Source organism: Gymnoscopelus microlampas (assembly GCF_963454915.1).
Source record: "Gymnoscopelus microlampas genome assembly, chromosome: 16".
In the NCBI taxonomy this organism is placed as follows: Eukaryota; Metazoa; Chordata; class Actinopteri; order Myctophiformes; family Myctophidae; genus Gymnoscopelus; species Gymnoscopelus microlampas.
Window position 1 is genome coordinate 33,488,436 of NC_139953.1, and position 144,179 is coordinate 33,632,614.

General features: G+C 43.8%; 4 protein-coding genes across 7 annotated transcripts in view; all 4 read right to left on the reverse strand.

Moving 5' to 3' along the window:
- Positions 1-2,293: 2,293 nt before the first annotated feature.
- On the reverse strand, positions 2,294-98,443 carry rev3l (REV3 like, DNA directed polymerase zeta catalytic subunit). The gene is made up of 32 exons (XM_084083076.1): positions 97,390-98,443; positions 58,173-58,362; positions 57,422-57,496; positions 56,171-56,331; positions 51,707-51,854; positions 51,040-51,134; positions 47,250-47,354; positions 46,641-46,725; positions 35,149-35,294; positions 34,344-34,472; positions 33,765-33,999; positions 32,642-32,784; positions 26,082-30,039; positions 24,094-25,031; positions 23,250-23,335; positions 22,148-22,273; positions 21,308-21,500; positions 19,402-19,513; positions 18,646-18,761; positions 17,173-17,291; positions 16,780-16,898; positions 16,232-16,373; positions 15,124-15,368; positions 14,191-14,299; positions 13,420-13,626; positions 12,858-12,967; positions 12,003-12,117; positions 11,352-11,489; positions 10,419-10,609; positions 8,721-8,967; positions 6,646-6,861; positions 2,294-3,644 (listed from the first exon to the last, which is right to left on the reverse strand). Exons 1-32 carry the CDS (start codon positions 97,526-97,528, stop codon positions 3,504-3,506), a joined length of 9,279 nt encoding a protein of 3,092 aa, XP_083939202.1. The 5' UTR covers positions 97,529-98,443; the 3' UTR covers positions 2,294-3,503.
- Positions 98,444-101,841: 3,398 nt separating this feature from the next.
- Positions 101,842-112,971, reverse strand: traf3ip2a (TRAF3 interacting protein 2a). 2 transcript variants are annotated; one of them, XM_084081964.1, is made up of 10 exons: positions 112,912-112,971; positions 112,346-112,397; positions 111,865-112,245; positions 111,349-111,493; positions 110,468-110,655; positions 109,634-109,722; positions 109,050-109,118; positions 108,331-108,435; positions 104,961-105,035; positions 101,842-103,986 (listed from the first exon to the last, which is right to left on the reverse strand). In XM_084081964.1, the coding sequence occupies exons 2-10, from the start codon at positions 112,359-112,361 to the stop codon at positions 103,840-103,842; spliced, it is 1,215 nt and encodes a 404-aa protein (XP_083938090.1). In that variant the 5' UTR covers positions 112,362-112,397; positions 112,912-112,971; the 3' UTR covers positions 101,842-103,839. The 2 variants fall into 2 exon arrangements, with proteins under 2 accessions (XP_083938090.1, XP_083938091.1); XM_084081965.1 differs by lacking the exon at positions 112,912-112,971 and adding an exon at positions 112,686-112,892.
- Positions 112,972-113,641: 670 nt separating this feature from the next.
- Positions 113,642-115,961, reverse strand: LOC311062955 (putative G-protein coupled receptor 139; the record flags this gene model as incomplete). Its single annotated transcript, XM_084082175.1, has 2 exons — positions 113,642-114,726; positions 115,880-115,961. The coding sequence occupies 2 exons, from the start codon at positions 115,959-115,961 to the stop codon at positions 113,642-113,644; spliced, it is 1,167 nt and encodes a 388-aa protein (XP_083938301.1).
- A 6,867-nt stretch (positions 115,962-122,828) lies between these two features.
- The window catches only part of fynb (FYN proto-oncogene, Src family tyrosine kinase b), a 117,437-nt gene continuing 96,086 nt past the window's right edge, over positions 122,829-144,179 (reverse strand). The window contains exons 6-14 of one of the 3 annotated variants that reach the window (XM_084083342.1): positions 143,488-143,591; positions 142,992-143,141; positions 133,926-134,090; positions 133,023-133,178; positions 129,402-129,581; positions 127,968-128,044; positions 127,383-127,536; positions 126,547-126,678; positions 122,829-123,281 (exon numbers count right to left, since the gene is read on the reverse strand). In XM_084083342.1, coding sequence (XP_083939468.1) covers positions 123,073-123,281; positions 126,547-126,678; positions 127,383-127,536; positions 127,968-128,044; positions 129,402-129,581; positions 133,023-133,178; positions 133,926-134,090; positions 142,992-143,141; positions 143,488-143,591 — 1,327 coding nt within the window. In that variant the 3' untranslated portion in view covers positions 122,829-123,072. The remainder of the gene's footprint in view (positions 123,282-126,546; positions 126,679-127,382; positions 127,537-127,967; positions 128,045-129,401; positions 129,582-133,022; positions 133,179-133,925; positions 134,091-142,991; positions 143,142-143,487; positions 143,592-144,179) is intronic. The other 2 variants (XM_084083341.1, XM_084083340.1) reach the window with 2 other exon arrangements.

Sequence of the window (144,179 nt, forward strand, 5' to 3'; positions counted from 1 at the left end):
ATCACTAAGGATATCAGTCAATTTATCCGTTGCCTCAAGTTACCGGGGACACTTGACTCGAGTGGGAATCGAACCCACTCAAGTCAAGTCAAGTCATGTTATTGGACAGACCCTCTACCAGTTGAGCTAAGCTGTTGGCTGAGAGTTACAGGTTTCCTGGTGGTTTTAACTTGTTTTTCTAGAAGTTAGTCTGCAAAGGAAAGCATCATAGGAAAGACATCAATGGGATTTGAACTCATGGCCTCTGGATCATGAATACTGCGTCTCAACCCATTGAGCTAACAGATGGCTGACAAGTAAAGCCTTCCTGGTATTTTTCAGTTGATCTTCTGGAAGCCAGTCTGCAAAGGAAAGAATCATAGGAAAGACATCAGTGGGATTTGAACTCATGGCCTCTGGATCATGAATACTGCATCTCAACCCATTGAGCTAACAGATGGCTGACAAGTACAGCCTTCCTGGTAGAGTATAATAATGCATAGTCTTAGATATTTTAGGAATGTTTTACAAAGCATGTTAAACATGAACAAACACATTAACAGACAGTTGTAAATGATGAACTGTCTTCACTTTACTATAGGGCACATAATAACATGTATTAAGGATTTATAGATACTTTAGGAATGTTTAACAAAGCATATGTTAAACATGAACAAGCTACCAATAGCTTGTATATATTATGTAACATCAGTTACAAATGATTTAATAATCATTTACAGATGTATTATACATGTCTTATTCATGAATAGTCATAAAATACCTTTATAGATGATTTGTAACCGTAGTTATAAAGGTTTTAGTAATCATTTACGAATGTCAATAAACAGGTTGTTAATGATTGGTTAATAGTCTACAAACTGCTTATAAACGTTTATAGATGCTTTAGAATGGGTCATTACAAATGATTTAATAATCTTTTACAGATGTATATAAATGGCTTATTCATGAATAGTTCACTACTTACTAATACTTTATAAATGATTTGTAACTGTAGTTATAAAGGTTTTAGTAATCATTTACGAATGTCAACAAACAGGTTGTTAATGATTTGTTAATAGTCTACAAACTACTTATAAACGTTTATAAATGCTTTATAACGGGTCATTATTGTAAAGTGCTACCCCTGATTCATCTATTGAGCCACGCTGGCATAGAAGATGCAATTGGGAATGTAATAGTTAACTCACCTTTCACAATTTAGATGGAAAGTGAAAAATGATCTTTTGGAGTTTTGAACCCAGAACCTTTGGATTACAAACCCCTGATTCATCTATTGAGCCACGCTGATATAGGAGATGCGCATGGGAATGTATTTTTTAACTCACCTTTCACAATTTAGATGAAAAGTGAAAAATGCTCTTTGGGAGCTTTGAACCCAGAATCTTTGGATTATAAACCCCTGATTCATCTATTGAGCCATGCTGACATAGGAGATGCAATTGGGAATATAATAGTTAACTCACCTTTCACAATTTAGATGGAGTGAAAAAGTTCTTTAGGAGTTTTGAACCTTTAAACAACGGTTTATAAATCACTGATTTATCTCACATGCTAGCTGGCATGGAAGATGCAATAGATAATGTATTACTTCTATACTTGATAGTCAAGTGACTTTTTGCCTTTTGTAGTCAAAAATGCATTTATATTAAAAAAAGAATAATAATAATACCAGCTAATGTCCCTGGCCCGGTTGACGCCCTTATTTTTTAACTCTATGGTTGACAATCTTTTAGCCTGCTTTACTTTATGTTCTTTATGGTAGTTAATGGAACCTCACTCTCTAGCATACCTGCCAACCTCAGACCGTCCGATAACAGGAGCTTTTTTTCCCAGGGGGGAGGGGGGGCTCTTGACCCCGCTGGGGGTAATTTCCAGATTTAGGGACTTTGACACTTTTATCAGGCTTTACTTACATAGGATCAATTAAAAAGTTAAAAGTCGCAATAAAAGAGCCATATTTAATAACATTTTGCTGGGGACCCCCTGGAACGCCCCCAGGGACCCCTGGGGTCATTAAATCATTTCTACTTTGGTACTTGGTACTTTTCTTTGAAAAAAAAAACAAGACTCGCGCAACAAAAATCGGCAAGACACACCATCTCCGGTTTACTTTCGTATCTGCATGAAGGCGCCTTTTTAGGAGACCGGCATTTCATTTTGATTTCAAGCTTGTTTTGGCAAATCTGGATGGCACCAGTATGAATTATGTAAAAATAGCTGTGGCTTGCAGTAATATAAAAGAAAACTTCTTATTGCGAGTTATCTTTTGAAAATGTAATCGAGAACATTTTAATACAGTGACTTTTTATTATATCAATCTCAAACCTCCACCCACAGCACCTTCCATTAAAAACAAACAAAAAACCCACTTTCAATTTTTTTTTTTACATTTATACAAATACACAGAACCTGCGTACCATCATAAGTGAAATACAGAACTTTTGTGTTTTGATGTTGGATACTGTTTGCCATGGAGAAAGCATTAGAAATGTACCTTTATCATGATTAACCCCTTTAGATGAATCATCTTGTTTTCAAAGGGTTTCTTAAAATGTATACAAAACCAAACGCACAGGGGGAATAATAGACTCTTTGTGACATAAATTATCAACATACAGTATTGCAACAGTCCCAGATGTAAAAAAGACAACTGAAATGAATCCTCCAGTTCCCACCTTTCACTTCAGATGAGTTCTCAGAGTATAAAGTGTTATTTCTGTCAAACTGGACATCGATACAATCAAAGTTTAAAACCAACAAAACTCAACTGAAAATGTATGCATAAATAGGACTGATTTTTACCACATTCATGGCTGGAACTTTACCTTTCTTTTTTCTTCTTTTTTAAACTGACTAATGCACAGTGATTCCAGACAGGCTCTGTACACAAACTATTTACATGGGATTGCAGTTGTTTTATAAAAAGGAAGAAAAAAAAGTTAATCAGTGGTTCAATGTAGTCCGTCTTGACTTGACAGTTGTACAAGGAGGGATACTTAAGAAATTGTGTCCAGATTATTTTTGACTTATTCATGATCAGTCTGGGTATTTACAGTACAAACTCCTACAGCGCATACAAAAAGGAGACAAGAGTCCTTGTTGATAGCACTGCACTTAATGCTCTGATGCAGTGTCGGGAAGGCCAGTGTCCAAATACAATGTCCATAGACATCAGCTTCACTCCAAACATAAACCCTCAAGAGGGAGCAGGCGGGAAGAAAAAAAAATACCTCCGGCTCCGCATGGGAGGCCAAAACCAGACAGTCTGCTGCACACACCGCCGAAAAATACTTGTATAACAAATAACGTTTACAACACTAAAATGAAAAACCCAACAGGGTTTAATCAAAGCACCGTTGTAATGAATGAACAAACCCAAAGGATCACGCAAACACTGAGGTGGAGGAGACAGCATTTAGCACCAAAAAAAAAAAGTAGCATCAAGCCTGGTTGGCTTGCATTGGGCCGAGGGCTCTTGGAGCTAGGATGGGTGTGAGAGGTGTTCAGAACTGCTCCAGGAGTTGACGGAGGTAGGGGGCCTTGGACAGCTGCCGGTTGACCCGGGACAGCTTGTAGAGCACGGGACAGTCCAGTGAGACGCAGGGCACCTGGCGCTCTGCACTGCCACTACAGTTCCGACATATCTGGAAATACAAACACCGTTCAGTTTCATGTGAATTCTATTGCACAATCATACAATCAAGGTTGGGCAATGTGATTCAGTGTGATTACAACCCCAAATCCTAGCATGAGAAACATTTAAGCCCTATTTTATACTTTGTTGTACGATGTCACATGGCGAAAATAAATTGCTTTTACAAGCCTTTGTATCTGCCATTTTCGCCATTTCTGACAAATTGTGAAAGGTCTTGAAAACCTTTGCCTATGATGACATGCCCAAAATAGCGCCGCCAGGTTGAAAGTGGTTAAACAAGAGCTACAGAGGGCAAAACGTCTTGCCTCGAAACGAGAAGGCAGTAGTAATTGAACAAAACATCTCCTTTTTAAAGCAGGTTGGACAGACAGTGCCCATTTCCATTGTATTTTGTACTCTACAGGGACATGTAGGAAAGTTGAGATGGAGCAGAGTGGGTCAGGGAAACACACTGGAGATGGTTCTGGTAGGAGTTTAACCCATTAAGACTCGAGGCCAATTCTACAAATGTCTTCTAAATCCTAACAGTTTTGTGAAAAAAGCGTATGTTGCTATATCAGTGGTGCTCAAACCTTTTCATGTCAAGGACCCCCAAAATGATATGTATTTGGCTGCAGACCCTGCCCATCTCAAAATATGTAGTTCCAGGGACCCCCATAAGTACAGATTTGAGTTAAAAATGTTTGCTTTAAAAATAAAAATAAAATATATATATTCAAAGATGTGCACACATTTTCAAGATTTTTCAAAAATAGCAGATCAACAACCTCATAGCCCGGCACGAAGTGACACGCTCTGAGCTTGTATGTCTGCTATTTGTTTTAATCATGAGTGACAGATGCTTTCCGGGATTGAATGGGTTAATACTAGGCAAGTGTGGTCCTGGAGGCAGGGCACCTCAGGTCTAACATTACCCTTTATATCTCATCATCATACTGTGGAACGGCTCATTTCCCATCTACTGAGTTTACTGAAGAGAATGAAAAAGCTCAAAGATAGCAGGAGATGCTGAATGACTCCAAGGTCAAGATGAGGACAGACAGGCAAACAGCAGCTATAATGTTGGGCAACTTTTCATAAATGTAAAATTCACATTGAAAATAAATCAATAGAGAAAATAGATGATCTATAAGCTCACAACATGGTGCATATTACGCTGTGAGCTTGTGCCTATATAGGGCTCAAAGGAGTAGTTCAGCCAAAAAATGACTTATTTTCTATCAATTACACACCCCATAAAACCTTGAATTCATGGAGACTTTTTTGTTTTTGTCGCATTCCTAAGCCAATAATTTGATGACCGGCGGACTCAGAGTCTCGTACTGAATCAAATTATTGGCTCAGGAATGCAACAAAAACGACATAATGAATGAATTCAAGGCTTCATGGGGTGTGTAATTGATGGAAAATAAGTCATTTCTTTGGTGAACTACTCCTTTAAGAAGATACAACTCCAATTTCATAGATCGGCAATGGAGAGTGAGAGCAGGCCTAGGCATTAAAAATCTTTAGTGTTTTTAATGTTTTTATTAGATAGTAGAATGAGGGGAAACAGGAAGGACAGGAAATATGGGGTAAGGAAAGGGAAGGACGCGTCCTGAGTGGGACACGAGCCCAGAACATCGTGATCAAATAGTCAACTGCCCCGACATCCTAGCCTGGTAAACCCTCCCTCCGGAAATCTCGTTTCCATTTGATTTCAGGAAGGAGTCTGGCCTGAAGGCTTGTCTGGGCGTTTCTAGCCCGTTCACCAAATGGACGAGCCTATCAGCGTCGTCGCTCATCGTTCTGTGATTGACAGCGACAGTTGGCCAATCAGGTGGCGAGTTCGAGTGAGCCCGAATGGGACAGAGTGCAGCCGACAAAAATGGAACGATCCGCCATTGTTTTCTGTAGGCAGTTACACTTTTTACTTTCGGTTTTAAAACGCTCTCAAACTTCTTTTTTGAGGCACGGAATTTACTTTTAAGATATCGTTTGGATAGAATTTAGTTGTTTAACTTCATATATGTGGTCAATTAATCATGACAGAGCCTATTTAAAAATACAAATTTAGAGAACCGGCAGGGGCGGGCAGTGACACATATGTATCCGAATAAGGCAACCTATTTTGGGCATGGCCGTCTCAAAAGTCCCGTTGCGTCACATTAGTCTGGAGGTGGTAAAAATGAACTGCTGATTGGCTGAAGGGGAACAACGATCATGGGCTGAAGGGGTTGTCAGTCAACGGTATTACTCCCGCCCAACTCCAGCCCACAGCCAATATTGCAGAATGGGCGATCATGCCAGACTCACTCCTGAAATCAAATGGAAATGAGATTTCCGGAGGGAGGGTTTACCAGGCTACCGACATCCCACAATGTGATTCCGTGTCCACATTCCAGGTTTCCAACACAGGAAAACAACCTGTCAAAGGCTAACTAACCCAGGTGCGCCGACGGCCTAGTGGTTCAGGCGCATACATACATAAACTCTAATGCGGCCCACAGCAAGTCGCGGGTTCGATTCCCGAGCCCAGCGGCCTTTGCTGCGTGTTTCTCCACGTTTCCTGTCACTGTTAATTATACCATCCAATAAAGACAGAAACGCCCCAAAAATATGGTTAAATAACCCAGTGACTCATCCCACCCTTTGTGTTAAAGGAAAACCGACCCAATTTTCAACCTAAAACCCATTGTTCTAATGTGAGGAGATCAATAATATAGTGTGCATATAGTCTTTGCATTGCTTCGCAAAATGTTATCTTCGTCAAAACGATGATGATAGACGGTGTCATTTCGTGCCATCGGCTATGCATTCCGATTCCGTACACTCTACACTGAAAGTATAGTGTACGATATCACCTCCTGTAGAGTATAGTGTCCGGTATCCCCCCCCCCCCTATATTATTGATCGCCTCACATCAGAACAATGGGCTCTAGATTGAAAATGGGTGAATTTCTTCCTTTAAAGTGTGACCCTGTCATTCTCCTCAGTCCACGACCTCTAACCTTTAGCAGCTGGTCTTGCTGGCTCTCCCACTGGCGCATGTCCTGGTGCAGGGTGATGGCCACGCGCTGCGGCTCTGCGCGGCACTGGGCGCACACCCCCAGCTGGGTGAGCTGGTCGCACACAGGGCAGTGCAGCGTGGTGAAGTACTGGGAAATGGTTCCCTTCCTTCCGCCTTCGTCGCCTCCCGACGCGGTCGAGCAGGAAGCCTTCTGGGTCTGGAGAGAAAACAGGAAGCAATTTGGGACCATTAGACGTCTTCTTTTTCCCCCAGTGGTTAATGTTTTGCTCATGGATGAAATGCATTATGGAAAACTGTGGAGGTAAATCTTAACAGCACTGAGTAAATCGATGATCAACTAACCAACTTGAGCATGATTTACACTTTGTCGTAAAACAGTGTCACGCACCGGGAATAGCAGATCTACAAGGTCACAACGTTGTGAGTTTGTAGAACCACTATTTTAGGTGCGCAACACCCAGCATAAATTGGGCTTAAATCTTTAGTCCACGACTTCAGAGCAGTATGGGAAGTGAAGTTCATTTTAAGCAGATAGCTAGTAATAATCTGGAAGACCTTTCCCATTTGCGTTTGGTAATTTAAGACCTGGGAAGACATCATTCTGAGTGCCAGGACAGGATTTATGGAGCCACTGCCCACGGGGCAAAGTGTAAGTTCCAAGATTAAATGATTCCAAGCCTACAGTACAGTTCCTTATGTCTTGCAGTTTCTCACTCTTCCCACCAGATGGCGTGTGCGCACTGTTGAAAGAGCCTGCGATCAACCTTTACACAAAGACCACCCACATCACCACTGCAGTTTCAGGAGTCTCCTCCGATTCCCAGCATGAAGCTGGGAATATTTTCTTTCTCTTTTGTTCTCTCGTTACTAAACGGCCATGACAAAGAAAATATGCAATTGTCCTCGTCTTGGTGACTGTCAGGTTACTTTAGACTGTTGGCCAACATCGCTTATCTTGCTCACTTTGACAGCGAGCAGATCTATTGTCCTTAAATGACCATTCAATCCCCAACATCTCTCTCTTACCTTCTCCTTTTTGTTTTTTATAACAAGGCCGACTGCTATTTAATTCGTACTAAAAGTAAATATTTATCATATACACTTATCATGTTGATCGGGGTCCCCCAGGGGTTTATGCATGACCCTGTCCTTTTTCCCTCTACACCAAGGTTATGAGTTGTACAGGTAGATGGGCTATTTTGTTATTTTCACAAAATGTTTTTATTTTATAATCATCAATACATTTAGATATAATTGAATTGCCCCCAAAACATATTCTCACTGTTGGCTGGATATCCAAAACCAAAAACCTGTATTCCAATGGATCCATTGTAGCGATTATTCACAAGCGCTTGTTAATACTTTAAATATTAGCTCTTGTTCATGTTTTTCATTAGTTAAATATTTATAAAAGATTACAAACTAAGATTAAAGATTACGGTTAACTATAACAGTGGTTCTCAACTAGCCTGGTTCCAGACGAATCTGCCTTTGCAAAATTGCATTGCACTTTAGCCCGTGTCGTGTGATATTGTCTGGCCACGCGAGGCTAGTTCTCAACCTTTTCTGGATCAGGGCCCACTTGAAAATCTCAAAAGCGTTTGCGGCCCACCCATCTGACCACTTAACATGGCAGCCGTGTTAAGTGGTCAGATGGGTGGGCGGTGTGCATTTTCAGAGCATGTTTATGTTAATGATCATTCGGCTTGGAATGGAACCAACAATGGAACTAACATGGTATACTTAATATAGTATCAAAATCAGTTGAACCACTTTAACACCATTTTCAAATTCAGCTATTCGAAGCTAGCAGATCTACAAGCTGACAATGCGTCGCATCGCGACGCATTGTCAGCTTTTAGATCGGCTATTTTCGAATAATTGTGAAAAAACACCCTGGAAATAGAACAGCCGGGCGGGATGTCAGTGTGCACTGACGCGTGCCTAGCGCTGCCAGTGTGGGGTAGGTTCATTGACAATAATGGGGGCGGCCTGTTTTGTTTCATGCACAGCAATCTCAGCCTGTGTGTAGGTACAGTAGTGGCCTCCTCTCACCCGGGGCAGCTCCTGATACCAGCTGAACACGTCGACGCCAATGAGCTGGAACATGCGAGCCAGCGGAGGCAGGATCTGCTTGCTGACGTAGTAGGTGGCGTTGAGGCGGAGACTGGGGTCCTGGAGCACCTCCAGGGGGCGCCGCACCAGCTGGATGAGCGGCACGCCCGGCACGCCGTACACGATGACGTAGGGCACTCGCTCGCCCACCCGCGGCTCCAGCCGCCGGTCGTGCGACATTGTGCGCCTGTGGACGAAAAAACGGAGGGAGACGCACGAAAAGAGGCTCGTCACCTATGACTGCAAAATCTATGCAAACATAATGGATGTGTTGGTTTAGAAAAAAAAATACGAATAAATAATACTTTCTACAATTACACAAATCACAATGATCAAGGAGCCCAAAATCTACCACAAATAAGGAGGAGGAGTGGCAATTCAGACATTATAATGCAGTTCTATCGTCACAGCAGTGCAAAAACATTATTGTTTTATTCCACATTAGGGCTGGGCAATTAACCGAAAATATATCAAAACCAATATTTACAACCAATAACCAACTTATAACCGCATAATCCAGAAACAAGGTTTTTTAAACACCATATATATATATATATATATTTCGTATATATCAACAAATCAAAGCTCTCAAGTTGTGAGCTTGTAGACCGGCTATTTTCACTATTCATTTATTTTGATAATCGCTCATTCATTGTAATCGAGGCAAAAGTTTGAATTAATCGTGATATTGTTTTGAAGTCATATCGCAGAGCCCTACTCCATATGATACTGTAATTACGGTGGAAGCCTGGTTCTTATTAAAGAAACACATATGTTAATATAGCCAACAAATGAAAAATCTACCATACTGTATCATGTAATTAACAGCAGCAACACCAGGACTTGGGACCGAGTACCATGTACAGTAGTTGTGTGTTTTGCGGAGGGGAGGAAATGGCAGTGATGAGCGGCGGCATGCCTGATGAAGGAGTATATTTCCATCTTAACCAGGTCTCTCAAATCAGATTTTTCCACCCATTAAGGGGCTGGGTTGCTAGGCAACAGAGTCAGGTTCAGCAGATGCAGGCCAGTGCTGGTGCATGCAGTTGCAGACAATGGGCATTGTGGAGAGACGGAGTAATTGGATTCACATTGTGTACTGTATATGTGTACAGTAATTCTATACTGTAGCTGAGAACCAATGTCTTTCTCCCTGGTTGTCTCTCTTTTGGACTCTGTCTCCAACATGTGCCTGCGGACACATACACCGTCACTGTCTGGTAGAAATCTTATATTTCCATATTTTCTTTCATAAATCAATGCCTTGTTTTATACCGTGTCATGACAGTGTCGTGCAAAAATAACAGCCGAAATATACAAAAAAATAACATAGCAAGCTCACAGTCACAGCGCTTTGAAAAATGTAAAATATTATATCCTATAATGACAAAATAGAGACGCCAGGTTGAAAGCGGTTAAGTCTGTCTGTGGGTTTTATACATATTTAACCAATCAAAAGTATTAAAAAGAGCTTTGACTAAATAATAACTACACTGGACACTGGTTTCCAGCGCCGGTTCTAGGCTGATCAGCGCTCTAGGCGAGATTCCTCTGATGCGCCCCCGGCGGCGGTCCCTCGCTGGTTTCAGACAGCGACACTAAATGCAGTGGTTTTATTAGTGGCGGTAGTAATAGTACCTGGTGAGCTCCAGCGCGGGGATACAGGCTCCAGGCTTGTAGGAGCCACTGCCCCGGTACTCCTTGGCGAAGGTCAGGTCCTGCATGCTGGCTCTGCCTTCTAGCACCTTCACACACTGACGCTGGACGTACTGCTTCACCTGGCTGATGTCCCGGGTCTCAAACAGAAGCTTGATGGAACGCTCCAGAACCTGGAAACAGGGAGGACACAAGAGAAGATGCAAGAGAAGTGAGAGGGATAGATTAGGAATAACCCATTAAAACCGGGAAAGCATCGGTGTCATTTTAGATTTTAGCGTTGGCCGTTCAAAAATACCAGATGTACAAGCTCACAGTGCGCCACTTCGTGACTTGTACATCTGGTATTTTTGAACATTTTAGAAAAATCTTGAAAGTGTTTTAGAAGGCATTTGTAGAATCGGCCTCTGGTCTTAATGGGATAAGTGGAAGGATGCGAGCCCGAGCAACATTTGGCTGGTACTGTATATCGGCCAAATGTATATATCTAATATATTATTAGACTTTTTTTTTGGGTGACATCGGTATCTGCAATTATGCGGCCGATGAGTCCAGATTTTTAAATCAGGACACATAAGAGCTTGTGGATCGGCTTATTTATTTGTTTGCGTTTAAGTTAGACGTTCTCAAATAAAAACTTAAATCACATCTACGTTTTTCCAATTGATTGCAAATCTTGATTTTTTTTTGGCACAATATCAGTCCAAACATTGGTAATCAGCGGTCTAGGGCTCGCCAAAATTGGGATCGTTATTGAACCCAAACATTTGGCATCAGTCGGGCTCTTAGATGGACAGGGTATACAAAGGGTGAATGAATGAGTGAGTGTATTCATTAATGGATGAGTGGAGGGATGGATGGATGGATGGATGGATGGATGACAGGGGACAGGGGGTTGACATGCTTGCTGGTTACCTTGGAAACAGCAGGGCAGCCGTCGCGGCGGACTGTTTCGATCCCCTTGGCGTCGAACGCCGGCTCCTTCTGATCCAGACTCTCGTACATGTAGCCCACGTAGCGCTTCTTTGTCTGCAACACGCACGGCAGGTACACCTGGATGTGCACACACACACACACACACACACACACACACACACACACACACACACAGAGAGGGGATATACATACATAAACAGAAGTACGTATACATATACATAATGTAAATAACACATAAGAGTAAATGGGTATTGCTATGGGAATCTGTACAATCCCCCCCACACAAAGTATAATATATATGTAAATAATAATGCAGGCAAATAAATTGTCTGCAGTAATGTACTATGTGTATCCATGACTACACACATATGCTGTGGGTAGTTAGACTAATAGGTTGGTAATTAATGCACATCTGTATGAGCAGAGTGTAGAGAAGATTTATACTGTACAGTATGTGCACTGACATGAAGAATACACAGAGAGGCACGCATGCACAGAGTGTCCATGATCTCATACTGTGTGTGTGTGTGTGTGTGTGTGTGTGTGTGTGTGTGTCTGCTGAAAGAATGGATGCAATCCATCCGCAGACAGTCTTTGTGCGGCCTAGAGCTGTGATGACTGAACACCAACCTTCTCAAACTTCAGCTTGACTGGTTTAGGGTTGGTGGCGGTCACCGCTTCGGCTATCTCATTGCCGATCTTGAAGGCCTGCTCTTTGGTGGCTCCCTTCAGCAATACAAACAAGCTGCAGGCGACACGAATGCAACACACACACACACACACACACACACACACACACACACACACACACACACACAAATTAGAACAAAGCAAACAGATGGAAGCAAGTGAAGCTGTTTGACTTAACGCCGTTGTGAATCTGAATTGATCATTGCATGCTTACATTTGTGTGTTTCCACAATTCCCCTGTCGTGTCCAAAAATGTATCATTTCTACATGATATTCCTGTGCTGTACAATAGGAGAGTCCATTTCATATGGAATCTGGCACAAACTCATCTAAAGCCAGAGAAAACACCTTTGATGTCTTCAGGTATCGGTCTGCAGCAGCTCCATAGACAAAGAAAGGAGATGGATTTTGTGGACCAATTGATTTGTTGATTGATTGTTTTTATTTTTCTCTTGAACGCTCTCCCTGTCCACTTCAGCACATTTATCCATTAATTTTCATGGTGTTAATGTTAACCACTGAAACCCTAAGTACTTTGTTGCCCCAGGGGATTGATATTTGGCCCCCCACTTCTTTCCCTCTACACCAAATCTCTTTCAGCGAAAATAGCCGATGTACGAGCTTACAATGCGTCGAGGAGCGGTGTGAGCTTGCAGATCGGCTATTTTAACTGAATTTTCGCCAAACGTCTGTCTATTATGAAGTAGTTCAAGTTGAGATGGTCAAATTCATTCTGTGAGTGAGAAATTACTTTCCAAAGATGGAATCCAAAAAGAAAGCCTCAGTGCCACTGACCTGTCTGTGTCTCCATACACAACACGGGCTCCCCACTTCTTAGTGTCGTTGACCATCTTGATGGCTCTCTCCAGAGTCTCCCTGGCCTTGTGGACGATGCTGTCTCCAACCTGAACAAACCATCACACCGACATTGCAATGCTCATGCTAATGACACACATGTCTAACCACTGTGCAACTCCACCTTCTATCTTTTTTCCTCTTGTAAAACAAAAGGCTTATTTATGCTTTGTCAACAGTGCCCGTTTAGAGCGGGAATGGGATGATAGAGGAAAACTGACTACTTCACACTAAACGTAGTCAGCAAGGACAGCAAGCATGTGAAGGTGATCAGATGAACGGATCTCAAGATATAGGATAGACGGACATACATCATCAAACATACATGGAATTTGAAGATAGATGTATACTTTTACACTTTTGACATGTTCAACAAAAATGACGTATTAAAAAAACATAGCATAATTTCCGTCGAGTGACACTTGCCTGAATGGGTCGTGTGACAAAGTATAAACAATGCGTCTGAACAGAGGAGATAACGGGCACCTTCACAGTAACTCACCTCCACGCTGGGCATGCGTCCCGAGTAGTTGGCGGCCGCGTAACCGAAGGTGACGTTGGCGATGAGCTTGAGGCCGAGCTGCCTGGCGTGCAGCAGTCTCATCAGGGCCTTGTCCTCCTTGTGGGTCTTCATGGACTGCTTCACCATGATCCGCGTGTTCAGGATCTCCTCCAGCATGCTGGGCAGGACTCCCTTACGCACCGCGGACTGTGAGGTGTAGGGATCACGGGACGATATGAAGATTACATGTCACGATTATTGTGGCACAAATAATTGCGATTAACGATATTATCGCGACAATCAAAATATGCTTAAAACTTAAAATGGCGCTTTTGTTAACCACCCAGCATCCCTATTCTGGGGGGAATGGGCGCCAAAAATAGCCGATCTACAAGCTCGCAACGCGCTGTGAGCTTGAAGATCTGCTATTTTTGGCGAATCGATTTGTGTAGCGTGAAATAAGAGCTTACCAAATGTGCTCTTTACAGGTCCCTTTGATCAGGTATAGAGGTTTTAAGTGGTACTGAATTTGCAGCTCAACAAAAGCTAATTCCTAGTGTATGACGGAGGGTAATTTTCACAATAAATTAAAATCTCCACGATACGGTTATTGTGAGTGTTTTTTTTTATCACGATAAACGACAATAGCGATTATCGTTCCATCCCTCGTGAAGAGGACACGAGTTCAAATAAGCAAGCACTGAAACTTATGATAACTCATAACAATAATAATACAGATGGAGCATGTGTCGTCACGTGGATGCATCGTACCTTGACGAAGGCGACGCCATTGGGGGAGACGGTGATGTCATTGCGGAGCTGGTAGAGGATGTCGGGGGGGACCCTCAGCGACGTGCAGCCGAACTTGAACTCGTCAGGCCTAGAAATGCATGTTCACACAGTTAAGACTGAGACTGTCTTTTTTATTACATCTTGATCTAAGTGCTAATATGTCTCAACCAGTTAACACCTCACCTACCTGTCTTCACATAGTAAATGAATAGAGGAAATAGAGGAACGTGCATTTATTTCAAGAGGGGTGTAACTGTAAGTGATATGTTTTTGTAAAAAGAAAATCCCGAACTGAAAATGTATTTTCTGTTTATTGAACCAACACACTATAGCAGGGGTCTTCAACAAACAGGGGGTCCGGGACCCCTAGGGAGTCCTCAAAGTTACTACAGGGGGTCCGCCAAATCTTTGTGTGATATGATTGTTTTTTTACCTTAACCACTTGAACCCTAGCATCCCTTTTCTGAGGAGAACTTTAGCCAAAAAAATAGCAGATCTACAAGCCCACAACGCCTCGCGCTGCGAGGCGTTGTGGGCTTGTAGATCGGCTATTTTTTGGCAAAGAGGTGTTTGGTGTAGAGGGCGAAAAAGAGCAGACCAAGTAAACAAAAAAAGTTACATCTGAAACACAATTTTTATACAATATAGAGGGGGTCTCTCTCTCAGCTAGGGGGTCCTTGGCCTGAAAACGTTGAAGACCCCTGCTCTATAGCAATGATTGCTATCAGAATATAGAGCTGTTGAGCACACTTACAAAACAAAACTCTTATGCACACTGTCTCTCTGTATGTGTTTACCGTTACCTTGCTTATTTTAAGTCTGCTAAATCATTGTAAGTCGCTCTGCATAAGAGCGTCTGCTAAATGCCTAAATTGTAAATTCGGTGAGGGTGCCCACAGTGTGTGGCCTTACGTTCCCAGGCTGTCGACGTGGCCCAGGCAGGTGGAGAAGCAGTAGTTGTAGGCGATGACGATGGAGGGGTACAACGACTGGAAGTCCAGCACCACCACAGAGTTGCTGTAGAAGCGCGACTCTGGCTCCATGATGAGCGGCACGCACTGCGGCGCCCTCTGCTGGGCGCGCTGCTGGGCGCTGGGCGACACCGGGATGTAGTTCATGGGCTTGGCCAAGCGCAGCATCATGGACTCTACACGATACTGTAAGGAGAGGAGGAAACATCACGTCTCAGGATGGAAACATCAGGACGTGTACAATGTGCTTGTGAACTTGACAATTGTTTTCTGGATTTAAATAATGTAGGTTTCCATACGTTTATCTGCAATTTGTGGATATCACTTACGCAGGCTATTTCCTCTATCGAGGATTGATTGTGCCTAACCTAATGCAACTTATGTCTAACCTCATGACTATACTGTACCAACTGGATTATGCTATGTGTATACAGTATATGTTGATTTTTCTTTCTTGGCATGTTTCTTGTTACAGTTTGATTTATTTTTCTCCTTGCTCTCCCAGTCCCCCCACCCTCTTCTTTTCTTGTTCTCTTCCTGAAAACTACAAAAACAATGGAACTTGCACATAAACAAATTTCACTCACTTCTTTACACCGGTAAACCTGTGATGTGACAATGAAGTTAATTCTGGCTCTGATAAAGTAGGAATGTGTCAACGGTCAAGTCAAAGGACCCTACATTGCTTTCATAAAGTGCACAGTCTAGATTTACTGAAACAACGGTTAGGGGATGAATCAAAAGAAAGCAGAATAATGAAAGCGCAAAACAAAAACACTTACAGAGACCTTCAACCACATGAACCTTACGTCCCTATTCTGGTCATGTTATAGTAGGTGATCATTCTGTGAAAATAACTGATCTACAATCTACAAGCTCACAATTTGTCACATTACATTGTGAGCTTGTGGATTAGCTACTTTCACCGAAGAGGTGCCAGGTCAACTCTCTTTCTATTCACGTCCAAGTCCAGCTGAAACTGCAATTCATGTAATGACAGACCCATCTCTCTCTCTTTAATAAGGTGTTGAAAGCGGTGATAGTTGTACCTGTGATCCTCGCGTCAGTACGTGGTAGAACTGGATGCCAAACACCCGGGCCAGCTCGCTGGTCCGCCCAACAATGTCCTGCTGCTGCAGCAACTGCATTGTGCCACACAACCGGCTCACATAGTGGTCAACCATCTTCCACCTGGTGCACGCACACACACAGACACACACACACACACACACACACACACGCGCACACACACACGCACACACACACACACAGGCTACATTAGCCAAGACCTAATTGGAGGTGTCCATAGTTATTCTATACTGCAACACGTATTGTAAATAAATATACAATACACACACATACGCTGAATATTATTTTATATAACCAATTAAGCCCTATAATGGCATGCCCAAAATAGGTTGAAAGGTTACAAGTGGTTAAAATTGGAACACATCGGCTGCATACTTTCTGATACAAAAAAATCGAATAATGACATATATATAAAATCAGCCAGACCGGTATATCCGTCAGGCTCTAGAAAATACCTCTAAAAAAGACAACAACATCTGTGTCTAATGTTCAAATAGACGGCACAGACCTGTAGAGGTCAGTCTTGTGGTCGAACCAGTCCGACAGGGTACGGGGGCTGTACAGTGGGAAGCGCTGGTGGAGCACATGGAAGGCCACATTCTCAAAAGTGTAGCTGGTCAGCGTCACCTACAGGGGGGGAGAGAGAGTTCACAATGACTTGGCTGAAAACACCGGTTCTCTAACCTTTTCATATCAAGGACGCCCAAGTTTGGTTATGTATTAGGCCACAGACTCCCCGTACCTCTGAGAGAGTGCAAATGGAACCAAATGGACCCGTTAGGGTCCATTTGGTTCCATTTGCACTCTCTCTGAGAACAACTGCCCTACAGGTCTAAAGCCTGAGAGTGAATGTGCAGAGGGAAGGGAAGGAGAGAGAGAGGAAGAAGTCAGGGCCTCTCACCTCCGTCTTCATCACCCTCCACAGGTTGAGGATGACTCGTCCGATGAGGTGGATCTCGGTCATGGTGTCGGAGCCGTACTCGTCTCTGTCTGCGGTGAAGCGGTTCTCTTTGGAGTCGCCTGAGGACAGCCAGACCAGACCATTACGGCCAAGACTATGCTAGAGGCATCGTCACTGCATTCAGGTCACATCACACACACACGCAGGCACATCTTCCTGCTCGCATGCACACGCACATTCATTTCTCCCATGTGAGCAGACCCCCGATAATGCACATAGTCGTTGTTAGGCAGAAACCTTGTATCTCCATCGTGGAGAATAGGAGGGGGGCAGAGGACTTTTGCTCCCCACCCCCCCTTTCAAGGATTACAGTTATTTGTATTATTATTACACTGAAGTATGTCTGTGTCCAGTCAATAATCAATAATGATAAGCTTGCCCACCCAACAAGTATCCATAAGACACAAAGTATACAAAATAGTGTTGTCCCTTGAAACACAGCCGATGTGGAAGAAGGGATATTTGAGGTTTTGATAGAAAACAACATATGGACACAAGCACACACTTGTTCCATGTCTCTCTCACACACACAGACAGACAGACAGACAGACAGACAGACAGACAGACACTGTGATATGACAGCCTTCGTAATACAGTTCGCACTACCAGATTCAATAAGCCAACAGTAATTACTTTTGCTCAGTTCTGCTGATGAGACATGTGAAGCCCTGTGCTCAACAACCACTCGCATCTATTTGTGGATTTGCCCAGACGTGTCAAGGCCTCCTTTTAGCAAGCAAGGAACTTAATATTCCTCCATCAGCCAGGCTTAAATGGGCAGCGGGAGCTCTGTTATTGCAGACTGCGCAAAGTAAAAGCAAGCCGTTTGATTTGATTTGATCTAATCCTCATACTTATAAGACAGCCAGAGAGGGAAAAGAACCAAAGAGAAAGCGATACTTATTAGATGGCCAGGGAAGGAGAGAGAGAGAGAGAGAGAGAGAGAGAGAGAACTAAAGAGAGATACTTATTAGTCAAGAGAGGAGAGAGAGAAAAATGAAAAGAGAGAGAAACAGATTGATCTTGAAGAAAGTTCATACAGTAAGTCTGAATGCAAGACGCAGGGTTCCTACATATTTATCATTTCAAATTTACATATTTTTTTCTGGTATGGAGCTGATGTTTTTATTCTTTATGTGTATTGATAGAGGTTGGACAAGACGGCTGTTTCCTAAATTATCACTCGATAATCAAATGTGACAGAGGGTCTGCCACCACATAAAAAGGGACGATACAATATCATGCTCAGACGCTTCAAAAAACAACTCCCAACATTTTATTTCACAAACCTTTCCAGACCTTTATATTAGGATCACTGAAAACTAAATCACTTGCTAAAACCTTGATGTTGCATTCATTTTTTAGCAGTGCCGGTGAACACCCCAGGCTGGGTGGCCGTAGCGCTCGTCCTACCTGGAATCCGTGACAGCTGCTGGCACAGGTCCACTTTCAGGGCTGAGGCCCGCTGTAGCAGGTATCCCCACGAGCGCATCTGGACCTCGTAGCCAACCAGGATGTCTGGGTCGAACCTGACAGGACAAGGACACGCCGCCACCACCACCAATCAAATAAAGAGGCTATAAAATTATGGATCCGTCTTCACGCTGTCAAAACCTGAGTGCTAATTTAACTCAAAGGGTGCACAAATGGACCCTAAATTAACATTTTAACCCATTAAAACCGGGAAAGCATCTGTGTCATTTTAGATTTTTAGCTATATAGCAGATTGGTTGGCTACTCAAAAATAGCAAATGTACAAGCTCATACAAGCTATGAGCTTGTACATCTGCTATTTTTTTTTGGCTATTTCTGAGCTTGTAGATCAGCTATTATTGAAAAAATCTGGAAAGATTTTGACAAATCTTATATATTTATTTTTAAAGCGAATATTTTTTACTCAAATCTTTGCTTCTGGGGGTCCCTGGAACATAAATATGTTGACATGGAAATGTAGAGAACCACTGATGTAGCAACATGAGTTTTTCAGAAAACCGATTTAGAAGACATTTGTAGAATCGGGCTCAGGTCTTAATGGGTTAAAGTGAATGTATGGCACCAGAGCCCCCCTCAATCCACCAGGAAGTAACAAAAGCTACTCCCAGTCCAGCCCTGGTTTTATGTCAATAAAGACACTAAAGAGTGGAGATGATCCCTGAACGCCACACTCACCTCCTAAAGACAGTGACTACTTCCTGAAACAGCTTCTGCTCATCTTCCACGTAGGTCACCTGCAGCCCTGAGACGCCCGACCTCACCAGCAGGGGCGCTGTTGCACGGTGACCTGGTATGAGGTAGAACAGAGTGGAGTGGATTAGAAGCTTCCATTTTAGCCTTCAATGTGGTATAATTAAACACACCATGAACAATAAAACACAGGGCGATGCTTGTTTGAGCAAGTTATAGATATTAGACATTTTTAAGACAATATTAATGCCGGTTACAAGAAAATATAAGACCAATTTCACCAGTGAAATAAACAAGTCTATTTGACCGTGTGGATTCCAAATCAGGGATTGAGTGCCTTAAGAAAACACATTTTGAGACTCTAACAGTATGTTAAAGACTTTATCTTTATAAGGGCTGGAAATTTTAAAACACAATTGAAGACGCGTTAAACCTCTCCACTTCTTCTAAACATAAAAGGAAAGGCAGTGGACAATCAACTCCATTGCTCTGGCAAAAAAAGTCTCAAGAGCGGCTCTACTGACACAAAAAATCAAGATAAAAATGTTCAGCACAACAGCTTGTTTACTGTGCAAAAGATAACGCTTCAACAACAAGTTCGCCGGACAACCAGCACTGAAAAGGATGTGAGGAAGATTTTTGTAGTCAAAACTGTGGAGCTGCTAGTGTCCTTCTATCACTGTTCTATAAAGAGTGTACAGACACTATATTACAGCATAGTATGCTCTGTATAGGGCATACTGTATAGGGCATACTGTATTACAGGATAGTATGCAAACTGTTCAGCAGCAGATGGGAGTGCTCTCTAGAGAATCATAAACGCAGCCCAGAAAATAATTGGACTCTCCCCGGCCTCACTGGAAGACACTTCAGATCACGCTTCCTCTGCAGAGCCAGAAGTTATTCTGAAAGATGCAACTGACCCCTGGCATCATCTCCCTTCTCTGCTGCCAACTGGAAGGCGGCTCTACAAGGCCTTAAAGAGACACACTTCCAGCCTCTAAAACAGCATTTACCCCAGAGCCATCACCGAACTGAACTCCACAAAACATAAGTCCATCATCATCGCCACGCCACAGGAATAACAACTGGAATAGTATTTCTAATATACAATGACGGCATGTACAGTAACATCTGTAAAATCTGTATATAACATGCAATAGTGCTTTTTAAGGTGTAAAAGTATTTAGTTCATTTGGTATAACATGAAATAGTGTTTTATAAAGATGCAGTAGCATTTGGTACATAATGTGTAAGGGAAAGGGTGCTTTTTCTGCAGAAAATGAAAAAGGAAAACGAGAGAGAGATAGAAATGGGGATCGCATTTTGTTTACATATCAGCTCAGACTAGTAGTTCTGCATTTGTAGATATTTTAGCCTTGTATTTTCCCTAATATCATATATTGCCATGGCCATTTTGAATAAGAGAAGAGGCTGGTGGTAGTCAGGTGTGGGTGCCTCCAGAGCTGACAATGGGAAAGCAAATACATTGGTGACAGAGAGACTATCAGCTCGGAGGAGCAGCTCTGTATCCGTCTTTGGCTGTGATTGCTAATAAAAAGCGGCCCACGTCCTGAGTGCATTTCTCCAACATTAAACAATTCTCAACTTTTGAAAGCACACTTCTTCTATATTGGTTATTTATTATTGTTGTTTATCTTTGAGGGGTGTGTGTGTGTGTGTGTGTGTGTGTGTGTGTGTGTGTACGTTTACGTGTGCATGTGCATGTGCGTGCGTTGGATGGAACCGATTTAGGAGCTGCACAGCAACTTCCGGATTGATTATGTGCAATAACAATGGCAATTGAATTGAATTAAGAGGTTTTCAGGACTTGCAGGTAGCCTAAAAACTAAACAAATCTCTCTAACATCACACTTATTGGAGGCCTCACCTTGGTCACCGTTTTGGTCCTCCTTGTTCACCACGATGACACCAGTCAGCTGGGTTTTGTCTGAGTTTGGCAGGGGAGCATCGGAGTTGAGGCAGTAGAATAAGGCACATATGGGGTCAAACTCTGGGTCGGGCTCCAGGTCCCGGCGGGTCCTCGCATGGAGCTCCATGCCCATCAGTGTTAGGTACTGTACCTGGAGCGGAAAAGGACACAAACATGTGTGAGAAATTGAGCCCGACATGAATTTAAGACATATGGGTTCACAGTAATTGTGGTGCATGTAGAGCTACAAAATAAATAGATGGTATAAAAGGTCCATGGAGATGGGTCCAAAAACAAATGAAAACATTGCTGTGATACAAGGCAGTGATCACAGTTCCCTTACATTTATTAGTATAACTATAAATCTGAGGGTTCTAAGGGTTTGAAAAGAGGCCAAAAGGTTGCTAAGAACCAGCTACATTTCCTTCTTTTGTCAAATTCGAAATATTACAACTTTAAACTTGGAGTTCCTATTTTGGGCATGTCATTATAGGTGAATACTTTCAGGAATTTTCAAAAAAGTCCAAAAGTGTCATTATCCAGACATTTCCGAATGTTCAAAAATAGGGAAAATATTTACACGCTAATAACACATCACGCTGCAAAGCTTTGTGAGCTTGTAGAGCTGCTATTTTCGCTAAGTGTATAGGGCTTAAAGGCCTATAGGGCTGAAAAGTAACCTGTTGAATAATGTGGAAGTGAGTGAAGGTGTGTGTTTGTGTGTGTGTGTGTGTGTGTGTGTGTGTGTGTGTGTGTGTGTGTGTGTGTGTGTGTGTGTATTAATATGGTGTGTCTGACCTCATGCAGAGCTTTGGCATCCTGAAGGTTCTGCATACTGGCTTTGAAGCCGTACGAGTTGCTGATGCTGGGGCCCTCGATTCCAGAGGTGTCTTTCTTTGGCACATTCAGAGCGCTAAACTGGTTCTGTGGAATGTAAACGAGGAAACGTCGGAATGAGCAACACGTCCGAGTCAGATCGAACAAGCAATGCAAAATTCACTGGAAAGGTGTGTGTGTGTGTGTGTGTGTGTGTGTGTGTGTGTGTGTGTGTGTGTGTGTGTGTGTGTGTGTGTGCATTGAAAACATGTATTGAACCAGATGATGTAGTGACTAACCGCATGAACACTAGCGTCCCTATTCTGGGCAAACGTTCTGCAAAATTAGCCGATCTACAAGCTCACATCAACGCGTTGCATTGCGAGCTTGTAAATCAGCTATTTTTGGCAAAGAGACTGGAAAAAAGGAGAGGGCAAAGTATACATCCATGGGGGTCCTCTGTCAACTAAGTATTTAGGGTTTAAGTGGTTAACCAAAGTATAACAAGATGAGAAGAAGCCTAATAGTATCTATCATATCTGTTCACTTCCTTTTCGGCCATCTCATTACTGACATCCTGACATATATACTCCTCAATATATATAATTACTCATATATATATACTCCTCAATATATATACTCATATATATACTCCTCAATACTGACATCCTGAAGAGGATATGAATATTGATAGATATTATATAGACATTTATTAAGCAATAACGTAAATTCAGTCTAACAGACTGAAATGAGGTTGTTGCTGAATTCATAGGAAGAGTGACCTTCCAATTAATATTGTATTCCATTGCCTTGTTAAACCCTAGTGAGTACTATAGTGCAAAGGGTGGTTTATTGTAAAAATAAAGTGTTACAGAATAACAGAATAGAAACGATACGTGTACATATACAGTGTATTAATTTAAACACCATACACTTAGTTGACCGGTGTCCCCCAGGGCTCTGAACTAGGTCGGCTCCTTTTTTGGCCCAACACCAAATGTCTTCGCCCCAGAATAGGGATGCTATAGGGTTCATGTGGTTAAGTTTGAATATACAGTATTAGGGTAAGTCTTTCTTATGTGACCTTCATCTGTGTAGTGAGAAGGACTCTCCTCAGGGGCTCTGCTTGGCTCCTTCTCCTCTGCTGGCGTCTCTGGGACACACACTCCTCTGAAAGACACAGGAGGAGGACGGGACAACGTTAATACATGCAACTGTACGAGGAAGGTTTCCTCACATTAACCCATTAAGACCTGGATCTGTGTCATTTTTAGATTTTAGCTAAAAAGCATTATTTTTACACTTTGGGCTATTTTTGAAAAATCGTGAAAATGAGTGCAAATCTTCTGAATATATATATTTTTAAAGCGAACATTTTTAACTCCAATCTTTTCTTCTGGGGGTCCCTGGAACAAAACATTTTGATGGGGGTCTGCAGCCAAATACATATAATTTTGTGCGTCCTTGACATGAAAAAGATTGAGCACCACTGATATAGAAACATAAGTTTTTTCAGAATACTGATTTAGGAGACATGTAGAATAGGCTTCAGGTCTCAATGGGTTAAATGTGACGTGACAAATTAGAAACGTTAGTAAATTATACGGCCATTTCTAATGTCAGCCATAGCATTGGGATTTTCCATTGTTATGGTTTAAGTTTTATTTTATTTATTCAAAAATTCAAAAAAGAATGTGTTGCTATATACTGTACATAACAACAAGAACCCCAAAAGGGGTTCCTGGCTTGAAAGGTATAGTTACGAAATGGGGTTCAAATGTGGGTATGGAAAATTCAAGTCTAGTCTAGTTCTGATTTATATGAATAAAATAAAACACATTTTCCTTTTCAAAATGAAATCCATGCCACATAAAAGAGTACCTTTCAAACACCCCCCCCCCCCCTCCAGAATAATCCACGTTCCCTACCTTCAGCCACGGGGGTGCTGCTGCACACAGGTGGCTCTACGTCTCCCCTGCACCCCCGCCGTCTCCTGAGGAAAGGGGTACTGTGAAGGAGATGGGGACTGCTCCTCCCCACCTCCTCGTCGTCCCCGGTGGGAAAAGGCGAGGGGCTGAGGAGTGGCTTTGCTTCCGTCGCCTCTGGGGAGGCGCAGAGCCTTGGGGACAGGGGCTCCGGAGACCTCACGCTTCTCTCAGCCACCTCCTCCTCCTCCTCGTTCTCCTCGTCTTGCACCTCCGGCCTGCTGGGCCCCAACGGGGTGCGCTGGGAGGACTGTTGCCATGGAGGCAACTCTGGGGAATCCGGAGAGTCGGTTTTACCCTCTTCTACATCTTCCTCACCGACATCCGACACGGGACTCACCCCTGCAGGGCTGTCCTGAGAGGCTGTGGTGTCGAGGGGAGATATACGTAGGGACAGGTTGTGTTTCCTAAGCCTGTGAGTCCTTTTGCTGGAAAGCGCATCGTCCCTGACTACTGGGCTACCAGTCGGCTGCTCGTTCCTGTCCGCGGCGTCGTTCGCGACCTTCCCCGCGTTCAGCGCGCCTTCCCGCTCTCTCCTCCCCCGCTGCTGTAGATGCTCGTACTGCTTCTTGGCCTCCAACCACAGCTGCACGCGCTCGCGGCTCGGCGGGTCTCTGCAGGGCACCAGGGCGATCTTCTGGTCACCTGCCGCCGAGCCGAGCTGCTCACCCTGAACCGCTCTGCTGAACGCCGAGGTGGAGGAGGACGGCTGGGCTCCCTGAGGTTGGTGGGGATCGGAGAAGGCGGCGGCGGCGGGCCGGGTCATGGCGGAGAAGACCGTCTTCCAGAAATCGAGGCCCTCGAGGGACAGGTCTCCGTTGAACTCGGGCAGCTCCTTGGCCAGCCGGGTCTCCACGATCAGCTTACGGCTACCGACCTCCCTGGACCAGAGATGGGGCAAAGACAGGAGTACATAATGATGCATTTGTGTTCAACAGCGCACTGTAATTCTTCACAGCCATGCAAGAGCAGAATGGACAGCATGAATGCAGTGATTATTCCATCAAATACATTAACCCATTAAGACCTTCTTAAAAATGTTTCCTAACAGTCTTTTGAAAAAGATCTGAAAAAAAATGGTTTCAAGATTTTTATGAGCTTGTATATCTGCTATTTTTGAATAGCCAAAGAAATCTAAAGTGACACAGATGCGTTCCAGGTCTTAATGGGTTAAAATACATTTACTCATGAACACCATAGACATTTGTGCAATGAATTAACCATACTGACTTTGACCACAAGATGTATAAGGTGGAATATTATTCAATACAAAAAACGAGTCCATATTTATTGATATATTATACTACGTAAAATATATTTTGTTGCTTTAAGATAGTCTTGTAGTATCCATAAAACGTGAAGTGAAGAGGGCTACAGTGTCTAAATGAAGAAGTGATTGAAGATGCTGTTTGGCAATACTGGGAAAGACACTGGGAGAGAGTCCAAAGCACCCTCCAAACTAGGCCAAAGCTGTCTTTATAGAATAAAGAATAAAAAGCCTTAGAAATGGTTCATTGTAGATCAACGTGTTGGCCCTAAGCAGCCTTCATCAGTGAGATGACAGTGTTATATACTTGAGTCAAGGCGTTTGTACTCAATAAACCATGACTTGTGCTCAACTATCTGTAACTTTGGACTTGACTGAGGTTTTTCACAAAAAAATACACTTAGTTGGGCTTATGTTAAGCAGCTCAGGGGCCTTGTGGTTAGAGTGTCTGCCCTCAGAGCCGCCTCACGCTACAGAAACAGGAGAAAGGTCCTGCCCTACGGGCCACACGGCTCTGGAACCGTAGGTTCCCAAGGCTACTCACTTAATGACTTGACTTGGACTTGTAGCTACAGTACGTGACTTGGCTGAAACACTGCTTCAAATATAACTAAGCAGCATGTTAAAAATAAGAGTCAAATTATGTAACTGAATGTGATCTTACATGGGTTTAACAGGGGCGTCTGAGGGGTCACTGCAATAGGGCTCCTTGAAAGTGGCCTCAGACATCTCCAGGTCCAGCAGGGTGCTAAGGATCTCATCCCGGGTCGGAGGGGACATGAGAGGCTTAAGGATGTGGGTGCCTCCAACTCCCCCCCGCAACAGCTGACTGGCCCTGACTTGGGACAGAGAGCTGATGGAGCGTGGGGAGCTATTGGTGGACGTGACTGCGTCAATACCCTCCAACAGGTCCCCGCTGGGCGAGCCCTCGTTGTCCACGAAGGACTTGGAACTCAACGGCAACGGCAGGACGGGGTCAAAGGCTGAAAAGAGCAGCTCTTTTCTTTCACAGTGGAAATCCTGAAACGGGCTGAGGTTGTGGCCCTTGCCCAAAGAGGACCCCCACTCCCTGCCTCTGATGGCTCTCTCACAGTCAAACAGAGCGAGGTGATTGGACGCAGACTCCCCGTTCTCCGTTCGGTCAAAGAGCTCAGGACTCAGGGCTCCGGCTCTATGCCACTCCTCCCCCGAGCTGGACAGCTTATCGGGTTTCTTCTCGATACCCAGAGCGGGCACCGCGTCCTGGGTGACGTCACTCAGGAACTTGATCGGCAGATTCTTATCGGTTAGGACGAACTGACTGCCTGCGTAGGGGCTGGAGAACTCTGTCTGATCGATGGCGTTGATGTCGAAGTTGTAATTGTGAGGGAGCTCCGGGGACAGGCTGTCCTCTATGAAGCAGCAGCTGCTGTCCAGGCCTGGGTCCGACAGGAAGATGGGGCTGTCGTCGGAGGCGATGGCCTCCTGCATCGACGGTACCTCGGGCTGGGTGCTGCCGCCTTTGGCCTTCCTGCCCCTCTGCTTCTTCTCCTTGGGCGTGGTCAATTTGGGGGCGCGGGGCTTCTTAGGCGTAGTAGAAGGGGTTCTCTTAGATCTCGCAGCCTTGCTTGTGGGGTCTACCGTGGCGGCCTCTGTGCCGACCGGCTGGAGAGGAAGCGCCTGTCCCTGCCGCCTCTTCTGAAGAAGCTTCTTCAGAACGGCCAAGCCAGAGGGCGTCTCCGATAGAGTGGGTATCATCCCGTTTCTAGGGCCTGAGTATGTGGGGGATGATCCTGCTGCCTCCAGCGAAGGTCTATGTGGAGATTTCACTTGAGCGTCTGGGAGATCCTCAGGCGTGGCCTCCATTTTAACGACCGTGGTTTGGCATGCTTGGCTCTGCTGCACTGGACCTGGAAGTGAAATATTTTGGTTGACCTCCATGATTGAGGTCTCACAGTCCTCGGCTTTCGGCACTATGGACTGGGACGGTGTCGGGTCAGAGCCTGACAGGAAAGCAGACTGGGAGGTGCTTGGGGCGCGACTACCTGTGCTGTCTGGCCGCTGAAAGGGGGGGACAGCTTGCGATGAGTTCTCTGAGGGAGGCAGCTCATCTTCTGGGAAAAGCAGCTGGGAGCTGTCACAGTCTTTATTCGCTGATGGACTTTCAGGCCCCACAGCCTTCTTTTTCCGTGACCTTCTGGGTCTTGTTGCAGTGCTGCTGATGGTGCCTTGTGACATTTCCATCTCAGTCTTTCTCCTCCTCGTAGCAGCAGTAACACTGTTCTGTCTAATTTTCCCCTTTTTGGCTTCTTCTGCTTCCTCTTCAGAAAGCTTACCGGCAGACTTACTCGCCCTCCTTTTAGGGTTTGCAGCTCTCTTAGGTTTATCAGTTTGGCCGAGACGCAACGCTCCCCCTCGGGCCGACGACGTAGTGGGGATTTCCTGATGGATAGAACTGAGGCATGGGTCACTGAAAGGGTTAATCAGCTGGTTCGGAGATCGGGTCTCCATGAGTGGGTCGCTGGGGGACCAACAGCGAGGCGGAGTAGAGTCTACGGGGCTCGGAGATCTCTCCGAGAGGTAACCCAGTTCGACCATTACGTCCGTGTACTCAGAGTCATGGTCTTCGGCTTGCTCACAGTAACACGGTCCAGGGGGCGGCAGGGAAGGCAAATGCAAGCCCCTCTGACAGCCTCCTCTAGTCCTTTTTTTGACAAGCTGTTCCCCCTCTCTGACCGGAGGTTTAGCGGCGGTGCCAGTTGTTTTCTTGCTTGTGGTATTGTTGACCTTTGCCTTTTTTTTGGCCGGTTTCTTAGCCTTTGGCTCACTGACAGGGTACTTGACTGCAGCAGATTCAGGCACCTTGGGCCAAAATTCCCTCAGAGGTGCCAGTTTGTCATACCGCTCTAACTTCTTGGGCGTCAGCACCACCCACTGCTCCTCTGCGTTCACTTTGGCCATCTTCACCAGCATGTTCTTCTGACCTCTGAACCGGTTGATGATGATGTACTTGATGATGATGGGAGGTTCCTTCTTGCGACGCTTCTGGCACTTGAATTCCTGCGCACCCGAGGGGGAGTCATCCTTAAGCCGCTCTTTGGCGGCGGGGGAGTTTTTAAAGCGGAAAGCACCCGAGTGCTCTCCATCATCGCTGTCGTAAGTCATTTTGCGTTTGGCCCTCAGGGTGTATTTGCTGGCGGGCAGCCCTGTGGGCTTAGTGCTGGCAAAGAGTGCAGGAAGCTCAGGAATTGAGCCAGGACTGTCCTCTACTGCAGCTTCAGCCGATACAGTAATATTGGGAACGCCGGTGAGCGAGGGGACGGGAGGTTCTAGAAATGGTTTTGTACATTCCGTTGCTGCCGTCTCCACGCTAATCGCCTTCTCTTCTGTGATTGGCTCTACTTCCGTGACTGGCGGGTCTTTGGCTGGCTTATCCTCTGGGGTTGGCATGTTGTCTGGAGTTGGCATGTTGTCTGGAGTTGGCACGTTGTCTGTGATTGGCGTGTCGTCTGTGACTGGCGTGTTGACTGTGACTGGCATGTCGTCTGTGACTGGCGTGTCGTCTGTGACTGGCGTGTCGGTACCTGTACTCATTGGACAGGCAGGTAAGACTGAGGTGCAGCCGGTGCTGATTTGGCTGTCAGAGACAGGACTGTCAGCTGTATTTAGCTTGCTCCTCTGCGTCGCCGCCCCGGCCCTCCTCTTGTTCAGCTTGAGCCGCGACCTACGCGGCTGCACCTGCTCCAGTTTGCTGCAGGGGTCGGTCGGCTTGTTCCCCGCAGCCTTTTTCCTGTTAAGGCAGTTGGAGAGGATGACGCTGGGGAAGAATTTGTAGTGTGCCTCCTGCTGTGCCACGATGGTCCTCTCCGTCTTGTTCTCCTGGTAGTCTTCGTACCGGATCTTGAGCTCGCCGACGTCTCCCTCCTCGCTGTCCTGATTGATCTCCTCCTCCTGGGGGTCGAGAAACCCATCCTCGTCCTCCTCCCCTTCTTCCTCGTCCAGGGGAGACGGGGCGGAGGGGATGTTCCTGAGTATGGGGCTCTTGCAATCCCTCTGGCTGAGCTCCAGCTCCGTCTTGGTGGAGTGGTTCCTCAGCTCCGAGTAGCACAAGGAGAAGGTCCGGTGGTTTTGGAGGATGGACAGGCAGTTCTGCTCCACATTCTTCATGCTGCCGTACTTCTTCCGGTTCTGGGTGATCTTCCTGTTGCCGAACGGCAGTATCAGATCGGCCTCGTCCAGCTCCATCGGCGTCTTCTTCTTCTCGTAGGCGTACGGCCGCACGTCCTCCTTTCCCGGCGACACCTCGGAGTGGTTGGTCGCCTTGCAGGGGATAGGATGCTTGACCGGAGGAATGTAAGGGATCTCCTTGTTCACCTTGAAGCCGGTGGAACACTCACTGCCACTGCCGCTCCCCTGCTGGCTGCTTTTGGAGAGGAAGTGCTTGTCGCTCGCCGCTTCCTCCGAGCCGAGCGAGTGAGCCTGCCTGTGCTCGGAGTGCTTGCACTCCAGCAGGGTCTTGGCAGAGGAAGGGGGGCCCAGGTGGATCGTCTCCTCGGGGAGTCGGTTGTTCCTCTTCGCCAGGATCTTGTCTGTGACTGTGAGGGAGGAGTGTGTCCTGGAGCCACTGTCTGTCAGTGATGAATCTAGGGATGAGAAAAATACAAAGAGAAGAATTAGGTGAACATTCGGGAAAAAAAGCAGATCTACAAGGTCATAATGTTGTGAGGTGTTATTTGACATAAAACAACATATATAGGGTTTAAGTGGGTAAGAGGACCACTTATTTGCACTGTCCTTCTGCTAAAGCAGGGGTCTTCAACGTTTTCATGCCAAGGACCCCCTAGCTGAGAGAGAGATGAAGCAGGGACCCCCTCTATATTGTATAAAATTGTGTTTCAGATGAACGTTTGCTGCTCTTTTTTCCCTCTACACCTATAACTCTATGCCAAAAATAGCCGTTTTTTTGGCTAAAGTTCTCTTCAGAGAAGGGATGCTTGGGTTCAAGTGGTTAAAAAAAATCATATCACATATCACATATCAAATCACACATCAAAATCAGATTTGGCAGACCCCCTGTAGTAACTCTGAGGACCCCCTAGGGGTCCCGAAACCCCTGTTGAAGACCCCTATGCTAAAGTGAGATCCACAACATTCTGGATGCATCAAAGATCTCTAAAATGGCTTCTACCGGAAATGAAAAGACTTGCGGCGATGAAAATCAAGTCAAGAGAAAAGGGAAATTACAGTCTGTAGGCTGCCCTAGCGCGTCTGATATCTGGTCTAGAGGGGCGGGTTCAACATCTCCGGAGAAAAATTCCGCGAGATCCCATTGGTTCACCGATCTGTTCGTCAGCCCCCGCCCCACCCCATGCCCCTCCTCCTGCCCCAATGTGCAGCATTGAGAGCCCTGACATCACAGCATTTGGAGCGACGCCCACTGCACTCTGGTTGGTTGGGGAAATGAAACACTTCCTATGCCAGAAACGTCAACAGGCTGGTCCAGGCTCTTATTTTTGAGCAAAAAACGCGAAGGAGAATAAAAGCCTGGAGATCGAGACTACTGCAGGTGTAACAGATTGTCTGCATTTTGATACTTAGATGTGATGTGAATTTGTGACATTTGAATTTGTGACATTTGACATTTAACCCATTAAGACCTGGAACTGTGTCATTTTTAGATTTGAGCTAAAAAGCATTATTTTACACTTTGGGCTATTCAAAAATAGCAGATATACAAGCTCATAGCGCGGCACCGAGTGCCGCGCTATGAGCTTGTAGATCTGCTATTTTTGAAAAATCGTGAAAATGTGTGCAAATCTTCTGAATATATATAATTTTAAAGCGAACATTTTTAACTCAAATCTTTGCTTCTGGGGGGTTCCTGGAACAAGATATTTTGATGGGGGTCCGCGGCCAAGTACACATAATTTTGGGGGTCCTTGACATGAAAAAGATTGAGCACCACTGATATAGAAACATACGTTTTTCAGAAAACTGTTGAGATTTAGGAGACATGTAGAATCGGCTTCAGGTCTCAATGGGTTAAGCACTATCTGTTCATATAAATGTGATGGGGTCAGATTTGTACAGTGTGTTTTCTATTTGATTTGAGTGTTTTTATTGTGTGATTATTTTGGTGTGCAACACTCTGCTACTGCCCCAAAGAACAGTTACCACGGCAACGGGCAGGTTCCCAGGACAATCAGGACAATTCACGCCAGCTGCGCGACCAGCGCAGGTGTACGGAGTTAAGCACCTCACCTCTCCACACAGACGCAGACACCGGTAGCACGCGGACGCCACCACGCAACTCAGGGACACAGTAGTAACAGCAGCAGACAAACACACGCAACAAGACGACACAGAGACGAGTAGAGTCGGCGAAACGGACAACAGACGGACCGACGGCGCAGAGAAAGACGAGCCGGTACCAGCCCAGCAGCAGCCGTGACGACGGGGGTGTTCGGCGATCGGCGGTGCCAGTCCAACAGTCCGGCGACCAGAGAGGAGGAGGGGGAGCTGAATACACTCAGCAGAGGGGCCAAGTTACGACTTGCCCCTCTCCAAAGCTAAGTGCCCCTCTGTGCCTCATTTTTAACCTGTGATAGTGTGTCTGCTGCGTGCTTTTAACTCCCTGCTTTTAGTCCTTTTAGTTATTATTTTATTGGTTGATCCGTCCTTTGAAGCCCGAGAGAAAGCCATTCATTTAATTCTTCTGTAAAGTCCTCACTGTTTTTTAGACCACTGCATGCTTTTACGTTTATTTTAGACTTAATTTTATTAAGTTCTTATTGTTTTTTAGTGTGCAGTGTGTTCAGAAGTGAGAGTGAACATTTAGTAAGAGGACTCAGTACTGATGTGAACTTTTTGTCTGGCCCTTAAAGGAGAATTCCGGAGTGGACGACGTGACTAATATTTGAGAGACTGAAGGACTGAGGACTTGTGGGGGGCTGCATTCTGGAGGATCTGTGACAAGAGGGTTCTGTTATAAGTGTTTGTAATTTGTATGCATCATTGTTTTCTAATTAGAATATTTGATAACTAGCAATAAATGTGTTTATTGCACCCTTGATGTTTTTATTTCACCGCTCAACCCCTGGTTTTTAAGAACCTGTGTGAAACTGGAAAAAGTGTAGAGTTCCTGGGCTCTAAAGTCCTCCAGGTGGCGTAGTCGGCTACAAATACACATTTTAACAAGTATACATTTTAAACCTCGCCACATAAACACAGTCTGGCGCAGCTCACCACTGTTGTCATCCGCGGCCCCATCGACCTGGGGAATGGACAGGTTGGCAAACAGAGAGTTGGTACCGCTCCAGTCCATCTCGTCATCAGAGGAGTCCTGCTGCTCGTCGCTGTAGCTGTCCTCCAGCTCCTTGACCGATGGCCTGCATGGGCATAGATAACAGGAACACTAATTAAATTAGACTAATTGCTAGTTTATCTTCAAGCTCGTCCCTTCTTGTCACCTTCTTTCAATAGATGCTAGTTTTTCTACGCAGATATATGTTGGTTACTTGTTCACATTTCTGTCATTTAAATTAGTTTTTTCTCGATTACAGATGTTACAAAATATTTGATTGTTTAGACAGATGTTAGGTTTGATGTTTACAGTACTTGGTATCCTAGTTTCTGAGGCACTACATTGTTCTCTTTGCACTCTACTTACAGTGACCTGATCTCTGTCATTTGTCAGTATTTACTACAGTATGACTATTTACTCTTACTCTGATCTCGCACGGATAAGAGCGTCTGCTAAATTGTAAAAACGAATTATGCATGTGGAAGCATAAACAATGTGCGGCCAATATTCTTCACCAGTGGTTTTCAACCCTTTTCATATCAAGGTCCATTATTTATTATGCATTTTGAGCCACGGAGATTTAGCCTCTCATACCCAAAACGTAGAATATTTTGTTGACGTTGGATACGATTTTGTCCACAATTCCATGCTGTATTGATGTTGGTACCAATAGGAGAGATAACAGGCAAACTTTGATCAAAGTAACAATTGTTTCATTAAGTAATGTAGATGTTTAACAATTATTTAACTCTTGAGAGCATAAAATGAAACCAAATGGACCCTTTACGGGTCCATTTGGTTTAATTTTACGCTCTCAAGAGTTAAAGATCTATAAGGGTCCATTTGGTTACCAACTCTCCATCATTTAGCTGGGGACCACCTGGAACCCCCTCAAGGACCACTGGTGGTCCCCGGACTACTGGTTGAGAACCACTGTTCTACACGATTCAGATCAAATAACTCAGTAGTTTACTAAGCAAAAAGAACGATAACTACCGACTGCTCTGACAAAAGGTTTAATGAGAAGTCAGGCCGGTTAAACAACAACCAGAACAAACTGCACACCTCCGCTTGGTGGACTGCCCTGGGAGGTCGCCGTCCCATCTCTGTGACATCATCACGCTGAGCTCGGCCTCCTCCTTGTCCAGCTCTGGCTCCGCCTCCTCCTCGTCGCTGTTGTACAGACAGATGCTGGATCCAGGGAGTGAATGCGGCTGGGAGTTATGCCTCATGGGAGCCCCCTGGAAACCGTCGTCCTCCAGGCCTGCCAGAAGGTCGGCCATGGCATGGTCTTGGCTGTCTGCACACCAGAAGAAAGAGAAATGATAATGATTGATTTAGTGAATCCACAGATTGAGCTTAACTTGGTTTTAATGGTAATAATGGTTCAATGTTGGATCAAGAGGTTAGTGCTTAACATGGCTACCGCCTGTGATGGTTATCTGGCCTCAAATGGGAGCTCAATCTGACAGCCTTCAAGGTAATCATTATTTGCTCTCAGAACTGGTGCATTGATGTAAAAAAAAAAAACAAAAAAAGTTTTGATATCAAACGTTGAGGAATTAAGTGTCCGCACTCATGGAATATCTTTTTTCTTTTCTGAATTGAGCCCTGTATGTTTCTCAACAAGTGTTGTAGCTTGACCTAATAGAGGCGAGTCGTTGGATCTCTGGGAGAGAGGCAGGAATGTCTGAGTGCTCTCCAGTAGACTCAGAATGGCCTCCTCGTCAACTATGGCCTCCTCCTGAACTTTGCCACTGCTTCTCACCGGGCCTATACGAGGACAGAGGATGGGAGGGAGAGGGAGATAAGAAGGAGGGAGAAAAGGGAGAGACGCCGTTATCATTGAGGTACACGCCAGTGTTGATTTTGCGCTCTGAAAACAGCAGATCTACAAGCTCACTGTGGCCTTGTAGATCGGTTATTTTCAGCATGCAACCAAGTGTAAAATCATCCATTACGACGCCATCAAGGCACCGCCAACATACATTTTAGTCGTCTAAATCAACTGTACATTTAGTCGACTAAAATCGTATGATATTTAGTCAACTAAAGCTAGACTAAAACTAAAACATTTCAAATGACTAAAATATGACTGATATGACTAAATGACATTTTATTAAAAAGACTATGAGCTGTCGGGTGATAAGAAGCGGCTTGCTAGTTCTCATGCATTGAAGGAGGCATGAGCTCGGCTCTAGGCTCTCCATAGGCTGGCAGAGGGAGTGTAGCGCCCAGGATTACATAGGCAATCGGCACTGGGTGAAATGGGTTACAAAAATCGTGCGATAAAAAATGTAATAAAAAAAAAAAAAAAAGACTATGAGCTGTCAAAATCAACACTGGTACACGCACAGTAAACTTTGTGCGAGTGTTTAACTTGCGAGTGTGCGAATTGTCCCGTTAAGGGTCCATGCATTGGCCCAATAAACAGGATGCGTTGTCCTACCTGTGTGGGAGTCTCTGTGCACCTCCACCATGTTTGCAGGTGTACACTGGAGTCCTTCTGGTGTGAGGAGGTCTGGATGGACAGACAGGTCTCCAGAGAAAGAGTCCTGTTCCTCCCCCTCGCCCACAGCAGACTCCGCCTGAGTCCTGTACAGAAACATACAAATTCAGAATAGATTATCCTTTTTATCATAATAGTTTTTTAAATAAATGATATGTTCTCTTTTTTATAATTCCCCTTGAACAATGACCTACAGTACACTACACAGTCCTTGATGCTGCCAACCCCCATAATTGGCCTGGGGAGGGTGCAGACAATCACGTCTCCGCCGATACACATGGATGGAGTCTCCAGCTGCTTCTTTTCAACTGAACACTAGGCAATTTACAATTTAGGCATTTAGCAGACGCGCTTATCCTGAGCGACTTGCAATAAGCAAGGTAATCACATACATAGAATGCAGAGAGACAGTGTAGTGCCTCATCATGGCCTAGGATCACAGATCTTAGGCTCCATTTTCCCTCTACACCAAATATCTTTGCCGAAAATAGACAATCTACAAGCTCACAGCCCAGGTGACGTGTTGTGTGCTGGTAGATCAGCTATTCTCACCGTGTGTGTGTGTGTGTGTGTTGCACACACTGTGCAAAAGCACGAAGTGCAAAAGCAGCTCATCAAGTTATTAGCAATTAGAGCCACAGTACCCACATTAATAACCATCAAGGATAAATACACAAAGGTCAATGTCTTATCTGTAATGCAGCCCTCTTAAACACAGACTCAGTAAGATGGTAACTAACGACTGGTGTCACCTGAGTCACCGGGAGGAGGGATTTCTGGGACATCAGCCTCAGGCAGTCTTATTTTATTATCATTCCTTAAATGTCGTCTTAATCATGGGAAATGGCCTGGTTAGTGTGTGTGTGTGTGTGTGTGTGTGTGTGTGTGTGTGTGTGTGTGTGTGTGTGTGTGTGTGTGTGTGTGTGTGTGTGTGTGTGTGTGTGTGTGTGTGTATATATGAGCAAGAGAGGGCCACAGTTCTTTGAACACTATGTCTAACAAGTGTGTTTGCAATATGTGAGTGTGAGCATTCCATACACACACACACACACACACACACACACACACACACACACACACACACACACACACACACACACACACACACACACACACACACACACACACACACACACAGCAAGTGCGCATGTGTATATGAGCCTATGTAGCCGACAATCGATTGTGTGTGCACATTATCAGGAAGGCAAGGGTGTTTTCCATAGCCTTGTGTACCTCTAATAAGAGTGTGTGTGTGTGTGTGTGTGTGTGTGTGTGTGTGTGTGTGTGTGTGTGTGTGTGTGTGAGAGAGAGAGAGAGAGAGAGAGCGAGCGAGCGAGAGACTGTGTGTAGCATGCAATTAAGAGATCTGAACGGAAAGAGGGCGGCCAGCCAATGGGACTTGGGCCCCCGCCAGATGCCTCTCAGCTACAGGCTGCCTATCACGGTCCCTTACCCAGGATGCCCTGCTGCTGCATTGCTTAGCAACTCACCAGTTAGCGACTCTTTGAATTATTGAAATGTACACCAATCATCTGCGGTGCACAGGTGGAACAATGTACTGTAGATCATATAGTGTATGTCCGGCTGGGGTCATACCAAAGACTATAATAATGGGAGCCAACGCCTCCCTGTCATCATGTCCAGGGGTTTACTTGTACTGTACATCAAGCGGCCTCATGCTCCTGCCCAGTGGGCAGCGTTGCCAGATTCTGTGAGAGAAACAAGCAACCAGGTCTAGGAAAACCAGCCCAAAAGAAGCGACGATGGGCCACATGAGCACTTTAACATATACAGCAGCTATTTGAAAATAGCAGATCTACAAGCTCACAACGCGTCGCATCGCGACGCGTTGTGAGCTTGTAGATCGGCTATTTTCAAATAAAATATTGCGGGGAAATTATAATAAGCAGATCTGGCAACCCTGCCCAATGGGCCTCATGGCTTGGCAAGGCTTACTTACTACTATATTTATATATACTAGACCATACCCGGTGAAAGGCGCAGGTGAAAGTAGTTGCAAAGTTGGGGTTAATGCACGTCCTGTCGCGCGGTTTCTCCCCCGCGCGCGTCCCGTCGTGGCTCCCCTCCCCGTCATGGCTTCCCCCCCTCCTCCCCGTCATGGCTTCCCCCCCTCCTCCCCCCCGTGGGTCACGTTGCGTCACCCCTCCCCACGGGCGTGTATATAATATATATATATATATATATATATATATATAGGCGATTCTCAATAGGGTCTGGCTGCAGACTGAATAACCTCGCATCACCAGTCTTTCCACCAGTGATACACACACACACGGAGGATGGCGGCGGGGGTGCGTGCTGGTGGTGGCTCTGCTTGCCCTCGCTTAAAACCTGATATCTACAAAACAGAGGATGGGAAGGTGATAGTGGAAGACGAGCTTTTAAACTTTATTGTGGTTAAAATGAAGACACTAAGCCAGGATGAAATTGTGATGTTGTCAACAAACAATTTTACATCTGACTGGATTGAGGAGTCAAAGCGGCTGCTGTTTGAACTATGCCCGAATACCACTGTACGGAATGTAACGCACAAAGGCGCACAGAAAGACGTGAATAACGTCAAGGCCTGCTTAAAAGTTTTTAATGAGCTCGGAGAAAATATTCCCAGATTTGTGTCACACTATCTGGATGAACTGCCACCGGTTGGGTTCGGCAACATGGACGCTTCGGCGCTGCTGAGCAGACTGGAGCAGCTGAGCCAAGAAGTGTCTGGTCTGAGGAGGTCACTGGAATCACAGACAGATGTGAGTGTGAACCTGGGTGCTATTGTTGCGGCTGTGGAAAGCCGGCTAACAGCTGTAGAGAAACGGCGTGATGATCCCGCCCGCGATCCTGGGGCTGCAGACAACGCAGTGGAGGAGCAGCGGGGGCCAGAGCCGTGGCGGGGGCTAACAGGCCCTGTTTATCAACAGGAGCTAATGCCTCCCGCTGGGAGGCTCCGAGGCCCGGGTTTGGATCCCGGGATCGCCAGTACCTCACGAGAGGGGGTGCAAGGGCTGGCGGTTTCCGCACAACGAGAGGAGTTGGATGTAGGTGTAACTACAACTTCATTGCCACTATCACAACTAAAGTCCCCGCAGTGGAGCCGTGTTGTGAAGGAAGGACGCAAGAAGCCGGTGTCGCTGAAAGCAGCAGCAGCAGTGAGACACAAACCTCACAACAAGCAAGCTCACGGGAGACGTGAGCAGAAGAATGAGGGAATAATAGGAACTGGCACTGAGAGCAACATTGCAGTGGTCACAACCAAACTGGTGAGTGTGTTTGCTACTCGGTTTTCCCCTAATCTGGATGCGAATACACTGCGGGATTATTTATCAGTGAAACTGGATAATACATCTGTGACGTGTCGTAAAATCGAGTCGCCCCACAGCCGATTCGGCTCATTTCACGTTACTACTGAATGTAAAAATGTTGAGGACATGTTTGACCCCAAACTGTGGCCCGCGGGGACTTATGTACGCCGCTATTATGAGGCTCGTGGGCCCAAGGCTACTGGCAGCGGGGGGGGGAGTGAGCTGAAGTGTCTAGATACACCTGTAGCTTTGCTTGTGAGCCAGTCTGAGACTGCATAGTATCTGTGAGGAACATGAACTTAACTCTCTATGAACACGAACATCTCAGTTGTATCTTACAATGCGCGAGGGCTGCGTGTTGGCCACAGTGAATCTGATAAATCACGCCGTATTGTTGTGGACAGACTGTTAGATGGATGTGACATTTTGTGTGTTCAGGAGACCTTCCTGGCTAAACAAGACCTGGAAGGCCTTAACTCCATCCATAAGGACTTTCACGGGGCGGGGGAATCCACCACCGACCTGTGTACTAAAGTGGTACGAGGGAGGATACCAGGGGGAGTTGCCACGCTGTGGAATAAAAAATATGACCAGTTGGTTAATGTGATTAGATTAGGCGTTGACTGGGCAATTGGAATTGAACTGTGTTGTAGTGACAAAAAGCTAATTATTTTGAATGTGTATACACCATATGAATGTTATCAGAATGAAGATGATTATCTTAGCAGAATGGCATTTATTATGTCTTTCATACAGGATAATCCTTCCACCTGCATATATGTTGTTGGTGACATGAATTCTGATGTGTCTGATGCTAACTCCTTATTTGGTAAGCATTTAATGCAATTTTGTGTAGACAGTGGTTTGATTTTGTCTAGCAAAGTACTTTTGCCTGAGAAGAGCTATACTTATATTAGCGAGGCTTGGCACACTACTTCCTGGCTTGATCATTGTCTCTGTACAATAGATGCACATGACTGTATTGATAAAATGGAGATTATCTATGATATGGCTACCTCTGACCACATACCATTTTGTGTGGTGGTAAATACAGGCAATTTACCGGTGCTGTTGCCTGTGGAGAACAGCTTAAGTGCAGGTAAAATTGACTGGGCTAAACTGACCAAGAGAGATCTTGATAAATATGGGAAAAGTTCTGATGCCTTGCTAGGTAATATTAAGGTGCCAAAAGATGCTCTATTGTGTCGCGACATGAACTGCAGGAATGTCCAACACTGTAATGAGTTATCTACCCTGTATGAGTCTATTGTGGAGTCACTCTGTATTTCTAGTAGGCCTTTCCTCAAACATAGGCCAAAAGCATGTAATGCCAAGCCAGGGTGGAATGTTCACGTCCAAGAGCTTCATGCAGAGGCTAGACTGGCTTTTAAAAGATGGGCTGAGGCCGGCAAAAGCAGACATGGCCCTCTGTTTGAGCATAAAAAAGACACTAATGCTAATTTTAAATATGCCCTTAGGTTTATTAAAAGAAATGAGAACATAATGAGGTCAGATTCACTGGCAAAGAAGCTGCAAAAGCATAATGTGAATGATTTCTGGAAGGAAATTAAAATGATAAATAATTGTAAAACATCTCTTCCATCAAATATAGATGGAGTGAGTGGTTCTGATGAAATTTCACAGCTATGGCAGAAACAATATTCTGAGCTGTTTAACTGTGTAAAAAGTAATCTTGTTGTAGTGGAAAATGTAGATTTTAATGATGAGGTGATTGTTACTCCTGCCGAAATTCATGAAGCAGTGTTGAAGCTAGGAGATAATAAGGCCTGTGGTCTGGATGAGATAACAGCTGAACATCTAAAACTAGCCAGTAAGAAACTGTGCCCTTTGGTTGCTATGTGTTTTACAGGTTTTTTTGTTCATGGGTTTTTACCTGTTTCCATGCTCTCTGTCGTATTAGTGCCGGTCATTAAAGACAAAGTGGGTAAACTAAACAGCTCTGATAACTATAGGCCAATAGCATTGGCCAGCGTTTTATCCAAAGTGCTAGAGACAATTCTACTGAGTAGACTTGAGAGGTTGATCCTGTCAGCGGATAACCAATTTGGATTCAAACGAAAACACGGCACTGATTTGTGTATTTTTGCACTCAAAGAGCTTTTAGATAAATATAGTAGGCAGAATTCTACTATGTTTGTTTCTTTTATTGATGCCTCTAGGGCCTTCGACCGCATTAATCATGAAAAGTTATTCTTAAAACTGACACAGAGAGGGGTCCCTAGTTTCCTAGTCAGAATCTTGGTGTTCTGGTATGCTCACCAGACAATGAGGGTAAAATGGGGGAAGTCAATATCTGCTCCTTTTCATGTGACCAATGGTGTCCGTCAAGGAGGAATAATTTCTCCATTCCTTTTTAATGTTTATATGAATGATTTATCATTGATGTTAAATGCATGTGGGACAGGGTGTAGAGTTGGTGACTCGTTAATTAATCACCTGATGTATGCAGATGATTTGGTCATCTTTAGTCCATATAGTGCTGGGCTACAACAGCTACTGAGGATATGCTCACAGTATGGCTCTGATTTTAATATAAAATACAACGCTAAAAAGAGTAAGGTCATGATTGTCCGAAGTAGGGAAGACAGATTATCTACCTTTCCTGACTTCTACCTGGCTGGCACTGCCCTTAGTGTGTGCAGTGAGATTACTTATTTGGGACATATTATCTCCAATGACCAAACAGATGACAAAGACATCTATAGGCAGCGGCGTAAGCTGTATGCCCAAGCAAACATGCTGTGCCGCAAATTTAGCATGTGCTCAGTACCTGTGAAGATCTCACTGTTTAGATCCTTCTGTACACCACTGTATACTGCCCACCTTTGGAGTCGCTTCAGGCAAGGCAGCTTCAGGCGCCTTACAGTGGCCTATAATGACTGCATGAGGCTGCTGCTGAGAGTTCCAAGAAGCTCCAGTGCAAGCCAGATGTTTGTTAGTGTTGGGGTACCCACCTGTGCTGCTGTGCTACGCAACCTTATGTATAGGTTTATGTGTAGAGCATCGGAGTCAGTAAATGACATAATCGCTGTCATAACAGACCCCACACGAAGCTCTGTCAGGTTCACTTCTAGATTGTGGAACCATTGGCGCACATGTCTGTATGTCAGAAACTGAACAATGTGAGCTATTTGCATTATTTTTATTTTTTTTATTTTATTTTCTGTTTTTACTGTGTGGTGTTGTTTTCTTGTGATATGGATCCTCCTGGGTCTGAAATAAAGATTGAATTGAATTGAATTGAATATATATATATATATATATATATATATATATATATATATATATATATATATATATATATATATCAGCACGGAGAATGGCCGAGAACAGACAGTTTATCAGGGATCGAAAGTGAGTGTGTACTGTGTAGTGCAGTGGTTCTCCAACGTTTTTATGTCAAGGACCCCCAAATTGACACTTGTTAGCCCGCGGACCCCCATTTGATAGATATGCCAGGGACCCCCATAAGAGACGTCTTTTTTACGGCTCTAGCAGTGAATCTTAACCATTTTAATTTCAAGGACCCCCAGTTTGACATGCATTAGGGCTATGGACCCCCATGTAATGGCATTTCTGTCTTGGACCCCAATTTATATAGTAAAGTCTATGTTTATTTAACTCTGAGAGTGTACAAATGGAACCAAATGGACCCCTTAGAGTCCATTTGGTTCCATTTGTACACTCTCAGAGTGACGGGTCCATTTGGTGCCTAATCTATCATTTAGCTGGGGACCCCCTGGAACTCTGGACCCCACTTTGAGAACCAATGGTGTATTCGTGTGTACACACACACGCACATCCCGTCGTGGAGGCACAGAACACAAACACCCGCGCATATAACAGGCGGAGCCGTCCCCCGTCGGGAGTGCGCACAAACACAGACACAGACACACACACACCACGGTACATCCTCCCGTCGCGAACACACACACGGGCGTCGCGTGTGTGTGTATAAAGTACAAATAAAGTACATTGTGACACGTGGCTCCCTAACGTGCATGCGCACGTGCGTGTCCACGCATACACGGCCGCGGAGCCAAGTTGCAATTGTGGTGCGATCAGATTCATCTCCCCCCCACCCACACACACAGCACGGAGAATGGCGTACACACACACACACACACACACACACACACACACACACACACACACACACACACACACACACACACACACACACACACACACACACACACACACACACACACACACACACACACACACACACACACACACACACACACACACACACACACACGCGGCCTGTGGCCTGTCGCGAACACACACGGGCGATCATCTCCCCCCCCCAGCCACACACACACACCACGGAGGCACGATGCTACTCCCCCCCCGTCCCCCCCGTCGTCGCAAACACACACACACACACACACACACACACACACGAAACACAGCAGAGTTTTTGACGCACACACGCTCACTTTTAGATCCAGTCCTATTTTAAAAGTCTGCGTATGGGGGATGCACGTATCCGCGCGCCTCGTGTAGCCGGTGTCTCCCGGTTTGGCTCCAATGGGAAACATGGCCACAGGCTGACTAAATAAGCGATTTAAACGGGTAGTTTCGCTAGCGACCTAAAATATTATGCAGGCGACCAAACCTTAAACATCCGTGCGGTTTAGAATCTACCATTAGTTTTGGGATACGATGTATACAAAAGGGTAAACAGCGGAGCCTTGGCGGACGTTCGCCCGATCCTGGAAGAGAACGACATAGAACCGTTCTTTATGGAGCTAATGTGCATCGTGTGTGGGGAAACAAATCTGGAGTGTTTACTTTCCGCAGCAGAGAGTGGGCGGGGTCTATGGTGTAGCGTCGGCGTCGGTGTTGCCATGTCCGCCGATTGTAAGCGCTGTAGGGCCAATGTTGGTGTTAGGGTTCGTTTGGTTTGGCCTCGTTTTCATAGACCTTGCTGCTTGTTTCTCTCGCGAAACCTGGCACCAACCACGCATGCGCAGTTTTATCAAGAGACCACTCTACCACCAACCACCACCACCACTGTGAGCTTACTAGAATTATAATAGGATAATAGGATACACACATACACACACAAATGGCTACGATTCCCATTCAGGCATCCCATTGGTTCACATAACCCCACGAGCATTGAGAGAGTGAGATTTGTTTTTTTTTGGGTCCTGGTTCTAGGATGAACCTAATATAAGCAGAGGAGGAGGAGGAGGAAAGAGGGGGCTCCGGAGAGGCATGTGCGGTCGCGTGCGGCTGTCTGCTCCGTCTCTTAATTAGTCTCGGTAGCTAACGACTTTAACGCCGACGAGGGAGCCCGGCACAGCGGTCGCCGGGGATATTCCTGCTCTGATTAACACATCGAACGCCGTCGGGCAGAAACCTCATATCTCCGCTCACAACGGCGAGGCGCTGTGAGCTTGTACCAGCTATTTTCACTATTTTGTTTTATTTTTAAAATAATACAAAAAAAAGGAATGGTTTTGGACATAGAAGTCTTTCACCCGATAGCGACCACATCTCCCCTACAAGCCCCCCCCAACCAGCCCGGCAACACACAATCAGAGACAAAATTTGGGCTGCAACTATGTATTATTTTGTAGCTATTATTTAACAATTACTATTTCAATTAATCGAATAAACAAGAAGCACGTTTTTTATTTATACATCAATGAATCGACAGAAAGACATTTTAAATAGATTTTTTAACTGATTAACCACGTAAGCTCCATTTTATACTTTGTTATACAATGGCCATGCAAGAATAGCTGACCTACAACGTGTTGCTATTTTGTCTTTTGTAGTTAAAACGGAAAAAGATAATTAAAAAAAAATTTGACCATTTTATTTAAATTGATATTTTTTGTGGGAATGTTTTGCGGTTGCATCCCTAGTCAAAATGATGGAGCCAGACAGAGGCGGAGGCGCAGAGTGTAGAAGAAAGAGAGAAAAATAATCCAGACAAAGAGAGGGACGGAAAATGAGACGTACAGCACAAAAAGGCAGGCGTGTGAAAAGAAAATTAGAAGCAACAAAGCATGCAGTGGCAAGTGACACCTTGAAAATGAAGTGAGAATAGTGGTGCTGAATGAGGGGAGAGAGAGAGAGAGAGAGAGAGAGAGAGATACTATCAGCCAGCCAAAGGAGGTGACAGACACTGTGTGTACGCAGCAAAACCTGGAGTGCTAATTTAACTCCCTAGACTGTGAAAATGGACCCGACCATTTTCACCCTCTCTGATTTCACTTTGTGCACTCCACATTTCCAGAGTGACTGGGAAAGCCAGGCTGTGGGAGAACAGTGAACGCTGTGTGTGTGTGTGTGTGTGTGTGTGTGTGTGTGTGTGTGTGTGTGTGTGTGTGTGTGTGTGTGTGTGTGTGTGTGTGTGTGTGTGTGTGTTGTGTGTGCCTAGACGGTGCCAAAGCTCTGTCACGTGAGGCCAGCCCTGCCCTCGTGCCAAACCCCCAAAACGCTCCCATACGGCCTGCGATAGATCTGTGTCACTTTTTCCAGCTCGCCTCCTGCGCTCTCTGCTCCTCCACTTCTCCACCTCCCATCGTCCCCTCCCTGCTTTATTCACCTCTCGTCTATTTCTCATTCTCTCCGCTCCTCATCAGTATCCAGTTGTAAGTGAACAGGGAACAGGGAACAGTCTGGATCTGATGCAAAGCTGCACACATGGACACAGAGCCAACTGTACTTTGACAGTATGTGTAACAGGAAACGGTTTCGTGCCGAAGGGGCAACAGAGGCAGAAAGCAGGACTGTTCACCACATGAACCCTAGCGTCCCTATTCTGTGCATGTCATAATAGGCGAACATTTGCAGAAAATAGCAGATCATCTATTTTCGCCAAAAGGATTCGGTGTACAGGGAAAAAAAGGTGACGGCCTGAGTATACAGTAGACCCCTAGGGGACTAAGTATATAGGGTTTAAGTGGTTAACCCTCTTGAATGTCATCCCTCCTTTCGCTCTCTCACTCTGGCTCGCCTTTCTTTCTTGTTCCTTTGACCCTCGGTAACCCCCCAATCCCATGCTCGTCTCTCCTCCTCTGCATGGACATCTTTCCTTCACTCCTTTCTCGTCACTCTACACACCACTCCATCTCGCGTGCAGCCTTTCTACCCTGGCTCTCAGTAGCCTCGCCCAGTGGCCCTACTGGGCGGGGCTTCTTTCGCTCTACATTAGAAGAGCTGGGAACGGTGGGCGTTGTCACATTCTAATCCAGCACAAATACTCAATCTCAGCACCGGCCTCAGTGGCTTGCCTCGTTAAGACACCAGACTCTCAATCCACACCTCCGGGGTTCGATTCCTGTTGAAGACGCAACTTTTTCCAACAACCGCCGACTACTTTTTTTTCGCCGACAAAGTATAGTTTTCGACCGCGACAGAGGGCCGCAGTCTCAAGCGAACTTGAGCCACGCAGGGCACAACCGAGCGTGCTAAAGCGTGCGAGTTGCCGTGCTGAACGTTGCGAAGTTCGCTTGTGCCTACTCAGCCCCGTCCGAGTTATGTACCGATCATCACCATGCTCTTTCTACAGCTTACATCACTTCCTCAAGCTCCATGTCCTTCCTCCCCTCCCTTTCCTCCCTCCTCCACTCTGTGTGCCAACTTCCCTTTCTCCTTCCACACTTCCCTCTCCTTTTCCAACCATCGACGGTGCTTCCATCTCTCTCCTTCCTTCCTTTCCACTCCTTCATCTTTGCCCCGAGAAGAACCAGAAGAGTCACATGGACACACATTAACCAGAGACACACTTCTTACAGTTCAACATAAAGTACCATAAAAACGTACATATACGAACCAGATGCGACATCTCTGTGCAACGCTTGTGGTCCGCAGCTGTAGACAACTTGTCTCGCTAATGTGATTGGAAGCATTCTATGGTTTACTTTCACAGATAACTCGCTCCGCCCGTCCCCCTCCCACAGATCTCCGGCTCTCCTCTGATCTCCAGCCAGCCACGCTGCTGGCTTCAGTCAGAGAAAGAGAAATGGAGCCGTTTATGTGACAATCACTTTTGGGCCGGTGTGACCTGAAGAGCAGCACCGTGAGAGAGAGAGCGGAGGAACAGAGAGGGAGATAAAAAAAGAAACGGCTTACACTTCAAACTCATTCTCCTTCAGAATCTCCCTGAATCTCCTCATGAAGATCTTCTCGCTCTCGGTGGAGGTGACGAAGCCGCGGTCTGGAACAGAAAAGGGACACAATGTGACAAGGCCTTGGACAAGGTTCTTCTTCTTACGTTTTTTTAAAATACATCTTAGTTTTCTTTACCCCTTTTTCTCACAATTTTGTTGTTATGCCAATTAATTCCTCCCACTGCTTGCCACTGTTTGCTTGCACCCTACTTGCTCACCAGCCAGTGGGTTCACAACGCATCACACGGCTCGTTGTGAGCTTGTAGATTGGCTATATTCAGCAAATATTCACCTAATTTTGGTGAATGTCCACCAATAATGTAACGACCGAAATAGGGACACTTGGGTTTAAAGTCTTAAAAGAAACACATACCCAAAATGTTTCCAAATCGTCGAGTTTACGATACTAGAATAATATCGTCTACATGTAACTTGTACGTGCATGTGTGCGTGATGTGATGCTGGTCTGTGAATGTTTGTACTTGAGGATGGAGCATTTTGATTTTAATAACATGATATATTAACAGGTATTTGTGGAACCATTGTGATCCTTGGCAGAAACGACACTCACCTTGCGACTCGGGGGTTTCTATCTGGGAGGCCTGGTTCTTCTCTCTCCTCCTTTGCTTTTCGTCCTCCCAGATGGCCTGGAGACCTGGGTTCCTGCCAATCTGATCTACATTGACAGAGAGAGAGAGAGAGAGAGGGGGGAGAGAGAGAGAGAAAGAGTTTAACAGAACAGTGCAGTCAACCAACAGTATCGTTATAGCACCATCTGGACATGTAGACTTAAATTACTTGGGTCTGTGGGATTCTTTGGTTACAAAGACCCTTTTGGGTGTTTTTATGTCTGATCAATCCAAAGCTGGGCACAAATGAGCTCATGGAATCTTTCCACGGCTTTTTTCCCCCTCAAATATCCAACCTAGAAGACACAAAAATCCATCTTGTGTGAGAGTCTGTTTTATTTATGTACTTTTTTGTTTGTTCGGTGACTTTTTTCACATTAAACAGTGCTGCCCAGTCAAAGCCGGGCACCAGTTCAAATAGTGCAATCATTCCTCACACAGTATTTGAGCCAGTATGTCCGTCAGTGGACAGATAAGGAACATAATACTGAGAACATGTGCTGCCCTAGTGCAAGGCCTCCAATGCCTGGAGGAACTGTTTGCTTATGTTCTACAGTTCCGTGCTTGCCTTGATGCAAATATTTAATTTAGTGGCTGGAAAACAATACTTATTCACCTCCTAGGGGGGCAAAACATAAATCAACAACCAAATTAAAACGCATGTAGTTGTAAAAGCCGATTCACATGTATCAAAAGGGAATTGCACAACAGTTGTGAATTAAGAGCTGTCCATGCCACACCAAGCACTATAATTATAACTATTAACCCATTAACACCGGGAACGCATCTGTGTCATTTTAAGATTCCTTTGGTTATTCAAAAATAGCAGATATACAAGCTTGTAGCGCTACGAGCTTGTAGATCTGGTATTTTTGAAAAATCGTGAAAATGTGTGCAAATCTTTGAATATATATATATTTTAAAGCGAACATTTGTAACTCAAATCTTTGCTTCTGGGGGTCCCTGGAACAAAATATTTTGAGATGGCGGTCCGCGGCCAAATACATATAATTTTGGGTGGTCCTTGACATGAAAAAGTTTGAGAACCACTGATATAGCAACATAGGTTTTTTTTCAAAAAACTGTTAGGATTTAGAAGACATTTTGTAGAATCGCCCTCAGGTCTTAATGGGTTAACTGCATTGTTCACCACTGTCATCCTCATGGATGTGGTGTGGACACTGCCATCCACTTGAGTTACTACCATTTTCTTAACTATATATTCATCGTTATAATTACAGTGATGGCGCTCTGTGGGGAAGGCCCTTTGTTGAGTTCATTATCATCGCCTCATGTTCTACCAATGAATTGTCATTTCAGGCAAAATCACAAAGCTAAGAAAGCTTTAAACTGTACGTTGCAGCAACTTTTCAGTTCAAAGTGCTGTTGCTGAGTAATCCAGTAGCCTAAATCTAAAACACACTGAGGTGCACGGCAACAGTCCCTGCTGTATCTCAGTGTTTAGTAGTAGTTGTCAAGAAGAAGATGCGGAGGAAGACGTCCGAGTGAACAACTACAGAGAACTAATAAAAGATGCTGCGCAGACATTCTGCAGACTGCAGAGAGATGCATAATTAACCCGGGAACGCATCTGTGTAACCACTTTTAACCATTATTTTATACTATTTTTGAATAGCCAAAGTGTAAAATAACAGCTATAGCTAAAATCTAATATTACACAACATGCGTTCCAGGATTGAATGGTTTAAACAGAAAGGCTTTGTGACAGGTAACACCACTGTCTGCTTTATGTTCAATTCCCCGCCCTCCTCCCTGTCCGGCCCAATGAAAACCTCCCATCCTGAATCCCTCCAGTGGCAGCCAGGCTCTAGCTAGCAGCTTAATCACTTCTTAAACCCTTACTCTTGATTGACCGGAGTCCCTCAGGGCTACAGGGCCTCTACACTAGTGACTTTTCTCTTTTCGCTCTACATTCAATATCTTCGCAGATTTTTTGGAACGGTTTTCCCCACAATACGGATCCGCTGGGGTTTTAAGTGGTTAAGGACCTCCCCTCCTCACTCCCGGAACCGATATTGATAGAATCGGGGCCGACATAAATTATTTGATATCCGCCTGTGGACTCCCGGTAGCCAGTCAAAATGTAGGTTGTGTGTGAGAGTGAGAGTGAAAGAGAGAGAATGTGAAGTTGTATATAGCTGTGAATGCAGCAGTGTGTATAGTTTAGGTTATTTGTCAGTAGGGATGTCCGATATTATCGGACTCCCGATATTATCGGCCGATATTAGTATAAAAATTGATATCGGGAAAATATCGGTATCGGTTTTTGAAAAAAAAAAAAATTTTTTTTTTTTTTTTTTTTTTTTTTGCTTTATAAATAAGTTACAGGAGTTCTTACTGTATATGGTGTGTGTGATATGAAATTTGAGCTTACCCTAATCACAATAATCCCCGCATATATCGGTATCGGTTGATATCGGTAATTAAGAGTTGGACAATATCGGTATATCGGTTATCGGTAAAAAAGCCAATATCGGACAACCCTATTTGTCAGTGATATAATGTATGAAAACAAAGATTTACATTTTTGGGACGGTCCAAATTAATTTCGGGGTGGCTTAGGATGGTAAAAAATAGTTAAAGCAAGAGCCATGGGACTCCTTTCCCCTTTCTGGTTCACCTCTCTTGGATCTGCTTCTCCCCTGACAGGAGGTGTTGTTAGGTACAGAGCGAGTGAACCGTGTTTGCTTTGAGTAGGTAACTGATCTGATGTGCAGAGAGAGAGAGAGATGCTGAGAGACAGGGAGAGTGAAAGCGAGAGAGATATACTGTAATACATATACTTGTTCACGTTTTTTTTTTCTTTTTTCTATCCTATCCTAGTTGCTCTGAAGAACTACATTGTTCTCTTGTCACTCTACCTTTGTGACTATTTACATTGTTGTTTGTCGACTAGTGTTGTTTGTTGTTTGTTGTCTTACTCTGATCTCGCACATGTAAAATCACTCTGGATAAGAGCGTCTGCTCTCACAACTCTTGTTAGGGCCCAAGTCACAACTCTTGTTAGGGCCTGTGAAAGGGATCGTAGCTCAGGGTGTGTTTGTGCGGAGGGGGTGAAATGTACACAGATGCCGTTTTGCAGCAACTGCCTGCATATAAAAAAAAAAGCTCTCGCTTCGTGTTTTGTTGACTTCATAACCCATTAAGACCGGGAACGCATGTTGTGTCATTTTAAGATTTCTTTGGCTATTCAAAAATAGCAGATATACAAGCTCATAGCGCTATTTTAGAAAACTAAAATATTTTTTTTTTCTTCAAAAAACTGTTTTGGATTTAGAAAACATTTTTAGAGTCGCCTCAGGTCTTAATGGGTTAAACATAGAGAGCTTCGAGTGCACACATACTGTACATACAGTTCCAATTATTATGTTTTATTTGGGGAAAAGTTGAGTGAGCGTGGATTCCATTTTTTGCAGCAACATCCTGCTTCGCGTGCCCATTCTTCCATGGACTCGCACTTTGGGAGCTTACTGGCTCAACGGCAACTCAGCGGGGGCTGTTCTCCATCTCTTTCCTAAACACGGTTGAGGGATTTTGGGTCACAAGCATTGTTTCTCCAACCTCTCAAACCTACCACCGCCCAAGCTGACAGTCTTTCCATCTCTCACACTAACTTTCGTACTCTATCTCTGCCTCCTCTGGGCTTGCCAGAGCCAGCCAGTCAGAAGCCTGTGAAAGTATTCGCGGCCCAGGGCTTGTTATGCTGCTTACTCTCAATTTCCAGACGGTTGAGGATGTCTGCAGCCACGGCGTCAGCCTCCAGCTCACAGGTGCTCTGCTTCTCCACTTCTTCCAACACGAGAGAACTGGAGGGGAGCGGGGTCATAAAGAAAAGCATGGTTGAGTTATCAAAACTCAGCGAAGCAAGGCAGACACAAACACACAAATCAAATGTAAGTGCAGCGTGCTGAGAGAAGATAAAGAGGGCCAAAGCCCAGCTAATACGTCCTGCCTGCTCTTATCTTTTCAAAGCATAGCGATAAGAAAAAGATCATTAAAATAAAGTAACTTTTCTTTTATAGATTTGGAATAATACAATACAATGCAATAGAATATATAAATGTATACAGTAAATGTATATAGAATATCATATACACAATGTCCTACAACCCACAGTAGGTCATCTTCTTAAAATAATAGCCTACGTCATATTTCCAAGTAAAAAAAAACATCACAATAAAAACATTCTTGAAGAAAACATTGTTTCCTTCCTTTTCCTCCAATGCCATTAATCTACAGTAAAGGAGGTGATGACATGCTCCTTAACTTTCCCTCACACAGGTGGGGGTTCCCTCCCAGCAAAAAGAACAGCTGTGCCAGTAGCAACAGGTAGCACACAGGCTACATGAGAGGAGGTGGATGAGCAGGTGGGACTCACCAGGGTATGGCGTCCTCGTCCCAGCGAACAAATGTGCCTCCCAGGCTGCTGTCGTTGATGTTGGAGGTGCAGGGGCTCTTCCAGAGGCTGCTGGCGGGACGACCGCCAGAAGCCAGGCGGTGGTCCTGTGACGAGGCCATCGTGCCATCTGGAACAACACAGTTCACACATTATATAGACATCGTCTATTAACACACTTGATGTGCTTTTACAGTGACGTACACAAAAATACACAGGAGTTGGGATTGAATGATGGTGCTCCGACTAGGGGTGTGCCGATATATCGTCCCGCGATATATCGCGATACGTTTTCGTGACGATATGTATCGTTTTGAGGGGGGGGGGGGAGTGAGTGTTTGTTTGCATTTGCTTTTTTTCCCCCACATATATTTTCATAAGCTTCCCCTCCCCCCATATATTTTCATAATAAAAAAGTGCCGTATATCGTATCGTATCGATGTCGTGAGCCCAATATCGTATCGTTTCATTAAATTACTGTAGTGTATCGGCACACCCCTAGCTCCGACCATATGGTTGTAACGTCTTCGGTTCAGTTCCAACACGTAGTGTTGCACGTATTTCCCCCTCTCAACCCTCAGCTTCATGTCTCTTAACACTTTCCAGTCTAAATAAAACAATAAGTGCCTTAACAAATATATATACAGTATATAGTAAATAGTAATAATAATAATCACATTTATCTAACATGTCAAATAAAACCAATGATTTGTTTGTGTAAATTGCCCATTATTAACATGTTTCTAAGTGAGAAACATGGCTTGGCTTGTAGGAGACAAAGCGTGGGAAAGCTGATAGCAGGACAGTGCAGGGAAGGCACACACGGTAGAGTGAGCTCTAGATAAGAATACGATTTGATCCAGGACCAGCCGTGGTACCTGCGGATTCAGCGAAGGGCATCACCGAGTCCGACACCATCACTCAGCACAGAGACAGAAATGGGAAATGGACTACATTTATATAGCGCTATTTCTAATCTTTCTGCCCACTCCAAATGTGCTTTACTATGTGCTTCACATTCACCCATTCACACATATTGCAATGGCGGAACACTGTTACACATTCACGTGAGGCCAATGCTTGTCACATATTTCAACATGCAGAATTTGGAAGGGATACAACATAACCACCTTCATAAAAAAAGACTTCCAGGCCATCTATTCATCTCAGCTAAGCCTTTCTTTTTTTCTACCATCTCAGTGCTCTTTTGTCATTCCTGCACCTGATCCTCGATTACAAACCTGCTTTAGAGGTTTGAGATTGAGCCTCAAGTGGGATGGAGGGGGGGGCATGACCAGATGTACATACAACAGGGCAGTTTTGTTCTCTTTGGTGTTTGAGGGGGGGGGCATGGGATTTAACCCATTAAGACCTGAAGCCGATTCTACGAATGTCTTCTAAATCCCAACAGTATTCTGAAAAAACGTATGTTTCTATATCAGTGGTGCTCAAACTTTTTCATGTCAAGGACCCCAAAAATGATATGTATTTGGCCGCCGACCCCATCTCAAAATGTTTTGTTCCAGCCTCCAGGGACCCCCAGCAAAGAATAGAGTTTAAAATGTTTTTTTTGTAATGCTTTTCAAAAATAGCAGATCTACAAGCTCGTAGCGTGGCACTCGGTGCCGCTCTATGAGCTTGTATATCTGCTATTTTTGAATAGCAAAAGTGTAAAATAATGTCACTCAAATGAAAAAGTGACACAGATGCGTTCCAGGTCTTAATGGGTTAACTCTTTCCATTGATGGCATCAGGCCGGTAGTGGATCAAACATAAGAATGTTTCCTTTGTTGGGGGAGAGTCAGTCAGGCATGAGGATTCTGAAGAACGTTATTAAACTTCCCTAAAAAAACGGAAGGGGATTTCCTGTCTCGATTCTCTCAATTCATTAACACCTTGAAACATTATGCTGTGTCCTGCTGGATTGGACAGTTCCTTGAGAGTGCATGTGGGTGTGTATGCATGTGTGAGAAAAAAGAGAGCGCGCGTGCAAGAGTGTGTGTGTGTGTGTGTGTGTGTGTGTGTGTGTGTGTGTGTGTGTGTGTGTGTGTGTGTGTGTGTGTGTGTGTGTGTGTGTGTGTGTGTGTGTGTGTGTGTGTGTGTGTGTGTGTGTGAAAATGAGAGCACTTATTCACGCGTGTCATCGGGTGCGTGTTAAAAAACCCTGGGATAGGCAAGAGGCCCCAATCAGGCATAATAAGCGGAGGTACGTGTCCAGGATTACAATGGCATGCCATGATCAAACAGAGCTGGCTACCCAAGGGTATTTCCGCCGCGGGTTGGGAGGCAGGCGAGATCCCTTTGCAGGGGGAGGTCAATCTCAGCCCAAATCTCAAGTTAAAGCTCTCCTACAGAGAGAGAGAGAGAGGCCCTGGTGATGGGATTGTGGGTTCACTGCCTCTGATGAAGGTAACCGGTTAAACCCAGGTTTTCCTTCGCCTTCCTTCCTTGAGCAGTTCCCCTGCACTCTGGTCATAAACTCTCCTTTCATGTATTGTAGACGCATCCTCAACACTCAAGAACTGTGTAGCATCCAACTGTCGCGCAACAGACAATTCAATTAACCACATAAACCATATATACATTTCATTGACCGGGGTCCCCCCCCAGGGGTCCGCACTTTGCCCCTTCCTTTATTCCCTCTACACAAAATCTCTCCGATCTACAAACAGATTTTTAAGCTTGAAGATCGGCTATTTTCGCCAAGTGTTTGCCCCGGAATAGGGGCACACGGTTCATGTGGTTGAATGATCTTATCTAATCAGTCCCTGTTAACAAAAGGGCAGTGATCATAGATTGTTTTTTCAACAGACTTCAGTAAGTGATCAGTACTGCACATTATACATTTAGAAGAAAAAAAAATCTTTCATGTATCTATCCGGCTATTAAATTATTCAGCCCCCATATTCTGCACTCCCCCAGTACTGCTACAGTTTTTTCGCTTAGCCGTCTTTCTACTTCTCATCTTTAATACAATATTACATTTTTCGCTGCTTGTACGTGTGCGAGTACGTGACAAATAAACCGTCTTTAATCTTCTAGAATCTATACGCTAGTTGCATTGCTAAGGAGAGCTAAAACCTCCCAGAGGACAACATGCAGCCCATATATTTTATGCTAATGCTTCTGTCTTCATGCACCCACAGAAATGTGTGTGCAGTAGCTAGAGCTCCGTTCCCTAGCATAGACCAATGGGAGTTGAACAAGAACTGTGAGTCGGTACTGTTGCACAGAACTCGACATGGCTCTGTTCTATATCAGTGCTGGTACGTTCTGTTCCCTCAAGAGAGCTGCAGAGGTTCAGTAGAACACGAGGGGAAAGCTGCAGAGTGTCTTGTTACCAACACTATAGCTTCTGCAGCTTCTCGCTCGCTCTTCACTACTTTTTCCACACCTAGGTCTTTCGGTGGATGGTTATCAGTCATTTAATGTTTTTTTTACATTTATTTGTAATTGACTTCTGATTTATTGAGCAACACTATTGAGCAAAACTGGAAAAAGAAATTGAGCAAAACTATTTTTTTTTTTCAAAAATAGCAAGAATAGCAAATCTACAAGCTCACAACAGATCATGCATTGCAAAGTGTTGTGAACTTGCAGATTGGCTATTTTCACTATATTCATAGTACGATGAAGTACATAAGCTACTTTAAGTGGTTAACTACATATAATAGCCGTCATAAATCAGGGGTGTAAGCTAAGGACTTCAGGTCATGGATGAGAGAGAGGAAGGTATGGATATTGTGGCATAAGGCAGAAAGACCGGGAGGAAGGGAGAGAAAGCGTTTGACCAAGAGAGTAATAGCGAGAGATGGACGAACACGGAGAAGTGAGAAAGGGAAGAAAGAGAACAGATCGGAAGAATGCTTTCTAAAGACAGAGGCGTTGCAAGGCCAAGGTGTGATGAGGTTGTGAGAAAGGGAATTGATCCAATCCAACACAGAGAACACAGACAAGAGGACGGGACAATGGACTGCGGAGGAGGAGGGCCGAGGGAGGCCAACATTGCCCATGCTAGCCGGCAACCAGAGCCCCCAGTGAAACACAGCACAAACAGACCATTCGCTGCTTTTATACACAGCAAAATACGGCATGTTCATTTAACTCGGGGAGTGTGAAAATGGGGCCGTAACACACCCGTAACCACTACAGTGCACCGCCAACTTGGGCCAAACCATCAATGAATCAACATGAAAAAAATGTGAACAGATTTCTTTATAATCGACTTAAATTGATTAGTTCGTCGTGTAGCACAAAAATTGCCAAAATTGCCAAAATCGACAAGCTCTGCGTGTTGTGAGCTTGTAAGTTTGTCTTTTTAGCTTACTGCATTTAAAAAAGAAAGAAAAAAGTATTAAAATCAATGATTTTACATAATCAACTGTTCAACCCCTACTTCTGAGTGGTGAAGTCAGCCTGTCAGGTCTCTATCCACTCCTTCCTTACCTTTGCGGTGGCTCTTGCGAAACTTGATGGCACCCAGGTTGATGAGGTTCATGCCGTAGAGGTTGTAGTCGATGAAGAGCTGCAGCAGGTAGGGGATGTGCCCTTCGTGGGGCTGGTAGCTCTTGTTCATCACCGCTCCACTCTGCAGCAGCTCACACACCCTGGGAACAAACCAAAGAGCTCGGTTATTAAGCCCGATTCATACCCGTGAGAGACAGCTGGAATGGCTTTAAAAAGATTGCCATGTGTTTTAAGACGGGATGACAAAAATGACATTCAGGTGACAATCATAAAGCGGTTTTCCTCAACAGTTAAGAGCCTTGGATTGCCCTTTTCACCTCTTTTGAATGTATGGCCCGTTCTCCAGTGAACACCTCACTTCAAAAATCCATTCCTCTTCTGTGCTACTCAGAACGCTACAACTACTGATGGCAAAGAAAGATTGATATAGACGTAACTGTTCACTTCAGCATTTTTTTTATTTATTTTTTATATTTTTGTTGGCATTTTCTGCTTTATTTCAGATAGGTCAGTGTACAGGAACGGGAAACCAAGGGCAGAGAGAGGAGAGACAGGACGGTGGTCTGATTCAAACCCCTTCCTCGAGCTCAGCAGGAGCAGTACTGTACGGACTGTGGCTCTAACTTTGGATGAGCCACCAGACATCCCCAATTTAGCGAACCTTAATGGTCCTGGTAATTCTCCTTTCCTTTTACCCTCATGTCTCTCGCATGAGTCGCACCTCTCCCTCCCACCCTCCCTCTCACGTACTGTTCCCATCATTTTCAGCCTTAATCTGTCCATCTCGCTGTCTCACTTTCTTCTTTGTTGATTTCACCCTCTGTCAGTATCCCTCCCTAACACACCTTGCCAGTTTCTCTCTGTTGCTCCATCTTTCACTACGCATCCTTTTCTTCCTGCACCCCCTCCCCATTCTATCTCTCTCACACTGTTCCTTTATGCAAAGCCTTTCTTTCTTTCGACCTCTGTCCCTTGCTTTTCTCCCAGTATCAATTCAGCCTCACACTGCTGCTCCAACTGATATCTCCGACAAATAAACAACAAACTGTCTGTCTGTGCTATCAGGCGCACACACACACACACACACACAAATAATCAGTACAATAGAATACGTGGCAATCGATTTCTGTTTAGTGAGCTGGAGGGACTGGCGGCCATCAAAACAATAGTGTTCCGGAGGACAAGGTTTCTCACTGCATGCAAGCACATCGATCCATAGCAGAAGCTCACCTTTTCACCATCTGAGGGTTGAACAGATAGATCTTCATGAACTGCTTCTCTTTGGCGTGGTAACCATAGAAAGGCCTGAATGAAGGACAGGGACAAGAGGTACAGTACACAACACACAAATTAGAAGCAGAAAACATCACGTCGCCACATAGTTCTTCTGTAGTCACTTCACTCTACACTTTTATTGATCGCCATTCCCCATCTTTGCAGCTCTTGTCTCTTGACACATGTAGAACACACTAGGGCTGGGCAATATGGACAAAATCAGACCATCACAATTAGGGCTGTGAATATTCTGCTATCTCACGATTCGATTCCGATTCTTGGAGTCACGATTCCGCTTTTTTCCGATTTTTTTCAAAACAAACGATTCTCGATTCAGAAACGATTTTTTTCCGATTCAAAAAAGTATATTTTTTTCGTTTCAAAACGATTCTCCATTCAAAACATAGGATTTCAGGATCTACTCCAGTCTGCTGGCATGAGAGCAGAGTACATTTACGTAGCTTTTATAATTGTAAAGGTTTTATCAACTAAACACACAAAGGTAAATCCAAGATCCCCCCCCCCAAAAAAACATGTTTTTACATTTTCTAAAATAGCACAAAAAAAAGGCCAACTACAAGCTCACGCGCAACGAGTTGTGAGCTCTTCAATATGCTATTTTGGACAATTTTCGCCTATAACGAAATGCCCAAAATAGGGACGCAGGTTTTAACGGGGGGGGGGGTCAGGTGGGTGGGGTACTTACATGCCTGAGACCAGCACCACCTTGAAGACGTGCTGGACGCTGGACGCCGGGTTCCCCATGGCCACGTTGAGGGCCCTGTCGATGCTGAAGGCCACCTGGCGCAGGTGGCGCTCCGGCTCCTGGTTGTAGCCATCGTACGGCACGTAGATGTAGGGGAACACACCGTGGATGTGGAGGCAAGTCTTCTGACCTGAGGGACAGTGACAGAGGAAAGCAGAAAAGTGTTACGTTTTTGTTTTTTTAAATATTTTCTTTAGGGCAGTTCACCAATTGAAACCGGGAAAGCATCTGTGTCATTTTAGTTTTTAGCCATATTTTATACATTGGCTATTCAAAAATAGCAGATATACAAGCTCATAGCGCGTCACTTCGTGCCGCGCTATGAGCTTGTAGATCTGCTATTTTTGAAAAATCGTGAACATTTGTGCAAATCTTTGAATAATATATATTTTTTAAAGTGAACATTTTTAACAAAAATCTCGGCAGCCAAATACATATAATTTGGGGGGTCCTTGACATGAAAGTTTGAGAACCACTGATATAGCCACATACGTTTTTTTCAGAAAACGGTTAGGATTTAGAAGACATTTGTAGAATCGATCGGCCTCAGGTCTTAATGGGTTAAGGTTTATTGGGATAGCACAGAGAGAGAGAGAGATAAAGGTCTGTAAAGAGGGGATGACACAAGCCAGATCTGAGCCTATGGAGTTGCATGCACCGAACAGGACAAACCGCAAAGCTCACGTGTTTGTTGCGTTGTTCAGAAGTTCAGTTAACTTGAGTATACAACATTTCTATTCAATGTCAAAATCAGAGCGCTAGATGTAGACACAGGTCCACAGCCAGGACTTAGTTGGCGCACGTCTATGATCCCTTAGCCCTTTGTTAACCCAACCCCGGGGAAACGTAGGGCTGAGGGAAACATAACGCTAACCCCTGTGACTCTGGACAGAAAAGGCCAAAAAAACAATTGGCTCAAGCATTAATCCCACTCTATTTACTAATCAGGTAAGTTCAGAGCTACTTCACGGCGGGTCCAAAATAACTCCGCCCTCCAATGCCACATAAATCAATCTGACATTCAAGCCACAACTCATTCAATTAATGGGTGACACACAGTGTCCTCATTGAACCAGTAGTATGTACGCACATACAAACGCTCGCACATACAAACGCTGGCGCGCACACACACACACACACACACACACACACACACACACACACGAGATGCTTTGGCCTAAGTCGTGACGACTTTTACAGAGACCATTAAATCCAGTGACAGGTCCCAATTGAGATAGATGGTATGTGGTGGTGGTGGTGGTGGGGGGCTTGGAGAAATCAAGCAGGGGAGAATCATCAGCGGCGAGGGGTCGTCCAGAGTAAAATGCCTCCTTTACACGCTCGCCGTCCAACCGATGCGAGACTTAATGCCGGCGGCACTGCGCGGCAGCCAGCCAGGCCCGTCCGGGTGGGTGGGCGGTCGGTCTCCGCTCAGGCAAACCGGCAGACGGATGAGTGCAACAAAAAAGAAAGAAGGGAGCTTGTGAAAAGAGGCACGAGGCATGATTCATGACGGCAGAGCACACAGTGTTAAGGCAGCCCATTAGCTAAATAACTAAATGGGCAGAGGGCATTATGGGTAAAATGAGACGAGCGGGATGGGGGGGGGGGGGGGGCGGGAGGGGAACGAGTTGGCGTGAAGAAGAAGGGTCCCGAGGAAGAGTGATGGGGAATGAGGTCATCCGGTGGACAATGAGGTATTACGAGGACAGCGTGTGACATCATCCCCTTCCCTGACAGGCAGGGAGACGTAAAAGCCTGATTCATACCCTCGCCGCTGAATTGGCGGATGCGACGCATTGTGAGCTTGTAGGTCGGCTATTTTCGGCGACGGTTAGTGCTGAACCATCATCTTTTAATGTACTTATTTGATATACAGTACTGTAATAAATGCTGTCCATTTCCCCCCCGGGGGTAGTTTTTCTAAAACAGATGATTAGATAAGCCGAAGAGACATAAGGCAGACAAATGTCGTGTCCTACACCGGCGGGGGAGGAGGGGGGGGGGGGGGTTGTTGTGGGTTCAGAGAGCGGGCGCGTGACGACTCGGCGCTGACAGGAGGGTCATCCGAGGCTAGCAGCGCACACTGCGGTCCCTCGATGTCGTGCCCGGGTTCATTCCACCCCACTCTGTCTGTGACTGTGTGTGTGTGTGTGTGTGTCGGAGCAAACCAGCCATTTCCTTACATATATTGCCGGCGGCGGGCCCGTTTTGTCTCACTTAATCGCGTTATGTAAAAGGATAATAACGTCAGACAGACAAAACTCAATCAGGCAGATCGGAGGAGGAGAAAAAAAAGGCAGTGTTCTCTCCATATGCTGTGGTTTCAGGTCCAGAATTCTGTTCATTGTTTGGTCTCTCTCTCTCTCTCTCTCTCTCTCTCACACACACACACACACCTCTCTTCTCCCTCCATTATATAACATATATAACAAAGGAGTAAAAAAAGTTAAACGAAACAAATTCTATGAAAAGATACATACATATGTTATTCTTGGATTAACGTCAGATTGTTTGGACAAGGGGGGGCAGTGTTGAGCAGGCCGCAGCGGCTTCTTGGAACGTGTCTGCACATGCCCAGGCCACTGGTGCTTGATGATGGGGCTTCAATAGAGGAAGGGATTTTTTTGGGGGGGAAAGGCTGATAGCCATGCTTATCAGCCACCCAAACAACCCCAACCCATGCACACAGCGGACACACGTAAACCTATAGTCTATGTCATGAACACAAACACACAGACATGCCAAGCAAGCATACACACGCACTCACACAAAGACACAAGCCCGCGTGCACGAGTAGTACACACACAAACACACACACACACACACACACACACTGACTCTCAGACTTACAACTCCTCCCACTCATCGACCAAGCCAGTCACTCTCGCGCACACACACACACACACAGTACGCACGCACACACACACATACAGTACGCACGCACGCACACACACACACACACAGACACTGTATATACCACACACACTCCCATTTTGTGCCATCCTAGTATTATGGTATGACAGATGCTGTGTGCAGCACACTGTCGCAGTCCCCAGGGACCAATCGTGCAATGGCTGGCCCAAAACGCTCGTTTCTGCACTTAGAATATATATTATATAAAAACTGTCTCTCTCTTCCGCAGCGAGCATCTCTATGCAAAGTATGCATGAAGCTGCTGATTGCTTCCAAAGCGAGCGGGAGCTGATCAGAGATAAGATGTGCAGCTGAAAGATAATGAGGACACCTAAATCATTCACACACACACACACACACACACACACACCCCATTGTTTCTTTCAGGAGGAGCAGTGTTGCCAGATTTTGTGAAAGAAATAAGCAACTGGGTCTATGAAAACAAGCCCAAAAGAAGCGACTACATGAGCACTTTAAACCTATATGCATCGGCTATTTGAAAATAGCAGATCTAAAAGCTCACAACTTGTGAGCTTGTAGATCTGCTATTTTCAAACAAATCCCCCTAAAAAAGGTAACATTTTGAATGTTTTGAGATATTTTCACAACACAAATCTGGTACAGGGGTCCATGGCACAATACGTTTTTAGATGGGGTGGGGGGAGTCTGTGAACAAATACATTTAAGAAATGGGGGTCCTTGACATGAAAATGTTTGCGAACCACTGGTTTAAACAACATTAGGAAACAAGCCAAAAGAACCGCAACCGGCAACTACCAACATTTACAAGCGACGTGACAGAAAAACAAGCCCAAAGTCACTTATAATAAGCAGACATGGCAACACTGCAGAGGAGGGGTGCCAACGTATCACCAAACTCACAGCTCAGATCCCATCAGTTTTGAGTCACGCATCGCATTATTTTTAAGGATCAGCAAAAAAAAGAAAGGGAGGGGGAGGGGGGGGGGGGGGGCGACAAATATGACTGCTTTCCATGTATTCTCTAAAACACTTAGAGCAAGGTACTTTTGCATGGACTTAACCATAATGAAACCTAACATCCCTATTGTGGGGAGAATATTCAGCAAAAATAGCCTATCTAAGCTCACAACGTGTCGCATTGTAGGCTTGTAGATCGGCTATTTTTGGAGGTGGAAAAAAGGACGGGGTCAAGTGTTTAGACCCCCTGGGGGACTGCAGTCAAAGAAGTATATAAAACATTCAAGATGTCCTATGTTTTGATACATCTTGAAATATATAAATTATTCAATACAAAAATAGCATGCGTCTGCAAAACAAAAAGTAAACAACAACATTGTCTGGGGGTTAGGGTAGACCGGTCTTTGCTGTCACTATGTCAGTTAGTATAGGACCTGCTCTAGGCGGACGTGCTGACTCCTATACCCAGGATAAAGGGGCTTGTAGACGGGCAGAGGTAGTGAGAGTTGGTTGGTCCCTGGTGGTGGTGGTGGTGGCTCAAAAAAATAAGAAATAGATGATTCCATAGTAATAGCAATAGCATAGACTACGAGTAAACTGCAGTAAATGTATTATTTAATGTAAAAAATGTATTATTTCAACGTTTTCAGGCCAAGGACCCCCTCTGTATCGTATAAAATTGTGTTTCAGATTCAACATTTTTTGTTTAAGCGGTCTGCTCTTTTTTCCCCTATACACCTATGCCTCTTTGCCAAAAATAGCCGATCTACAAGCTCACAACGCCTCGCAGCGCAAGGCGTTGTGAGCTTGCGTTGTGAGCTGCTATTTTTGGCTAGGGTTCAAGTGGTTAAGGTAAAATAAAAAATCCTCTCACACAAAGTTTTGGCGGACCCCCTATGGTAACTCTGAGGACCCCTTAGGGGTACCCGGACCCCCTGTTGAAAACCCCTGATTTAAGTAATTCAAGGTGGAAATATGCGCGTTGTAATCATTTTGATTAGTTTGAGCTCCTGGCGGACCTCTGCCACGTTCACGTCATCCTCAGACAGGGTGACGAGGCCTGTAAGTGCAGAGTAGTATACAGCCTGCCAGACTGCCGAAGTGAAGATAGTGCTCCAACGTGTCTAAGTGGAGTGACTTCCATCTTCTTGTGAAATTGGGTATGGGCTTGTGGGTCGGTATTGCATTTCTTTGCTTGCTCTTAAACACGAGTGGCTGTTGTACTTCGGTGGAAATGGGAAACCACCTTTCCTGATCCTCCCCCCGCCACGGAGGTGCTCCATCATCTGGCATACCGAGATTCTCCTTTGGGATGCTAAATTGATCACAAGTGCAAAGCAGCATCTGTACTGTTGTAGCCCCCATCCTAAGCTTCTATCTCTGCTTTTACTTTATTCTTGGCATTATCTGTGGTGACTGGTCTGGTTATATTGCTATTGGGTCTCTCTTGCTTCGACTCTGAGCTACTGCTCATATCAGTACTGTAACCTGTGCCAGCTTTGTGGTGTCGTGAGCAGTCACGGTCACATAGCTTTCTGTTGCCCTGTGGTATGGCCTCTTATCTGCAGCGATTGCCAATAGATTTGGTGACAGATTTAGCCCCGTGACCGGTCTGATTCTGCAGCAATCAAAAACCAAGAAGGTTTTTTTTTGTCACTTATTCATACAGGTACTGGGCTGGCAGCAAAATGTTGGTGGAACATGTTCCACAGAGACTGTGCTAACACAACAACACAATATACTAATAAGAAGAGCTTGTAGATAGATAGATTTGGTGTAGACTACTACAGGTAAATGAGATTAGATTCCTTGGGGGTCCTTGACATGATTCCTTGCCGCCTGGTGTATCATTCCCATGCGTTTCCATAAGGGCAGTACCGCTAGGTGTGTGTGTGTGTGTGTGTGTGTGTGTGTGTGTGTGTGTGTGTGTGTGTGTGTGTGTGTGTGTGTGTGTGTGTGTGTGTGTGTGTGTGTGTGTGTGTGTGTGTGTGTGTGTGTGTGTGTGTGTGACACTACCGGGTGCCACACAAAGGCTGCCAGCCACGTTGGCAGTGAGGGATGGCTACCAAGCACTTGTCTCTCTTCAGCCTGCCATGTCAATGTAGACACACACACACACACACACACACACACACACACACACACACGACGAGCCGCCGCCAACGCCGTCTGTGAGTCTCTGCTGCTAGTTGCTAGGCAACAGCACCGGCAAAGCACAAGCCCATGACAGACAGTAGGGAGAAATAAACATGGGCTTCTTTCCGCCCAGCTGGAGAGACAGACAGACAGAGAGAGACGGAGAGAGAGAGAGAGAGTACATAAAAGAGAGAAAAAGAGGTGCGAGCCAGAGGAGATGAGAAGAATAAACAGAAGACAGCATGTGAGGGAAAGTGTCTGTACTGTATTTGTTTGTGTGTGTGCGTGCGTGTGTGCGTGCATGCGCGTGTGCGTGTGTGCGTGTGTGTAGAGGCCGGTCAGATCACAAGAGGCACAGAGAGAGGGGGTGATGCAGTACAGAAACAGGAAGACGCAATAGAGATAAGGCGTATTGGAGGTTAAGACAGAGAAGCCATTCATGGTTGAAAAACAGAGGTTAATTTTTGAGGTGGGGGATGGAGGTAGTATGTGTCTCGCATCCCTGATACGATACGGTTTGATGCAGTAGTCATGGTGCACAGTATACACTACAGGCTTGAGATTAAACTCCAATCTCAGGGGAAACCTTATTGTTGTCTTTTTATTTTCATCATACGCTTGCTCCTTACAAAGCTGCAGGTCTACTGTGTACAGTATCTGCTCCTACATTGCCGTCTCCCACTGGTCTTGGCCACACGCCTTATAGCTTCCCTGTGTGCAGTTGGACAGCCTTTGAGATTCTTCGGTTAAACGCGTTGAAATAGTGCTCCACCCACTGTCACATTCGTGGATGCTTTTTAGTCGATATTTTGACATCAACTATGTAAATCGATGCCAAAACATTTTGATCGCACGCAATACTGGCTGGGAAAAAAAGCACATTTTCGGGGCCATTATGAACATGCTCTTACCCTTACGGGTTCATTTGGTTGCATTAGTACACTCTCAGAGTTAAAATGAACACAGAGGGTTCTCAAACACTCTCATGTCAAGGACCCCCAGGTTGATATGCATCAAGGCTGTGGACCCCCATTTGAAAAGTCATTGTGCCAGGGACCCCCATAAGAGAAGATGTTTGTTGATAGATTAGACTTAGTACAGAATTCTACAGTACCTCTGTCTGAACTGTAGGTGGAGAGAGTGAAACCTACAATCTGAATCTGAATAGTTATTCTCATACATTCTCTCACTGGTCTAACGTCTAGCCAGTGAAATTGACCACTTTCAACGTGCCGTCCCTATTTTGGGCATTTCTTAGACAAAAAAAAAGAAAAGAAAAGAAAGAGTTATTAATTTTAAATAGCAGATCTACAAGGTCACAACGTGCCTCGACGATAAAATGCCCGGTGCTTTAAGAGAGTTGGGACAAGATAGATTTATTGGCGGAAGGTGTTACTGGAGTACGAGTCCCACACCGTTATTGTCCACAGAGTTCCCAGGCACACATGAAGCTGCCAGCCCCTTCCTTCCTTCCTGTCCGATTTGTGAATGAGGAATGGAAGGAGGAGGGACACACAGGGCCGGAGAGGGGAGGGGAGGGGAGGGATGGAGGGAACGGGGAGGAGCTACGAGGACTGTACCACAGACACCGTTATCCAGTGTTGCCATGTCCGCTTATTATAAGCGACTCTTGGCCTTCTAAATTCTGTAAAGTTACTGTTAAATACTGCTTGTTTGCTATTGGTTGTTTCTAAAGTGTAGTTGCTTATTTGGGCTTGCTTCCATTTTTTGTATTTATTATTTAAATCAGTGGTTCTCATTAATTAATAAGGGTTAGGGTTAGGGTTAGTAAGTATTTGTAAATTAATAAGTATTTGTCCCCCTAAACCCCATCTGAAAATGTTTTATGCCAGGGAGCCCCGGTACCAGATTTACGTTGTTAGAATATTTAAAAAAATCAAAACATTAAAATTTGTTTAAAAACTCTTCCAAATATTCCACATTTTATTTCAAGATTTTTTGAAAAAAAAAGGAGATCTACAAATTCACAACGCCATTTTCTAATAGCCGATGTATACGGTTAAAGGGCTCATGTGTGGCCTGTAGTCGCTTCTTTTGGGCTAGACCTGGTTGCCTATTCCTCTCGCAAAATCTGGCAACACTGGTGTTATCTCAGAGAGGGAGGAGCAGGGGGGGTTGCCATCATGCTCCTCCTATGCTAGCACCTCCCTCTGTGACTCAGCACTCAGTGCTGCAGAAGACCCTTCACCCTGTGTCGGTAAACAAGTAACAGACACTCACATAACCAGCAAGACCACCAGTCTAGGGCTGCAAAATATCGGTCATTTTCTCAGTGATTATGCTATGGATTACTTTTTTTTATTAACCCATTAAGACCTGAAGCCGTCTCCTAAATCCCAACAGTATTCTGAAAAACGTATGTTTCCATATCAGTGGTGCTCAATCTTTTTCATGTCAAGGACCCCCAAAATGATATGTATTTGGCCGCAGACCCCCATCTCAAAATATTTTGTTCCAGGGACCCCCCAAGAGCAAAGATTTGAGTTAAAAATGTTTGCTTTAAAAATATATATATATTCAAAAGATTTGCACACATTTTCACATTTTTCAAAAATAGCCAAAAGGGTAAAATATGGCTTTTTAGACACAGATGCGTTCCAAGTCTTAATGGGTTAATCGAATAACTGAGAAGCAGGTTTTCAACGAATCGACGCAAATACATTGTAATTGATGATTTCCTTTTTTTTTTTATGGACTAAATCTATTAGTCTGATTCGTCATACAATAAATCTTCGCGATCTACTACAAGCTCACAACGTGATACATCACAATGCAAATTTAATATTTTATCAAAATCATTGATCGATTATTTTTCATAATCTGATAAATCGATCAGTTCAATTAACTGTTGCGGCGCTCAGTCTGCAAATCGGTTGTTGAGCCAGTCATCAGGCCAGCATACAGTAAATCATAACAGCAAGCTAGTCAGTCAGTCAATAAGCCAACTGATGCATGAATAAGACCATTTTGCAAGACATTCAGTTAGTCACGATATAAACCAGTCAGTCTGTAGAATAGTCAGTAATCTTGGCAGTTAGCAAACCGGCAAATTTGCCAGTCAACCAGCCAGGCAGGCTGTACTACTCTTTGTCTATTTTGGGCCCCAGACACAGACAGACGGACCTGGGATCAGCCAGTGCTATTATGACTCAGGGACTGCACTGCACAATGGCTGCAATCACCATCAAAATCAGGTGCCTGTGTGCGTCTTGCGTGTCTGTCTGTCTGTCTGTCTGTCTGTCTGTCTGTCTGTCTGTCTGTCTGTCTGTCTGTCTGTCTGCATTCACCCGTTGTCAACCTTCTGACTGGTCCCTAGCTGTGACTCCATGGCCGATCAACCAGCAGGCTCCTTGTTCCAGCGGTTGTTTATACTTGGTTTGCTAAACATGAGGGAAAATATCCACTTTTGGGAAACACTGCACTATACTGCATCCGAGATGTTCTTTTGACTATAAGATCAAGTTTAACCCAGTAAGACCTGAAGACGATTCTACAAATGTCTTCTAAATCCCAACAGTATTCTGAAAAACGAAAAATGTCTATATCCGTGCTGCTCAAAGTTTTTCATGTCGGACGAATATTTGTTCCAGGGACCCCCAGAAGCAAAGATTTGAGTTAAAAAATGTTCGCTTTAAAATAATATATATTCACAGATTTGTACACATTTTCACGATTTTTGAATAGCCAAAGTGTAAAATAATGCTTTTTTAGCTCAAATCTATCTAATCTAAAATTACAAATCTAATCTAAAATTACAATGGTAGTGTGGATGGAGAGACAGAGAGGATTTCTGTCCAACCAAGCAACAGCAACCAATGGGTGTGGATTGGAAGAGGGGTCGTACCACAGGGCGGGACTTGACAAAGGGTCAATTTGGAAAACAGGTGCTCTGCCATTATAGCTTGGTTGCTCCATGCAGGATGTGTGTGTACATGGTATGTGTGCAGAATGCACACATGCGTGAGCATTAAAAAAAACACGCTCTCTCACAGCCACGTCTCCTCCATCTTGATTAGGGTCTCTTCTTGCAGTTCACTCTGGCAGATTGATAGCAGGAAGTGATGGGTCACAGCGTGGGCTCAACGAAACACAAAAAAACGCTGTAGAATGTGAGCCCCGGGGCAAACGATTACTACACACACACACACACACACTAGGGCTGGTAACTTTCCTCAGAAATGATATTCGAATATTGGTCTTAAAAATTGGCAGATATTCGAATATTATTATTATTATTATTAAAAATATATATATTAAGGGAAAAAAAGTTTTTTTTTTTTATTTGTGTTTATTTGACAGGGACAATACAAAAAACAATGTATCAAGTGCTCGGATCCAATTAAACATATATTTTGTTTGTTTTTATAACTTGATACATTGTTTTTTGTATTGTCCCTGTCAAATAAACATAAATAAGGCCTGGGCCGTAGCGTGGCGGTCCAGGCACCCGAGGCTGCAATGTCAGCCTGACAGCGTGTCGCGGGTTCGACTCCCGATCCCGACGATCTTTGCTGCCTGTCACCCCCCATCTCTCTCCCCATTTCCTGTCAGTCTACTGTCATCTATCAATAAAAGGCAAAAAAAAGCCCAAAAAATATCTTTAAAAAAATAAAAATAAACATAAATAAAAAACAATATATATATATATATTTTTTTCTTTATTCAAATATTCATTTTCATATTCGAATATACATATTTTCCCAATATTCGAATAATATTCAAATATCGAATATTCGTTTACCAGCCCTAACACACACACACACACACACACACACACACACACACACACACACACACACACACACACACACACACACACACACACACACACACACACACACACACACACACACACACACAGTAGAATGTGGAGTAAGACATGCACAAGTCACTCCCAATGAGTTCTCTGGCCTGACTTAATGTCTGGACTATTGAAAAACTAACACGGCAAGGTTAAATGCCTTATTATGACCACCAGACCTCACCTCTACCAGACACTTTGGCAGGTAACCAGCTAGAGGTTCTAGTTGGTAGGTATTAAATAACACATTGTTGCTGGCTGGTGGAAACCTCGTACTCCATGTCCAAAACCACTTACTTTTCAGGAAATTGAAAAAGAACATGTAGTTATTATTTAATCACAAGCTCTTGTTAATACTTGGTTAAATATTACCAAATAACCCACCAGACAGAACCACATTCAGTTTCATTTTCAAAATGTTGAAATATGGAGAACGGAGACGGAGAGGTTTCTGCCTGAAAGCAGTGATATTTTGGCTTGTAGAGAACAGTGATGCTGTCTGGTGAATACAGGAATCCATCATTCAGCCAGTGGACAAAATAAATTGAATTTCCTACCCTTGCCTAAGAGTTAGATAAAGACACAAATGTCTATTAAGAATAATTGCCCAATACTTCCACTTCCCCTTAAAGGCCGCTGTTTCATCAATGTTGTATTTGTCTCATTATTAGCCTATCCTCATCCCTGCTGCGGGGGCTTTGTTGCCACTCTCCATTATTACTCAAACACCGCTCGTATATCATCTACTTAATGGAACCCAGGAGCTATGAGAGAGGCTCATTTCATAGGCAGACATATAGGGCCTAATGCTGAGAATCTGCCCTTTGGTGGCCAACTTAATTAGAGAAAACCAAAAACGACTATCCGAATAATTTCAGCTTTGTGACGAGGGTTACAAGCGATCCCCCTCCCCAACCCGTCTCTCGGTCTGTGATTGTGGGAGGTCCAAGCTCCCTTCGCAATCATCCGAAGATCATTGGCCAGAGGGAGCTAAGCTAAGAAGAGGTTAATGACAGTAACACGGCTATTAATTACTGTGTCAACAGTCAGTGGGAGAAGACTGGAAACAAAACAAACTAGGCCACAGCTCTTGTGGAGGTTTCTTTTTTTTGTTTTACGCGGCAGGGTGGCCCAGAGGTAAGAGAGATTTTAACTGTAACATAGAGGTCACAGGTTTGATCCACATGACAGCTCCCATGAAGCTGAGCCTATAGTGGGCATAGTGGATGTGGGGGGCATACTGGATAGAACTCATGTGTGGCTGTGCCTGTGAGCATGGCAAGCAGAGTGGAGACCATTAAAATCTAACACACACAGTGAAGAGGTGATATAGCCTAATACACAGAGGTGCACATCACCAAAACACACACACACACAAAAGCTGCGGAGGTGACAGAATACTCAGAAGGCCCATTAGAATCCGACTCTATAGACACACTACTATCTTGCACAATCAGTGAGCACACTGTCTGGCACAGAGCCACACCAACCAAGGGTCTGGAGCAGAGGAGTCAAAACCATGTTCAGGCGCATGGCAATTGGCAAAGCAATTCTCTGTCGAGCAGTATTGTATTGGAGCCACCCTCCTTGCTTGCTCCAAACTAAAGTTTGTAGCCGGGCTGAGTCGAGTGGTGCCTGCATTTCTATTCTCTACAATACAGCCCTTCTTATGCATTACACAGTGCAGTAAATATGCATATTATAGACACATGGATGCCATGCTAGCCAGGGAGACTACTAGCCTGGAATTGGCCAGACTGATAACGTGGATTCACTCCCACGTTCCTCCCCGGTATCAGTCTGGACTTCGGCCCATAGAGGGCTAGTATGAGAAATCTTTATTTTTATGCTTTTCACTGTTTACGGACAGCAGTTGAAAAGCAGTTGAAGTCCAGACTGATACCGGGGAGGAACGTGAGAGTGAATCCACGTTATCAGTCTGGGCAATGCCAGGCTAGGAGACTACATTCTTACAAAAACTAAATATTTTTATTTGGCCCCACAAAATCAATTTGAATTAAACAGATATATTTTAAATGTTATGTATTAAATCAATTATTTTGATTAACTCTTGCACCCCTCGGCTATTGTGATCGTCAACATTTGAAAGACAAAACAGATGCTGCCAAAGCAGAGGCTTTACGTTAGGGTATTCCAGAGTCACTCTGCAGTCACGGTCAAAGCCTGCTTATTAAGTGACAACTGCGAGCTGCATTAGGTCACGGGCAAATCAATAGCTTCTTCTGCGAGTGTAGCAACATTTGGCAACATCCTTCACTGTTGGCTGGCACCGATCTAATGACTTAATTGGTGGCTCCTGAAACATCTCCCACTGACAAAGTATGGGGTCGTTTCAAACACATTACAGTAAACACATTAGAGCGCTAAGGCCTGTACATCAATTAATTCGAGAACACAAACGGGAACAGATGAACACAGGAGAGGTGGAGCTTAAGCAGGAAAAGAAAAACGCCCAAGAGGAAAAATGCGCAATTCCATGGCACCCATCCAAATCGATCCATATATCCAGGTGATTTTTGGCATTATTATACAGCTCTAGTGTGTTTGTGAAACTTTGTGTGCGTGCGCCCATGTGTGTGTATGTATGCGTGTGTATGTATGTGTGTGTGTACTGTAGGCTAAAAGAAGTACATCTCATATTCTGCGGTTGGTAGGCACACCCATATATACACTCACACGCGACACATGCAGGGAGAGAGAGAGTGAAGGAGTGGGATAAAGGAAAGCCTCCCGTCTCTGAGAGGGGGGGGGGGTGTAGAGCGACAGCAGGGAAAAGGAAGTAGAGGAGAAAGTGAACAGAGGATAGAAGCGACAGCCCTGTAAATCACATCTTCCGTAATGGATTCATTCCCTTCATCTACTCCCTAAATTAAGCAGAGGAGATGCAAGGGAGAGAAAGAGGAATTTATGCCTCCTTGCTTTATAAACTAATTACACAGCCTGGTGAGTTTTTTTTGCCCTCCGTCTTCACTGTAAAGCTGCTTGGTAGTGACGCCTTCATATCACTCCAGTGGTGTTAATACTTTGTCACTCGGAACACATAACAATGGCCTGCGAATGGACAGTTTTGCTAACCACAAGGCCCCTGGGGGGTGAGAAGAGGACACGAGACATTATAGTATTTAGCCAGACTCCTGCAGGTGGACAGCTAATGACTTAAACATACAGAGGCGCTTGTGTTGAGGCCAGATGGTGAACATTGTGATGCTTATGTAAGGGATAATCCACCAAGACCCGTGCATTTATCGAAAAAACATAATGCTGATGATTAGGAGGCGAATTACACCACCTGATGTGAAGCGCTTTATTTTTAGATAAATGCATGGGGTCAGAGTGGATTATCCTTCTTATACCATGGCCATTTTACCAACAATTAAACCCATAGTAATGACCTAGCTTATATACAGTAAATAACCATAATACATTATTTATTATTATGGATATCAACCCATTAAGACCTGAGGTCGACTCTACAAATACCTTCTAAATCCTAACTGTTTTTTGAAAAAACTTATGCTACTATGTCAGTGGTTCTCAAACTTTTTCATGTGGCCGTTGACCCCCATCTCAAAATATTTTGTTCCAGGGACCCCCATGAAGCAAAGATTTTAGCTAAAAATGCACTTTAGCTGCTTAGCTGCATGATTGCTGATGTAATAAAAAAAGTCAAATAATGGCAGATACATGAGCCAAATCAATATATATCAGTAGCTCTACTTGAGATGCCAGTTCTTTAGGTATGAATACATCCGAGGTCATCTGCATAGACGTGCAGATGACCTCGCTGTGCGTCTTTGCCTCGGGTTGAGGGGCAGATCATGGATAAAGCCGGTTGAACAACACCAATGCCAGCCTAGCACCAAGCCCTGCAGGACGCCGTTCTTGAGTTTTTCCTCACCCAGCTGTGTTTTGGCCATCGCTGGTGTGTAGCTGAAAGCTGTGTGGTGGCTCAGCCAGAACTGCATTGAGACTGCAGCAGTGCGAAAATAAGAAATTAGCTGACAATAACAACAAGTACCAGGGGAAGACATGGGAAAACAGTGTCACATGGGGGCATGCCATTAAAACGGGTGCACCCATGACACTGCAAGGTACTTTGGGCAAGAACTGGGAACTGGCATGTCATAATGTCATATTTTGTGTCCAATAGACTGTGTGCTTCAGTGTCTTCCTGTGTGAGTGTTGTGTGTGTGTGTGTGTGTGTGTGTGTGTGTGTGTGTGTGTGTGTGTGTGTGTGTGTGTGTGTGTGTGTGTGTGTGTGTGTGTGTGTGTGTGTGTGTGTGTGTGTGTGTGTGTGTGTGTGTGTGCGTGTGCGTGTTTGTGTTTGTGTGTGGGCGGAGGGTCTGTCTGCTTCTGTGTTGTCTGTCTGTCTGTGTGTGTTTTCTGTGTGTCTCTATCTATTCCATCAGCGGTGCAGACTAGAGGAAGGGCTCCAGGAGTCGTAGCACAGTGGCTTGCTGCTATTTTTGGCCCAGCATTCCCCTGACATACTGTACTGTGCTACTGTACTGCACTGATACTGTGAGGATTGAGGGGACACACAAGCAAAGAGGCAAGCCCGGGTCCCTGTGTGTTAAGACGTTTCCACATTGCCTCTTCTCTCAGACTAACGGGAGATACTAACAAGTACACAGATACGAGATGCTTGCAAAACAGGTGGAAATGACACGAATGACCCTGTGAGTTAAATTAACACTCGTGATTTTGCAGCGCACAGCCATCTAATTCTCTTCTCTGACACTGGGCAAGTCTCCATATTTGAAAGTCAGACCCAGCAAAACACCAGCATGACCAAATCTCTGGTCCAAACAAACGCTTATCCTTTCCACCCATTTGTTCCTGTAAATGGGGTTGGAGCAGTTAAAAAAGGCTTGCCTCTGGTCTGTTGAACCAAAAGCGAGAGGGAAAAAGGTGAAAATCAGTAAAAAAAAAAAAAATGCAAGAGGCCGTACTGTTCCCGAAAGTAGACAATCGGTTGATTACTAAGACACCTAAACATGTTTTCTTTGTCAAACTTCGACCAATCCCAGCTCGCCTTTACCAGCAAAACCCTCTCCAAAAGCCAGAAAGAACCTTCCCCCTCCACCCATCCGTGTGTCACACAGATTCCACTGCATCATGAGAAACCTCTCCGGCGAAAAAGAGTCGACTGCATGTCGTTGCCGTGCCGAGGAGGAGAGAACCGGGGAGGAGAGATGCCGGAACTCTGCAGGCAAACGGCCCAACGTGAAGCCAGCTGGGCCAAGTCACCCCGCCTCCCCTCCCTGCTGTCAGTGTCTGGGCTTTGTTAGCTGCGTCTGATTGGTGGCCCTCCCCCCTCCGTGACACGGCCAAGCCCATCCTGGCACGGTGCCCTGAGCATCCGAGGAGCCAGCGAGCTGGGGAGAGATGATGATGACGCACCGGCCTGGGCTATTCCCGGCTACAGCGGAGGACTTCCTGTGCGGAGCCGTACGAGGCCGTATTTCATGGTGTGACAATTTGTGCCAAAGTCGATGCAGAGTTTTAACACAAACTATAGCCAACATTATATTTATTTTTTAGGTTAGTGTAGAGGTGAGATCTTGTAACATTTTAATGGACTATTTGAGCACACTTGCCTTCCTTTTAGTGCCTTTTTGACCATAATGACCATTATGTGATATTTGTAGGTCCCAACTGAAAGCAATATTATGCAGCCAAAATGCCTTTACCTGCGGGCCTGTGTATTTCTAGTTATCTGTAGCCAACAAATCGAGCTGCATTCACTGCAGGTACGGCAGAGACACACCTCCATACCGGGGTCCCCTGCCTCTACCTCTCTCTCTGGGAATGAGGCTTGTAAAGAAGCCAGTCATCTGAACAGACAGGAAGGAGGGCTGACCAGATGGTGACTTGGACACCCGCCTCATGCCAGATCTTCATTAAGCTAACAGAATGAGACGACAACAGTCTCATACATACATATGAGCACGAAACTAAATAATTACAATAATCACGTTGGGATACATGCTGATATTTGCCAGGCAGAGACAGTGCTGTGCTGTTGAATGCACGAGCCAACGTCCCTTCCCGTCCAGCGTTCACTCTTGTTAAATTCTGGAATGTCTGGGCTTGGCTGGCACAGAATGGAAGAGAATGATTGGGGTGGTGGCTGCCTGGAATGGAAAGGATAGTCCCTTCATTGGAAGGGTGTAAGATGCCTAATGCTTCATCTTTCACCTGGTCCTGGTTATATTGCAGTGAGGGAGGAGGTCTGGTTCGTGGATCCCTCTGTCCTGAATAATAATATATATATTACATCACATCAAGGATGGTCCAGGGCTGTTAGATGTTACAGGTTACCCATTTGTTAACCCGATTCTTAAAAATATTTTCTAAATAACTGTTTTTTGAAAAAAAAAAAAAAAAAAAGTCAAGAGTTTTCAAAAATATTATTAACTATTTTTGAATAGCCAAAGAAATCTAAAGTGACACAGATGCATTCCAGGTCTTAATGGGTTAAGCTTCAGCCAAAAGATTTCACACTGCTCCAACTATTAGCAGAGAAAGGGAGGCTAAACATTTATCTTAATTACAGGGAATCTTGGGAAAGGCCTCAACTGCAGATAAGGACAGGAAGGACGGACAGACAGACAGACAGACATGAAAAGACAATTTATTTCACTTATCCTCGTTTACACTAGCATTAATCCATATTATAAGATACGATGGCCCCTGTCCTGACTGAACTCTCACTCCCTCAACCAGCAAAGAGTCTGTATTGCCCACACACAGACCTTAAAAACATAAACAGCAATGGGACAGAGTGGCCACCTCACAGGATGTTCAGGAAGAGACAAAGACAGTTTCATATGAGCTATATAAACATGAAAACACTCGAAGGTCAACAGCTTATATGAGGGAGTAAATACATTCATATACAACAGTGTTTTTTCTTTTGTTGTCGTTGTTTTTTTACCAACCTAACACCAGTTTTGCCAGATTCTGTGAGAGAAACAAGCAACCGGGTCTAGGAAAACCAGCCCAAAAGAAGCGACTATGGGCCACACGTGCACTTTAACATATACATCAGCTATTTGAAAATAGCAGTTGTGAGCTTGTAGATCGGCTATTTTCAAATAAAATCTTGCGGGGAAATTATAATAAGCAGATCTGGCAACCCTGTCCAACACATCCATTTATCCATCCCTAATTGGCTCCCTCCAGCCAGCCATCCCTATCAATCCACCAATTTCCTCCCATCCTTCCCTTTCAACTGACCTTCCCACTTCCCAATCCATTGTTTGATTCCATCCATCCAGCCATTCCTCTCCTCAGTCTGTCTGGGACTCGTCTAAAGATGACAGGCCAGGCCCCGGCGTTCACCAGACGATAGCTTGGCAGCACTAATGACCCCACACGGCTAATTAACAGCACAGACAGGGGTCCATCACACCCTCAGAGAGGGAAAAAAAATCACCATTGTGTGCATGCGGTTGGTGTGCTTAGAGAATTCCAGCACACAAAACCGTTGGTACTGTTTTGAGAGCCAACACAGACTGTATACTGTATCTACACCCTCAAAATGTCCTAAAAAAAGAGGGAAGAGAAGGAGTATTTGGGATGGTTATACATAGTATTCGCTCCAGAGCTGTGTTTCCCAACCCATGGAGTCCTATACTGCTGCTCTAATATATTATATCCTATAACAGGAAGCCAAATACATTCACCTGGTGTCCCTGCCGTTTGGGTTTGAGCCCTCTCATCTGTCCCAGGCCTGGCTGGGATAGAGGATTGAAAATGTGCAAGTACAGTGTTGATTTTGACAGCAAATTTTGATTTAGTTTTAGTCATAGTCTTTTGAATACAATTCCATTTATTTTTAGTCATATTTGAGTCATCTGAAATGTTTTAGTTTTGTCTAGTTTCAGTCGACTAAATATCCTAAGATTATAGTCGACTAAATCTACAGTTGATTTAGTGGACTACAATGTATTTTGGCGGTGCCTTGATGGCGTCATAATGGCTGATTTTACACTTAGTTGCATGCTGAAAATAGCAGATCTACAAACTCAAAATAGCCGATCTGAGTTTGTAGACCGGCTATTTTCAGATCGCAACCAAACATAAAATGACTTGTCTTTTAGTTCTACTGGATCTCTTCTCCACTCGTCCCTCACTAGAATTTTAGTCTAGTTTTTATCTGTTCACGAAATTGTCAATATATTTAGTCATAGTTTTAGTCATCATAGCTTAGTTTTTATTCAGTCTTTATGTAGTTTTCGTCAGTGAAAAAAGGTAGTCGACGAACATTTTTCGTCATGGTTTTAGTCGACGAAATCAACACTGGTGCAGTAGGACCAGGGAGGAGGTAACCATACAGCATCAGTTTGAGGCGAAATGTACTGTATTACACCCCGCCCCCCCCCCCATAGGCAGTGTACCACAGCATCACTCCACTCTGACCTATTTTTTATTTCTTCAATTCTATTCATCTTTTATTCCCTTTTCTCCCACTTTAGTCCTTCCCCCTTCAACCAATTCCCACTGCCCCTTTGTACTGTATAATTCCTTGGTCGCTGCTGCTGCAGCAGAGTCCAGACCCTTACTGGTTGGTTCATTAGGGGGGTGCAGAGGCGTATATGTGTTCCCTCTCTGATACATGTGAAGTCACCAGGCGCTTCTTTTCAGTTTGACAGCGATGAGATTCACCAGGAGGACGTAGTGCTGCTGCATGTGGATGAACATGCCGTTCTACCCAGTTCAGCCCGCCTCCACTGAACAGGCGCCCTGATCAACCTGTAGCCGAGAACGGCTGCCAGACGTGTTCATTTGAGTGAATTTGAGTCTCTGCATGCTCTGACCAGTTTTTTAAAAAGGCAGATGTGTAAGGCATTGGTTCTCAAATTAGTTTTCGCTATTCAAAAAAAGTAGATATACAAGCTCATAGCACGGCACCGAGTGCCGTGCTATGAGCTGGTAGATCTGCTATTTTTGAAAAAAAACGTGAAAATCTGTGAAAATATATTTCTCAAAGCGAACATTTCTAACTCAAATCTTTGCTTCTGGGGGTCCCTGGAACAAAATATTTTGAGATGGGAGGTCCGCGGCCAAATACATATCAATTTGGGGGTCCTGGACTTGAAAAGGTTTGAGAACCACTGGCGAAAGGGGTTTGTTGTGTGGATCTACAAAAGGAGAGAAAAGGGCAATGTCAAGGCTGATAAAATAAGCCTGAATTGGGAAGAGAGGAACATGCTGCCGGAGTTCAGTGAAAGATGCTGGCCATAAGAGGACCAAACATGGACAGCAAAATAACCTGTCATTCCATGGTGGGGATTGGAGCAGGGTGTTTACTGCAGGGGACGATAAGACGGCCTCTGTGTGTGTGTGTGTGTGTGTGTGTGTGTGTGTGTGTGTGTGTGTGTGTGTGTGTGTGTGTGTGTGTGTGTGTATTACATGTGTATACCACATGTGTGGACAAAACAAATCATCAATACTTTTCATACCAGAGTTAGTGCAATGAAACCTGCCATGTCTCTGAGAAGGACGAGGACAGTGTGCACTGCAGGAAAACACATTATGCAAGAAAGAGCTCTGTGTGCGTGTGAATTCTGATTACTTTGTGCAACACAGCCAATACGGTAACCTGTCGTGTCTCTGAGAAGGACAGGGGACAAGGGAAGAGGTACGGTAACAAGAGGACTACAGTATGCGTGTTTATAAAAGACTATCGTTTTCTGTAGTCATCACTCTGAACAAGCACAGGGGACAGGGTGTGCCTTTCTACTGCAGAGAACTCTGTCACGGGGAAAACAGGACAACGTGTCGAACCGGACCTGTCAAGGCCAGATGCGTCAGGAGATTTGAAGCGCAGTTGGAGTCAGCTTGGGTCAGACTGACAGGAAAGGAGGTTAGGGTGCAGGAGCGGCAGGACACAGGGATAAGATCACCACTTGTCTGGGGGGCGGGGGAGGGGGGCGGGGGGCAGCCACTGGTCTCACAGCGAGCATCATCCTCACCTTGACATGTCTGTGTCTGTACAGCAGCGGTTCCCAAACGGTATGCAGAGGGACACTGATGCGCCGTGACACAAGTCCAGGTGTGCCTTGGGATTTTGTGACAACCGCACCATTATTGCAATGAGATTTCACAAAAGCTAGCGAAAATAGCAGATCTACAAGCTTGAGACGCGTTGTGAGCTTGTAAATCAGTTATTTTAGCTATAAATACAAGTGTGTCTTGAGATTCTGACTTACTCATTGGTGTGACTTGAGCACACAAAGTTTGACAGAGCTAGAGAGATCTGCATGAGTAGCAGTGTGCAGTCAGAAACTGAACGAGCAGACAAAGCAGGTTAACTCTGTTGTACACAGTCCTTTTTTTGCACGAAAGAAAAAAACGGACGTCGATGAACATTTAAAAACAAACACATGTTGCTCTATGAACTCTTGCACACCTACTCTGAAATTACAGTCTGACGAGTGGCTGCGGCGGTGCATCATACTTTTCTTTTTTTTAAACGCAGCTCGATTCCTGCTTTTCTTTTTAGATGCATTACAGAAATGGGGCATGTACAGTACAGTGGTCAACAGCGCAAAACGAGCGGCTGTACTGGGCCACTCCCGGTATACAGTATGTGTGTGAGAATATGACCCACAGAACATCTATACACAAAAACATCTAGATATTATACCATCATGTGACACGTATTCAGTCCCGTGAATCCGGGTGAGGAGGACTGAGGAAAGATGCGCGCAGAGGCACACACACACAACCAATAATGAGAGAGATTAAACAACAGCCATGTTGAGTCATGTGACCCTGTGTGTCCCGGGCTTTCCCGGTGGAATTGGCTATTTTGGGAAGCACCCGTCTTCTATTTTCTGGCCAACCTACTCTAAAAATAATCATGTACCTGTTACAACTCTTTCTGGAGGCATGGAGCGTTTCCAGCAGCGCCATTTTCACGGTATTCATGTTCACTTATGCAAAAGTAGTATGAGTGAGACCTTTGATTAATCAATTAACGATCCATCATCTGTAACCAACAAGTGCATTTTTTGAGGAGAAATCATACCTCACTATGTAACCTCCAACACAGGAGAGAGAGAGAGAGAGAGAGAGAGAGCGAGAGAGTGAGAGCAAGTGAAAGGGAGAAAGGGAGAGAAACTAAGGGGAGAGAGAGGGGACATACGAGTGAACAAGGAGGGACAGAGTGTGAAAATAAAGCGCGAGGCATTGAGAAAAGAGAGAGACAGAAGCACAACAGACAGGAAATGAAAGAGGGACAGCGAGTGCGTGAAAGGATGCGTGTGTGTGTGTGTGTGTGTGTGTGTGTGTGTGTGTGTGTGTGTGTGTGTGTGTGTGTGTGTGTGAGTGAGAGAGAGAGAGAGACAGAGAGAGCAGCTGATCCAGGGCCAGTGGGAGGGTAATTATGAAGCTTCAGGAGTTTACAGGAAGAACCCTGTGAACCAGCACGCTGTATTCACCACATAACCTCAAATCAACTCCTCCTGCACACCACAGACACACACACACACAATACAAAACAGCACACGAAGAAGGACAGGTTGGTTTGGCCAGGACGGAAGAGAAGAGGGAAGAGGAAAGGAGGAGGAGAGGAGAGGGGAGGAAGCCTGCTTGGGCCAAGGCACTGCCTCGGGGCAGCAGTGAGTGAGGAACACGGAACAGGGAAGGAGGTGGTGCTACAGCCACTGGAGTCCAGTTTACTGCAGCAGGAATGGAGGAGGTGGTGGGGAGGAGAGACATGGGTGGAATGGAAAAGGGGGGGATGGCAGTAACAAGGATGAGGAGGCGAGGGGCAGAGTTGAGGCAGAGCGGAGAAGAGGAGCTGAATAAGAGGGAGGGGAGAGGTGGAGCCGTGGTGTAATTCAATTATACGCACGCATGCATGCACACACACAAGCGCGCGTGCACACTCACACACACACACATACACAGTGAGAAGATGGCTGTTTGAGAGAGAACCTGGTATAGTAATATCGGAGTTTGCGATTCATCTGATCTGTCACATTAACCCGATCAATATATTTCGTTGAACGGTGAATAGCAAAAATCTAGTATAACAGATCTAGTATAACCTCTTGTGAGCTTGAAGATCAGCCATTTTTGCAAATGTTGGGGGGAAAGTAACATTTTGTAAATGGCCAAAATAGGGACACCAGGATTAAAGTGGTTAAAGAAAAAAACACATACACACACAAATCACACACACAAATAAGGCTAATATTATTTCTTAAGACGTACTGTAATACTGTACATGATTTATTTACAGTATCCGTTTATATATCACCTGTCATCTTTTATGCTGAGGGTGGACCATCTCCTCTCCTTCAAAAAACGACAATAAAATGCCACACAAAGTTTAGTGAGATAAAAAAAAGTCACCCTCCCACATGCATACAGAAGCTGTCCAGTTCAGTTTAGCAATACGCACACACACACACACACACACACACACACACACACACACACACACGGCTCTGTGTGCCTGAACAAATGACTGTCACAATTGTTGGAGCTCAGGTATGCGACTGCGGGCACATAATGATAAAAAGGGGGAGCGGCGTGCAAGTGGGGCCGGGGTGAGCTGGGGGTCGGAGGTCACGGGAGACCCAAGGAGTTGTAGTTTGTGAGGTCAGAGAAGGAGAGGGGGAGGGGGGAAGCGAGGGGAGAGGCCTAGCTAGCCACAGTTGTGGACACACACACACGTTCACATGAACTGCACGTGCACATACACAAGCGCATGGGGAGTTTGGAAACAAGTAAAACTTCCTGGCAGGAAGAACAAAGAGGAATGAAGGAGGGAGGGAGATGGAGAAGTTGGAGCGTGCTAAACAATGTAGTGTGAGAGTGGGAGTGATTTAGGGAAAAAGAGAGAGAGAGAGAGAGAGAGAATAGAGCGCTCCCACATGTCTTTGAAATGGGAAATCCTGATGCCCGATTTATACTTGGTTGCCAAAAATAGCAGATCTACAAACTCATAATGCATCTACATCCACACACACACACGTGCTTGTATACATCACTGAAAAGCAAACTCACACACATGGTAAACACACAAGCAAGACACATGAGCATGATGCACACTGATGTGATAGATGTTGGCACAGACAGGGACACACACAGACACAACTACACACAAACTCACAGCAACAGTTCCTCAACAGACAACGCAGCGGCGTCGTAAATTCAACAGCAGGACCCAAATATTTGACCAACGCACACTGCTACGCAATCCAATCTAATCTAATCTAATCCAGCCTTGTGCCGGGGATAAACTCCCTGTAATGGAAAATAACTGATTTACTGTGATGCAGCCTCGCCCTTACGGAGCCCCAGTCTGTAAATAAATAAGCTGTGAATGCATAACCCAATTTTGATAACGGGGGGATGTGTGGGGGGGTAGTGGAACCACACCAGTGCTGCGGCTGTTATATAATAATACATTATGTAAATACACCCCCCCAACCCCACTACTCATTACCAGAGGTGCTGGGGCCACATCAAGTCTATTGTGTTTTCCACCATCTTAGGTGGCCCTCAATCGAACATGTGGATAGAGATTCATTATGTACATCTGCTAGGTCTAATGTGGAGGAGAAGGGACATGGATGGATGGGCGGGGGGCATCGGGGGGGGTGAAGAGATGACCGGCAATCGACAAAAGAGGAAGGGAGGGGACAGGTGAGGCAAACGGCAGCAGAGAGAAAAGTGCTTGCATGTGTGAGTGAGTCACATAGAGACAGAAAAACGTGTGATCTATGATGGAAGTTCCATCGACGTGTGTACGAAAGCTGGGCAGAGCTGTGTCGTTGCCATGGTGCATTTACAGTCAGGCAAAAGCTGTGCGTGTGTGTGCGCGTGTGTGTGTGTGTGTGTGTGTGTGTGTGTGTGTGTGTGTGTGTGTGTGTGTGTGTGTGTGTGTGTGTGTGTGTGTGTGTGTGTGTGTGTGTGTGTGTGTGTGTGTGTGTGTGTGTGTGTGTGTGTGTGTATCCGCGAGTGTGAGAGAGATCAGGGCCAGTGCTCTCCTGCCAGACAACAGGAGATTTCCTCGCTCTGCCTGGCCCCCTTTTCCACAGCTCCAACACAATTTGATATTCATGGCATGTCTCTGTCTCTCTCGCTCTCTCTCTCTCTCACCCTCCCTTCTTTGCTTACTCTCCCTCTCTTCACTGCCTCCCTCACCCTGCCTCCCTTTTTACACGTCTCTCTCCGTCTCTGCCACATAACTCGACTGGTGCATTAGACGAGTCACATGTCTACTTCTGTTCTTTTTCTCACTCTGTCTGTCTGTCTCTCCATTTCTCTGTCTCTCCCTCTCTCGCTACCCCACCCCTCGTGCTTTTGCTCTTTGTTGCTCTTTTCATTTTCATTCAAACACAGCCATGGCGCGCACACATACACACACACGCACGCACACGCACGCACATACTGTATACACACACACCATGAATTGCGTCTGAGGTATCACTGCAACTGGAGCTGATTACAGTGGGTGAACAGAGAGGGGAAATGGAAAACAGCTCCAGACATTACTCCTAGAGGATAAAAAAAACATATATACGTTTCGTTTAATTTCAGTGAGTGGGGGCAGAAAATGAATCCCAGAGAATCCATTTTAAAAAGAGACATTATTTTTTAGATGTGCCTAAGAACCATTTTTTGATTAGTCACTAGATTTTAAGCACCACCTCCCCCTTCCCCCTCCCCCACCACCACTCCCCCAATTACTGCCTCCAAAAAGCTCATACAGAAACCCAGTTGCAAGAAGAAAGAATAAGCCATGCTATTTTTAGAAGCTGGTCTCCCAGAAATCCCTTCCCTCCTCTTTAATAAGCTCTTGCTCCCAACCAGCATAGACGCGCACAATGCTATGGAATATAAAAAAACGGATGAAGAAGCAGCAGACCCCTTGGTCTTTAACGGTTTGGAAAGATGCTCATGAGGAAGAGTGGCTGTGGAGAGGAGGACATTGAAATAGCAGGAGTGCCCCTCCATGGCTGGGCCGCAGCTATTAAAAATGGAAATGCACCCACTTGTGGGAAAATATAATCTCTTTGATCAATTCATTTGGTACTGTGCAGCATGAGGCCTGGGAGCAGACCCGACCCACCCGCCCCAGCGTGAGCTCTATATTCTACGACGTGGGCCCTTAATCTGTCTCAAAATGCACTCCGTTCTCTCACCAGCACCATCTGAGGGCCAAAGTTGAATAATCCACACCACACCGTCTTATTTGATCCATCCCTTAAACAGAAACCAACTCTCAAACCAAATGGGTGAACTGTGGGGTGTATTTCACCACAGGCTATAATAAAAGCACAGTGTCAGCCATGTTCCACTCACTCCACACGCCAAAGAAACCTACCACAGTTGTGGTCGGTCGGGGATCCCATACCCATATTCAATTCATTCTAAACTTGCCCTCAGGCTAATTCCCACCGCATGCCCTCCACTCAGCAGGACGGCCTGATGTACCAAACTTTAATACACACCGTCTCATTTGATCTGTCACTTGAAAAAGGATCTCATTTAACGGTGGAGTTTTTCCACCTTTGGTGTTTTCTAACCATAGCACTGAGTTGAGCCATCTTATGCTCAACTCTCTGAGCTCACTCCACACATGGCAGCTAGAGAGGTTATTCTGAACCACATCATTTAGGTCACAGCTCTAATATAACCGATGACCACTGTCAGGAACTCCACATCTGGCACTTCATCTGTCAAAGTACAATTTGGACGGTCACTTGAAATGGGCGGAAATTGTTTTTCTGACCAATCTGGACCCGCTTTAATTTCTTTCTCCCACTTTAGTCGTTAAGCCAATTCCCGAATTCCCCACACGCGTGTGTGTAGTCTTGCACTGCTGACTCCCACTGGTTGGTCTGCCAACTGGTTTGTCATAGTAGGGATGGTACTGAAGCCACACGTTTCCTCCAACAGTGAATAGAGACACGGGCACCTACAAATTCACGCCCGCAATTGAGAAAGCGCACCCACTCGGGTTAAGGGAGAACGGTGTACTGCAGGCCAGCCCATAGAAGTAACTGTAATTCAACTGTAGTAGATAGCCTACATTTAAAATAATCCTACATGAACTGGAGATTTGAATAAAAAGGTTTCCAAATGTTTGGGGTTTCTTTGTCAACATATCATCTTGTTTTCTCAATAGATGATGTGTTTCACATTTCATTTGCCACTTGAACATAATGTTAACACAGCAGAGGGGAGACGACAGACAGACACGTAGTCAAATTTAGTGACATCACTGCAGTGTCTTTACGACTTTGAAGAGGGGAATTCTCAATTCTATATCCCAATCCCGACCGACTTTATTGTTTGTTCATGACATGTCTATATTAAACATGTCACCGGCTCATATTAATTGTATATATAAAAGTGTATATACATCACAGACACAATTGAGACAGCGCACCCACTCGGTGTGCTGTCTCAATTGTGTCTGTGATGTATATACCATGCGGCCACTTAAACTTCAGATCTCCGATGCTAGCACTTTTGACACAGTGATGGGAGTATATATTATAGTATATTGAGGTGGCTGGCAGGTTATCACATTAAAAAGGACAAAACAAACATATGGGACACTTTATAAGAACACCAAGAAATCGCTACAGCCTCAGTAGTCAACCAGTAGAAATACTGTATTTTAGGTTGCCTCTCATATGGATTGCATTGACTGCAGTACACCGTTCTCCCTTAACCCAAGTGGGCGCGCTGTATCAATTGTGGCCGTGAATTTGTAGGCCCTGTGTGTCTCTATCGCCTGCCGCCTCTTTCCACCTGCCAATGAGGATCCTCCCAGGATTCACATGTGGAAAGACACGTTGTGCGTTTGTGGATCTATTTTCTCAGAATATCGGCCTATTGTGACATGCCCAGAATAGTTTGGTTAAACTCCATAGTGAATGGCATTATAGCATGATGGGTTTGAAACTAGTTCAAAAGCGAAATCTGTCTTACAAACACTAGCGAGTTCTCCGCCAGGAGAGAGCATTGACACACAAAACAGTCTTGTGCCTCAATGGACAGAGCAGTTGGTCAATCTCTCACTCTGTTGCCATCCTTCTCTACAACCCAGCCTTTCTCTCTCTCTCTCAATTGCTCTCTACTCCTCCCACCCTCTCTCTGGATCACCAATGATCTCCTTCTCTTTCCATCCCTCCCTCCTCCTCTGCCTGTAGGCACAATGGACAAGAGAGGGCGAGAGACACACACACACACACACACACACACACACACACACACACACACACACACACACACACACACACACACACACACACACACACAGAGAGAGAAAGAGAGAGCTCAGTGCTGAGCAAAGGACCTGAAATGACCTGGCTCCACGTGTCAGTACCGGACCTTCTCCCCGTCTCTCTCTTTCTTCAGGCCAAACAGAACCACAATGCACAAGTTTTGCTTTGAGAAGAGGAGGAGAACAGAGCTAAACAGCTCCACACACCCCTATCTATCACTGACAAGAAGCCTTTCCTTTATTCCTTTTAGTCAGGCCTCTGACTGGCTGGGCTGTAACAGAATTCCGTGGTTGGTCAATTCATATGTCTGTCATGCATTTTCTTTAGGTCTTACACAGCCAAATGGTATGGGTCCATTTGGTTCCATTGACACACTCCGAGTTAAATTAACACTCTGAATTTGACTGTGTAGTAGGGGTGTTCCTTAAACTACTTCTCAATAGTTCCGCAGACGTCTAATCGTCTGGTTACTGTGATGATGCTAGACTGCAGAAACGTGTTGAGTGGCCAAGAACGATCCCACCACCAATTAAGATTTTTTATAACAATCACGTCTTGTTGAACTCAATGCTGACAGTGGACATTGCTTGCGTGGGCTGTGTCTGACTTGACTGCTGCACAGCATTAAAATAAGTGTGTTCATATTTATTTTTTTATCAACATGGAGCAGTTTAAATATGCTGTGCCAAGTCCTGATTCATCTTTCCAGAGAAAGCCAACACATGCTTAGTAGGGACAGCATTTCCTCTCTGGAATCCATGGCAGCAGTAGACTCCATTGTGATATGAGAGCACAAACCAGCATCCAATAGAAATATAAAGCTTGTGGGTGGGGTCCATTTGAATTGAAACACATAAGCCTGATATATGCTTTTGTTTTGTTTTGGGGGGCTTTTCTGAGCCTTTATTCGATAGGTAGCCTAGTGAGAGACAGGACACACAGACAGAGAGTAGGGGAGTAACATGGAGACGGAAATCAAACCGGGGAATCGCCGTCAGGCATTTGAGCTAATGTGGTACGTGCCTATAACCGCTCGGCGCTTGCCTATCGGGTCGCCCCCCAGCCTTAGATAGCTGATCTACAAGCTCAAAATGCATGGCAGCGCATCATAAGGCTTTATGAGAGTACATGTTATTCAGCGTGGACAAAGAGCAGCAGGGGTAGTACTAGGCAAGGTGTGGCCTCCACTCCAGTGTGTATGTGTGTAGGGCTGCAAACATCAATAATTATTTACTTGGCGAATATTCCATTGATTACATATTTGATTAATCAAATAATCGATTAAGCACGTAATTATTATTTATATTATCATTTCAAACTTTTTAGCATAACAGTTTTGTGCACGAATAGTGAAAATAGCAGATCTTCAAGCTCACGGTATGACGCTTTGTGAGCTTGTAGATCGGCAAATTTCACTATTTTTGACATTTGTTTTACCGTTTTGATTGACTTTTTGCCAATAATGACATGCCACAAATAGGAATCAATTATTTTATTAACTTATCGATTGTTTATTATGATGAATTAGATCGATTAGTTCAATTTACTGTTGCACCCCAACATGTGTCATTAACAGACAGAGCAACACGTCTCATATCGATCAGGTCGATGATGGCTGGCACTGCACAACAGAACAGCAATGAGAATGGTCTCTTGCTCACCGACTTTCTGCTGAGCGCCCCATTCTCTGTTACCGAAGGGAGAGACATCTATCCAAACTGGGGCAATAGTTGACAGCAAGGATGTATTACAGAGTTTAAACTTTATGATGGATAAAATGTTTTTGGCCCTCTGGGCTGCTAACGGCGTTTCAGCTGAAAAATGGCTGCATAAATATCCGAGACTAACAGGTCTGAGCACATTGACCTACCTAAAGTAATTCAGTATATCCACAGTAGACAAACATGCACAGATTTGCTTTGGTACATGAAATCATGGTAATATCTACTAGTCACCAAATAACAGGAGTGATATCTTTTTTTCTTTTTTTACCACTTAAGCCCTGATCCTTGGTTATACTTTGTCATACGACGGTTTTGTGTGAAAATAACCGAAAATATAAGCCGTGCTTATAGATCTAGCCTGGAATCCAGACGGAGGCGCTTGTTCAGCGTTTCTTTTTTTTTTTCAATTCGCTTCTCCGTGGCCATCATCCTGTTTGAGCTGGATTTCCAAACGTCACCAATTACGTAGGCAAGTCAGGAAGTGACTTGAATTTCACATTGGAAGCCATTGGAAGCCACTGGTCCCCCCACACCCCATCCCACAGATCAATCAGAAGCCACAGAGCCTGGGTGCCCATCCCGCCGGTCCCGCCCCTTGGAAATAGCAGGTTTATCAAACAAGCAAAGCGAGAAAAGAAAAACTCCACTGAACGGAGCGAATCAGTCTGGATCAGGATATTGTAGACCTACCATTTTCGCAGTTTCTTAAGGTTTTTGGAAATGTTTGCCAATGCCAAAATAGGAAAAACATTGAGGAGGACAGTTTGCATGTTTTAGCTTTCAGAGTCAGGTCCATCAGAAATGCATCCAATTTTTCTCTCTGTTTCATTCTACAGTGAAACACATACCGTTCATAAGCCTCATCAAAGCGTTCCACCACCACATTCTCAAACAGAAACATACTTTACGGCTTCTTCATCCTCAAAACTGGAATGTTACAAATATCAATAGCCTTCGGCCCTGCAACTGTATACAGTACTTTTACATCTCAGCCAGCTTCCTTGTCTATTCGTACATTTCGTTGCAACGCGTTGTGAGCTTGTGGATCGGCTGTTTTTGCCGAACGTTCCCCCCCAGAATAGGGATGCTGGGGGGGTTCAAGTGGTTAACAAAAGTGACATTTTAAGTTTTAAGCATATTTTGATTGCGATAATATCGTTAATCACAATTAATGTGCTTATGATGCATTATAGACCCAACCTTAATATACAGTTTTACCAAGACTTTCACCTACTTTTTTACACTTGTAAACCTGTGATGTCACAAAAAAAGGTTGAGTTGAATTCTATTAGGTGTGATGACAGGAAAACATTGTGCAGTTAAACATAGTTTAAAGTCCCTCTCCACTACATTATGGGCCACACAGCTTCGGTTGATTCATGTTATCCTGTAGCTGAAGATAAATACAGTCACTGAAATGTGAAAGTCTAGTGAAGAGAGCATGAGAGACATTGGAGGCAAGGTGAGATTGTGAGCATTTGTTGTGCATTTGCTCCAATTTTCTACTGCCGACATCTTCCATTACTTGCTAAGACAGAGAGGCCCAGACAATCATCGCCTGCTACACTTCTATCAGCTCATACAGTATAGTCTGGCCTCTGTACTGTCATCAACATCTCTGCCGTCAATGACGATGGCTTTTTACATTAGAACGTTCTTCGTTTCACCACTTTAACCACATGAACCCTAGCATCTCTATTCCGGGCATGCCATTATAGCCGCACAATCAGTGAAAATAGGATAACATTCACCGGAAATGGCAGATCTACAAGCTCACAATGCGTTGTGAGCTTGTAGATCTGCTATTTTCCAGCAAAGAGATTTGGTGTATAGGGAAAAAGGTAGGGGACCGACCAGGTATAGATCCCCGGTTGATCGGGGTCGGTCAACAAAGTCGACACGTGGCACAGACTCATCTGAAATGAGTTGGAGCAATGCAGAAAGGTAACCTCTTTTTATTTTTCATTTTCTCTTGACGTGTGTTAGTGATGCTTGTGTCAGTGACGCATTCAGTGTGTCAAGGCCTAAAGACAATTAGTGCTGACTCAGAGTGCTGATGGTGTTTTTCAGGTCTGTCAGATATGAATTCTGTCCACCAATTTTCTTTGCATACCATACGAAAAATAAGAAACAGAACATTCAATGAACAATACAATCAACACAGGTTCAACGAACTTGAACTCTTAACTCATCGTTCGCATGGTTCAGCTCATTAGTGCCAGTCTGACAGCCTGTTGTTAACTTTATCCGTTAGGTTTGATAGTTCAAAGGTTTTTTTTATACCCGTCCTCACAAAAGACAAGACTACTAATGAGGACTTGCATGGGTCTAGGGCTGTGTGTGTGTGTGTGTGTGTGTGTGTGTGTGTGTGTGTGTGTGTGTGTGTGTGTGTGTGTGTGTGTGTGTGTGCGTGCGGCGACTCGCAAGCTAAAAGCCCAGCCAGCCCAGCCCACACAATGCTTACTGCTGCAGGATTGGTGAAGTGGGCTGCTGTGACCGGCGCGTTGTCACATTCAATCTCCTGCACTAATACACCTGCCATCCATCACACGCGGCATATGGCCTTTATCGCTTGCACCAATTCCACCTGCTTTTTCCATTATAGCCAGCCGCTGAAACTATATCAAGCACAATCACGTCGGCACTCAGAGTAATACCTTCCTTCAAAGATTCCTTCCAGTTTCATTTGCAAAATTACAACAACAAACAAATGCAAAAGAAAAAGGGTGACAGTTCTGCAGTGTCGTTCGGAGCCATGGTCCTTGGAATGTGTTTGTGTGTGTGTGTGTGTTATGTGTGTGTATCTGTTAAGAGTTGTTCAGAGATACCCACTCTGGAAGGGATGAGGTAGCTATTAAAACCATCAATCAGGCTGACTGGAGCTGCAGCAGGCAAGGACACACAGACACACTGCTTTTACTGTACAGAGATGCTCAGAGAAGGGAGGGAGAGAGGAAGAGAGAGGGTGAGAGACAAAGAGAAGACTCAGAAGTAGAGGGAGGTTAAGAGAGACAGAATGCAAGAGAGACAGAAAAGAAAGAAACAGACACAAGAAGGAACCCCACCATCAAAACAAGAAATAAGGTAGTGGTACACTTCATTATATCATGGTCAGATGGAGATTTGCTAAAAGCTAAAAGATGTTTGCTATGAGAGTTTTGTACGGTTCAGCTACAGGTCATCAGGGACTGTCCAGCTGTCATCTATGCTAACATCAAAGTGTTTGTTTAATCGGATTATTTTATAAACTGACACTAAATGGATCAAAACTCCCACCCTATGCCACAGAGTTCAACGTTCGGCAAAACAAGACTGCAGGGGACCATAGAGCCACACGGGGAACCTCGGCAGCTCTCTCGGCCTTGTGATCCAACAGAAAGGCCACCTGTGGTAGCGAGGCATTCAGAGACAGAGAAAAATACCCTCACTCATTTACATGTAATTGACATGGCCATGAATGGAGGGGGGGGGGGGGAATTGGCCGCCCTGTTTACGCTTTAAAAAGCCCTCCAACGTGGCTTGAAATCACCGTGTCCCGGCAAGCCTTTGAAACTGGATAACCGGATCTTTGGGCGATGTAGGGCCCCTATGGCAGAGGCGAGGCCATGGCAACGATGGCAGCTTAACAACGTGAGTTGTTATGAAGCAGTCGCCTATGTGTTGTTGTTACCGAGGCTGGACATAGGACCTGACAGGACCACCTTAAAGACACAGCAAGTGGAAAGCATTGCCCCGTGAGCGTAAACAACACATGCATGGGTTTCATCATGTAATCATTTGTATGCGTTTAGTCAGACGGGTGCACAAATGTACATAGATATTTGATGTATAAGAGTTCAGTATGTTATTATCTTGTACTGCCTGCACATGGTGTTGGTGTCACAGCATCATTTCACTTGTACCTACAGCAGAGGTCTTCCCCTAGGGGGTCCTCAGAGTTACTACAGGGGGTCCGCCAAATCTTTGTGATTTTTACATTAACCACTTCAACCAAGCATCCCTATTCTGAGGAGAACTTTAGCCAAAAATAGCAGGTCTACAACCACACAACGCCTCGTGCTGCGAGCCGTTGTGCGTTTGTAGATCTGCTATTTTCGGTTCGGTATAGGGGGAAAAAAAGAGTGAAAGTACAGAAAGTACAGAGTGAAAGGTCAGGTTTACTAAGTATTGTTTTTAGAGCATGGTTAAATGTCTGGAAATACACATTAACATGAATCCAACATGATAGTGCTGGGAAACAAGTCTATCAAGCCGCCTATGAAATCTATGAAAATAAAAAATACTTTATACAATATATAATGGGGGTCCCTGCTTTCTCTCTCTCTCAGCCAAGGGGTCCTTGGCCTGAAAACGTTGAAGACCCCTGACCTACAGTATATGAGTAAGTGACATAAACCCATTTTGATTCTTGGGTGTGTTCAAATTCTTCACAACACAATAAAAAACAAAAATGCAGGAAGGTTAGAGATGGCACAGTATCCTATCCATGCTTTCAAACTACATAATAATCTGAGAGCTAGATGTCCGTTTATGTCATGTGATGATAAAGATGATTCTGATGTGGGCACTACTCTCAGTATGCCTTGCATCGTCCCTTTTGCAATATACTGTATGTTCTACCACCTGACAAAGTGATTCTGAATTGAAAGGGACTTGCAAGAAGACCCACAAAAACAAATCCTTTTGAGGGGGGTCCCACACCTCTGATTGGTCTGTTAAAAAGCCCACAGGAGAACCTGGGCCCCATCTTTGCACAATACCATCACAGGCTGAGGATTAAGGAGGGAGCAGAGTTCACACGACTCTCCTTTCATCACTGCAGCACTCGTCTCTCAACAGGAGATTCCTATACTGCAGTGTACAGCTATAGTTCATTTCCTACTCTGTGTGTGTGTGTGTGTGTGTGTGTGTGTGTGTGTGTGTGTGTGTGTGTGTGTGTGTGTGTGTGTGTGTGTGTGTGTGTGTGTGCGCACTCGCGCACGTGCATGTTCATCCATAGCAGGGCAAAAGTAATAGATGGATTCATCTATTACACAGCTGAAACCTTAGCTGAATCCATTCGCTGAGGCATTCGCAAATATGAAACCAGGTGATACTATGTAGCCACGGTTAGCAAACCAGACAAGACAACAGCATCATACCTGCAGAAGGAAAACATGCCCAAGACCTCCTTGGAAAAAAAGTAAAAGCACCTTTTTCGTGTTACAGTGGCCTAGGGCCATCAGATTCCATGCACCTGTCATTAGCTAGAAAGAAAGAGTCTGCAGTAACCCAGTAGGAACCATCACCAAACATGAAGACAAAACAAACAACTCACTCTGTCATCAAGTAATTAAAGAAGTTACCAGGAGGCCGTGGCCTGGATGGAGGATTATAATTGAGAGTGTGGAAGAGAGGGGGGTAAACAGTGGACGAGGCAATGACCTTCTGCTTAATGAGGCACTGGGGTCTCCTTCCAATCCGCCCTATTATCCTGTTAATGGATCCAGGAGGGATTCCTTTAGATGGCGTTAAGGATTTCCCCCAGAGAGAGGTAAAGACAAAGTGGAATGGGGATGAGAGAGTGTGTGTGTGTGTGTGTGTGTGGGGGGGGGGGGGGGGGTGTTAGAGAGGCAAGAGAGGTAAGAGAGATGTAGAGAGATTCCTGGAAAAAGATAAAATGAAGAAAGAAAATAGAGAGTGAGAGAAGAGTGGGGTAGTATAGATCCCCTGGGGAGTGGTAAAAATAAGAGGGGCCAGACAGAGATGAAGGAGATAGAGAGAGAGAAGAGGTTGGGGGGAAGATATGGGGCCCGATGTACAATTTTATTCCTCCCTGGTTCGCTGCTTGACCCCTCATTCAGGTCAATTGGTCATGCTGTTTTCCCCTTCCCTCTTGGATGCTCCGAGGCTCACAGCCAAGCATAAGACTAAAACGGCACTCCTCCTCCTCCTCCTCCTCCTCTCGTGAGCAGAGCAGGAAGAGGGACTGACCGGCTGACCGTCAGTAGATCTGGGTCTGGCTTGCAGACGTCGGGGCAGGAATCAACCGTGTCAAACCTCAGCGGCGTGGGAGGAAAGGCTGGCTGTTCACCGAAGCACAGGGATTGGCTCTCCATCAGGGGCGTGCTAATCAAGCTGTGTGTTAATGCAGTGGTCACAAGTGCAATGTTTCACAACACTGGAACTCCCTGTGCTATCCCTCCCCACCTTTTCATGGCTAAGCTTATTTTGTGTGCAATAGATACTGTACGTGTGACGGAGAGATGTTGAGGAAAGGAAACACACAAGGGGTAAACAAAGAGAAAGGGAGGGGGGTTGAACAGACTGGACACAGGAAGTGTGGTGTCAAATAACGCAAAGAAGAGTGGCGAGAGGGAGCATGACTTGGGTCAGAAGAGGATAAGAGTGTGTTGTGGCCTTGAAGAGTAGCATGGAGCCATACACTTGCTAGGGATGTGGTGTCGTGCCCACATACACATGCAAACATGCACACACACGAAAAACACATTGAAAACATAACTGACAGACAAACGAAATAATTGCTCAAAAACAGTCCCCCCTTCAGGCCAGACAAACCTCGCTGAAATTAAATCAAAACGACGTCCAAAGAAAGCATTGGAATGAACTTATTTAGCCTCCTTTTGAGCAGGCGTGGTCTGTTTTCATAGCTAATGGGCTCTTTGAAGCTGCCCTTCAGAAAAGACACTAGAAAAAGAGAATGAAAGAGAGACCATTCTCTACTTCGATGCATTCCAGATGCTGATGTAATTTTATTTGGGGGAAACACAGAGCCAGGAGTGACTTAGGCCTTGCCACGAGAGATTACATCAAGCGAGCAGAAGAGAGTTGAAGTGTGAAACAATGCAAGGCATCCTGACCAGAGTCCACAAATGACACGAGTCTTATTGTGTTATTAGAACCCTAAAAGACACATCACCATGGAGGTTAAAGCAATGCTTTGTATGGAACCACACGTTACAGTATTCTAACAATACAAGCTATTATGCATAATGCAGTTGGGTAAAGATCTGATCAACAAATGCTTTCAATGTGTACAGTAGTGCAAGCCTCATGGAACAATGGCGTCATTTAAAAGGTCACGTTAAAAGGATGTAGAGTAGAAGTGACCGGCCTCATGCGCTCGACCTTTGTGAGATGCAAGTGTGTGCCACGCGTCACACAACACTAAGTCGTGGGCAAAAATGGCACAGACAAATTCACTTCCATGTTTTTAATCAGGGCACCCAAGTGGATAATTGGTCAGTTGTCCCCCCTCCCCAAATTCCACTGTGGACACCTGTGGTATGTGTGTGCCACGCCCCCTCTTTGCCTTCACTTTCCCACCTCTCTCTCTGCTGCCTGACTGTGCGGTCATGAATAAAGCAGAAATATTAAAACATACTTTTATGAATCCGCCATTTGTGACCATTGTGCCAATTTCCCAGGACTCAACCGCAATGTTTGCACAATTTCCCAGATGGCTGTGTGTTGCATGTAAATAAATGTTGAGGAAACACTGCCTCTCTTACACACTCACACACTTGACAATCTGTCAAGACTGCCTCTCAGCTGCTAATATCAGTGTGATCATCTGCAAAAACATGCAGGTTGCGACAGAACAAATTTAGACCCGACACTGATACTCCGACCTACTGTCCCTGATTTCTCTGTTGCAAATCCTTTAAGCCTGAGTAAGCTATATCAAGCAATGGGACGTTCTTCACACAATGCCACTAAAATACAACCAGGGAGAGGGCGAGAGTTGATTGCCATAGGGGGATACAAAGGTAGGCTCAAGTCACAATACTGGTAATGGCAATATAAAATGTTATTGCTTCACATGTACATTAGAGGTGTTGTTGACGTTATGCAATAAAAACGTCAGGCAAAGAGTGTTGAAGAAAGGGTGGTCAAACTGGTCATATAACATTAGTACCATTGTGCGGATCAGCCTGATTTATACTTAGTTGCACGCCGTAAATAGCAGATCTACAAGCTCACAACGCATCACAAATGTGACACATTGTGAGCTTGTAGATCTGCTATTTACTGAGCACGACACCGGCACGCAACTAAGTATAAATTCGGCTTACTGTATTGTTTTGCGCCATGGGCACCGCAGCACACGCATAGCCTGATACACCGGGCGGTGTCTTTATTTGAGGAGGCGCGGGTAACGCAAGTGCCAAACCTCGCGGATTCCCGGGAAAACACAAGCCCCCCCAGGTCCCCCACCCCCCCGGCTGTGATTGTGAAGGAGGGCAGGCCAGGCTAGAGGCTGCAGCAGCGTGTTGTGGTGGTGTGTGTCAACAATCCACAGGTTGCAGTAAACAGAACAAAAGCGAAAGGGAAGACATGATGATATCCTATTACATTGCCACATACACACGGCATAAGACAAGCCAAATGCCGAATACCGACCCATGTATGGTCAATGTAATGTGTGCACACCCGCCCCATATGATGATGCAGCGGGGCCAGTGAAAACAAAGCCACCGTATGGATCCTCTCATCGCTGCAATGTGTGCAATATGGAGACGTTAAAGCCCCCCCGATGGGTACACTGCGTACTGCACGAGTTCAATACACGAGTTCAGCTCCCTTTTATTGTTTTGGGCATTTTATTTTCGGGGAGAGGGGGGGGGGGGTTGTCAGAGAGATCGCAGTGATTTTTGCAAGCCCACCAACGTCCGCCACCCTACCCACCGCGTGGCACGTACAAGCACAGGGTGACGACCACCATCATGAGAAAGCTTCAATCGGAACCTCTCCCTCCGCTGTATAGCTCCGAGATGAGGGTTCCACTGCGTAGGGTGCTGGCAGAGTGCGACACCGGCAAACGGTGGCCAATATTGTTGTTCTTACCCTTTTCCGCACATCGTATCCAAAAAGTAAAGGTATTCCCCCCTGCTCTCGGATGTATTACATTTTAGCGGCCAAGAAAATGTAACCGACGGGTTGAAACAAGCGTTTAAATCGCTATTTTAGTCAGCCTGTGGCCAAGCAACCCCCGGCCGCATGCGCTGTACTGCTCACGCTAAGGTTAAAGGGAAAGCATGGCACAGGCTGACGAAAAAAAAGCGATTTAAACGCTTGCTTCAATCTGTCACTTAAATAGATTTACCGCTAAAATGTAAAACATCTGAGAGCATGGGGGGCGACCTTTACTTTTTGCATACAATGTGCGGAGGAAGGTAAAAATCAACAATATTGGCCACCGTTCGCCGGTGTCGCGCTCTGCCGGCACCCTACTCAGCGGGACCTCCTCTCGGAGCCGTACAGCGGAGGGAGAGGTTCCTAACGGGGCTAGAGAGCAGCAGAGAGCAGGGAGGTTAGAGAGCATGGTTTACCTGCAGGTGTTGCCCCGAAGATCCGCACCACCGGCACCTTCTTCACGTCGCTTTCTCTGAACGCAGAGTAACACACGTCCAGGTCTTTGATGGGACTCGCTGTGTAATAGTCTGCGGTAACGATGCGCACTGCAAACATGACTGCAACAAAAACTATACCCCCGGTGCACGGCCCCGAGGTGACAGTCTCTGGAACCAAGAGGTGGCGAACCAACGGTTACGTTGGGAGAAGAAACGACGAAAAAAATGGGAATCAATTACTGAAACAACGGGGAAAATGTGGTGTTCAACGTGGTGGGGGGGTTTGGGTCCGGTGGTGGTGGTGGTGGTCTCCCGCCGCCACCATGATTTCCATTTCCAGCCGCTTTCCTTTCAGCTAAACACGACGAGTAATCCGACCTGCAGCTGTTGTCGAGAGTCCATAACGTTACTGTAACGGGGAGTTGGTTACTGTAACGGCGAGGCTGCCCGTGATTTATCTCAGTGTTTAGTTTCAGAGGGGTTTAAACAACATTCCTTCCGTCCGTGTGGCAGCAGACAGACACAGCTCCTAAAGACGGGCTCAGAAGAGAGTAGTTGCAGCTAGAGCCAGTCCCTTCTTCTTCAGCCCAGCAGCACACAGCCGTAGCTCTTCTTCCATAACAGGCTAGCTCACGGTAGCAGCTAACATGCCATGGGGTTTAAACAGTGCGGTCATGAAGGCTAAACTGAACCTCCCAAGATATTTAAAAACGACTTTCCCCTTGCCCTCCTCGCCTGTCTCTTCTTCTCTTTCTCCCTCTGCACTCCTCCGCGCTAGAGTTGCTGCTGCTGCATGTCCTTTGTGGAATTATGTCTTCTGAAGGCAGCAGGAAAGTCTTCCGATATCTTTGACGTTTTTTTTTAGATTGCAGATGGGATTGTCTAAAGTGTGTTGTGTGTGTGAGTGTGGGGTGTCCTGTCGTCCTGAACGAGCTCGATCTGACTATCAACATAACCTCTGGCAACCCTCAACGTTGCCCTCCTCCCAGACCACATTCCTTCCTGCAGCCTGTGTGTCTGTAAGTAGTGTGTGTGTTGTCCGCTCTCTCTGTTCTGTGTGTGCTGTACGGTGTTGCCAGGTTTTGAAAGAAACAAGCAACCAGTTCTATGGAAACAAGCCCAAAAGAGGCGAGCCCTTCGCGGCAAACAGCCATTATATGTTTAAAGGGCGAAGCCGGGCTTCGATACATTGGCTTTTTGAAAATAGCCGATCTACAAGCTCACAACGCGTCGCATCTTGTAGATCTACTATTTTCAAGAAATGTAGAAAAAACGCGGTATATTTTTTGAAACATTTTAACAACACAAATCTTGAATCGGGCATAAATATTTTCAGATGGGGGTCCGCAGACAAATACATATTAATTTGGGGGTCCTTGACTTGAAAATGTTTAGGGAACAAGCCCAAATAAGCAACTACACTTTAAAACAAGCCCAAAAAAACGCAACTAGTAATATTTACAAGCAACTTACCAGAAAAAACACGCCCAAAGTCGCTTATAATAAGCAAACATGGCAACACTGGTCTCTGTGGAAGAAGAGTTGCGTCACGCACGCATCGATGACCAAGCAACATCCCGTTTGATGTTTTCAAAATAAAATAAAATCATTACAAAAGCTATGATGAATACATTCTATTCATTCTATTCATCCAAGGTGCGTTTATGAAAGCAAATGATGTTGCGGTGAAAGCTATTCTTCTTGTGCTATTCTTTCTTATCATGGTCCATTGATGTTAGTGGTCAAGATGCCCACCCAGGCCTTGTTGATACACTGTCATTAATGACCGATGATGACCGTCTTGATCCAGGCTAAAACCCAGGCCAAGAGGCTAGTCCAGCACAGCATTTTCTCCTCTGCCCTCACTACACTTTACACTATATTGGTAGAGAAAATAGGCCTACTACCGACGAGTGTATACAGTGTGTGCTGATTCACGTTTTCATAAAATAAAATAAAAAAGATTAATGTAATACACAGGACCCATTGGAAACAAGCCATAGTGCTTTCTTGTGTTTTTTTTGCAAACTGTTAATAAAGACAAGTATTCAATCAATCATCAATAAATCTGGGGTTTTACAGTGACGCTCAAATACCGTTAAGTTGAAGGCCAAAGTGGCAAAACCGGAATTGGTATTGCGAATTATTACTGGTCACTTCACGTGGCTTCACCTCGATTGCCTTTGCCTCTGACTGACTGCCGCATCAAACACGGGTCAGTAGACTGATCTGGCGAGGGCAGACCTTCAGTGGTGGAAAAAGTACTCAAATGTTTTACTTAAGTAAACAATATAAATACTGCAATGTAGAAATACTCTGTTACAAGAAAAGTCTGGAATTCAAAATGTACTTGGTAGTGTGTTGCTATCAAAATGTACTTAAAGCACAAAATGATGTACTCATTATGCAGAATGTCCCATTCCACAAGTTTGTAAATGTATAAAATGTATAGAAATCTTTTGAAAATAGCAGATCTACAAGCTCACAATGTGTCGCATCGCCATGCATTGTGATCTTGTAGATCGGCTATTTTCAAATGGCCAAAATGTAGGCTAGGGCTAGGCCTATATAGGCTATATAGGGCTGAAGTGGTTTGTATATTTTACTGCTAGCTGCTCTATGGCTATTTCCTATTACTTTCTTTATTTTTGTTTTTAACAACGTTATTTTAAGCAATAATAAAGCAACAGATTTCAAATGACAAATCTTGCAACTGAAATTATTAATTCAAACAATGTGTCCATATGCAGGACAGAGTTCAGGCAGTCAGTGTCACATGAATCGTAAAGAATATCCCTGTCATGCTTGTGCTATATGGCAGTAGCTTTGCACTGACTGAGTGACCTGTGTAGATATTGGAGGCCTGAAGAAAAAGTAAGAAATATTCATCATACGCCTTCATTTACATTCAATCTGGGTTATTCTGGTTGACTCACAAAACCCTACACCCTAATCTCATTGATGCAGTTCCAGTTCAGTGTCTGTGGAGGTGTTCTGCTTGCCAAGTACAGCACATTACCACGATCAAAACACAGACTAGTCGGGCAGACTTAGCTCAGGTGGTAAATAGGCTGTCTGGAGACTGGAAGCTTCCCAGTTTAGATCCCTGGCTCCTCCTGATGTTGCTTTCTATTATCCTTGAGCAAGACACTGAACCCGAAACTGCTCCTGATGAGCAGGTTGGTGCCTTGCACGGTTGTCTGTGTCTGAATAGGCGATAAGGTGAATAGAAATGCTTTGGATAAAGTTGCTATAAAAATGCAGACCAGCAATCTCTTTTCGGTCTTCAACCTCCAAGATAGTTTTTACTGTTTGTACGGGGTCACTATCTATACCCAATGGCATTGCATTGGCAATCTCTACTGTGTTCCTTCCTTTGCCATGTTTCTACTAGCTCCTTTCAGTGTTCAGCATTCTGTCTGTGCATACCTAACATAATGGCCTATATAGCAGGCAGTCATATGGATGTGCTGAGCACGCTCCTTTCTTCGCCACCGAAAGGGCCATAAACCTATCCAAACAGCCAGTTTGGTGCGGGTCACGCTGGGGACACCGCTGCCAATGACTCTCCCAACGATGACAAATGTTTCATTAACATTTTCATCTAGATGTGGTCATGGTATGTGTCAGTAGGAGGGAGTATGTGCGCTCTGACCTTGAGTAAGAGTTTGGGCACTTTCGCTGGAGTCAGCCAGCATGACTCAAGAGGAACTGAACCAATGAGCCATCACCTGTTTATGTATGGCTGCAGATGAGTAAAAAAAAAAAGAGAGGCATGGGAGTGACTGCAGGGACAGATTTGACAGTAAACTATTCATGAAATACAATGCATGACAGACACCTGTGACAGGTGGTGCCCACTTGATAACATCACAGAACACCCTCATTCTCACATATACCCCTTATCCACTGACATTCAAAACTGGTTTGTACAGGAGCAGAACAGCACAGGTGAAAGTTACATTTTTATTCTATGCATTGGTAAATCAAGGTCTTATGCACACCTGATCAGCTCTGAGACAGATGCGTATAGGCAGGGATAAAACATCAACCTATCAATAGACCTTCTTCAGGCATCTCTGAACGAAACGTTGCCTAAATAAAGTTGTCCTTAATGAGCAAGTGCAGATGGTGTGTGGTTTATTTTATTCTGTACTTTGCATCAGTAAATACTTCTAAGATATGCTATCTAGTAGGAGCTTTAATAGCAAGCACCTGACCAAATCCCAAATGTATAGCCTACATTCTTAGTACCCTTTGCCTTTATGTCATTCCTGCTACAGAACGATAGTTTTCCATTGAGAGGAAGAATCCTATATGTTTTTTAAATGCTGTTTTCTACACATAAACAAATGATGGGAAATCCCAGTCAAGGAACATTTTTCACACAACTTATGAAACCCATCTCCTTAATAAATAATAGTGTATAGACAATCAGCAGAAACAACCACATTTGTGTGTTCATATATGTTTACTCTTTCTCTTTGTTCTATTTGGACAGGTCACCCAGCTCTTAGCTGTTATCCAGAGGCACAGCCCCACTTTGCCCTAGTTAATCACTCACTTTGTTGATAAGCTGACATGTTCGGTTCAACAAGCCAGACCTACACGAAAAGGCACTTTCTAGCTCCCTTCACAGCCAGGACTGGACAGAGAGGCGGGTGTATACAAAGAGCAGAACAAAACAAAGCACAACAGAGCAGAGGCCTGCATTCTGAAACTGTTTTAGTACATAACTGAGTTGTGTCTGTGTTCTGGTAGTGTTTCTCAAACATAGGGTCGCAACCCATTTTGGGTCATGATTAAATATCTAATTTTTCAAACTGTTCCTTCAAAAATATTTAAAAAATATATATTCTTTCAAGATTTTCTGAAATATTCATAGAAAACATCAATTTTCAAAAATGCTCAAAAATAGTGAAAATTACAGATCTACAACTCACAATGTGTCGCTGTGTTGTGAGCTTGTGGCTATTTTCACTATTTTTGAAATAGCGATTCATTCATTATGTGTTTTTGTACATTTGGGGAAAAGGGTTGGAATTGATTGATTGATTGACAACAAGCATAATGCACAAATGATGCATGGAAACCCCTGTTCCATGGAGATAGCAAAGATGAAACCATCATTGTACAAATACATCAATAAATATGCAAGGTCACTTTGTGAATGTTAATGCCAACAGGCACTGTAGAGGTTCAAGGTCTCTTTGCAAACACATCTGTAGCCTACTTATGCCTGGCAGGTTTGGACCGGATAAGGGATAAGGGTACTATGTCAAGTGGTTCCAGTGGATTTATTGGTGCTGGACAAATGTTTGTAGAGAGCACTATTGTGCGTTTGCTGATAACAGCTTATCAGAGTTCCTTTTACAGAGTGTGTGCATTTTTTTGTTGTAGATTTGGTAAATTAATTGACAGAACCAAGCACCCTGATTGGGCAATGTAGCCTAACTCAAGCACACAGTGTAGCCTACTTCCTTTTCCTGCTGTATCAGTTTAAAAACACTTTCAACCTTTTCTTCACTAAACTTGTAAAAAACAAACAAACCAAAAAATCTACAGGTGTCATATTACCAAATGCTGCATAAAGAAATATATATATCTGCCACAAATTGTCAAATGAGACCTATCAAACTAAGGGTATGTAATAATTGGTTAGAACATACTGCCACCTTGTGGCTGTTCAATTGCATCACAAGGACAGATGTGTCTTCTTCATTGAACTAATACAATTAAGACTAAAGGATTGAGACGTATTTCAGTTGTTCAAAGAGATCATAATGCATACATGTATTACACATCAACGGCAAACAAATACGAATGTTCAATAATAAGCATCCAAACAAAACCACTGTCTCAGTTACATGGTCCCATCATGAATCCTGTGGAAAGTGCTATATATACAACAGGCATGTTAGTTTTTAATTATTTTTTTTATAACAGAATCAATGTTATCCTTGTTGGCTCATGTAGGCAATATTTATCTATGTATGTCATCTTTCTTGCAACCTTGTTTAATTTCCCTACATACGTCGCTGTATGACAAATAGTGAAAATAGAAAATATACAAGCTCATAGATCTGCTATTTTTTGACAATTTTGAAAATACAGATTTTCTTATCTGTTACTGAAAAACTAAATTTAAATAGAAATCTTTTGAATTTATTTTGCCTCTAATGCCAAAATAGAGTTGTTAACACAAACAACAATCTATTGAATCACAATCAGTGTGTCAGTGTGCATACATTACAGGATCACAGGATCACATCATGAGTTCAGGTCCGACTTGGGACCCGTGTGACACGAGTTATCTCCTCAATCTACCTCCTCTTTCCAGTCTCTCTCTGCTCGCCACTGCTGAAGCAGGACTCCTCACGAATAATCTCCACGTCAAATAGCACTGATCTTTGTCCCGTCTACTAGTACTCATAAGGGTCGTATGGTGAGGGTGAGGTCTTTGCCCAGTTGGGGGGCAATGTAGCGCTCCTCTCTAAGCAGCCTCAGCAGCAGGTCCTGAGTGTCCTGAGGCCAGCGGTACAGCCTGGTGCTCTGGAGCCAGCTGGGAACATGCTTCTGTAACACACAGGTGCACAACGGTTGATTTAATCCATTAAGAACTGAGGCAGGATTCTACAAATGCCTTCGAAATCAGTAGTTTTCACACTTTCAAGATTTTTCAAAAATAGCAGATGTACAAGCTCGCAGTGCGGCACAAAGTGACGCGCTGTGAGCTTGTAGATCTGCTATTTTTTAAAAGCCAACGCAAAAATCTAAAATGACACAGATGCTTTCCATGTTTTTTAATCCACTTCACAGTCATTTGAGTCATTATAATGTGTATCATCCACATCATTATCCACTTAAGCCCTACATACTTCTTTGTAAAATAAATGTCAAAATAGCCAGTCTACATGCTTAAATCTGAGTTTGTATATCTGTTCGATATCAAAAAACAAAGATTTTGACAAATTATGAAAATATTCCCAAAATAGAGACACCAGGGTTAATATTCCCACATACTGTATTCCCACTGGTCATAAAAATAAATGACTAGAGGTGGATATTGACATCAAAAGCAGAGGTTGGATGGAAGCATGGATTTCCCAGCCTCCCCCCATCAAACCCAACCCTGACCTTTTGTATGAGCCTGGAAGAAGGAAACAACACTGAGAAAACAAACAAAGCAGACGCGACTTGAAGGAGAGGATGGGATGAAGAGTGACACAGATTTGCTTGTTGTTGCAATGTATGTTTACAAACAAATGCTACTCTGTATGCGTTTTTATGTGTTAATGTTTTATCCAGATCAAATGAATGATCTGGATAAAATCCATGCACGCAACATGGATGGGAGAGTTAGATTTATTTCAGTTCAAAGACAGATTACTGCTGTTCATAAACTCGTAATTACAACAGAGGGTATTAGTAGCTGAGTTCATGTGATGATCAAACCATATGGTGGGGGATCATCATCATGGTGAATAGTTGTCTCTCTCACCAGTTTGTATTGTAATTATGTTTCGAATGGCTATATTTTACACACTCACCTTGGTTGCCGAGGGAAACAACACTGGAACCAGTCTGAAATTCAGGCAGCGTTGTTGGATGAACTCATTTTGAAGCTGAACCAGGAAGAGAATAGTTAGAGATCATGGTGTTCTACTTTCATAAGTTATGCTAACTAAACTAAAACAAAACTCTCTGGACACAGAGAGATGAGAATGCTAGCAACACTGTCTTACTGTACATACATAGATACATACTAAGTCTAGTGGTGTCCTGTTTATAATCCTACCTCTGAAAGAAACTGCTCAGAATTTAGCATGAAGTATTTTATTTCCTTTTCCGTGACTTGAATACTCAAGTCAAGTTGTAGAGTAAAAGATCAATGCTTTGAGTTAGAGTTAATTAAACTTTGTGTAGTGCGTTTGATGAAGAAAAGCGTGCAGGTGCTGTAGCGACACTAATGGAGGACAAAATGAACAAGAGGGACCATTAGACAGTATATGACCAAAAGTAAGTGGGAACCCTTTCTATTATGTTTCTAATTAGGGCCCTTTGTTCAAGCATTAGTGACGTCATTAGCTTTAATGAGGTCAGACACTTTGTGTTGGGTGGTTGGGCCTGGCTCGTGTTTGGAGTTTCAGTTCGTTCCAACAGTGATATTTTTGGCGAGGAGATTTGGTGTAGAGCAGCGGTTCTCAACCAGTGGTCCGGGGACCAACAGTGGTCCTTGAGGGGGTTCCAGGTGGTCCCCAGCTAAATGATGGAGAGTTGGTAACCAAATGGACCCTTATAGATCTCTTGAGAGTTACAATATTGTTAAACATCTGCATTACTTAATTTACAAGAAGTCTACACAATTAGAGAATGTAGAAGAATTGTTATTTTTGATCAATGTTTGCCTGTTATCTCTCCTATGGTAGCCTACCAACAGCAATACAGAAATTGTGGCCAGTGGCAAGTTTTGGATCTGAGAAGCTAAATCTCGTCAAACGGTGGTCCGTGGCTCAAATGCTGAATAAATAATGGACCTTGATATGAAAAAGGTTGAAAACCACTGGTGTGGAGGAAAAAAAGCGGTCCAAGTACAGAACCAACTCAGGTCAGTTTGACTAAGTCAAGCGAGGGTTATGTGGTTAAGGCCAGGGCTGAGTCTGTGCTGTTCTTCCTCACTCATTTCAACAAAGAATTTTGTGTATGGGGGAGTGTGGGTGGGCACGGGGGGATTGTCATCCTGAAACAGGAAACGGCCTTGTGCAAACTGTTGCCACAGAACTGCAGCATTAAAGACGAATGAAATGGCACTATGCTATGTATACTATGTATACACTTACGTACATATCTGCAGTTACGTGATGTCTCTCACCTGCACAAGAGCCTGAGATTCTATATCTGCTGCAATTTGTATCTGCTGCTAAATGCTGTCACAACTTATATACAAGAAGAATATTTTGCCATGTGACCGCATGTGTATTTGACGTTGTATATTTGACATTGAGCCTTCTACTATTTTATGCCTGTGAACTTGTGATGTGACAAAAAAGTTTAAGTTGAACATTTCTGTTCACTGGAACAAAGGGAACCAAATAGAAACAGTTAATAGAAAGCATGTACAGTACACCTCTTTGGTCATGTAGTGTACAGTATGACATATTTACCAATTTGACAATATACTCTAACATTTCAGTGTTTCCTTTGTATCACACACAGATGTAGCCTATTGTTTCTTTCAACCGCAACAATAGCTCACAAATCTGATGGTTTGTGGGCCTTGACACAGTCACCAGTGGTGTAATGTAACTATGGAGCCTACATGTACTCAAGTACTGTACTTAAGTACAATTTCGAGGTATTTCTTTTACCTTCTTCAGTATTTACAATGTTCAATACTTTTACTTCTACCCCACTACATCTCAGAGGAAAATATTGTACATTTACTCCAATAAAATTACATGAAAACTTTAGTTACTAGTTACTTTGTAGATTTTAAACACACTAACCACTTCAGCCCTATATGCCATAATACGCTCATATTGTGAGCTTGTAGATCGGCTATTTTCAAAAAATAATGTATACATTTTGAACTTTTGACATTCTGCACAATGAGTACTTTTACTTTTGGTACTTTAAGTATATTTTGATGCCAATACCTTTGTACTTTTACTTAAGTTCATTTTGAATACAGGACTTCTACCCGTAACAGAGTATATCTACATTGCAGTATTGATACTTGTAAAACATGTGAGTACTTCTTCCATCACTGCCAGTCATACATTTACTGGAAGTCTGCCTGACGCACTGTAATGACTGTTTGACGCGCAGAGACACAACGAGATTGAACCTTGGTCTGGGGGATGGTGGGTGCAGTCAGTAATAGACTATTACTGACATATGAAGTGATTTGTTTGTTTAAAGTCCCATGAGGTCATTTCCTCATTAGCCTATTGTGTGGAGGAGAAGCAGTGGTGGAAAAAGTACTACATGTTTTACTTTAAGTAAATGTATCAATACTGCAATGTAGAAATACTCAAGTTTTCAAATAATTGTAGTGGAGTAAAAGTACAATATTAGCCTCTGAGATGTAATGGAGTCGAAGTAATAGTATTGAAAATTGGAAGTAAAAAGAAAAAATTCTGTAGCCTACAGAATATGCAATGACACTGCTGTGCCACCGGAGGGTGATATTTCAATAACAATTTCCATGCTGTCAACAAAGGGCAGAGTTGTGATTTAAGCCTCATTGTGAAAGTGAAAGGTAACATCATGAGGAGGGGAGTTTCCACAGTTACCCAACAGCCAAGAAAATATTAAAATATAACATTACCTAGAATTGAGACAAATCTACCACATTATTGCAATGACAGTAAAGACAATTGCCTCAGTGGCAATGTTATATTGTTAATATTTCCAGGTGGACATAACCACTGAAGCCCTATTATATACTCTCTTGTACGATAGTGTCGTACAGCGAAAATAACTGATTTATCTATGAGCTGACTGACAACACGCCATGATGCAACATGTCAGCTTGGAGATCTGCTATTTTCATATTCAAGATTATGGAAAGCTTAACATACAGATTGAAAGTAAAGGAAGATCTCTTTGCAAAAAGATGGGAAAATGGCTAATGTATAAATTCAATAAAAGAGAGACATGAGGGAAAGCAAAGAAAAGAAAAGGTTCTATGTACCCCCATAGAGGATTTGTCTAAGTGAAATAAGTTTTACGTTTTTTTTGTTTATATGTAAAAAAAAAAAAAATGTTTAAGTTTGTTGTGTAATCATATGCTTGTAAAATTTCAGAAAAGACAAGAAAATATCAATTGCTGATTTTCCCTTGTATACATTTAGAAATGTAGGCCTACACAGGGACAAAAGTGGTTAAATGGTTAAATGGTTAAATGTTTGTGGTTACCTGATTGTGTATGTACTTGGTGTGGAGGCCGTGCTCATCTTCTCCGGCTCCCTCCACATCCATCTTGTACATCGGGCTGATGACCACGATGATCAACACCGACTTCTGTAACAGAGACCATCTGGCCATCAGCTTATTCACACTGCATGACCTCACTGATGCCCATCAACCTGCCCTTGAACAAGACACCAAACACCTTCCTGACAAAGTCACTCTGGAGCCCAATGTGTGGAACAGTGGTTTTCAACCTGTGGGTCGGGACCACATGATGGGGTCCCAAGATGACAGTGAAGTGACAATTTAAGGACTTTTAAGATATTTCAAATACCTAACAAGAATAAGAAATGAAATGAAAAAAGACAATTACTGCATCATCAATTACGGCAATTTTCAGTTAAATGTGCCTCAACTCCTACAATTCCAAGTGATTTTCAGTGTGGGGGGTCCCCAGTTCAAATATGATTATTTTGGGGGTCCCCAGTTCAAATATGATTATTTTGGGGGGTCACAGCCTGAAGAGGTTGAGAACCACTGGTGTAGAATAGAGATGCCAATAGATACCATGTTGTCTTGACTAGCAGACTAGCAGCTTTGGTGTCTACTGGCCCTGATATAGCGTAATAAAACAAGTCAGTTTAGTTATTTGATCAAATCGGTGCACGTAAAGCACTCATTAAGATTACAGACAGAGCTTACGACATGTTAGTGCCTAGACTTACATCTTTCAGAAAGCTGTCCATCCATTTGGTGATGTCCATTCTTCTGATTGGATTATCAAAGATGTCAATCTATAGATTAAATAAAAAGGTATGAATTATGTTGTTTGAACTAGAGCCTGACCAATGTCAGATGTGTGGGTCTGATGCCAATCCCGGATTTGGAGAGTCCTAGACCACCGATTACCGATGCTTTTGACTGATTAAAAAAATAGTATCTTGAAAAACATTTAACTTATAAGCACAAACATCTATAAAAATAAGCACAAATAAAATTTTGATAGACACAAAAACACAAACTGAATCTTATTTAATTTACCCACTTAAGCCCTATTCACAAATTCTCACGAACAGTCGATCTGCTATCATTGATTTCTTTTGTCTATAATGACATGCCCAAAATAGGGACGCCAGGTTGAAAGTGGTTAAAAATCAGCACACATCGGCTGATAGCCTACCGATGTCATCATGAAAGTCAAAAACAGTATAGCTCAACCGATATACGGGTATGGGGGGTCGGGGTCTAGTTTGAAGGGGCCGATGGATGACAAGAGGCACATTGAAGGTAAGGTAAAGGCTGAACCTACCGAAGGGCTGAACCCCTGATCAGAGAGAAACTTGGTGAAAGGTAACATCTCCGCTGCTGTGTCCACTGAATATGTGATGAAAATATTTCCTGTAATGCAACAGATAGTGTCACATTCTGTATGTTTCATCTCTGAGGATTTACACAGCACAACCTCCTCACACTTGTAACATCTTTGCATTTTGTGATCATTCTGATTCACATTCATATTCATTTTACATCTATAGTTTGTCTGGGCTTGCAATGTATTTGATCTCAGATTGTTCTACTGTGGCATTCTTTAAAATAAACTATTCTAAGTCAGTGGTTCTCAAACATTTTCATGTCAAAGACCCCAACATTCTTAAGTATTTGGCTGTGGACACCATTTGAAAAGATCTTGTGCCAGAGACCCACATAATAGAAGATTTGTCAACATTTGTCAAGAATTTTCAACCATTTTTGAAAAACTACAAGCCCACTACTACAAGCTCACAGTGCGGTGCAATGCGATGCGACACATTGTGAGCTTGTGGATAAGTTATCTTTGAACAGCCCAAAAATGAAATAGGGCTTAAGTGGTTAAACTGGTTAAACTCCCCTGGGGGAGGAACAGTTTGAGAACCAGTGATCTAAATAGATTCCAGATTCAAGTGAGTTTATTTGCCATTCACTCATACAGTACACGCAACAATAATTACAATATAACAACAAGATAATAATAATGGTAATAATTGGATGTAAATAAATCTAAAACAAGTACATGTAAAGTAAGACAGGTAAGGGTAAAAAAAACTCTGCAGCAGCAATGCAGAATATGGGGGGAGAATAATTAATAATTCATATTAATCCTTACTGCACTCTGCAGGCAGGCTGATGGTCTTCCGGATCTCCTGTGTTGGTGCTGCTCCTGGACCTGCCTGGTAGGTGGTCACCACACTGACTTCACCCATCACCTCTCTACCAGCAACCACACGCCCGGGCAAGGCCACATTATGAGCATGCAAGTCTTTTATATACAGTTGGTTTTGGTTTATAGGCGGCCTGCAGAAGGAAATCATCACAAAGAATACAATTGTTGTTTTATCCGTGAAGTATGGTTTGTTTTCAATATTATATTAAAGGTATTTGCTGGGCAGTACTGAGGAGGAGAGAGACAAGAAAGCGACAGCAGAAAATAGGGATGACAATTGACATAGATCCTGAGATATAGACAGCAGGTTAAGCCACCAAGGTTTTATTTAAGGGTGGTTAACAGAGTAGTGTGTATTATTAAAGCTAACAGGTGAAAACCTTCACAAGAAGGGACCGCACACTCCTCTGGTCTGATTTAGCTTTTTTATTGTTTGCACAACGCGTTTCGCTTCCGCTTCCTCCGGTGCTAGAGATTTATAAATAGCTCTTGCGCTGACCTGCACCTCCAGTCGGGGTCTAACAAGATGAGTCTTCTTTAGTTTAGTGTGTATTATTCTTTTACATTTCTGACTCCCTTTACTGAACTGGCAACCTTTGACTGCGTCGCAGCCCTCCTCCCGTTACTTCTACACCTATGGATTCAGATTAGTCACACAAATTGTGAATAATTGTGAATATTGAGACTAATCTGAGTCCTACAACCACCCACAGTGTCAGCTGGATAAATCATGTCTCATCCCTGGGAATAACAGGTAATGAACATTCATGATGAAAAGTGAACATCCCTAATGATCCGTTTGGACAGGAGTCTTGTCTCTTTACCTGCATGGTACTGGGTGGTACTGAGGCTGCCTCAGTGGGTCCACATGGTGATTATAGAGATGGTCGTTATGAGCACGAGGGGCACAGTTTATGGGCGGCTGGCATGGGTACGGCCTGGGGCAACACTCACGCATGTGGTGGTGGCCTGGAGAGACCAGGCAGAAGACATGAGGGTACACATGCACGCACATACACACAATATGCATGACAGACAAGCACACACAAAGCTGTAAGCAGCATACACACTCTAATGAACACAGACAAAACATGACAAATGCCAATCTACAAGCTGGCATGAGCCCTTGTGAGCTTGTAGATTGGCTATTTTCACATAATCTTATACTGTAACATCCCAGAATAGGGACACTACTTCATGTGGTTAATCTATTGGGGATAGTATAATATTAACACAAGCTCATTTTGACTGATATTTGTCAGTATTATGTATATATATCATACTAAGAACACGGATGACCTATGATTGATTGTGCCTGTATGTTTGTATACAACACTTACCCTGACCGGGCGGTGGTGGTGGGACACGGTGAATGCTATCAAAGTCAGAAATGAGAGGCAAAGGGGGCTCCAAGCTCTCCATGGCAACAGAACTTGTTGAGTGATTGTTCCTGTAAACTGCCCTCTCGCCGCAAGATCGTGGCCATATATCAGCAGCATAACCCCTCACCATCAGTCCCGTTTGGTTGACCGGCAGTGGACAGTCATCATAGCAGGACTCTTCAGGTTCTGGGTGATGGTGCCACTGGCTCACAGGGGGCATCTCTGTGTTCTTCAGCGGCCCGGAGCACTGCTTGCAAGGATCAATCAGATCCAGTGTGGATGAGGACATACTTGTAGATTCATCTGTCTCCACTGGAATGCTGCGGTGAACGCAGACTTCTGAAAATGCCAACAGACACGGAATCACAAAACAGTCTTCCCACTGCCCTTGTCAAACATTGTCAAACAAATTTACAATACAATAAAATATCATAAATACCTTTTTGAGAGTTCATTCTTTCACAAAGTAAAGGTTCTTTTAGGCACGATAACTGAAAATAAAAGCAAGGTTGTACAAACAAGGCAGATCTTTGCTATCTTTGCTTCGCTTAACACGATATCAAAAAGACAACTCTATAGTATACTGTACGCATATATCATAGCCTACATAAACAAATGGCATAACTCCAAAACTGGAGGGATTCAAAGTAGTCAGTTCTGTACAAATGAAATCACAATATGATCACAGCAAACAGGTAAAACCTGCCGATGCATGTCAATAAAATACATAAAACGACAGTCTTTCAGACTAGAATGCTCTGTTCTAGAATAGGACTTACATGTTCCGATGTATTTTGTGTAGAAAAACAACAAACACTTCAAAGTTTCCCACGTTGGAGTATAATCTCCTGTATCGACGTGATACATGCACACCAGTACAAAGGTCAGAATCTAACACTACACTCAAGTAGGTCAACTTTGACAATGTAAAACCAAATTAAAGCCATGCCATAGATTGTCTCATAAAGAATATGACTATTGTATTGCCAGTTTTGCCACACCTACCTTTCTATGATCAGTATCATATCCTTCAGCCAAGTTGCAAACCGGTTCTGAGGCTTTACAGGAAGCATTCCCAGTATTTGTTCTCTTGAGATATGAGTGTGCAAGGCAGGGAAGTCCCTTCGAACCAGTTATGCAAATAATAAGGCGCATGCATCCACATCTACCAATCAGGACTGTGTTTAAAGCAAAGCAAAGATATTCAATTTACGAGAACCATAACACTAGACACATAAAATAACACACTTTAGGTGACAGGTACATGTAATTTATAATTTTGTTCATAAATATTTCCACTACTGATCTTGCTGTTTTCACATATTCATGTGACCACACCCACACCTTTACAGCTGTGTGCAAACATTAGTGTGCAAACATTAGTTTGCACACTAGTTTAGCTTAACTTTAGTTTGATTTTAAAGCAGTACATTTGATTTTTCACCTCCACTGTGATTTCCTCTCACTTTACTAGAACCTCAGCAAGCACAGAACTGTTATGAAAACATTATTGTTATTGGTTATTATTATTATTTGAAGTTTCAGTTCAAGTTTTCTTCACCTTCATTGAACTTAATGCGGGTTTTACTGTATGAAAAAGTCATTTTCAGACCCATCTTCCATGTGCCTTGTAAAGATATATGGATGCTGTGTCCTTTCCATGTTCAACTCTTCATGTTTCCATGTTCATTTCACTCAAGAACTAGTGAAAACCATAAATAAAAATAAAATAGTTTTACGATTCCCGTGGCTTTTGAAGAACCTTTGGTCGGTTCTTTTCGTTCCAGCTCTCCTCTCTGTATTTGATGTTGGTCAGCACCACAGCGACAGGGTCTCTGGCTGTCGCCCGCGGCGGCAGCGGCGGCGGCGGCGAGGCCCTGCGGACGGAGAACACCTTCATGGTGGTGTGCGTGATGAGGGAGCCCAGCTCGCGCGTCTTGGGCTTGCACGTGACCACCTGGACCAGCTCCTGCCGGAAGCGCCGGCTCACCACGCAGTAGAGCAGGAAGTTGGTGGTGGAGTTGAGGTTCTGCAGCATGTTGGCCACGTCGCTCGCCACGTTGATGGGGATGCTGTAGTCGTCGCGGTCGAACGCCTCCCGGTTGTACTTGGTGCGCAGGATGCAGTAGGTGACGAAGCGCGGCACGCTGAGCACCACGAAGGCCCCCGACACCGTGCCCAGGAGCAGGATGGTCCGCCGCACCATGCCCCTGGCGCTGCGGCCGCGCATGACGCGGCGCTCCTCCTTGGTGAACAGCTGGCTGGCGCGGCTCAGGTGGTAGGCGATGAGGTAGTTGAAGACGATGACCAGGACGATGGGGATGCCCATGGAGAGGAAGGTGGTGATCCACACCAGGACCGTGGTGTAGGTGGCGTCGCGGTAGTGGCACATGAGCAGCGTGACGTTGGCGCCCCCCACGGTGGCGTTGACGGGGGTGACGTCGTTGATCCAGGCCATGGGCACGGAGGCCAAGTGAGAGATCACGATGATGCCCCCGCAGGTCATCCTGGTGATGCGCGCCTGGGACAAGTGCTGCTTGGTGGTCGAGCTTTTAAGGACCAGGTAGCGTTCTATGGTGAAGACCACGACGATCCACGAAGAGCTGTAGAGGGACCCGTACTGGAGGATTCCCAGAATGCCACACAGGGGGTCGGAGTTCCAGAAAGGCCGCACCAGCCAGAAGGTCAGGGTCAGGTCTATCAGGTTGACCCACACCAGGTAGAAGGAGTCCACCACAGCCAGGCAGCTCAGGTAAACGACGGCTGAGTCGGACATCCCGCAGTTACGGAAACAGATCATGTAAAAGGTGAAGAGGTTGGCTGGAAGGTAGAGTGGAGAGTGGGAATAAGACATGAACACAAAACAGCTTGTTCTACCAAAAGGAGAAATACATAAAAAAGCAATAATGAATTGGATATAAACATATCCAATTTGACTGTGTGTGTTGTGCATGACATCCACAAGGCCCACTGCCTCCATCTAGTGACTTTACAGAAATATAGCACTGGCGGTAGAACATAATGTATATACTGTATATTTACAGTTACTCTACAAATGGTTTATTGGCACAATTCACAAACTGTCAGCTGTTTGCAATAAACAAATGAAACAAGAACAATTTAAATAGCTCAGCCTTGACATAACTAACATTTCAAGTGGTTTCTCCAAATTCAACAAAAAATGCCACTTTCAATGACTACTGCAGTTTCAAAATTATTTATGACAACTAAAGCGTCGTTTTAGTACTTATTAGAGCAACCTTTTGCTCTTATGACCTGCTGCAAATGTGATGCAGAGCCTAAAACCAGCTTCTGGCAGTGTTCCTGAGGAATCTTATATACACATGCCAGACCATTGGTATGGTCCTCTAAGACCATGCTGGAAGGTTTGAGTTGTTATATGAGTATAGTTCTAGGAGAGAGCTTTCATATGGGGTGTTTCGGTGAAAAACTTGAACCCTAGCGTCCCTATTTTGCAGGTGAACATTCAGCAAAAATAGCAGATCTACAAGGTCCCACATAGTCACACATTGTGATATTGTGAGATTGTGAGATTATAGATCAGCTTTTTAGGCAAAGATATATAGTGTAGAGGGAAAACAGCAGGGGGCCTAGACTGTATAGAGTCCTGGGCAATTAAGGTCAACTAAGTATAGGGTTTAAGTGGTTAATGACGTGCAGCAACATTCATCCTGGACTACAAAATCTATATTCTAGGCGTAGCGGTCTGGGCACCTAGGCTCCAAAGTAGCGGGTTCGAGTCCCAATCCCGACGGCCTTTGCTGCATGTCACTCCCCATTTCTCTCCCAATCTCCTGTCAACCTACTATCCTATCAATAAAGGCATAAAAAAGCCTCCAAAAAATCTTAAAAAAAAAAAAAAAAAATCTCTATTCTACAAATCCTACTTGTCTTCATATAAATAAATCAACCACAACCGCCATGTCATAAAACAATACACAAGGACATGTACCTGGAATACCCATAATGCACAGGAGTGGGTAGTAGACCTTCTGGATATTTACGAAGACGACAGAGAAGTCAGAGTCTTCCATGATTCACTCAACACCAAGCAACAGCATACACGGTAATACCTGCAATAAAGCCATTAGGGAGCTGGAGGGGATGGCAGTATTGATGGGAGAGAGGAGAACAGCACATTAGACAAATAGCCTACTGATGAGGAGTTACATCATAGATAAATCACTGCACCATTTCACTTTGTGCGGGACAAAACGTTTAGAGGTACATTGTAAACGAGCAACGTTTCGAAGCAGTGTGTCCTCCTTCATTGTTTGGTATAAGTAAAGCATTACATGTGCCGACGTCTCAGTCATTTGAGGGAATTTTGGCAAGAAATGTGACTAAATATTCTGTTGTTTTGGTCATAATGCTCACTTTGTCATCCACAGTAATGTATTACATTTGCCATTCCCCTACCTCTCCACTGACTCACTGTCATATCACACGATTACAGGTGTATTCTGTGCATGTCATAATATAGGTGAGCATTTGGAATGCGCTGTGAGCTTGTGTATGGGCTATTTTCTGCGAAGACATTTGGTGTAAAGAGAAAGAAAGGAGGGGACGGCGTATAGACCCCTTGGAGTGGTTAAAAACATATTCAAGAGCAGTTTCAAATGTACTTATATACAGTTATACAGAAGACAACAAACTCATTATTACCCAAATAGTCAGGAACCTGCATTGCCCTAGTCAAATAAATATTGTCTTATTTAATACAACAGCTACTATATGAGTGAGTTGAGTTTGTTACTTACACAGAGGTGCATGCCAGCTGGTTATAGATCTCCACGGGGAAGGCAGTCCGTGGTCTGTGATATGAGGAGGAATGGATGATATGACCACAGCTGGTACTCATATACTGTAAATCCTCCCCTCTTCTTAGAGGAGGGTGTTTCTATACAAGGTCAAATCACCTGATCTACGAATACTGACATTTTAAGAGTGTTGTTTGGGAAAAAAGTATTTGAATTTTTACATTATATTTGTAATTGCCATCATTTAGCACCTGTTCTGTAAAACTTAAGACATACGGTAGTTTTAAGAAGTCACATCACTTCATAGACAAAGAGACAGGTAGAAACATCATGACAATATATTGTGTCATTTTGAATTGTGGTTGATACAAGATAAGTAACAAAATAAGGGTAAAGTTAAGCTAAGTGGAAAATATAGAGGAGAGAGATATATTTCTTTAAGAACTGAGTTTGCATTATATATCAGTACATAGTAACATAATCTGTTGCTGAAGCTAGAATCCCCATGGAAATATCTGCAACAAGCATGAAACACAGGTTCAAATACAAGTGCAACATGAATGCTACAGAAACTCTTTCCCAACTCAACTTAAAACTATTTACATAACAGTTAACAGTTACCTAACACACGCTACTTTAGTACTTACCGTACATATTGTGATCTCTAAGCATATCAGCAAGTAAGGTTACTTGTTGTAGAGAAACTCCTTGCAGTAACCATGTGAAGAGACTGTCTGCTGCATGGCATGGGAGATTTCTACACCATGCCTGGGCTGGAGTTGCTATAGCAATTGATTGGCTCATTAACTGGTGCACTGCCAGAGCCTTTTCTACAGACTACTAGAGTCAAGACAGACCCTAGCCATCTGCAAGCTAAGAATAAGTATAATTACATTTTTGTTTTGTTTCCTGGTATGGCTCATTATCATTGGTTAGTAAGAACAAACTCCATAAAATTATCAATATATCAAGCAAGATAGCTGGGGTACAACTTGAGAGTATGAGATCAATGTATGAGACCCAGGGGCCGAGTACGTAGGAAGGGGAAAGCTATTGCTAGGGATAAAACGCACCTGTTATACAGTCAATACCGCCTTTTACCATCAGGATGAGGGTACAAAGTACCAATGTTGCAGGCCAGGGTTTCACGGTCGTTTGTCCCCACAAGTATAGGACTTCTGAACAAACAGGCCCTATCTCAGTTCTGTCTGTGCATAAAATGTGTGATGCCTCTCAAACTATGACTGGTAGCCTATTCTATATTCCTCTGTGGATCTGTGTGCTATTGTCAATGTATTGTGTGATCTGTCTATGTATTGTGTATTTATGTGTTGTGATTTGTTTGTGTCCTGATGGCTGCTTGGTGCAAAATTAATTTCCGCAAGGACAAATAAAGTATCTATCATCTATCATCCATCAATGTACAATCTATCATCACCCGTAAATATGAACACACATCTATCTACTATGAATGGATATATGATGTGCTATACAGACTATTTACAGTAGATATGAGGCTGATATAAGTACATTGTCAGCCGGCCTACAACAGTGGGTATATGGCTAATACCCATATACTGTATGTACAGTCTACATTCAGAGATCTCATGACAACAAAGCCTTAATGGACTTTATACCCCCACACCTGCATTGATCCAGAATTCAAACAATAAATGGCAAACACCAGCCTGATGGTGTTTCTCATGGTTAGAGAAGTGAGCTCTTAACTGTGGAGTCAATGTTTGAATCACAGCTCCGAAAAAAAAACATAATAGCCCTTACCAGCCATTAACAGCTAATTGTCAAGGTGCCCTTCAAAAAGGCACTTGACCCCGAAATGCTCCATTCTGAATGTGTTAATGTACGGGAAGCAGTGTATCACAAAGCAAATCTTCCAACAATAAATACATGTTAGAAAAACACAAAGGCACTGCTAAAAGTGCGTTGCCAGCTTGAAGCAGGCAGCATAATTAAAAATAAGTCCAATTCTTTAAGGCTTGCCGAAACCGAAGAAGTTCACTGAGGACAAAATTGTTTTAGGGCATCTGCTGTCTCACATGGAGTTCAACTTGGGTGAACTTTGATGTGGGCCGATGGAAAAACTGTTACTTTTCAGGATTCAAATTCAAAAACAGCAAAATGAGCAGATCTACAAACTCAAAACGCTTCGCGCTGCATTTCGAGCTTGTGGATCTGCCACCTTTGATGCTTTTGTGTGACACTGTAATGATCAAGTAGGGCACTTAATTTACGAAAAAACAAAAAAGGAGATGGGAGGTTTCCACCCGACAGCAACGAAATGTGAATGCTGCAGGGGGGGGCGAATCCCTCGAAGAATACTGCATATGGAAAACATGCAATATTATGGGATATCGGCCAGTCCTAGGGCTACCTGGCACTGTGCGGCAGTTTCTCTGCAGGAGGAATGTAATGTTGCGACCAGCCATTTAACACCTCCTCAGATGGTGGCTCCAGTTCCAGCATGCTGTGGGACAGGAGGACATGTTGGGGAATCTGCTACCGTGTGGTTATACACAGCAAGTGGGACATGCACAAATTAAACTCACACGTACCCTTGCAAGCACATACTGTACTGTACATGTATGCATAATATACCAACGATTCCCAAGCTGAGCCGTGAGGATATTGCAAGTGGGACCCCAAATAGGCAGTAACATTTAAATGATATAACATTAATATAAAAAATATATAAAAAATCGATATCTTATTTTCTTTTACCTTTAAAACCTTGAAACATGGGTTTTCATTTTGATACCGATAAATAGGAACTTATAAACACAGCAGCTTAAAAGCCGAACGGCTGCTGTGTTAAGTGGTCAGATGGGTAGACCGCCGATGGGTTGGCCAAAAACAGGCATGTGTTAAAATACACACATTCATAAGGAGAACTTCTGCAGAAGAAATTGAGGAAATAAGTGTCTTGGAAAGAGTGTAAAATGTTTTATTGTTTTTTTAAATTCCAAACGGCAAGTCACCGAATTAACAAAAACGGTAATGTTAAAAAAAATGGAAATTAAAGTTATAATAAAGGGAGGTTACCGACACTTAAAAACCATTTAGCCGTACAACTGAAGAAAACGAGTGCTAACCCCTTTAGCATAAGACCATTCAGAACTATAGGATCCAGGGTTGGACTCAATTCACTTTCAACTGAACCGAGTCAGCAATAAATTTGAAACTCTTTTGACATAAAAAAAAAAAACAGCTCAGTAACTTTTTACTTTGAGATGGCCATCCTGCAGTGTATTTATATATATGCATTAAGGAATAGTATGGGTAAAAGCCTATGTAAAGGATTAACAAGTGCACAATAATGCAATACTGGCCCTTAATGATGAATATGATGTGACATGAAATGCGCTAAGAACACAATGCCATTTTCAGGAAGTACTATAACAGCTTCGTGTACAGTAGTTACTACATTGTAGTATGTACACTAGTGAGTACAATACCGAGTACATTGCCTTATGTACTTTTCCATAGGTTAATGCACAGGCTAATGCACTGCAATATGGCCCTTGTAATGTAAAAACCTCATCAGAATGTTCCTCTATCGAGTCAATGGAGCAATAGTGGAGATTGAAGGTCCCATCATCATTACGTGAACGGAGGGCTTAGATTACATTTAGAATCGAGGAGACTGTGAAAGTGCATTGACCCCAAACCACCCCTGGAGTTACAGTACACGCAACTCTTTAAAGATCTATTACTTAATAATAAAAAGGTTAAATAAAAACATACTCTGTAAAAACTCAAGACTCAAAATACTTATTATAGAATAATAGCCTTGTCAGTAAAACATAAAAAATGAGAATTAAGCTTGAAAAATGGAGAGAGGTTCAGTAAGGTATAAGAAGGCTCAGAGTGTGTGTGTGTGTGTGTGTGTGTGTGTGTGTGTGTGTGTGTGTGTGTGTGTCTGTGTGTGCGCGCGTGTGTGTGTGTGTGTGTGTGTGTGCTCGTGTGTGGGTAAGTGAGCATAAGTGCATGCATGTGTGTGTGTGTGTGTGTGTGTGTGTGTGTGTGTGTGTGTGTGTGTGTGTGTAGGAGTGTCTTTAGGAGTGCATACTGCTACAGAATATGCACTCATAAGAATGTGTGTGCACGCACATTCATGTATGATGTCTGTCTGTTTGTACGCGATGCAGTTGTGCCTGGGGGTTTAAAGGTGTACTGTATGCACTATGCCTTTATGTGTAAATCTGTGTATAATGTATTATGTGTACTGAGGTGCGTAAGACAGGTTCAAAGGTCATTATCCACAGGGCGACATACTTCATTCCTTCACGGTTACACAATGAAGGTTAAAACCAGGATGAGTTGATGAGATGCTCTTAGAACAGCGGTTCTCAAAATGCTCAATTTCAAGGACCCCCAGTATGGTGTGCATTTGGCCACGAACCCCCATAACTCTGAGAGAGTACAAATGGAACCAAACGGACACGTAAGTGTCCATTTGGTTCTATTTGTACCCTCTCAGATTTACAGACCATTTTGGTTCCTAAATATGAATCATTTAGCTGGACCCCTGAGGGGGTCCCCGGACCCCACTTTGAGAACCAGCGTCTTAGATATAACTGCTATAATGAAACCTGGTATGCCAACGTCAGTTAAGACAATATATTATCTTCTTAAATTAAACTGCAAGGTCCTGTTGAAACATACTGAAACAATACTGTGTGGGAGGACATTATCTTGCCTTTTTCTCTTTTTTTCCCCCAATGCTTTAAAACCTTTTAGCAAGGAGACTAGGAGAGATATGTTTAAAAGTATTATTCTTAACAGGTTTGGCTGTAATTCATCTCTTGAAAAAGGTAACATACATAAAATCAACCTTTTTTCTTCCAGACTGTAGTAGTCTATAACATCTAGAACTGTAGAGAAATGCCTTTTTCCGTTTGAAGAGAAGCACAACAAAAGCTGTGTTCAGGAGAGGTGGAATACTTACCTGAAGAGGTCTTTGCTCTCTTTTAATCGGAAAAAAAGAACGAAAAAAGTTGAAGAATACAGTCCACCCATGGTGCATGAAATTAGAGAGGAATGGCTGCCGTGTTAATAATGGTCAATGAGCTTGGGGTGAATTTGTTTTTCTTATAAAAAAAACTAGGAAACATAAACCAAAAAATATATATAGAGGCTCCCAATTAAATCTCTAGAAATTAATAAAAGAGCTATAATACAATAACGAGTTGCCGGTGCCCATTACAATGCAGGTGCACTTCTGCAATGGCCCTTCTCATTCATTCACTTTATCATATAACCATCCTTACCTTCATCATCATCATCATTATTATCATCATTATTTGTGTGCAGGAAAATAAGCCAAAAAAAAAATCTTTTAACAAAAGCAAACAAACGAACAATATAAAATAAAAACAAAATCAATGGACTTTTCTTATTTACATTGACTACAGGCATTTCATTGCATTATCACAACCTCCAATCAACTGACCCCAAACCTCTCGGTCCCTCGCACTGTTCCAACCCAAACCGGTTCGGTCTGGTCCTCGACGCCCACTCGGCGCGTTCTCTCAGTCTGTGTCGGGATGTTGGCCACGGCGAGTTGAAGGGTTTGCTCTGGGGTTGGATGGGAGAGGAGAACTCAAAATGCTCGTTTTGAGCCGAAGAAGCTGTACAGTTCCTTAACCCATTAAGACCGGGAACGCATCTGTGTAACCACTTTAACCATTACTTTATAACTTTGGCTATTCAAAAATAGCAGATGTACAAGCTTGTATGCTATTTTTGAAAAATCGTGAACATTTGTGTAAATCTTTGAATGTATATATTTCTTAAAGCGAACAGTTTTTACTAAAATCTTTGCTTCAGTGGGGTCCCTGGAACAACATATTTTGAGATGGGGGTCCGCGGCAAAATGCATATAATTTTGGGGGTCCTTGACATGAAACAGTTTGAGAACCACAGATTATAGCAAATCTAAGTTTTAGGATTTAGAAGACATTTGTAGAATCACCCAGGAGCAAAGATTTGAGTTACAAAATGTTCGCTTAGAAAAATATATATATACAAAGATTTGCAATTTCATGATTTTTTTAAAATAGCAGATCTACAAGCTCATAGCGCGGCACTCAGTGCCGCGCTATGAGCTTGAGCTATTTTTTGAATAGCCAAAGAAATCAGAAAAACGACACACAGATGCGTTCCCGGTCTTAACGGGCTAAAGGGGAGAGGAGGCTATAGACAGCCGGGCTGGGGAAGGCTCCAGACTTCACACAGCTCTGGGTTGGTTTTACTTTATTTTTAGATTTTTTTTTAAGCCAGTCCTTGTTCCCAGCTCGAACTGTATAGCCAGGGCCTATAGTTATGGCCCCCAACTAGCCACACCCAAGGTTTATTTTATTTTTTTCTAGAGGTTGTCTCCGGGCTGGTATTGAGGTTCAGTTGCGGTGAAGTAGTCCTCCAAGAAGGCCTGAAGGTACTCGAAGGTGGGCCTTTCCTCCGCGTCCTTCTTCCAGCACTGCACCATCAGCTCGTGCAGCGAGATGGGACAGTCCTGAGGGCAGGGCATCCTGTAGCCACGCTCCACCTGCTCCAGAACCTCACGGTTGTTCATGCCTGATGATGACACAGAAACACACAGGCACGTGCAAGCACGCGCACACACACACACACACACAGGCAGGCACGCGCACGCACGCATGCACACGGACACGCGCGCGCGCACACACACACACACACACACACACACACACACACACACACACACACACACACACACACACACACACACACACACACACACACACACACACACACACACACACACACACACACACACACACACACAATTTTGAGGTATTTGTACTTTACTTGAGTATTTCCAATTTCCAATACTTTTACTTCTACCACACTACATCTCAGAGGAAAATATTGTACTTTTACTCCGCTACAATTATATGAAACCTTTAGTCACAAGTTACTTTGTAGATTTGGATTATTATTACAAAACACACTAACCACTTCAGCCATATGTATATTTCGGCCAATTGAAAATAGCAGACTGCACGCTCTCAATGCGTCACGATGCGACGCATTGTGAGCTTGTAGATCGGCTATTTTGACGTTTTTAACTTGTGAAACATTCGTTTCACAAGTCAGACATTCACAAGGAGTACTTCAACTTTTCGTATTTTCAGTACAAGGAGTACTTTAACTTTTCGTATTTTAAGTACATTTTGATACCAATACTTTGTACTTTTACTTAAGCACATTTTGAATTCCGGACTTTTACTTGTAACAGAGCATTTCTACATTGCAGTATTGATACTTTTACTTAAAGTGAAGAATGTTGTACCACCACTGCACACAGTAGACATGAAGTGCTGAGTAAGCGCTACAGGGGGCCTTAAAACTAAACCAGCCTGACACTTCCTCCTCAAGAGAATAAATGTCTTGACTCTGTGGCGACGACCTTCAATACATCAGAGCCTTTTACCCCTCACCCTCGTTTAATTACAAGTGAGTGTAATTGAGAGGGGGGATGATGTCGCTAAACCCAGACAGCCATCGAGTCGCTCGTCTGAAACACACAAACAAACACAAAGTGTCTCCCGTACCACTGAGGGCCCCGTGAAGGCCCCGGGAGAGCGGCGGAGACATCTGGTTGTTTGTTAACCTCGCTCACCTTCCCTCCCTCACACCCCGCCCCCAGCCCACCCAGACCCATCTGGACAAACACGTCCCCCCGGCCTGAGCTCATCAGCTGAGAACACTGACTTTCCCCGAGCACATCTCTCTCTAGCTCTCTGTCTTTAACTCTGTCTGTCTCTCTCTCTAGCTCTCTGTCTCTCACGCTCTCTGTCTCTAACTCTGTCTGTCTGTCTGTCTCTCTCTTTCTCACCCTCTCTCCATCTCTTTTTGTTTTCTCACTCACTCAAACTCTCTCTCTCTCTCTCTCTCTCTCTCTCTCTCTCTCTCTCTCTCTCTCTAACTCTGTCTGTCTGTCTGTCTGTCTCTCTCTCTCTTTCTCACCCTCTCTCCATCTCTTTTTGTTTTCTCAATCTATCTTTCTCCATCCATCTCTTATTGTTTTCTCTCTCTCTCTCTCTCTCTCTCTCTCTCTCTCTCTCTCTCTCTCTCTCTCTCTCTCTCTCTCTCTCTCTCTCTCTCTCTCTCTCTCTCTCTCTCTCTCTCTCTCTCTCTCTCTCTCTCTCTCTCTCTCTCTCTCTCTCTCTCTCTCTCTCTGAGACAGGTTGTCCCCTCAGGCAGGCTGTGGGATTAGAGGTTATCTAAGACGCTGGCAGGGAGAGAGAGGTTAAACCGACGGCTGAAAGGCGTTTTACTTAACAGCAGGAGAGCTGTCTGTTGTCATAACAAAAGCTTGAATTTGGTACTAAGCACCACGGTATCAGTGTTAAATATAAGAGAGAGGTTTGTCTTCAGAGCATAACATATTACTTCTGATACTCAGTACATACATACATATCTACATATGCCCTGTTTTTTTTTTTACTGGTGATAGATTGCACATGATATTTATGCCTATATTTATATCTGCAAATTGTTCATAGTTGTACCCTATGCTAATCCAATCAGCCCAAGTGCAAACAGCCAGGTTAGTATCTAAGTCAATTTATATGCTGTTTTTATTGGTGACTGTGAATACACACGATACCTATGCTATACGGATGGCTCATATTATGCATACTTGACCATCCCAGGTGCACAGGGCCGGGTTACTCAAGTCAAGTCTTTTATACTGTCATTTATATTGATACTATTTTAATTACTCTTACCTTTGTTTCATCCTTACTGTGGTGCTGCTATGACAACTGAATTTCCCTTGGGATCAACAAAGGTCCATCTATCTATCTATCTATCTATCTATCTATAGTTTTATTTAAAAAGTTGTATTCTTTGTTTAAGGGCATTCTTCTCTGTAATAAAACATGCTTTATTTCTGTGAGTCCACAAGAAGTCTTCTATCTTTTCTATTGTTGTAACTTGTTATCTATTAACATGCACCACAATTTTGTGTATTTTCATAACAGTAATCCTATTAAATGTTAACTGGACAACCCCTATACAAAATTAAACCAACCAGTCTCTGGGTTATCTTCTTAAATTAAACTGTAAGGTCCTGCTGAAACATACTGAAACAATACTGTGTGAGTTGAACTCAGATCAAGTGGAGCCAAAAGAATTGAGCTCCACAAACCCTGCATTGAATGACAACTTCCTGTTCCGTGGTCCGTAAGACCCCAACCTTGAACCCTTAATACAAGAGAGCTTTCTCCTTATCACAAGGCTTTATCAAAGCAATCCCTCTCCTGAGCCGCTCCAGTTGAAAGCTATACAGTACGCCACACTCAGTCCCTTACTGCCCCCTTACAGAAATAGGAAAAGAGTGCTTGTTTACGTATCTTTATTGGGAGAGTGTAATAAAAATGGTAGGGTCACAACATAGGGGAAGCAAGAAATACATTTTTAAGGCATTTTTAAAAATTGTATTTTATTTTAGATAGATTCTGAGCTGTAAATTCTTTCAGTTTTTTCCATTTTCTCCATTCCATTTTTCCCCTTGTTTGCTTCCTTCTAGATTCGTGTTTTTCTTATCTCTGTAAAGCACATTGAGCTGCATGTTTTGTATGAAAGGCGCTATACAGTAAATATCAAATATATTATGTATCCAAGGGATCCCCAGCTAAATGATTGATAGTTAGGAACGAAATGGACAATTACCTATCTGTAACTCTGAGAGTGGACAAATGTAATGGAAGCTAAAGTTATGAGGGTCCGTGGCCTAATGCATAGCAAACTGGGTGTCCTACTACTGCAGCAAATACCCCAAAAGAAGAAGAACAACAACAACCCTCCTCACCTGGGTAAGGAACCCGGCCCTTGGTGACGAGCTCCGTCAGCAGGATTCCAAACGACCACACGTCTGACTTAATGGTGAACTTCCCGTACAGCGCTGCCTCCGGGGCCGTCCACTTGATGGGGAACTTTGCACCTACAGATGGGAGAGGGAGAAAAAAGGACACGGTTAAAAGAGATATATTTTGTTGGCTTAAAAAAGAGAAAGGTCATGCTCCCTGAAACCAATTTCTACAAGCCTGTTATCTGGGAGTTTGAGGATTTAGCATTAGCTAAATACTGGATAAGAGCTGTCCCGGACCTTAACCCTGACCGTAAGCACACCAAACCCATATCTACACTTATCCACTTAACCCTAACCATCTCCAAGCTAATGTCTGAACACAACCATTTTAAATACAGTATATATCAAAATTTGCCTAAACCATTTTAACATCCAAATGTATTTCTACACAACATTAATTTAGGAAAAAACATAAAAAAGTATAAATATGGAGATACAAGTTTTCTGCCTGATAGAGACGATTCTTTCTCTCTCTGGAGCAGGACATGTCTATCTACCTCTGGGTAAATACACTAACAGTGAGTACATGTTTGGGACTGACCTCTGATTGCGGTTTCACTGGCAACCATTTGGTATACATTTTGTCTGGGTGTGTGTGTGTTTTTTTTTGTGTCCCAATGAGACAACTTTCTCCATGATCTAATGCAATCGCGTGTGTGTGTGTATGTGTGTGTGTGTGTGTGTGTGTGTGTGTGTGTGTGTGTGTGTGTGTGTGTGTGCGTGTGTGCGTGTGTGCGTGTGTGTGTGTGTGTGTGTGTTGAGGGGGGGGGCTTCACCTTGCCGAGCTGTGTATTCATTGTCTTCGATCAGCCTGGCCAGCCCAAAGTCGGCGATCTTACACACCAGGTTGTCCCCGACCAGGATGTTAGCTGAACGCAGGTCTCTATGGATGTAGTTCATCCGCTCAATGTACGCCATACCTGCTGCCACCTGGAATACACACAGTAAAATGTCTTGACACATACTGTAGACACTTTACACACAGACTGGGCGAGCCGAGGGCCTAATCAGTGACCTTCCGATTCTCAGACGGCCTCTCTACCCACTAAGCTACAGTCGCCCCGTGACCCATCATGACCCTGTCTGAAGGGTTTCTGACCTTCCTCTCCGTTGAGAGAAGCTTAGCTCAGTTCTTTTTTCGGCCACCAGCTCTAAAGACCTTTGCAGGGGAAGGAGGGAAAGGTAAGATTATTATGTAGGCCAATAATGGTTGTTTTTGATCAGCTCAATCGATCACCTCAATAGCCCAATCTGATCACCTGGTACAGTAGATCAATAAGAGGTGGTTGCCCACCACTGTTAGTTAGTTACTTCCCCTGAAAAGGTTTGTCCAAATTATGTGATGTCCCGTCAAATTATACCTGAGCAGCCATGTCCACCAGGTTGGGTAGTTTTAGACCACGACCTTCTCCGTCCTTCAAGAACTCCAGGAGGCTTCCTGAACACACACGCACACGCACACACACACACACACACACACACACACACACACACACACACACACACACACACACACACGATGTATAATTACAGCTCGTTGTACGCATCTCCATTTTTTACAGCAACAGTAAACTACTGCTGACATGTAGCTCCGCGTCAGACAGCAATGGTTTGTAATCTTTATTATCTTCATCCTCTTATTAAATAATCAAAAAGCACACGGAAGGATCTCATAAACAGTCATTTGAGAGACACAGTAGTGTTTTACTTCTTCATCTTCACATTGTAGTTGACAGACTGCGGTTGTCGCAGTGCCACGGTGCAGCACAGTACTCACACACTGCCCACAAACACTTGTACATGTACGATATTTGACTTTTTCCGAGACGCATTCCTGGCTCCGAGTTGACACGCTGCCCTAGATGTGGGACGCCAAGAGCATGCCAACTGCACAGCCATGCACATCAGTTTCCATTCTTGTTTTCTCTGTGTGTTTAATATGCATCTACAGCTCTTTATTGTGGCGTTCCTAAATTCCAGTCCTTGTGGGAAGACTGTTTTTATATGCCTTAATTACTGCCACTTTGTAGAAGAAAAAAACCCATCATACCAGAACAGTTTAATGAGTGAAATAGAATCAATCCACTGTTGCTCAACCACTTAAGCCCCATTTTATACTTCGGCAATTCGAAATTGAGTGCTGTAGATCTGCTATTTTTGAAATGTTGAAAATGTTGAACATTTTAGGTACTGAATCTGTCCTGTGTTTCATACTGCTGCCATGACAACTGAATTTCCCTAACAGGATCCATAAAGGTCTATCTATCTACTGTATGTGTATGTGTGTGTTGCTAGTGTCCAAGAGTTCCCTCATGCGTGACTATACGTTTTCACATATGTTTGTCTGCCGATATACATAATGTATGCATAATGTACAGTGTACGTACTGTATGTATATGTTAATAGCATACGCATGTTCACTCATGTGTGCTATTGTGTTAGCATGTATGCTTATCTAGCTGCTTCCATGTACTACATGTGATGATGTAGAGAGGTTTTTGCATATACAGTACAGTTAGGGTTACCGCCTGTCCCGTAAAATACGGAATCATCCTTTAATTGCCAATTAAATGTTGCCTTGCCTATGGAAGCCAGCGCTGCGCTTGGCATTTACCTAGCGCTGCGCTTGGTAGTCATCTACTACTGATAACTCAACCCCAGGTCCGCAACCGAAGAGCAAACGCACGCTAAAAGACAGGCGTGAGTGGGAACCATTATTTCTCCTCATAGAAGGTGGCAATCCTACAGTAAGTACAGTGTAGCGTGTGTGTGTGTGTGTATGTGGGCTCATCTACCTTGGCCCATGTACTCAGTGACAATGTAGATGGGTTCCTCTGACACGACGGCGTACAGCTGCACCAACTTGTCGTGGCGGAGCTTCTTCATGATCTGAGCTTCTTCCAGAAAGGACTCGGGGGACATGGTGCCCGGCTTCAGAGTTTTGACCGCCACCTTCGTGGTGCCATTCCACGTTCCTACGCACACACACGCACATAAACACACGCACACACACACACACACACACACACACACACACACACACACACACGCACACACGCACGCACACACAAGCACACACGCACGCACACACACAGAACATTATTATGCTAGCATCAGTAAAACAAGCCACCATCTCCACCCTGTATTAAGATCACATCATTTCAAAGCAAGACCCACCAGTCAGACAGGGGTATTGTGATCACAATTCGCCAAATAAAACACCAAAAGTCTTGCATTGAAAAGACAGTGAGACAGACATCAACAAACAGGGATGACGACAGAGGAGTCAGCTTGCCTTTAATTCACATCTAGGAGGGCCGTCCTAAAGGATAATTAAATGGGAACGAGATTTACGGGCGGCGGACCTTGATTTGAAATCGCTTTCACACAAAAAAAGAAAAACACACACAAACCCAGCAGGAGGGAGAGAGGGATATCTGCAGGGCTTTTAAAAGCCCTCTATATACCAACATGGGAGCAGATAATCCATTGTAGGATGATTATCAAAAGCAATAGCACTCATAAGCTCCTCAGCGGTGGGGCGCGCCAGTTAAGCCTGATTTATACTCAGGTTGCAGCGCCTGAAATAGTTCTACACGCTCACGAGTCACAATGCGTCGCATTACAATGTTTTAGCGAGCTTGTAGATCTGCTATTTTGGGCAGGGGACACCGGCGGAGCGCGACCAAGTTCAAATGAAGCGTTGCTGCTGCAACACATCAGGGCTGCGCCGGTTCTGTCTATTGTGTCAGTGCAGGCGTACTAATACACCAATCACTGTAATCACTGCGGTATAGTAGCACTTAATGTAGCTCACTCTGTGACGCACAATGACGGACAGAGCAACAGTCTATACGCGGTGTGACCTATAAAGGCAAGACAGACTCCACCGTCGGTTGATATATTACAGGTTACAGAGGCAATGAAGGGAGCTTCATTGAAACAGTGAAGTTTGGGTGATGACAAGTGGGTGGACGACTCTGGGGGTGGGAGTGGGTGTTTTCATTTGAAGCTGCCCCTCGTAAATCCAATTATTGGACACAGCTGTGCGGCCATTTTGGCGTTTTCTGGACTATAACTATGGTGTGTGGACTACTTGGCTATGGGATGCATGCAGCCCCCATGCTGGGCTGTGAGGTAATAGGATCCCATAGGACAGGGTGCCACATGGGGGGGGGGGAAATCTCTGGTCCATGCAGCAGTAATGAGACGAATCAGCAGAAATGGAGCACGGTGCAACTCCCACTGAGTCTCGTTTGAAACGCTGTTTCTGGACGTAAGGGTGCGGGCCGCACCCGGGGTCCAAATTAACCTTTACAGGTCTGAAACACGAATGGAACCAAATGGACACCGTAAGGGTTGTACATTCTCAAGTGAGTGAAATTAACACTGAGGACTTTACAGTATATAGACCATTTTCACATGGCGGCCATTTTGGAATTTTACATTGAAAGTGCCACCCCGTTGCCGTGGAAACGGGGTGGTACTTTCATTAACTTAGCAATAGCAATATGGCCGCCGTGTGAATATGGTCTATATAGATTGGGGACCCAGAGATTTAAAAAATAAGTATCAAATGGTGGTCCGTGGCTTAATGCGTATCAAAGCGGGGGTCCTTGAAATGAAAAAAGGTTGAGAATCACTGGTTTAATGATAATGAATGAAATATATATATATATATATATATATAACTGGGAGGCTACAGAAGCACATTCATTAGAGACAGACAGTAGGACGGTTGAGAGGGGAAACAGTTCTAAGGGAGTCACAGGAGGAGGGAAAGCTCCGCTGGCAGCAAGGTTACTTTGAGGTTCTGGAGTGTCTATTGACAAGTAATGGAACGGGTTTAACCACTTAACCACCAACCAACCATCGCATATCGGTATAACCGGAGTCCCTCAGGGCTCGATACTAGTGTCTTTTTGGTTTCCTGTTATTGTGGGGAAAGCTTTCGCTGAAAAAAAGCCGATCGACAAACTCACAACGTTGTCGATCTGCTATTTTCAGCGAAAGCGTTCCCCACAATATGGAGGCTGGGGTTTAAGTGGTTAAAGTGTGCGTTATTAAAACGGATTAAACTTTAGAAAAGAAAAATACGGGATACCAAATCACAACAGGAATCCGGGGTAGGAATAATGATAATGTGTGCTTCCTTCACCAATTAGAGAAAAACAAAAACAGGGGGAGTTTTGGGGTTTTTTGTTATTGTTTGGAAAATTTAAGTACTTGTCATTGTTCTACAACAGGGCCTTCCTTACCTGTGTGGAAATATAAGTCATGTTTACCTGGGGGGAAATATAATTCATGTTTTTTCATCTGAAGACAATACCACAAACTGTGTGTTTTTTTCCTTCTTTGTCAGTAAAACAATGCATGGGGGTTAATAAGGACTTACAAAAGAGAATAGAGTCTGCAAACTGGTGATGCTGAAAAAGTGCCGCTGTATTTTTATTGCGCCGTCCCCCTACAATGTAGTCCCTGTTGTAATTATCATTATTAATTATATATATAACAAACAAAAAACACTTCATACGTGATATCCTATACTGTAGCTTGTCACTGTGTTCCCTTGTTTTTGAGTACCTGATATATTATAATGTATTAGTCTTGGGATACTTTAAATGTCAATATGTTTATTGCCATTTGGATTCAGGGATGGGTGCACACTGTATATATTTATTTCTATTTTGTGCAAAGCCAGCCAATCGATGAGTTGAGTTGACTGGCCTATCAGTGTGTAGATGATGACCTATATAAACGTATGTGTGTGTGTTCCCATTCCCATGTATTTGTCCTGATGAAGATCTGAATTGATCGAAACGTTGACGACGCAATAAATAAATAAAAATACAGCGGAGCTTTTTCAGCATCACCAGTGTGCAGGCTCTATTCTCTTTTGTGATTTGCTTGTCTTGCACCTGGGCCACGGATGTGCGTGCACAACCTTCCTCATGCGTTAATAAGGACTTAACAGGGTAAACATAGCATACAGTTTCCTGGACAGTGTTATCTAAAGCAGTTAACCACCTTAACCCTGGCATCCCGATTTCGGGGCATGTCATTATAAGCGAAACCCACCAAAAATGTCCCAAAAAAAAGTCTAAATATAAAGCCAAATTAAAAAATAGTGAGAAAAGCAGATCTACAAGCTTACAACGTATCACATCGCGACACGTTGTGAGCTTGTAGATCAGCTATTTTCATCATTTGTTGTATAAAGGGTTTAAGTGGTTTAAGGGATAGTTCACCCCAAAAAATACTTGTTTTCTTAAAAAGAAAAAAAATAATATATATATATATATCCTGGAATTTAAGTCTTCATGGGGTAACTAATCGATAGAAAATAAGTCATTTTAGGGGTGAACTATCCCTTTAAGAGAGATCAAACGTTGGGTTGAATGGGTGCATTTCCTTACCATACCACACATCGGCAAAACATCCAGCCCCCAGCTTTATTTCCAGCTCAAGAGAGTCTCTGGTGATCTCCCAGGCATCGTGAGTCAGGCCCACGGTGTCGGGGGTGTAGTTCACACACACGCCGGTTAAATTAAAGCACAAACCATCTGCACTCTCTACAGAGAGGGAGGGGGAGGGAAGGGAAGGGAACACAAGGGTTAACTACCAGGGAGTGGATCATGCAATAGGAGGGAGGTGGAAGGCGGCCATGAATGTACCCACGAGAGCAGAGTCTCCTGACTACCCAACGCTCGACGACGTCTTTCTGAAGTGTTTTTCCACATGTTTTGGGGAGGGGCTTTACAAAGCCCAATGACTATTTATTTGGAAGCGTCCTTAAATTACACTTCTCTTCTCTTGTTTCTCATAAGCCTTGCCTCATATTGTATTTTGAATCATCAAAACCTAAAATCCAGAGTGTGTCTGGAAGAAAAATGGCCCACTCTGGATTTTACTGTGTAGTTTTACGATAAGAAGTCACAAAATGAGAGGCCTTAACAACCCATTAAGACCTGAGGCAATTCTTTAAAAAAATCAGTTTTTGAAAAAAAAATCTAAAACATTTTTTTTTCAAGATTTTTCAAAAATAGCAGATCTACAAGCTCGTAGCGCGGCACTCGGTGCCGCGCTACGAGCTTGTATATCTGCTATTTTTGAATAGCCCAAAGAAATCTAAAGTGACACAAATGCGTTCCAGGCCTTAAAGGGTTCAAATGCTTTCATCTCCCTCTCCCCATTTTGGCCAGATCACATATTTCTGTTCTGTACGGTCGAATCGTTTTTTTTAGTCAGGTGTCTGCCGGTGGGGGGGTCAACGTGGCTGCCTTCCACGCATCGCCTCCAGGAGGCGAGTGGATCCGTACCCATCCAGACCTCCCCAAACTGCCCGTTCCCCAGACGCTTGATGAGCTGCAGCGACTCCCGTGGGATCTCCCAAACGTCTTTGGTTTTGACAGACAGGTCGGTGAGGCGGGGCATCCCCTTGTGGCAAGGCACCACCAAGCGACAGCAGAGCCCAGCGGCTCGGTCTGCACGCGCCGCACAGCCGAGAGCGCGCACACACACACACACACACACACACACACACACACACACACACACACACACACACACACACACACAGACATACACACAGACATACACACACACACACGTACACACATACACACACACACACACACACACACACACACGCACACACACACGCACACACACACACACACACACACACACACACACACGCAGCATAAAGAGATGTAAAGTACATAGTGAGACAGGGAGAACACATCTTGGAGGAAAGAAAGAGTAAAGCAGTAGGAAAGTTGAAAAGCATCAGTGAGCCTAGCCTCGCGTAGCCAGACCATCAGAGTTATCCACCTACCGATACGACGTATAGTGACGTCTAAATTCAATGTAGAGGCTAGAACAGCAGCGAGAACGGACAAAACCTACAGCCACTGCTTTGAAAACAAATCATGTCACCGTCCCAATATGAAGGACCACCCTGAAGTCTTTGCATTGCTTCTGCAATGCAGTAATTTTTTTTATCGTAGTTTCTCAGTACTCTAGTTCTAGCCACTGTGTTGAATTTAGATGTCACCAGATGAATCGGTAGGCAGAGATCTCCAATCGTATGACTACGTGAGTCTACAGTAAGCCTATTGGTGCAGGCGACATGGCTTACAGGACATGTAAAATTGACCAAAAAAGTTATTTCTCATTTCTCATTTCTTCCCCTGCCACTTCCTGGTCTGGAGACACAGACTGCTTCCAGAACACGTTGCTGTCGGGTGGAAACCTTGTATGTCCAAAACTGTTCCTTTTTTATTATTATTTTTAAAAGCATTTTAAAGTAGTGAAAATAGACGATCTACAAGCTCGGCTATTCTAACTACTTTTGCATTAATTCACGAAAAAAAAAAACACAGTTCGGGCACTATAAGAGACAGCTTAGTATTTAGAAATGTTGTTTTTCTTCACCCTATAAGGTACACATCTTGTGAGATTGTTTCGTCTTTCAGTTATATCAGTTAAAGCTATAGATCACAGTTAGGTTCCAGTGAGGAATCCTACACATCTAAATTGACAAAAGTGTATGGCTAGGAAGTAAAACATATCATTTAACTTCAAAAGCTCAAGGTATCCCTTTCATGTTAATATTTATCCTTTTCTTTTTTCCTTTTTACAGTTTTAAATCTAGGCTGATTGCATGTGTTTGTGGTACGGGTGGTGGGGTGGAGAGGATTAAATCGTATCCTGCTGACTAAATACAGGGAAAACCTTGGCTCATGTTACTCATGGTGGAGAAAGGGAAGCTCTAGCGCCAGGTCTACTCTGTGTGAGGACTATTAGGAGATGACGTCATGGGGCTCGCTTCGGCTAATTGCACGTATGACTCCCATGCAGTTTACGATAATGACAGCACTGTAATTGCTAAGAGGGCGGTTGGGCTGTCGATCAGTCCACGGGGAGAAGTATGTATACAATGGTGGTTAAACACGGAGATGGACCGCAGCCATTTAATGCGCTGTGCGATACATTAACGGCTTGCTTAGGCTCCTCTTGTCTTGCGAGATGCCTCTAGCTTTCTCCCATTCTTATCTCGGGCTCCTTTCGTCACATTTGGACATGCAATAACGTTGTAATCCAGGTTAAAGGGATAATTCACCCCCAAAATGTCTCCGTTCAGCGATCATCAACATATTGGCTCAGGAATGTGGCAAAAACAAAAAAATCTCCATGAATTCAAGGCTTCATGGGGAGTGTAAGATAGATTTTTTTTGGGGGGTGAACTATCCCTTTAACCTCAGTTTATGCCTAAATTGTAAATATAGTACTATAGTACTATTGTAAATATAGTACTATTTTTTAAATAAGCTTTTATTATTATTATTATTATTATTATTTTTGGCATCATAAGCCTTTATTTGTGAGTGGACATTCAAATGTTTTGATGTCGAGCATCTTCCATTTCCTCTCTCGGTCACTTTCATGACATGAAATTGAAGCCTTGCTTCCATCACCAACAGAGGAAGTGGCCGTGTTTGCCCATTATTGATCATGGTGGACGGTGTGTTTCCATCTGTTACTACATATATTACCTCATCGTTGCTGTCGGGCAGAAACCTTGGATCTCCACATTTCAATTTTTGTAAAGTATTCCGTAAAATAAATGCCCCTTATAGTTCATCATACAAGTGTCGCACAAAAGTAGTGAAAATAGCAGATTGTCTATTTTCACTATTCAATATTATTTTTTAAATAATCCTAAAAAAAAGAACGGTTTTGCACATACGATGTTTCCACCCAACAGCGACCCCATGATCCAACCCCCCCCCCCCCCCCTATCGTCAGTGATAAGGCCCTGGGGGGTGTTTGTACAGGGCAGTAAAGCAGAGATAAAGGCCTGTGTCCGTCTCACCCCTGGGAGTGCTCAACCGGTACCTCTGACATCACCCCCCCCCCCCCCCCCCCACACACACCTCGTCACTGTCGGGTGGAAAGCTTGTATGTACAAAACCGTTACTTTACAGGAAATGGAAAAAAGAACCAATGGATCCAGTGTAGTTATTATTTAGTCACAAGTTCTTCTGAACCACTTATTATACTAGTGTAATTTCTGTTTTCTGTTATTGTGGAGAAAGCTTTCTCTGAAAATAGCAGATTGACAAGCTCACAACTTGTCGTCTTGTCGTTGTGAGCTTGTCGCTTGTCGATCTGCCGATCGATCGGCTATCGATCGGCTATTTTCAGCTAAAGCTTTCCCCACAATACGGATGCTGGGGTTTAAGTGGTTAACCACTTAAAAACCCTCTAGTGAAACAGACTCAGACCGCCTTTTTCTACCAAATCTCTTCGTCAAAAAGGGCCGATCTACAAGCTCAAAGCACGTCACAACATGTAGATCAGCAATTTTTGGCGACTGTACCTCCCAGAATATGCATACTGGGGTTCAAGTGGTAAATTATTTTCATTGGTTAAACATTTATAGAATTTGCAGACCTCTCTCTCTCGGCCTATATATATATATGAAAAAAACATAAAAAGATTAAATATGGAGATAGAAGCTTTCTGGCCGACTGTGGCGATATGTGATCCTGCAGCTCCAGCTGCTGTGCCGGGGCATCGATACGGCACTCTGTATCACTTACTGCTGGCTGTCATAAAGCATGTCGATAACGCTGGACCGCAGCCACGCAAACAAGCCGACAAAACAATCATAGTTTGGTGCATAAAGGTGTGGCGGGCCTGCGTCGTAAAATGATGGATTCTGACGTCCGAGGCTCACTATTATGCTCGGTCGATGCTCAAAGGATGGATCCTTTATCACTTTGCTTTTTTCTCAAGGTTAGCTATGCAGAGGAGGAAAATGCATAGCGCTGCTGTGGGGTTGGAAACCTTGTATCTCCAAAACCAATCTTCTTTATTATTCATATTATTTATAATTAAATCAAACATTATATATTTATTTATTTCACATTTGATTACATTTTCTCCATTGTAATTTTTTCACTATTATTTATTTTGAAATAGTGAAAAAATGACTATAGAGAAAATGTAATCAAATGTGTAATAAAATATAAATAATAATAAATATGTTAATGTGTGATATATGTGAAATAAATCTATAAGCTCACAACGCGTGGTGATGCGACACGTTGCAAGCTTGTAGATCTGCAATGTTTACTACTTTTGTGCGAGATATGGAGATACAAGATTTCTGCCCAACAGCAACAATCAGAAGTTGATCTTGAGCCGCGGTCGCGAGTCGGAAAAGTCAGCGAGGAAAAGCGAGAGGCGATAAAAAGCCGCAAAGAGTCCTGCTACAGAGTCAAGGTCATTGGTGAAGCGGTGGACTTCTGTAACGTTATCTGTGAGGGAGGGGCAGTAAAGATCACTGGGGACGAGACGGGTTAACGTAGCGTGACATAAACACATACGGGGGGGGGGGATCCATAGTGTCAATGTCAGCGCACTTACACATGGATGCGTTAATCTGCCTATTAGAGCATGACAGACAGGGGGAATAGCTAGTCTTCATCAACATGGTGATAAGCAGTGGTGGATAGTAACTACAGTACATACATTACTCAAGTACTGTGCTTTTTTTCCAAGTGATTTTTTTTAATTTTTTTTACTTTACTGGAGTATTTACAATTTTCAATACTTTTACTTCTACTCCACTACATCTCAAGAGGCAAATGTTATACTTTTACTCCACTACAATTATTTGAAAACTTTAATTACTAGTCACTTTGTGAGCTTGTAGATCTGCTATTTTCAAAAGATTTTGTATACGTTTTATACATTTGAAAACTTGTGAAATGGGACATTCTGCAGCTTTCTACTTTTGGTACTTTAAGTACATTTTGATACCAATACCTTTGTACTTTTACTCAAGTCAATTTTGAATTCCGGAGTTTTACTTGTAACAGAGTATTTCTAAATTGCAGCATTGACACTTTTACTTAAGTAAAACACGTGAGTACTTTTTCCACCAGAGAGATGAAAAGGAACGCAACCAGCCACCACACTCCTCTTTGTGTCCCAAACAAGTAAGGACACATGGAGCCGTCTGTCTTCACACATAGATCTCATCTTTCTCTGGGTGAGACGGACAGGGAAGCAGATAGAGAGAAGGAGAGAGGAGGAGGAGAAGAGAAGGAGATAGAGAGAGAGAGAGCGGGAGAGGAGGAGGAGAGGAGGAGGAGGAGGGAGTCACCGAAACAGAATAACAATGAGATCAGGTGAGATCAGGTCAAGACACCAAGGTGCTTTGTCTGATGCTCATTTACCAGCCTCTTCCAAGAGAGATGAGAGCTGAGGAAGAGAGAGAGAGGTAGGGGCAGAGAGAGACAGAGAAAGAGAAAGAGAGAGAAACGGGGGGGGAAAGGGAGGGCTGAGAATCAAAGAAAGAACATCAAATAAAAGAAAAAGAGGTGAGGCAGAGGATGAGAGAGGAAACGGACAGAGAAAGAAAAGTGTGTGAGCGAGAGAGAGAGAGAGGGCGGAAGTAATGAGGAGGGGGCTTTTAGTTAGAAAAGGAGAGAAGAGAAGAGAGGGGAATGAACAGGATGAGAACAAATGAGGACACGGAGCGCTGCCTCATGTGGTGGATATCCACGCGGACGGGCAGAAACCTCGTATATCTCCATATTTTTCTTGTAAATCAACGACCTGCTTCGTCGTACAAGAGTGTCGCGAAAATAGCCAATCTAAGAGCTCACAACGTCACCACGCATTGAGAGCTCGTAGATCGGCTATTCTCACAGTTTTTGTGCATTTATGAAAGTCAAAGTGAAAGTGGTAAAGAGAGAGAGTTTTCATAAATATCCAACCAATGAAAAGCATTGCTATTTTCAAACATTTTAGTACTTTTACTCTTGGTACTTAAGTATATTTTGATGCAAATACTTTTGTACTTTTACTCAAGTAACATTTTGAGCACAGGCCTTTTTAATTGTAACAGAGTATTTTAATATTTTTATATTATATATTATATTGGTATTGCTACTTTTACTTAAAGTAAAATATCTGAGTACTTCTTCCACCACTGCATACAAGGTTTCCACCTGACACTCTCGAGTCAGCGTGTCACTGTCGTCATCATCATCATCATCATCATCATTGTCTCCAGAGGACGAGGCGTGCGCTCTCTGTGTGTTCTCTCTCTCTCTCTCTCTCTCTCTCTCTACAACACAACGCACGGCCCGGAATAACAAGCTCACTTACTCCCATCTGGATGAGCTCACTGTGACCCAATGTCTGTCTGTGTCTCTCTCTCTCTGTTTATCTCTCTCCTGACACATCGTTGCTGTCATGTGGAAACATGTCCAAAACCAATCCTTTTTTTAACTATCATTTAACAAATATTTTAAAAATAGTGAAAATGGCCGATCTAATAAGGGATGCGACATGTTGTGAGCTTGTGGATCTGCTAATTTCACTTCTTTTAATGCGACACTCTTGTATGATGAAGTATGGAGATACAAGGTTTCTGCCCCGATAGCAACAACATGATCTACCACTGCACATGTCCCTCTTCATGAGATACTGCTGTCTGCTGCAAGTCTGTCGGGCTGCAACGATTTTTTGTTTTCTTGGCGATTAATTTATCGATTACGTTTTTGATTAATCGAATAACTGAGAAGTTTTTTGAGGTTTTCTTTTTTTTGTCATTTTATTTTTATACATCAAAGAAACAACACGAAAAGATTCTAATTGATTATTTAAAACTACTAAATCGTTTAGTCTGATTAACCTCTTAAGCCACTTACACTTAGCATGGCAAAGCGTTGTGAGCTTGTAGATCTGCTATTTTCACTCATTTTGAAAATAAAAAAAGAAATCCCCCCAAAATTGATGATTTTATATTTAAATTAAATCGATTAGTTCGATAAACTGTTGCATCCCTATCTTTGGACAATACAACGTGGAAAAAAATTACAACATCTTTCTTCTGTTAACCAGCTGACAGAAAAAAGACTGAATGTTGTTGTATTTTCACTGTACTCTCCATTAGTGAGACGTGATGTTGAATGATTACTATATATTTGATTGACTTAATGTGTCTGTCAAAAATATAAATTAAATTAAGACCAGTTTGTGTGTTTACCAAATAACCCTTTTTTAAACCTTTATTTAGACAGGTAATCTCATTGAGAGCAGAGCTCTCATTTTCAAGAGAGAGCTGGTTTCGGACAGCACCAACTATCACACAAAGTTACATCCGGACAGGACAGCTACAGTATGTGTATGTCTGCCTCCATTAGTTTAACCACATGAACACAAGCGTCCCTATTCTGGGCATGTCGTAATAGGTGAACATAATAGGTGAAAATAGAGGCTATTTTTGGCAAAGAGATTTGGTTGAAGAGGGAAAAAAGGAGGGTGCCTGCCAAGTACATAGACCCCTGGGATACCTCGGTCAACAAAGTATATTAGAGTTTAAGTGGTTAATGGTTTTTGCTTGCCGTTTCGATCGGGGGGGGGGGGGGGGGGGGGGGGGGGGTGTACGGCAGTGGTGTAAAGTAACAAAGTACATTTACTCAAGTACTGTACTTAAATACACTTTTGTGGTATTTTTTACTTTACTGGAGTATTTCCCATTTTTAATACTTTAATTCTACTCCACTACATCTCAGAGGCAAATATTGTACTTTTACTCCACTACAATTATTTGAAAACTTTAGTTACTAGTTACTTTGTAGATATAAATTATTACATTATAAAACATACTTTAAACACTTTAGCCCTATTTTATACCTTGGCTATTTGAAAATAGCCGATCTACAAGCTCAAAAAAATAGCCGATCTACAAGCTCACAACGCGTCGCATCGCGACGCGTTGTGAGCTTGTAGATAGGCTATTTTCAAACATTTTAGTACTTTTACTTTTGGTGCTTTAAGTACATTTTGATACCAATACTTTTGTACTTTTACTCAAGTAAATTTTGAATTCCAGACTTTTACTTGTAACGGAGTACTTCTACAGTGCAGTATTGATACTTTTACGTAAGTAAAACCTTTGAGTACTTTTTCCATTGCTGGTGTACGCCCATCCCCAAATGCAGTTATGCACTGTAACAATGTCTGCTTAATGCATTTCTGGATCAATCCAAGGTAATGGACACCAGGCTGAAGAGAAGACTTTAGAAGCCGTTTGGGCTTTCAAATGGGTGCCGCAGCGTTAATGTTCTGTCTCCTCTGAAATGAGGCTCACTATGGCAACGCCTGGATCTTTTAGCCCTTTAGAAGGAGAGATGACAGTCTGTGAGAGAAGTATGAGATGTAAGTCCACTGGGTTATTTGACTGAAAGGAGGATAAAAGGCCAAGAGGGTCACAGAAGATAGGAGAAAAGGAGGCTATGGCAGTGGCGAGGCAAGTCCATGTACTGTGCCTTGGGATTTTGTGACAAAAGTTTTCAAAGAGAGTGAAAATGGCCCATCTACAAGCTCACAACCTGTCGCATTGCGAAAGTATGAAATAGCCTCAAGTGATAGAACTTTTCATTTGGCATTAGATCATAAAAAAGAAACGTTTACGGCGTGATGAAAGAGATAACAGGTGTTAAAGAGGCTATTTAGCATGAATAGGAATACAGGGGTGCCTTGAGCGCAACAATTTCGAGAACCACTGCTCTATAGCTAGTGGTTCTCGACCTTTTATGGATCTCGAAAGCGTTTGTGGCCCACCCATCTGACCACTTAACACGGCAGCCGTTTCGTAACATGTTTATTTTAATTATCAGTTAAGGCTGGAGGTGGCAGTTTAACGTTTCTCTCTCCTTCTGTCTCTTTCTCCACTATATGCTATCCAATAAATCAGTAAGTGTCATCATACAAATAATGTAAAAACAATCAACAACAACAAAAAAAAGCCTCCTAGAGGTCGCCTTTAAAGGACCACACCGGCCTCAATATATGTAATTGTCAGCTTCGGCCATATAATCACATATCAACATATTTTTTGATTTCACATTTGTTTACATTGTCTCCATAGCCATTAAAACATTGCAGAATGTAGGTGAATGAATGGTGAAGAAGCAACACTGCATGGTTTATAAGGCATGGATGTTTGAATTTGGTTTGTAAATCTATATTTTCTCCAGGGACTATTTCCAGCTGGAATATTCAAACGTGTGATTGATATGTATCTTTGACTGAAAAAAGGCGCAATTAAATTCTGTTTGTTGGATTAGTCTCTGCAAGTTGATTACCATACCATACCGAAATGAATGGATTGCAATGTTTTCCTTGTCAAACTACGGTATGCTTGGTCAGCAGTAATGTCTAGTATACATACAGTACATTGATACCTCCAGCATGGTCCTTTAAATAAGGTAATAAGGCATCACTTCTAAATGCCCTACAAATCCTACTACCCAATGAGATCAACAGATCTCAGTGGGTAAGCTGACATTTCCTACCCGAGTAGTGCTGCACCAGTTGCTGCAGCGTGTCGAACTGGGCCCTGGTGGTGATGTAGTAGCCCCCACTGTCCAGCTTGCGGATCTTATAATGCTTGACGTGGTCTCCCTTCACGTCGTCCCAGTCCCGTATGGACAGCGAGAAGGCACCTGCATCACACAGAGGAGGTGGAGTCATTGCAATAACCTTCGCTTGGTTTACTCCATATTGGTCGGGGAGGAGGGTATCATTTCTTAGTTTTGGATGAACACACACACAAACAAATACTACATAAAATTCAAGTTGTGGTTGGCAGGTGGGTAGCGTCTGTGCAGGTCTAGAGATTTGCCCGTACTGGACATGCCCGGCATCAGCGTAAATCTGCAAATACAGTATGAAACATATGGACTGGACATGCTTGATGTCAGCAAAATTTCACCATTTCTGCTTGTATGTACAAATGCATTTGTTACACACTCAGCAGGTGGATACAGTGAGTGTGTCTGGTGGTTTTACCCTTCGTAGTTTCGCTCTCCCGGATGAGATAGGTGCCACGAGGGTTCCCAGTGGACAGGAGCTGGCGCTCTGCGTCCTTACGACCCAGCTTACCAAAGTACCAGCTGCAATCACAAGAGACAGCATGTTATCAGGATGATCTTATACCCAGCACCACAATGAAACAACAGGGAGAGTTTCAGAAGATACTATGTGACTATCGAAGGACGCGTTTGCTGTTGTCGGGGTCGAACCAGTGGACATTTGGATACGGGACAGTCTCACTAACCTAGCCTGGCAAAATCTTTTTTTAGCTCCGACAGATTTGTGTGGTTTCCAGGCTACCACTAACCACCCTGTCACAGGGATTTTAACAGTATAGTTTATATTTGGACTCATCCTCTGTAACAGAGGAAAGTTGAACAGGATCCCAAAGTGTAAAAAAAAAAGTGCTTTATACAAGAATAAACCAAATGCTTGCATATTACAATCTCATTGGAGTTCTCCATCGGTTTGTTCTTGTGGAACCTACACAGATGTTTGTAATTACAGAAAAATGACTAAAGGAGAGTGTGACATATGCTGTTGGAATCTGCAGCAGCTTTGCACACAGCAGGATCAGTCAAAGACTTGTGACTCCAATTACACTACTAAATATAAAAAGAAAAGAAACCCATGCATGGCATTGGGACAATTTGAACAACAACCAGCTG

Coding starts and splice junctions, on each gene's coding strand:
- rev3l (XM_084083076.1), bottom strand. CDS start 97,528: ATGTTTGCAGTGCGCATCGTTACCGCAGACTATTACACAGCGAGTCCC. Junction 51,855..56,170: donor TCGCAAGAGCCACCGCAAAG/GTAAGGAAGGAG, acceptor GTGTTGTTCCAG/ATGGCACGATGGCCTCGTCA. Junction 19,514..21,307: donor GGACCAAAACGGTGACCAAG/GTGAGGCCTCCA, acceptor ACCTCATACCAG/GTCACCGTGCAACAGCGCCC.
- traf3ip2a (XM_084081964.1), bottom strand. Junction 109,723..110,467: donor CAGCCTGCCTGCAGAGTGCA/GTAAGGATTAAT, acceptor GTTGCATTACAG/GAAATATTTTCATCACATAT. Junction 108,436..109,049: donor TGGACAGCTTTCTGAAAGAT/GTAAGTCTAGGC, acceptor TCTCTGTTACAG/AAGTCGGTGTTGATCATCGT.